This window comes from Astatotilapia calliptera, chromosome 4 (genome assembly GCF_964374335.1).
Source record: "Astatotilapia calliptera chromosome 4, fAstCal68.1, whole genome shotgun sequence".
NCBI classification, from domain to species: domain Eukaryota; kingdom Metazoa; phylum Chordata; class Actinopteri; order Cichliformes; family Cichlidae; genus Astatotilapia; species Astatotilapia calliptera.
Genome location: NC_137425.1, coordinates 11,521,323 through 11,643,218, shown reverse-complemented (window position 1 = coordinate 11,643,218; position 121,896 = coordinate 11,521,323). Strand labels below are relative to the sequence as shown.

At 41.9% G+C, this 121,896-nt stretch overlaps 2 protein-coding genes across 4 annotated transcripts; one reads left to right on the top strand and one right to left on the bottom strand.

Moving 5' to 3' along the window:
* Window positions 1-309: 309 nt before the first annotated feature.
* LOC113020603 (uncharacterized) lies at window positions 310-6,331 on the top strand. 3 transcript variants are annotated; one of them, XM_026164692.2, is made up of 15 exons: window positions 324-999; window positions 1,155-1,231; window positions 1,424-1,533; window positions 2,369-2,512; window positions 2,594-2,639; window positions 2,756-2,818; window positions 2,925-3,009; window positions 3,123-3,209; window positions 3,613-3,678; window positions 3,825-3,905; window positions 4,032-4,088; window positions 4,181-4,234; window positions 4,567-4,647; window positions 4,950-5,034; window positions 5,134-6,331. In XM_026164692.2, the coding sequence occupies exons 2-15, from the start codon at window positions 1,174-1,176 to the stop codon at window positions 5,188-5,190; spliced, it is 1,074 nt and encodes a 357-aa protein (XP_026020477.2). In that variant the 5' UTR covers window positions 324-999; window positions 1,155-1,173; the 3' UTR covers window positions 5,191-6,331. The 3 variants fall into 3 exon arrangements, with proteins under 3 accessions (XP_080156928.1, XP_080156929.1, XP_026020477.2); XM_080300802.1 differs by having other exon boundaries at window positions 310-999; window positions 4,950-6,331; XM_080300803.1 differs by having other exon boundaries at window positions 319-2,001; window positions 4,950-6,331.
* Window positions 6,332-8,410: 2,079 nt separating this feature from the next.
* On the bottom strand, window positions 8,411-106,614 carry adgrl1a (adhesion G protein-coupled receptor L1a). The gene is made up of 25 exons (XM_026164640.2): window positions 104,533-106,614; window positions 67,060-67,238; window positions 52,793-53,006; window positions 50,995-51,104; window positions 36,359-36,566; window positions 35,889-36,153; window positions 33,071-33,398; window positions 30,223-30,516; window positions 28,241-28,344; window positions 27,107-27,292; window positions 26,874-26,912; window positions 25,031-25,211; window positions 24,331-24,453; window positions 23,231-23,439; window positions 22,967-23,140; window positions 22,191-22,394; window positions 21,428-21,648; window positions 21,074-21,140; window positions 20,810-20,901; window positions 20,513-20,681; window positions 20,072-20,227; window positions 18,893-18,989; window positions 16,102-16,224; window positions 14,698-14,715; window positions 8,411-14,581 (listed from the first exon to the last, which is right to left on the bottom strand). The coding sequence occupies exons 2-25, from the start codon at window positions 67,127-67,129 to the stop codon at window positions 13,671-13,673; spliced, it is 4,563 nt and encodes a 1,520-aa protein (XP_026020425.1). The 5' UTR covers window positions 67,130-67,238; window positions 104,533-106,614; the 3' UTR covers window positions 8,411-13,670.
* Window positions 106,615-121,896: the final 15,282 nt, after the last annotated feature.

Below are 121,896 nucleotides of genomic sequence, written 5' to 3'. Positions count from 1 at the left end.
TAGATTTTTGTTTTTCAGCCCAGGGTCTCAGGTCACTTCTGGGCTGGAATAAGTTCCAATATGGTCCCAAAGAGATCAAATTTCAAGCTGGGATATTATGTCCTTCTATTTACTGAATGCTACCACTTTCACCAATGAATAATGACTCAGATACTACAGATACTTTAGGTTAGTAAGAGCTAAAAAGTTTCAAAAATAACCATACGTACATAAAAAAAACGCTTTAACACCTTTAGCTGAACTATAAGTTGTTTGACTTTACACTCAGACACAGAAGAAGACCCTTAGACCCCTCAATCACTGCATATATTTAGAAACACAAATCCCCCTCTGTTTTTTTTTTTTGGAAATCTCAATACCATGACCATGAGCACTTTCTTATTTTGGGGTCACTGTTGCTTTCATGTTCCACATCTTGTCTAGTTCTCTCTCAGCCCTTGGTATTTCCCTAGCTCCTTTTGTTCCTCCTTTTTGATGTTGCTATCTCTGGTCTGGCTACATATATCATTACGGCCTGTAGAGGTTGTTCCTATGCTGCCATGATTGGCGTGTCTGTGCTGTCTTTCAGTTCAGCTTTCTCGTGCCATTCGTGGGATTTCTCGAATGGTGATGCAATACAGGGGCCTGTCCACCCATGATGGTTCCACTTCCTGTTCCTTATTTTTCAGGTTTCTGCTGTTTGAGGTATTCACTAAACGCATGATCAGTTGTGGCCATGTTCCTGTAACACTCACAGATCTTTGTTGTTTCATCCTGGATTATGGTTCTGACACTCACTAGTCCTCGGCGACCTTACTTCCGCTTTGCATGCTGTCTCAGAGAAGGAGCTTCCTTGTCTTGAAGTCAGTGGGGACAGAGTCTTGGTAAATCTCGCACTTGATGGCAACTTGTGCTGTGGTTTAAAGTTGGCCTACAGTCTTGTTCGAAGTGTAAAAGTGGACGACCGGTCGATTAGAACTTCCTTTTTTTACACAAAGCGATCGAGAAGATTTTTTGAAGGTACGTGTCTAATATACAAAAAGCCCCGTCTGGCCTTTATAAATTTTTGTGTGTATTTTAAGGCACCGCCAGCGATTAACTCTAAAAATAGTTGTCCTTGGTTAAATTTTCGATTTTGAGCTTTCAAATTTCCTTGTACGAACTTCCTGCTTTAGGTTCGGTTGTCTTCGAAAAATGCTTACTAGAAGCTGCCTGATTTTCCCAATTCTATTCTTCACCGGGAAATCATTAGGTAAGTGATGCAGCATTGTAAATACGTATTTCTTTATAACCAATATCTTATTTTCACTCTTTTTTTCTTCTCGCAACATCTGCGTCATCGTTTCCTGGTTCTTTACTTAATGTTTCCGTTTGCTTTTCATTTTCTTCTTGCTTAACTTTAAAATACAATTAACTTTACGGTTCCCTAATTACTGTCTCGCAGCATGTCATCAGATAAATGCTTCTTGTGCCGACATTAAAACCCTCGGTGGATTCACGTTCAAACATGGATCACTTCCCGAGGGAAGTAAGATTTATGTCTACGACAACGGGGTAGGTTGGCCTCTTTCAGACTTTAAGTGAAAGCACTTTAGGCTTCTCCCTTTTACACCACAACAGATCTATTTGATTTGCCGAGCCCCCAAGCTTGCGAAGTGAATGTGTAAACCACTACTTTACGTACAAAGGCAGCGAAACTTTCATCAGAGGGGGCAAAAGTACAGATATTATTTGGTTTTGTAGAAATACACAGATCTGTGTTAAATATGTAATATAAGTGTCAAATGTACTCATAGTAAGAAAATAAACGCAGGTCTTTGAATAATAAATAAATAAATACATAAATAAATAAATATTAGTACATGTGAATGCAAACTTTTTTTCTTTTTATTTTGCCTCCATACATAAACAGAACAGTGACTATAGTCGGGGATTACAGTGGGATTCGGGAGATGGGGGAACCCTAAAATCGCTTGTAGTGGCGCAGTGAGGAGAAAAGAATCACAACATTTCTAATTTAAGGTCCAGTAGATTTATAAATGATGCAAAAATTGCATATATGTCTTCCCCAAATCCCTGTGTGATAGCTACACCAATATGATTGTCTTTTCCCCATCAGACTGGTTTAATGATTGTGGGTGTGCAGTGCTGGGGAACAAAAATTTCCCTCAAATGTGTTACGCGTAAAGTAACAAGCCTGTTTTGAAAATGTTTGGAGTGGACAGTACAGATGTTTGTGTTAAAATGTAATGAGTAAAAGTAAAAAGGGGTCAGAAAAATGAATACACAAAGTATACTTGAAAATTGTAACAGTATAATATAAGTAATAAGTATTTGTACTTTGTTACTTTCCACCTTTGACGTTTATTTCTTTTTCTTTTCCCAACAGACAAGTATTGGCCATGCTGAACTGCGGAATCCACCCTCCATTAGGTTGTCATCTGAAGTTGTACACATGGACAACAACTCAGTGACGACAGTGAAGTGCAGAGACATCACAATTCAAAGCATAGTTCTTGATGGATTGAGGAAGGTACTTGTATGAATTAAATCAGAGAAAGTCCTGTTTAGGGGTAAATCTAAAATGTTAACTCGTTCCTCTGTTTCTTTTTAGGGAAAGCCTTTTGTCAAAGAACACTGCACCTATTTCAAAATTATCGGTAAGGCAACCTATTTTTATACTAGAATACATTAATAAATGTTTTCAAATTTAAAAAAAAATATGCCTCATGTTTACATAATATACTGCACAAATCAATCATCTCCTTTTCTTAAGCTGATGTCACAGCTCCAATTAAGACCGATCCCAACGAGTCACAGGCGTTGCCCACCCTCATCTGTGAGTGGATCCCGTGTGCTCATTTTATTGCTTTATTGCATAGCTGTTGTTAGTACTATAAATGGATGTGAATGAATTATAACTCAAGTGTTTTGTGTTAATACAGATTACATTTTGCCAGCCATTCTAGGGATAATCATAATCATAATTGGGATTGGTCTTCTTCTCCACAACTGGAAAGCACATCTGGAGTGAGTTCTATGGCCTTGGCCTGAAAAAATCAAATTATTATTGCCATGTTACAGATTAACTTATATAATGTTTTGCAAAGATTAATAACTTTTTTATGCTTCTTTTTGTTCAGGCAGCAGCACAGTGAAGCCAGTGTTTCTGGGTTTATAATGTACCTACTGACTTGCCTCCAAAAGACAGGAGAGGGACAAGAAACTAGGTCTGTCTTACTTTTAACATACTGCATGTTTCAGCTTACCTGCTTACCAGAAAGTATGTGAATGTATTTGTGTTACAGGTAGTTAAATCCCCTTCAGTGCCTCCAACTTAACATATAAAAATGAATGAATATTAAAAGTTAAAAAGGGCCACATCATTGACAATAATCATTGTACTTTGTTTAACACTTAATGTTAAATAAACTCATTTAAACTGGATGCCCGTTGATGTCACCGGTGTTAATTTAGAAAATGCTTCTTTTAAGACCCGATGAAGGAAGTGACGTTTTACCACAGCTTGGTGACAATGAATTTCTATCAGGCTCTAATTATTGCTTCTGTTTTGTATTTTTATTGTTCTTTGATACTTTGTTATTTATTCTTTGCCATTCTTCTCTTCTGCAGAGCTCCCCCTGGACAGCGTATAGATAATGAGCAAGGCACTGCACTTGAATGTGTAGTTGTTCAAAGGTTAGCCTGACACTTTAGCATTACAACTTTATCCACTATAACCTTCTTTTTAATCTTTCAGTCCAGACACTGTCTGTGTCTGTGCTTTCTTATAACAATGTGAAGTCTAGACTCTAATGTGCTAAAAGCTACCTTTGTCTGCATAGCACTGAGGCTGATGTCAATACTCCTCAATCCCCCAGCGTGGACCGCAACTTGAGCACAGAGAGAATTCAGCTAACTAAAAAGTGAGAATGAGAATTGGGTTTTGTTTTTTTTTGTTATTGTGCCTAGAGCCTATTTTGTTCTTGAGGTTTATGTCAAGTAAATGCTGTTTTTTCTTGTGGCATCCTTATCTATTATTTGTTTTGCAGTGGAGACATCAGTACCCACAATGTTAGCAGAATCTCTCATCACCGCTCTATGAACAGGTACACTTTTGTCTCTGGTTGGGTGCAAGTTTCTATCATATTTTTATGTTTCCCTTCAGTGTGTACTATTACATAACCCCTATCTCCTTCAGGAACTTCAAGAAAGAACCAGGAGGGGTGAATAGCGACAAAGGACAAAACATTAGGTAAGTCTGTGATGATTTAAATCAAAGCAGAACACATTTTTGTTTCTTGTTTTAGATCTTAAGAGATTGTAATAGCTTCGGTTCAGGCTGTTTGCATGTTATGATGATCAAAGGTGTTAGTAACATACAAAAATAATAACCAGCATACATTTAAACTGCATGCCATCATGCGTTTATAAAACGATGTAACCAACGGCAATAAAGATGAAAAAACAGACAGTTTTGCAACATTTATGCGTACACATGCACCACTTTATAGAGAATTGAGTAGCTTACCCTGAGGGTTTATCACGCCCATTTGATAATGGCTGTGAATGCTTCTTCATCTTCAGCAAACTGGACACTGGAGGTGCTGCTGGTAATCGTGCAGAACATGATGAGACTGAAGGACAACCACTGCTAACCAGTAAACGGTGAGACTTGCTTGCTTGCGCTGCCACTGAGCTCTCACATAGTAACTATGACTGAGAAGAAATCTGTGTGATTTTCCAATTTCCAGTCTCCTTCATACCTTGTTTAATTTGGCCTATTGCTGCTATATGTTCCACTGTCGGGACTAACTTTACTAACAGGTCTCTGCCTACACATCCCAAATGTCAAAAGGCCAGACTGAACATCAGAGCTTGTCTGACACCCACTCAGAAAGTGAGCTGTGCTGTAACTGGGAAGAGGTTCACGTCTTTATTCCTTCTCTTTCTGTCTCCAACACTTCCAGTTTTGACATGACAGGTGAAGCCGGACCATTGGCGAACAAGGCTGGCTTTGACCGAGACGGAGTCAGCAGGTGCTCAGCTGTACCGGTGAGGAGGAAGATTCCTTTGTACTTTTTTTTTATTATATCCTCTCTTTGTTTTGTTGTTCTTAAGAGATGTTTTTTTTCTTTTCTTTTTTTGTTGCAGAACACTGACGTGGAGTCACAAGAAATACAAGAAGTAGGAACAGGAAGTAACCAATAGCAACAACAACAATATAATAATAATGATGATAAGAATAGTAATAATAATAATAATAATAATAATGCATATATTATTTTAATAATAATTATTATAAGACATTGTCACACTATATGTATGTTTGCTTGCATTACCTTTGGGATCAAGTCCAGCATTTTGTTTAAATGATTACTGTCAACCTACAATATTTTTTGCAAAGTACAAACTTGCAATATATTTTTAGCTGAATATTAGTTAAAAATAACTAATATAAATAAATTAAAAATTATATATATATATATATATATATATATATATATATATATATATATATATGATCTCACTGTGTTATGTGATTACATCACATCTAAAAGTATTTAATGTGCATATCTTTTTTCATTTGCATAAACAAATTTAGGCAATAATTCAACACAGCCGATCAGATAATATTCATTAGGGTCGTTCTTTTCTGACGAGCAATAATTATTTGCCAGATAATTGCAGTAACTGGCACAAACTGGTAAAAGTAAAGTAACAATTACATTATGGCTTGATGAATAAAATAGAAGGCAGTAGATTAATTTAAAATACTGCACAGTGGGAGATTTCTTACTTGTTATTTTAACAGCTTGACTTGACCAAAGGATGGGTGGACCAAGATGCTAGAAAACATACCACATATACAACAGTGGCACAACACTATGTTAACATTATCTATATAATAAATAAGTAATAACATGATATATAATGGTATAATACAAGTATACTGTTAAAGTGCATATAAATATGTATAACCCCACCAAAAATTAAATGATATTATATTATAAATGATTATAATTAGTGGCTTTATTATGATAATTATCATAATGCATAGCCTGCGCTGTGTCTTTCTCTCTATATATATTCTTTTTTTGAGTTTATATTAGTTAGCTTTCCTTTCCTCTACTATCATTGCATGCATCTATTCCCAAATTCTGAATAATAGCTTATTTTGCATTAGTTAATTCCCTGCACATTTTAATCAGAAATTATAAGTTTCTTCCCTTTTTTGGAAAAACTATTGTCATTTTTGCATAGGTTAGTTTAAGTGTGATAATTGCCTTAACATTCATGTAAAAAAAATTTTTTTCTTGTCCTTCAAGTTTGAAATAAATTCTAACTTGGATTTGACTGTTTCATTGAGTGTTTTTTCCTGGTTTCCTATTCAAAGCAACACTTTTCAGCATTAAACCACAAGGGGGCAGTAAATAGTCACAAGTCCTGTGCCACTGGGGTAACGGTAGCAATTTACAAGTTATATTACTTTTGTTGAGTAATGGCAACACAGTTAATGCTTGTGTATTTCAGATTGCTCTAACTTCCATCACCATCAAAATATATTTAGACGTATGACCTTTCTATGATCCGTAACTGTGGGTGGAGCTAAACATGCTCTTCAATAGATCAAGCCTCCGTCACAGTGCTGTGGCAGTGCAGTCATTGTGGGTTTTTTGGACTGAACACTGTTTTCTAACATAGTGCTCTGATTTGTAATGAACCACTACTGGGATATTAAACGCGCTGCACTTCACTTGATAATTTAAGTGTTATATACTGTATGTTACAGCACTTAAACAACTGGTTGCCCCTGTGGCTTGATGTATGGTAGTAATTACACTAACGCATGAACACAGAGCAGTTCAGACTGAACTTAATACATCTCTTTTCTCTATCTCCCGGGATCTGCTGACAGCTGCTGTGAGTCTTGTTTTGTCAATATCGGACTCTATTTTAAGCTTCTCTAAATGTGCAATGACCTTGAAAAAGCCTCTTTTTACCTTTCAGACAGACTGAGTGCCAGGAAGTGAATGTGGCTAGGGTTAGAGGCTTTGTTGCTCGTGTTTGATATGTTAGTGTGTGAAAGTGTTACTGTAGCAACAGTGAAAAGAGGGTGATTGAATGGTCAAGGCTTTAGAGCGTCCCCCTCTCAGGGAGTTTCACTGAAAGGACAGGAGCGAGGTAGGGGCTGGGCAGATGGGTGGACTGGTTGGGGGTGGGTCATCATACATGTACGACATACCTTTTTTTCTTACATCATACTGTAACGGCCAAGGTAAAGTTGCAGATATGTTATAATTATGGATGGATGCACATAATCATTCGATATTACTCACCAATGGGTCTTCACTGTGAAAAGGATTATGACCAGTCAGGAAACAAAGCTCAGTAGGAGCTGAACACTGATCACACATTGGGGATAAGTGGGCTTAAGAGAAGCTGCAGTAAATGGGCTGCAATAACCCAGACACTTAAGTGTGTCATACCTGACAGATGTAGCTGATCACAATGTGTAGTTGGCTCTGGAGTGTGCTAAAGGCTGTCTAATGTTGTGTGCTGCTGTGGCTTACTTGACTGCTGCCAGCAAACGGTGTTGCGTTCAAAAGTCAGTAATCTATACTCACACTGCAGTTATTAAATGATTACATCAGGGATCACACCACACTGTATGATTAATTAACCTTGACTGATGCTTTGTAAAGCCGGCTCTAGCAGAGCAAGTATGCCCACTGGTCTGCATGTACATACACATACGTATGAAATGGTTTAAAGCACCACTGGAGTCTGGTAATACTCACTCGGGGTTACTGTAGTGCAACAAAGCCTTGCTCTCTGCAGACAAATATAGGATCAGTCCTCAGGACCTTTATTAGCAGCTGTCCAAACACCAGGAGTCGGAGTTTTGCCTCTTAAACTGACAGCTTGCTTCTTTCTGCATGTCTTTGATCATTCACAAATATGCTTTGGACACAGCAGCATTTGACAAAATCATCATGCCAGCCACCAGGTCAAATGGTGTGCACATACTGTGTGGTTCAAAGGGGAGCTGACTCAGGAAGGGGCTGACTCAGGAAGGGGCTGGGTTGCCTGGCTTCAATCCCCTGCTTCCTCTGGTTCTCAAATGAACAGCACAATATTGTTGCAACCTGCAAGATAGCCCATGAATAAAACATAGCCACTGTATTAGTGCTTAAAGACATCTTTTCATTTTCAGTTTGAACCATATATTGAAGTTTATATGCATATAGAAAAGCGGAAGATTAATAACAATTTCTCTCTGCTGGTTACCTCTTTTAGCACGCTGGAACATACACAAGTACAGAAGCAATTATGCTGTGCATCAGTGCACAACCACATACACACAAGTGTGCACCACAGTACAGCTCCTTCAAGACATTCCCCAAGAAACCTTCAAGCATGAACAGTGTATATTTTAAATAGTTTTTTTATTAATATGTGCTGATACAAGGTCGCTTTGACCTGCAATGATGGAAACACTCACAGAAAATCATCCCCTTTGGCCCAAACAGCTATCAAAGCAATGAGTGTGAGAAAACAAAAATCAAATAAGACAAATGAACATGATTCCTAAAAGAAAACCAAAGTGTTATATTTACCTCAGTTTACAAATGTCTCAGCAGTACATATTAAATTATCCATTTCATAGAAAAATCACAGAAAGCTCTAGATATGGTGCTATATGTAGAACCCCACATGGCACAATGTCAGTGCTCACGCTGCCATATAGCTTGCTATGTAATAACCACTAGCACCCAATGATTTACCTCCTTAATGTTAAGCATTTCAGGTATGTGTAATACTGACCAAGTTCCATTGTACTGAGCTAATTAATACAGCTCTCAGATGATCATCAGGATATCCCATCCATAACCACTGAAGCCAGATATTATACATCTGGTGACAGACACCACATGGGGCTGAATTTTTTGGCCTGTCCCATGGATGATCATGGATTGAGATTACTACAGCCATGAACAGGTGCATGTAGGAACTGTTCAACTCCCCCCAAACCTCAAGCAAGAAAGAAAAAGACAGATTCAGCCTGCTCCAGCTGTGTCAATTGTTTTATTCTTGAACCTTATAATGTCAACATGTTTAATCGTTTGGAGAAACCCTTGTTGTCCAGGAGCCCCGGGTGTTGCTGGTACCACGCTGTGTATTAAAGATCAGAACTTTCCTGAAATGCTGGCACAGCTCCACAGACACATACTCAACACAAAAGTTAAAGAGCAAAAGTTCATTATTGTGTTCATCCAGTACCTCTAAAGAGTCTTAGTAACTACTTTAAAGGAGTCATGTGGAGAAGAAGAAATCAATAACAAAATAGTACTACCATATGATTTGTTTATATTTGCTCTTTAAAAATCTCTTTAGGAAAATCATGGTGCATTTGCAGGCACTGTAAAAATCGTGCTTTAATTGGCTGATGCGGCAGTGGTCTCATTTTCACATTTTTTTTTGTTAAAGGAAGCATCCGTTAGCTCAAACAATCCCATCATCTTTCTTTCCATCACAGGCAGATTTGTTTTATGAATGAACTTGAGATCTGACATGCCAGCTTGATCAATTTAAACCATAAAGTAATAACTTCTGGTCTGCAAACCACCGTCAGAAAGCAATCTGAAACAAAGTAGCACATCCATCTCCTTATCTCCAGATACGCTCCTGCACAGCCTCACTGCAAACCCCTCTCACCAGCCGTCCCTCCCTCTCTCACCGCCTATGGCTATATATTTGTGACATCTGTGACATCTCTGCTGATGCTGTCCCTCCTCAGTCCTCCTCACGGGCCAGTCTTTGCAGACATAATGACCCTCTGCTCCTCTGGCGCTGTTGAATTCACACACCGCTGTCCTGCCGCTTCTGTACCGCCCTCCTGGTGTGATATGGTCCACACAAAAATGTCTGCGTGTGAATGGGTCAACTGTGAGTGAACAGACTGAAGTCCTGCTGGGACCGCTGTCTAATGATAGACTGAACAATGGCACAAGCTGCAGGGGTGAAACAGCACTGTGTCAAAGGTTGGGCATCCAACCTTTTAAACAACTTCCCACATAACCACTAAAGCTCACACGTCAGGCCTGCCACTGGCTTGGAAGGTTTGCAAATCTAGACAGAAAACAAGAGAATGGAGGTGAGCGAGAGTGAGTTCACAACAATAAATTAGTACCCACTGTGTTATTATTGTAATCAGAGGTTTGAAGGGCTTTGAATGGTGAAGAAACTCCCATTGTGAGAGCCTCCATCCGACAGCGTGGGCCGCGAACCTTCTCCTGTATAATCACCATCATTTACAGCAGTGCAGCCCTCCACTGTTTATTGAGATATTAATCTGGGATAAACAAAGCTTTTGACAAAACAAATTAACACTCTCAAAGAAGTGCTGCACTAATGGAGTCCACTGAGATTGATATTAAAATGTGGATGAGTTTTGGGGGGAGGGCCCTGGGTAGTGCTGGAAAAAAAAAAGAAAAAAGAGAGAGAAGCAGGCCCAAGGTGACGCACATTCCTCTTCGCAAAGGGAGTGTCTGTCTAAACAGCGTTTCCCCCTGGGGCGAGTCCCAGCTGAACACTGGAGATCAGCATCAGCAAGTTATATCAAATACAATGAGAGCAGGATAATGATGATGGTGTTGAGAACAAAGAGGATACGGATAATGATGGCCATCTTGAGATTCCCATTAACACTTCCACCCTGGAGTGAATTGTTTTATCTTCAGTCTTGCTTGTTAAAATACATTCAAGTTGTCCTCAGTTGACCAGTGAGTGCTACTATGATACCGAGCCCCCACCGCTAATTCAGCCACAAGTCCCGCGCCGCAGCAGAGCCCAACACATGTCCATATTGTCTCTTCATTTGTACACCGACAGCTCTGAAGCTACAAATCCAAGTGACGCATGTATCATCAGACCAGTATTGCACATGTTTCCCCTATGGCTCAAGTGATGATACCGCAACCTTTTCCTTTGAGCCTCATCACGATCTGTGTCCCATACAATGTTACTTACACAAATGATCAGAATAGCAAGGAAAAACGGCGGCAAATCCGTGTAATCCCCTTCCCTTATCTGTCTTTAACCCCTCTCTCGCTCGCTTTCAGCCCCAGGAGCCTTAGCTAAAAAGCTGTCCTTTGGGTTCTCTTAGAAGTGGGACACTCAGGCCCTAGCCAAATGTCACACTGCAGTGGATGCATCTATTTTCTGCTCACGTCGTATCCACACATCACACTCTTTTGTAGCTGCAGGTTTGGGGGGGCAATAGTTAAAGAGTGCCATGAATAAATCAATGTAAATAAATATTCCATAGATATATAATCTGATAAATAAACCATAACAAATACTTTTAAATAAAGGGTAAAGGAAAGGAAACTCTTCCTTTTAAAAGGTCAAATAGATTTCAGCCAGATGAAAGGAGTCTCACAAGTGGCTCTCCCTAGACAGCTCATTTTGCTTGCATAAGGTGGCATATTGGAAACGTGTTCCTCGCGATCGGTCAACCCTGCTTGTCATTTTCATGCTATAGTGTTACCTCTTGTCTCTCGAGGCAGTCTGAATTTTCCTGTCCTCCTTGTACCTGAACGCAGCGGTAAGAGCAACTTCCATTTGAGGCAGAAAAGTAATGGCAGCTCTCTGAGATGAGTATCCCTCCTTCTCTGATGTGCATTCAAGTCAAGTCACAAAAATAGCCTTTCAAATGTGTACGCACACACACATACGCACGCGCTCACAAACCAGACACTTATCAGACACACCCAGGCTCCCGGATACATTCGCACTTACACACATGCACACAGGAAAATAAGGAGTTGTCACATTAGGTTATGGAGTAATGCTGAAACTATCTTTAAGAAACAGCAAAATGCAATATTCTCTGAATGCAAATCATTATCATACATGCTAAAACCCCATGTTGTTAAAAGTACGTAATCTGGTTATATCTTCCAAATAATACAAGAACAAACCAAATCACTTTATGGATGCTGTCGTTCACCCACAATGCTTTATCGTGCTTTGTGAGGCACAGAATGACATTTGACAACATCTATCTCGCTTGCCCCGCACCTCCCACTCCCGCTGCCTTTGCCAATTCCACCCAGGGAATGTCAAAGGTCAAGCATTAACAACATGTAATGGATTATATCACATAAAAATTGTGCCAGGATTTTTTTTGTTGTTCCATTTTTCATTTGTATAAATAAAACCTATTACACATCTTAATCTCTCTCTCTCTACCACTGCCTTTTGATCACTAGGGAATTTTAGTGAAACACTACTGGAACGGCGAGAGAGTGAGAGATCAAGCAATGGGGGAGAGAGATAGAGTGTATCATTCAGGTCACAAACTCCAAAACATTTTATTATTTTTTTCTTTTGTCAGTTTGTTGCAGTACAAGAAGTCATTTCTCATAGTATTTATTACTTTTTGTTGCTTTTGATCATCTGGTGTCTCTATTTACATAGTAGGAATAAAGTAGATTCATGTGTTGTTCCTATGTACACGGTCATACCAATTGGTCGGCCGGTGCGATTGTGACATTTACAGTCTTGCTTGTCACAGCACCGCACAGGGATCGAGTCCACTTCAACTGGCTAGGCTCTAACAGCAAAGTACAAGGGGAGGGGGGCAATACCAATCCGCACTCGCAGCCCCTCGAGGATGTAGACCAACAAATTGAATACTCTGTTCAAAACAACAGCAAGACAGTCATTTAACTTTTCAAAATGCCTAAAGCAAACGACCAAAGAGAACAGTGGAGAGGATTGGCCAGTCTTAAGGGTGCAGGGTCTCCTGTTCTGGAGGGGTGGTGCAGTGCCTCCTCAGTCTCTGTCTTTACCTCCACTCCGCCGCTGTACAGAGCTGTCTATTCACAGCACGCAAAAATGAAGGCAGTTACCCTAAATCAGCTCCCCCTGCCTGCTTGGAACAAAAGCTCTTGCTCCCTTTTACTTAGACGGGGTACTTTTTTTAACTTTTGATGTTCAGTAATGAGCACTTGTAGATGGGTGAAAGTATATATGTGTGCATGAGTTTGCCTTGTGAATGTTCTAGTTTCTGTTCTGGCTCAATAAAAGATATTTTTGGCAACAATGAAGAGCTTTCTGTGTGACATATTTTAGATTATAATAGTGTACTATATTCCCTGTCTCCACAGCTAACTACTCCTATCAAATGATGACTTGAAAAAGACCTATGGATGGTAAGAAAGGGAAATGAGATAAAATATAAAATGATATCGCCATCTCCGGAGGCAGGCTCGAAGAGAAATTACATTTAAAAAAAAAAGCTTTAACAAAGTCTCTAAAGTTTTGAAAAATCCAAAAGGTAAAGGGGGTGGGTTGGTACATTCAGAGTGCTGGACTTGGCCTTAGGGTACCAGAAGAACTGGGGACGACTGGGGTTAGACAGAGCCGATGAACACTCTGTGGAAAAACACCCATCCCTCATCTCCATAAGACTGGGGAGGGTTGAAGATAAAGCCTGCATCTGCAGAGTCAGCCATGTATCCCCCAGAAAGTCAATTTGTTTGCTCATATGTTAGTTAAATAAAAGTCAAGACAAAGAAAGGCAACCAAACAAGCAGAAAGTGGAGAGACCCGAGAGAGAGATGGGCTAGGAGGAGGCTCTGGCCATCACATTAGTCCCCAACTTCCTCTTTAACCTCCAGTCACAGGCTGGTGACCAGCTGCATCTGTCCATCACCCTCATTGTGGACAGGCTCTTGGGCCTGGTGTCCCTCCCCACTTGGTCTCCGGGGTGGGGCTTGGTAGAAGGTCTGCATTGGGGCCCCACGAGAGCCCAGGGCAGGCCTCCCGGAGCTGTAGTACAGCTCCTCCGGGGGCTGAGCTGAGCGGGGCACCACCTCCAGGGGCTCAGGACTGCTGTCAGGGTAGGGTGAGTCTCGCAGGTTGGTGATGCTGGTGTACAGGGAGTCATGGGCAGGAGAATCAGGCGCTCTGTTGCCTCCCTGCCCACCAGCACTTTGGCCACTGTGGCCCAGGCTCTCTGTGAGATCGGCCGTGTAGCTCTCCGACTCCTCTGGATCGCTCTGGTAAAGGACTGACTGGGCACGCTGTAACAGCAGGGGCTCCTCCAGAGCTTTATACAGCAGCTCTACATCCTGTGGCGTACGCTGCCGCCCCTCTCTCAGAAAGTCCTCTTCTTCGTCCATACTCGCAGATTGGTCCGGCCCAGCTGCTGTTCCCCGACCAACTCCACCGTGAAGATGTCCTCTGGCCAGGCTGCCATACACTCTGTCTCCTACTTCACCTCCACCTCCTCCACTTCCTCCTCCAACACCACCTCTCAAGTTGTTGTGCACAAGTTCGGAGATGATCATTTTCTCGAAGGCCGCAGCATCAGAGAGGTTTCTTCTGACGCCTCCGCCTCCCAGAGCTTCTGAGCTGCGGGGATTAAAGATGGGTGGGGGAGTTTCTCCACTCCCACCACTTAAGAAGTCACAGCTGCCCCCACCTCCACCTGCTGGGCCACCACGCAGGGAGTAACTGTTGTTGAAGTTACCGTTCAAGGGCAGGGTTTCCATTCCACACGGGTCACGGGGCTTAGATAATGTAGTCTCTGGATCCAAACAAAAGGACAAAGGGTTTTCGTATTATTATTATTATTACCATTGTTATTTTGTTTCATTGCGAATCAAATTCTAGTGAGGCAAGAAAACAGTTCATTATACTTACTTGGGTCACGAAAGGTTCCTGTGCATTGCAGAGAAAGTCATGCGGGGTGAATAAAATAAAAGGCAGTATTAAGCAACTGTTTTTCAAACATTTCTAAAAGGGAAACATAGGTGGCAGAAAAAAGCATCCTTGTTACTCCATCCCTTCCCCCTCTCTCTGTCTCTCCCGCTCTCAACACCAACCAACTCTTGCCAAACACCCAAACACATCCGCGGTCACATTACCTCTGATTTATGCAGACTTAGTCCCGTTTTTTTGACACCTTCCTCCAACATTTACCGTACATCTAAGTTCAAGAAAAATATTCTGGATATTTATTTAGTATTGTCAGTGATACCTGGATACATACATAATTCATACAAAAGCTTGTACAGTAGCAGTAATGTTTATTTTATGAACTTCTTTCCACACACCAAAGAAATGGTGCTTTTTTTTCTCTCCCGCCCCCTCATACCAAATCACTATCTCAGCAAAGCAAAAGTCACACAAAAAAGTGAGAAGCGTGTTCATTTTTAAAATTTAATGTGTAGTACGACTTTAATCAACGTTCTTCTTCGATGGTGGTGTGGGTAATTAGACATTCTAATGAAGTGCTCTCCCTCTCCTCTACCACTCTCTTCTAAAAATGACTTGGCTGCCAGGCCTGTGGCCATCAGCCTTGACGTATTGTGCAGAGAGGCTTTAAAATATTTAAAAGAAACGCCGCCTTAAATTTCAGTCCTCAGACACTTAGGCTGATACTCTGCGGGTGCGCAGGAAACAGCTACACACAGTAATACTTCTCAGTTACCAAGTGAATATTGGTACTATAGTGGAGCAATTAACAAGACATGTCTTATTCTGCAGCTACTGGCATTCAAAGAGCCGGGCTAGAACACCGCAATGCAATAACACAGCTATTAGGCTGAGTCCCACTCTGAAACAGAAGCAAGGACATAAATACACACATACCTGAACAACCTACATCCAGATGGACTGTTCATTTTCACAAAGCTGTCTGTTCGCCTTCAGCAGCCAGCATGCTTTAAGCCGACTTTTTCTGACTGGAAAGCGAAAACCATCCTAAAGATTTTGGCAGTCACAGCTGTAGCTAAACTTCTAATCAATTTGTGGCTGTTCTCATGAAGATTCAAGATCTGACCAGATGGCTGGTTAGGCTGTAGGCACTGTTTGGCTCTGTTCTGCTCAGCCTAGTGAATCTGTCTGACAGCTACATAGTCTGGATAAAAAAAAACAAAAAATACAGAGACACACGCACATGCACGCACACACTGGATGTATACACCATGCCAAACTGCTGACAGAGTAACAGACAGAAGGACAGCAAGCTGAGCACATACTCTACGTGCACACATACAGCAACAAAACTGCACACACAGAGTGAAGTGTTCACGAGGAGCTAACCAGTAGAGTTGAAGACACCAGGTGAGGGTGGGGTGAAGCTTTCAGCCAGCAGAGTGTTGTAAGGAGAGGTACCAGAGCGAGTCTGTAACACTGGGTTTGTCAGAAGGTGGTTCCCCATGGTTGCTGCAAGACACAAACATTTAAAGTACAAACATCATCATAAAAATAATCATAAATTTGCCCCAAAGGCATGCAAAGTAAGCACAGAAACATGGCACACAATAAGTGTGACATTCTGAAATGCACATTTCCAGACTCTAATAACATCTGGAATCACCAAAATATTTACTGTTTATTCAGATGGGGCTATTTTTGTTATGCCAGTGCTTTATGGAGTAATGCATTTCACAGTGTTCTCCACCGTGTTCATGCCTGCTGATTGTAACCTTTGAGTAAAAATACAATTGCAGGGGAAAGTTACTGTTTAGAGCGTTGCTATTCGCTTTTTCCATCTGACAATGCAGTCAGATGGGAGAGACTAGTAATGCATGCCATTATGTAGTCTAAGGGTGCAGCCATTGAAACAGTTAATTTCACACTGAAACGTGAATGCCACTACAAGACAAATATAATTCAAAGAAATGGCACACTGAGAATGTTGTATAAAGCCCATGTATGGCTCGGGCCTGAGGCAACTCGAACAGAAATGCCATGAAATTAAAAATAGGACAGCATGACGGAGAGTCGTCCAAGGCAAAGTGCAACCTTCAGGTCTCCTGCAACCCGTTCATCACACAGAAAGGGAACAGGGAATTCTAGAAAAGTAAAATATGCACTCACACACAGCTATTTATTTGTCATTTCCACTCCTCTTACACTTCCTCTGTCCATCTTTCTGGCGTGCCACACAAACCCCTCTCTCTTCATTCCCTGGCTTGCTTTGCTGCGTTCAACCACATTTTCTCAGCTCCTTGTGCCAGTTTTTTTTTTGTCCAAACACCACCAAATTAGTTGGGATTAGCTGTCTGTGTGCACCACACAGGAATATCCTGTAGAAAATTAAAGAAAGCCGCTTTAAGTGTGGAGGAAAAGTAGGGCAAGGCAAATCATCGGAGGCTCTATGTGTGTATGCGCATATACTGTAGGCCTTTTTTTTCCGGGACCGATTACTATTGTCAGGAAGAGATTGCGGTTCATAGAGAAGTGAAGTGGGGAAATCAAAGAGATCTGAGATGCCAGTGATAACAACACAGCATCTCTCCTCCAGATTCTGCCTTTTTAATTACTCCTCCATGATAGCGTCTTATTCTACATCTCTCTTTTCGTCTCCCGTGCTCCCTTTTGTCTTCCGCTTTCTGCCAAACTTTTCAGAGAAGTGAAGAAAATAAAGGCTTCACAGCAGAGTTGTTTGTCTCTGACAGAGTACCATAGAGTGATCCACATAGTGTGTGTCTCTTCCAGGCCTGGTGATTGCTCTGTCTTGAAGAAAAGACCCAGAAAGCGACCCACCAAACACACAAACACACACATCCACCTTTCATCCATCCAGCTCACTCGCAGCACACCTCACCTCTTCCTCACCCCCTGCCTTGCTCCTGTCACTCTCCTCAATTAGAATAATTACCCCCTGTTCGCTCACACGCTAATCAGTTCATTAAAAACAAAATGGATGAAATTAGCATAGAGAGTGACGGCTGATTTAGCGACTGCCTCTGTGTCATGATCAACACCCCACCCCCCTCCCCAAACCAATCTTGAACCTGAGCCAACCTTGATCGTCTCAGTGTCACTGATTGCTGCGGCAGTGACGCCACCAGTTGCTTAGGCTGAGACAATCAGTGACTCCATGCATGCTTCTGTTTTTTTGTTTTGTTTTTTTTTTACTTCTTCACGTCTTAAATATTTGATCTTGCCCTCTTTGTGTGCTGCTTGGAGTTTGGAGGGGACTGCATGCATCACTAATGTGTGTCTGGATGAAATCGATCTCATGGAATAGCTAAAAGAGTTGAAAACTGGGACAGAGATATCAAGATTTCTGTCTATTTCTTTTTTATTTTGTGGGAAATATATTTTTAAAAGGAGAATATAGCACAAATATACAAGATTTGGCAATGCAACACAAAAAGTGGGAACACGTGTGTCTGAAAAAAAACATCACACAGCTGGTGATTTGTGATTTTGTCTAATTTACAAAGTAAAATGAGGAAAAAGAAAATTAAAAAAATGTCTCTTGGTTGTTGAGCGGCAATAATTGCCTGGGAACGTCTTCACAACCTTTTCTCGTGGCAAAGGAAAGTCAAAAAATCATTCTGGACGATAACTGTTGTAGTCAAGTGTCTTCGCCGCCTCTTTTTTCCTTTTAATTGATTACACATAAATCTGCTTAATTAGCTCAACTGAGAAATTCATGCAGGATCGTGAACTCACTTAGACGAACTTAACACATATTCACAAAATATAGCAGCTGAGCTTAATATACTGTAGGTCTGCAGCTGCTAAGTGCTTTTACTGACAAGCAGCTGCCACTGCACTGCAAACCATCACCAACCAGCCTTTAAACATTTTGTTATTCAGTTTAAACTGTTGCTGCCGGTGACTGCTCTTTGCCAGCTTGCCGGAAAGCTAAAAGGCAAATAGCATTAAAAGTTGATCTTAGCACATTAAGGACATGAACATGTACATATCATTTTATGTTCATATTTAACACCCAAGAATAACGGCTCTGTCCATGCTACTCCCATTCTCTATTTTCTTTGTTAAATGCTGTAAATCTGTATGTGCGTTACATGTGTCTGAGAATTTCAGCGAGTATGATTTAATGGAGGGAGAAATATAGAGAGGGAGGTCTCACCACGGTTGAGTGTCGGGGTGCTGTTGATATCTCCCGCCATGAAAGAAGATTCCGTCTGCTTCCGAACCGTGTCGTTCCACATCCTGCGGATCCGACTCTGGAAGAGGAAGCATGGTGCAGTGAGTGGCAGTAAACACACAACAAGTTAAATATAGAAACACGGCGGGTAGACTTTGTAACTCAGTGGGGCAGCTGTAATCAAAACTGTGGGGCTCGCTCTAATCTGCAAAGAACAATAGGCAAACACGCCAGACAAAGAGACTGAGGCGTCGAGTAAAGAGAAACACAGCTTTGTCATGTTATCGTGACGGAGGCTAACAAGCTTGAGATTTGTAAGACATGACTGTAGTAGCCGATGTAATTGTTGTTTGGAAGTGTTATTACAGTTTGAAAAAGCTTGTTTGCCGATTGTGAGCAATAATTGCCATTGTTTGTGTATGTGTCTGTGCAGCTGCGCATATGCCAGCATCTACAGTATTTTCCAATGACGTGCATGATGCCTGTGTCTATATATACACCATGTGGACTACAAAGGATATCTTTATAACTGAGTCATCAAGCCTCCCAAGCAAACGGCTTTCAGTAATGGTTAGAAAAACTGCCAAACATTTAAAAAATAAATAAAATAAAGATTCAATTTTCACAGTAGAAATAAGAGTAAGCCAACTGATTAGTGGGCATCATTTGCACGTCATAAATCATGTAACGCACTTTAAATGTGCTCCGTGTGTGCACTGATAAAAAAAAAAATTATTTAAATGTTGCTTTTGCACCTTTTGGCTTAGGCTGTGGGCTGACAAGTAAGTTAAATAATTAAATTCAAGAGCATTTAGTAATCAGTGAGTCACTGGTATTGATGAGCAATCAAATCCCAGCAGATACTCATTTTGTACTTCATAATCTTACATAAGAGACCTTTTAAACAGGGAGAAAATGTAGCTGCAGAGTGAGAAACCATGCCTAATTTTGAAAAGATTTGCTTTGTTTTTACTTTTTTTTTTGTTTAAAAAAAAAAACAGATAACATTTTTCATTTTGTTCCACTAAAACAGTCGTGTTGCTGCACAGGCTGTTTTTACTCATTATTTGCTCTTAGAAAAACACCATTTTAAAACTCAGCAGTGTTTTCCACTGATGATATGTTTGCGAGTGTTTATGTGTGGGTCTGTGCTGCCTGCACCTGTCTGTGGGCTGCTGCATGGCGAGCTTGGCTGCCACTGTAGTAGCGGTTGTTGGCACGGAGGCCCGAGTTCTTCAACGAACCGTGGGAGCTGTTGGTAGAGGTGCGGCTGCAGCAATAGGAGTGACGCAGACATTTACTGTACTCCTTATGGACCTGTAAAGAAAATAACACCACCGGCACAGTGGACAGGTTTGAGAGTCACTCATAAACACAAACACTTTCGTTTCTATAGGCTAAACTGAATGTGGAGCAACAGAGCCTTTTATCGCACAGCAACAGCAAAATGAAACAAAATCCAATATTTCTGAGCACGTCTACTGAATTTCAATTAGACTGGCACATCCATCCATTTGTTCATCTACACAACATTTCAGCTGCTTAGTCGTAATTAATTGAATTTATATAAAGTGCCTTTAAGATGTAGTTTGGAATTGTTACCTTCTTCTGCAGGGCACAGTGGAAGATAAAGATGAACATGCCCTGGAAGGCATTGAAGGTGCTGAAAAGGTAGGCCATGATGACTGTATTCTCGTTTATGAAGAGGAGGCCAAAGGCCCATGTCAAGCCAAGTAGAAAGAGCAGAGTGATGGCCCCTAGTGCCCAGGACCTGATCGAAGCGGAGAACGAGGTATTAACTAACACTGAGTTGATGCACAGATACACTAAGACAATTTGAAATGTCTTTTTTCTTCAAAAATAAAAATGTGTGAGTCTCACTGAGTAATTTGAACTCACTTAATATTATCCAAGCGGCTGGAGTCAGGTTTAAGTGCCGAAGAGTTGCGTATCATCTTGTGCAAAGTGATCATGAGGAAAATGAGGTTGAGCTAAGGAAAGACGATAGGAAGAAATAAATAATGTGCAGTGAGCACTCTAGTCCAAAATTACTGACTTCATATTGTTAATAACATTGCAAAATTGCATGCTGGTGAAATACTTCTGACTGCGGGATATCGAAATATGGAAGCTAATAATACTGCTTGACAGTAAAGCTAATACCATAATAACAAATGAAACAGGTCCAATGAAGCTCCAGATGAAGTAGTTATCCACTCGCAGCCAGCATCTGGAGTGGCACAGAGGAAACAAGTGAGTTATGCACAACTAAACCAACAAACAACTGTACACTCACACTGAGCTCATGCACATGAATGCACACACTATTTCTCTGTCTCAGCGGATTATCTTATGAAGGCTAATCATCAAGCTTTGGCTAAGTGTGTTCAGAGAACACAGTCTGTGGGGAGGTGTAAGAGCCCTTCACATGGCACTGCATATTACATTTCCATCTGGGGGAATAGCATAATCCTACTTCTCAATCTGCAGGTGCAAAAGGCCTGTATTCACACGTACGCTTTCTTGGTCCCATAGCTCCTGTAGTCTATGGCTGCAGAGATGCCCACCACAAGTGCGGGGAAGCAGTAGCCGCACAGATAGTAGTACTTTTTGCGTGAGTACTCGCTCTCAAAGACCTCCACCAGCATGAGATAGAGCTGCACACCCTCCAGACACATCCAGGAGAAGGCAGCCAAGAAGAAGAAATGCAGAAGGCCAGCAAAGATGGGACAGGCAATCTGAGTGTGGCAGCCATGGAGAAAGCAGAGAGAGGGAAAGGGGAAGAAGGAGGAGGAGAGAGAAAATATGAAGTTAGAGGAGGAGATACAGTTAAGATTAAGGTATATAACTGAGTGAAACCACAAGAGGATAGAACGGAGTTACTATCTGGAAGTAGTGCTGGACACTGACAAGGGAAAAATGAAAAGCTGCCCCTGGGTCACAGGCTCCGTGCATATTATTGAGTGGTAATTCATTACTCAGTGCAGTAAATGTTTTATAGAGTAGGATAATGACACAGTGCCTCGATTTCAGCTTCAAAGTCATTCAATAAAAAAAAGTTAAAAAGTCGCCTGTGTTGTGCTTAATGCCATTTTCAAACCGGAATATGTAAAAAGTAACTAGATCTTGTGATTCAGTATCATTAAATGGGCACAAACACTAAGCTTTAAAGGGGGACATGTAACAGTAAACGCAAAGGTGGTAAAAAATATTTTATATCAAAGAAAACAAGTAAACCTCTATCCATAGAAAGTATCCGTTTGCTTTGCTACCGACTCACATGGTTTTCGGTCTTGTCGATGCCGATGAGGAAGAGCAGCTCTGCGATGAAGAGGTTAATGCAGAGATTCTTGTGGATGGTGTTGCGGTCAGTCTGGAGCCCCCGCAGGAAGCAGAAAGTGGAGATGCAGATGGCAAGACACACCAGGGAGATGACAATCCCCACCCAGGTGATCACAAAAAGGAACAGCTCGTGCATCTGTCCCTGGTGTTCAGGTTTGCACGGTGGCAAGAAACAAAGGTGTGTGGGGGGAGGGAGGGAGATCCAAGGGTTTAGGTTATAAAGCAGTATTGGGAAAAAGAGACAGCGGAGCAGAATTGGACAAATAAAGAGAGAGAAATTTAGAACAAAGAATAGTGGAATAGGAGATAAGCAGCAGAAACAATAGGGGGATGGATAAAACAGGGGGAGGGGAGAGAAAGAGCCAAATTGCCTTATTTAATATTTGCAAATATATGCAAGGAGCTAAAGTGTGAAGACAAGAGACAAGACGTCCTGAAAAAAATACATGACATTCAAATTCATGTGAATGTCAGTTAGAAGTAGAGGGACATGAATTTGTAAGCCTGTGCCTCCCTGAATGTCAGAGTGAAAGGAGGAAAAGAGAAAATTCAAAACAAAGAGCTTGTCAGCCTTGAGAGGGAACATTAATGTGCATGTGTGTGAGGGTGTGTGACTAAGAGTGAGCGAGCGCTAATGCTCACACGAGTGAACGTCTGCATAAATTACCAGGCTTGCAATTTAAGTGTGTGCCTGCCACGCCCTTGTTTACTTACGTCGGGCTCGTGGTGAGCCATGAGCACCGCGAAGTTGGTGAGGTGGCTGCAAGAGCAGGTGGTGTGTGTGTTGTTAGTGTCCAGTAGCCTGCAGCCCTGCGATGACCACTGGCCAGTCATTGAGCGCTCGGAGTAGTTCCAAAAAGAACAATTTGGAGTGTTGTAATTGTGCGACTGCAGAACAAAAAAGAGAGACGGATGAAGGAAAACATCAGTGGAGGTGCATCTTTCAGAATGACAAATGAGAAATTTGAATTTGCCTACCTTTAGATGTTTAAGCGTGAAAATCACTGGCTGAGTGAGAAACACTCTGCTGGACTCTTTGTTGATGGAGGCAGCAATCACGTGAGAGTTGACCACCAGGCGCTTCTTATCGTGGTTTGGTCCTTCCATTTCCATCTTCACAGTGGCGTTCTCAGTGGAAAGAAAGGATCCCAAATTTTTATACAGAATGAATACCACCTTGACTTGTCCTGCACATAAAAAAACAGACAAATTAATACCGGAAAATAAATAGAACAGTGAAAAGTAAAGTAAGTGTGGGGTGAAAGGTGTATGTTAAATGAAATGGGAAACACAAATGAAATTTTAAAAGGGGGGAGAGCAGAAAGCGAGGGAGGGGGAAACCAAATACAGAAAAAGGGCCATAATATGGAAAGGGCTGGAAGAATGGCAGCGACAGAGAGTGGGGAGTGACAGGGTGAGTGAAAGGGAGACAGAGAGAGTGAGTTAGTGAAGGTTAGAATGATGGTAAGGACCGTTTCATTTTGACTGGTGGAAGAGAGCGAGATTTAATGTGGAGGGCAATGGAACATTCATCCCTCAAGCATTCACAGATCTCTTATTATTCCATATGAATATTTCATGTGCGTTTGTTTCAATCATTCTAATCTCGTTCCCACTGCAGAGCCAAGCGGAGACAGAAAACAGAAAAGGGGGATGAGGGGGCCATGGAAGGAGGAGGGGAGCAATGGCGTTGGGGGTTGGGGCGGTAGGGGTGCTGGGTTAGAAACAAGAGAGAGATGGGAGCGTGGGATAAGATGGTGGAGAGAGACGGAGCGAGGGAATGGGATGGGGAAGAGAGGAGAGAGGGAGTGCTGAGATTGCTCTGTCAGACTGGGGCCGATTGTAATCTACACGCCTCCCCAGCTATTCTATTAAGACTGCTGTTAAGAAACCATCAAGAAAAGAAATTGTCTCAGCGCTTTTGTTAATCTGATTAGCCTATTATTATGAACCAATAACTTAGTCAACTGCATGCAGATTGTTTTAAGCCTGCATGAAAATGCAAATGGAAACATTAAGAGAGAGGCTGCACAGGACAGTGCAATTTTTCAGACAGGGCTGGGGTAAGGGTTGCTGACCGTTGCGGCTGTACTGTTTGATAGTAGAGGCTGAAAGCTGGATGGTGCTGTCACTGGCGTAGTTTTGCGGGAAGGACAAGTCCTGCATGTCCATCTCTGTGTTTACAACGTGCACCTGGAGATCTGATGGTAGAAACACAGAAATTGGTGCATATTTTTTAATTAAAAAAACAACAACCACAAAACAAATTTAGAGCCACAATCTGGAGTTAAAACTGCACATTGCATTTGAACAGCAGTCAGTACTGGCCTCAATTCATGTGTACAACAATCCTCTGCCAAGGTAGAAGCTGAGGTAGAGGTATATTTTCAGTGCTGTTTGTTTGCTGGCCTGTGTATCTGACTGATTTGTTTTAAATTTACTTCACCATTAAGCATAAACTACCAGAGCGAATTTCATTAAATTTGCAGCGGCTGGGCATGCTCAAAAGACAAACCCATAAAATGTTGGTACAGATCCAGACAGCCACTGTAAAAGGCAGTGATAGGCACTGTCCTTGGCAAATGACTCTTGAGTGTCCTTCTAGTTAACAAGATTTATATTACATATTTTTGATAAAATAAAATATAAGCAAAAAAGAGAAAAAATGCTACTTTTTGATTTATTTTTTTCTACCTTAAAAATTCGTGATTATGCTTTCATAACAGAAGTAACAATAAAAACAACATCTTGATCTTGACCTCACTGCTGTTTTCTTACCAATGCTGGGCGCTCGGTCTGTAAAGTTTTTCCCGTACATGTTGTTGGCCAGCAGGAAGGCTCCTTTTTCCAGGACGTCCAGTAGCATGGTGGCAGTGTGAGACTGCTCTGTGCTGTTCATGTCCTGCCATGACTCCAAAGCCTCAGGACGGAGCAAATTGTCCACTGTTTGCACCACCGCCTGGCCCGTGCAGAAGGCATAGCATTAATGCTAGCATCAATAGCATCAGTAATATGATCGATATTAGCAAGAACACTTTACAATATGGCACATACATAGTAAAAGTGACAAATGAGGAACTAATTTAACTTTTCAGGAAGTTTCTCGCTTTGATTCTTTTGTCTACTTAACACAAGTAGGAACACAAATGTAATGTTAGGCAATAGCAAGGTAATCATGAAGTTCAGATGCATCCCTAGCAGCTACTTAGCATTTTACTCAATAGCACACCAGGTAACACAAAATAACAATTTCATTATTGTGCAGTAACTGCTATTGCTTATTGAATTTGTGTCATTTAGAACCCAATCCGGAGTAAATCCAATTCTATCTAGTAACTAATTATTAGACACTGGTTCATTAACACTGTTTCCAGCATTGTGTTCTTTCAGAAAGAAGTCTTAGGTACTTATTAGCCATTAAACATGTTAGTTCCTGATTTGTTTGTCACTTTTTTGGTAAGTATTCATTTTGTGAGCTATATTGTAAAGTGTTACCGTATAACATTAGCACCTCAAAGTGCAAAGTCTATTGCACTATAACTTCCTAGAAACTCACCACTTCCTTGCACTACATTTATTACTCTGCTATGTAAGACATATTACCATTCTATTTCACACTTACAATTCATTTAATGGCAATTTTGATGGTTGTATCAGCTATCCAATTTATTGGAGTAGCCTGCTTGATGAATCATGTAATTCTCTTGCTCAGGCCTCTCAAAATGAAGGATTGACTGCTGCGTGGAATAAAGACCATTGCTGTTAAGAAAATGAATTCAGCATCAGAATGCACTCTATCAGCTACAGAAGAAGAAGACAGAGGGTGTTTTTCGTTTATCCTCGGATCAGTGAGCTACCTTTGCAGTAAGTGACAAAAAATAATGGTCGAGTAACATACTACACAGCAGCCTTTACATTCATCTTGCACCAACTGAGATTAGAAGATGTGGGGTCATATTACTATATGCTGCAGACAGGTCAAAGCACATAAAAGACTGCGCTGCAGAGTGCCGCATTTCATCATTACAGAGAAGCATACACAAGGCCTTTTCCTGATATTAGATTACGGCTCCCTCAGAACAACAGATATTGCACAAATATTGAAAAAGCACAGAAGGGTGTAGTAACACCAACTGCTGCCTTTCATGCTATAGTCAAATTACATTTTCTCAAAGCGACAGATATTGTCCCTTATTGTGAAACACAGTGAAGCCAAGGGCACTACTATGCATTTAAGACCACTCAAAGTGCAAAAAAGCCACAATTAAATCACAGACAGATGACTTCTTCATTAGTTGAAATGTAATTTTACATATATGCACACCATGAGCAATAGAAAAACTATAAGAGCAGCTTGCCCTGCTCTGGAAAATACTTTAATATTTAGTACGTGGTGTCTGGCAGAAGTTATTCTACATCTTACTCACACTGCCTTCCAGAACAAACCAGAATTTCTAAAAGTGATGATTCCAAAAGCAGCATCAATCACAATACAGAGCTGAAGAAACTTCATCCACAAGCCTAGTCTGCTCAAGGATTTATCTTCCCTCAGCTATTCTAAGTCACAGAGCAGTCCGACTCCACAGGCATGTAAAGCAGCTAGATAAAAGAGGAAAGCTACCTGGATGTATGCCTTACAGGTCCGCTCTCTCTTCTGAAGCTAGAAGGGAGAAAAACAAAGCCTGAAATTAAGAAAAAAAAAACTAAACAAAATCAGAAACCACTTTTTTGCTTATGAGCTGCTAAGTAAATCTGCATGACGCGAAGCATTCTTTTCATATTCTTGAGTTAAATATATCTTATCATCAAGTGTGTGTCTTTATTCACGCACATACTGTTGACACTCTCTTCTACCTTGTTGTAGTTTCTTCCAGCTGGTTCCTTGTTTCCAGGCCTCAGGGTCTGAAGCTGGGCATCCAGTATATCCAGCAGCTGCTCAATCAGTCGGACAGAAGAGCTAACATCTCCAGCCTGGATCCGACCCCGAGTGTGGTTCACCAGCTCGCTAGCTATGTTGGCAGCATTTTCCCCACTCTTTATCTGCACATTAACACACAAACCCCAAACTGTTCAAATGTTCTCACGCGTACCACAACCACAACAATACACATGCTCTGTACACAAAACCCTCAGCTTGATGTTTTTTCAGTAATCAGATTTCCGTCTTCATTACCAGCTCTTCCTGCATCATTGTAAACAAAGATGGACCTTGTACAACACATCATGAAGTTTTTATTCTCCCTAACCCTGTTTCACTTGCAAATTACACCCTTAGCAACCGCCTTGCAATTGCGATTGATTTTCGCCAAAAGGAGAAGGTATAATGGATTCTTCAATGATGTTACTTTTCAGAGCGCTGCTACTTACCCTTCCAGGCACATGCACACACTTAAAAAACCTTTAGGAAAGCTGCTCAGCGGCATGCATGGCTAAACAATCAAGAATTTCTCCAGCAGAAATGTAGCTGTGTTAACGAGAGTACTCCGAATTCCACTTTGAATAGACTGTGAAATCTGATTACTGTCAAAATTGGGGAATGATCAGATTTCCGCAAAGTATTTAGTAACACAGTTTGGAAATTTAAATAGCAGTCAGCTAAGTTAATCACTGGGCATCATCTAGAGACCATGACGTTTAGCTACTGCACAGGTATAATGGATTATATGAGACTACGATCGAAGCAAGACAAAATGAAATTGAATTGGCTGACTTCTATGCAAGCTGTGAGACGCTACGGCTGATTTTTTTTTAAATAAGTTACCCTAGCTGTAATTAAGGTATGTTACCTAAAAAAAAAAGTGAGTTAATTAAGTATTAAGAGCAGATGCCTTGTAATAAAGAGCCACTTGAAATGAGTCTGTATTTTAATCAGGACAGCCCTAGAGATATGTTAATGTGTGTGTGGAGGTGGACAGGGAAGATAGTCGGGGCAGTGGGGCACAGGAAAGGGACAGACCCATGGCCAGGGAGTTTGACTCCAGGTCTCACCTTCTGGGCTACCTGGTTGACCCAGGGGGAGGTGCAGTTACTAAGGTCAGGACCCCGTGGGTTCCACATGACCTGATCCGCCAAGCACTGGAATGAAGCAATGCCTAGAGAAAAGCAGAAGAATGGGAGGGGGGGAGGGGGGGCAAATATATTAAGCATTAGGCGTCTCAAAAGTGGGAGATTTTTTTTTCTTTAAACAAGAAAAATGGAAGGAAATGAATTTTAAAATTACTCAAAGTGTTTGAAGATGAGAGAGAATCAGGAAGGAGGAGGTAGAGCAGAATTTCAGAGAAAATGGGTCAAAAGTGAAAAAGGTTAAATAATGAAGTACAGGTAATGAGAAAGTGAGGGAGAAAATGACTGGGTAAGAAAAGGTTTCGATGATGTAAAAAGAATGACTTTAAAGGAATACATCCTCACGTAGCACATAATGCTTACTCCGTTCACACAGTCGTACAGCAAAGACATCAGGTAAGATCTCTCACTGTCAAACACCTGAAGGAAAGCACCTTCCACCAAACCTCATTTCCAGCTAAGTTTTTCTGTTCAGTTACGGGGGTTCAGAGAAAGGACAGCATGGGGGGATTAAACCAGAGGAGGGTCTGTCTGCTGCTAACACAAATAACCAACGTTAAGTTGCGAAGAGAAGGCAGAGAGGGGAAGAGAGACGAGGGACAGGGGACAATGCAGCAAATAGGGCTGTTCCATATAACGATATATATCGGATGATGATATAAAAACATCTATCGTTTCATTTTACGCTATCGTTTGTTTCGTGGTGTCGCAAAATAAACTGTTTACGGCAATATTTTTTCATCGTTTTGATGGTCACTGTAGTGGCTCTACTAATTTCTTAAAGTTCTCTCTTTCTCTTACATTTAATATATAAGCGTTTGTTTTTATGCGTTGTCGTTAGGAACAACGACGGTAAAACCACCGCGTGTCCGCTTGTTCCACATAAACCTTTCACAATAAAGCTCAAGATCCTGTTGAGACTTATCAAAATAAACTGAATCACGTGAAAGAGCAGATTATTTATGGATGAGAAGCAAAAAAGAGCCGTCAGGTGCTAAAAAATAAACCTTAGACTCAAACGTTAGAACAAGCTTTTCCCCGTAGCACACTGTGTAATAAATACTCCCAAAGAAAACTTATGTATAAAATTGGAAACACTTCACGCAAGTCGAGCTGCCCGAGATTCACAGAATTTACAGAAAATGTTACATTTTTGTGATTTATATCGTTATCGAACGATAGATGTCTTAATATCGGGATATGAGCTTTTGGTCATATCGCACAGCCCTAGCAGCAAACGTTTCATAGTTGTCGAAAGGATCAGAGCAGATGTGGCATTGCATTTCATATTCCCTTCTTCCTCTCTCTCCCACTGATTTTTCTCTCCTCGCTGTTACTGTTCTCTATACTCTCCTCCATCGACCACAGGTTAGGTTTGAGAGCGCTGCCAAGACGAGGCAATTAAGCCTGCTGCTGATTTAACGCAGAGAGAACATAAAGAAACAGCAAAAGACACTGGAAGAAAGATGGAGGAAATTTCTTTTTTTCTGCAACTACAGAGTTTTTTGTTTTGTTTTAGGTTTTTTGACGGCTGGATGTTTAAGAGTAAAGTAGCAAGCATGAAGGGAGGTGAAGCCTGTGTTGCCTTGTCTTTCATTTTATTATTCGCCACTTTCAATCAGCTCTGTTTCTCTGGGAGATGAGCCTTTCATTTGTGGAGGACGAGCTTTCATCTGCAAGTCCTCGGGGACCGTGCCTACTGGTGGGACCAACGCAAGGATGGAAGACAACAACAGCGGAAAAAAACAAGTGTGAGTGCCCAAACGTGCTTATCACTTGGGCACATGCGCTGATATATATGGCAAACACCCACATGGTACTTTATGTACGAGTATGCTTGAAGCTCATATGATGAGTAAAAAAAAAGAACAAATGTTTGAAAATAAATGCACGCGGGTTTTTCTCACCTAAAGATCCTTTAGGACATGGACGGTCCACTGTTTCTCCTCGCTGTGTTGTTGGCCACTGGACACCGCGGACGAGCTTCGTCTCGCAAAATTGTGGCTCTGAGCCTTGAGGAGGGTGAGGTGGCCGGCGGGTGACAGGCACAGTAGCAGTGATTGGTCGAAGATCGGGATTCTTGTTGATGGAACCGATTGGGCGCGAGGTGGGGGCCAGCGGGCGGGCAGTAGAGGGGCTCGCACTGGAGGTGAACGGCCTTGCTGGAAGAGTGGTGGTCACTTGAGTGGTGGTCAGAGGGCCTGAGGTAACCCAAGAGTAAATCACAGAGAGACATGGAAAAAGAGAGAGACTTAAAAGGGCTTGTAAGGGAATTATTAGAGAACAGCAAAACCTGACAGCAAAAGCCAAAAGCTAAGATCAAGATAATGAAGGACACTTGCATCTGAATGTAAGATGTCTCTCAGAAGCTGAGTTCAAAAGTTAGTCTGACAATAATTGGGGTGACAAATACTTTTTTGAGTCTCTCAAAGCCAGTTCTCCGCAGAGAGGAGGAGAAGCAGAGGGAGGAGATGGCGAGAAAGCAGCATCACAAGTCAGGGAGAAGTAAATAATTTATCAAATGTATCAGAGAAGTCACCATCACTAACAACCAAACCTAATGCGAAGATAAAAGCAAGCCATCACAACTACAAAATCCTAACTGATCAAACGCAGAGTCAGCACGCAACTCAGACTGCTGCCGCCCGTCTGTCTCTGCCTCATCTCTCTCTGGGCCTAATCCGAGCTTCATACAGGCCTTTATGCAGCTCAGATGTACAGTACATCCAAACCGCCTTCTCATACTGATGGACTGCCAAAATGCAGTGTGGCGTTCCCATTTCATCCTCTGCCTTATTTCTGAATGGCTTTTTCATTACCCATGACACAGTGATGCTTACATGAAGCGCTACAGAAGTCATACCTGAGCAGCTCTTCTTTACTTTAACTATAGCTGGGGAGAGAACTATAATCGTTTGATTCCAGTTTTTGGAATTTGTACTTTAAATGCTTTTCTTCATCTTCCTGCTTTTTCTGGAAGAAAAATGTTTTCTGTTGAAAACATTCATAGTAGTGTTTGTGTCAAGAGCATATGGGTTTATTTGGAGTGACAAGCATAAATACTCAACGTGTCCAACTTAGTCACATGTTTAACATCTTGCCCAACATAATTACCAAATGAATGTTAACTGTCATGCAAGTTTTAGGGGGAAAGAAATAACCTTATCATCAGCTTGTCGGTAGAAAACATGTATGTCAGTATGCACAGATTATGCACAATTGTTGTGACTTTGCATCTTTACATCACCAAAGTGGAAGTTAAACAAAAGATAAAATCAAGATGTAGTTTTCGTTTTATAGTAGTGGAGTTTTATAAAAGTACTGCAATAACTGCCCAGGAATTATAGCCATTTTCACACCTTTACTGGAGCTGCTTGTTTGTGAGTCTTTCTGCATTTGGTTTTGTATTTAATAACTGAAAAGCATGCTCTGTTGTGTAGAAATCATGTGACTTGGTAATTCAAGAACATCCTATTTTTTTGCCTTGAAAACATCTTTGTCTGCTTTCGCTGCGTACTTTGGGTCATTATCCATTTGCGCTGCACTGTGCCATGTACATCCTGCATCCTCCTAATTCTACCAACAGTCACATCACCAATAAACACTAGTGATCCAGTTCCACAGGCAGCCATACATGCCCACGCTATAACAATGCGTCCACCATATTTGAACGATAACGTGATATGCTTCAGATTATGAGCCGTTTCTCTCTTTCTCCATACTTTTCTCTTAGAACCATTATGGAACCATTATGCTTCAAAGTAATCTTGGTTTCATCTGTCCAAAGAATTATTTTCCATAACTGTTCAGCCTCTCTGGCAAAGTCTAATCTGGCCTTCTTTTTCTCGAGTGTAATCAGTGTTTTGCACCTAGTTGTAAGCCCTCTGTATTTCCATTCGATTGTATTTCCATTCATGAAGGCGTCGTTGATTGCAGGCTGTGATAATGATGCACCTACTTCCCTGAGAGTGTTCTTGACTTGGTTAGATGTTGTGGAGCTGTTTTTCTTAACCATGGACATAATTCTATTATCATCGACTTTAGCTGTCTTCTGCGGTCTTTCATGCCTTTTGGTGTTGCTGAGCTGGCCAGTACATTCATTGTTTTTTTAAGAACTGTTTTCTTAAAAAGATGTTTTGAAGATTGTTGATTTAGCCTCTCTCAAAGTGCTATCTCTGATAGGTTTATTTTGTTTTTTCAGTCTACTGATGGCCTCCTTCACTTACATCGACAAATGAAGGAGGCCATTCACTGGAACTGTCAATATAATTGACCATTACATTGAGAGCTCCAGTGAAAAGCTAACAAATGTAACTTAAACATTTGGAAACAACTCCAGATCTTTTATCTCTTTAACTTGTCATGGAATAACAAAGGGGTTAGGTGTCATCTGGTCACAGAACTGCTTGTTAGTCAAGTGTCTAATTACATTTGAGCCTCTAAAAACAAAAAAATGTCCGCAATAATTAATCTAATACCTTAGCTGAAACCTTTGAATTAAAGCTAATAGTCTTGACTGTTTGATTTAAAGTCCACTGTGGTAGTGTACAGAGGCAAATTTACAACTTATGGACCTCGCTGTATACTTGTTGTTGCAATCTCATATTTTACCACTCATGACTCAAAATATCTCATAATCAAAAAGCTAAACATCTATAGGAAAAAAATGCACATACCACACACCAGTATTTGCAACTGTACTGTACACATGATTCGTCTGTGTAAGCTATGGGATGGGGTGAGATCTCTTCTTACCAGTGGTAGGATCTGGTGGTCCAAACTCCAGCGGGTAGCGCAGCACATTATAGTTGTTCCAGACATAAAGCTGGTTGTCTCGAGGATTATAGTCCACAGAGGAAATATACTGATAAGGATTGGGAAAAGCAATGGTGACACGTTCTTCTCGAGCATGATTGGTATTATAGGCAAACGCCACCAGGTCACCCGTTGCTTCACTGTCATCGTCCTGGTAGACTGATCGCACTGCATAAAGCACTCCGCAAGCCATGAAGGCGTTGGACGCCAACCTCTTGTCAAAGCTGGTCTCCCAGGTGCCTTCAAAGCGCAACGTGTAAGGGTTCACCTGTGGGCAAAGAGGAAGTATTCAAATGGCTAGTTTTAGCAGGCTTGAATCAGCAACGTTTTAGAGGGATTTTTACTTTTTATGGTTGTTAAAAAGGTTCAGGAAATTGCGCCATTTAAGATTAGTTCAATGGTTCGTTTTAAATATCTTAACATCACTCAGTTAGTGGAAGTTTTAAGATCAAGACAGAAAGATAGATGTTGGAAACACAGTCTATATAAAAGATGGATGTAGCCTCTGGGTCTGAGGAGTCAGTATTCAAGTACCTTAATCCTACATTCCTTCTAATGCCAGCAGGGGGTGACTCATCTTGTTGCAAAATAAAGACCAATTGCATTGAGGTTTATGAGAAAATTACCCCGCTTCTTACTTGATGTAACCTAAATGTAAATAGCTGCCTAATGACTTTGTGATCCCCTTCTTTATTTTCAGGTCTGATTTAACACAGCATAATGTTTATTTTGTTGTTATTAAAGTTGAATAGACAGTCTTGGATAAAGCAAGTTAGGCTTGAGGGCTTGGACTGAAAATTCACTACTGAATTAGGCATGCAGCTAGGTGTGTTTCTCAGTGGATCTGCCGAAAGCCAAAACACAGAACTTGAGATTGAAAACAAGTGAAGAAACCGACGTGTAACATCACAGTAATGATGACGTCATCGTCAATCTCCGACAGCTTGGCAATGACAGAAAAATCTGAAGCCTGTCCATCACCAGTCACTTAATTTTGATACATCAGATGACTGATGGTGAATCTGAAGACTAAGCCTGTGATAGCCTTAATTAAGGATGCGCCAGTCTGCTATTTAGATCGACTATCAGTCTGATACTGATCCCAGAAGCTGGTTCGGATATTGGTGACAATGAGCTGATCCAGTGACATACCTAAGATAGAGCAAAAGAAGCTTTTAATAAAGGGTCAGCAGCTTGGAAGTTTTTATTAATAATTTCTATTTGTATGTTTGGAAAAGTCTTCACTTAACTGCCAACTATGGTCAAATTGAGTTCACATGACTGAAAAGATCTGCTTGCTCATTCACCTTCACTCTCACTATGTCTGCTCAGAGGCATTATACAAACTAGAAGGACATTGGCTCATTGTAACACTCACAGGAAGCTTTTATTATGCTTACACTAACATTACACCTGTCATCAACTCAATTTATATTATTTCACTTCAGCTGAATCTTTTCAGCTCTAGTGTGTGAGGAGGAAAACGCAGAAAGGAGCTCAGCTGTGAATGACAGCAATACGTAGTAGCTTAATTACTCTTATGTTCAAATAAAAGGAAATTTATTGTGGTTTTTTTTTTTTGGCATTTCTGATTTCACTAATAAATACAAACAATTCAGTAAATCAGTTAGATTTTATTATTTTAGGCAAGCTGTTTTAAGTTGACCTTGATGTTTCCGTACACATATAAGAATAATTCCCAGTCTCTTCCTTATAGTGAGGAATACAGATTACTAATATAGCACTGGGATTAGCTTGGTACAAGGCATCAGATTAGAAATGGAAGAAGTTGGATCAGTGCATCCAAAGCCCAGCTTGATTTTGAAAAAAAGCTCCCCATGCCCTCTTAAACTAATATTTTTTTCCCCTTGTATTAGGTACTGTGTTTGAGTTGTTTTTTTTTAAAAAACCCTCTTAAATACGACTCAGTACTCAAAATAACAGGTAAAATTATATATATATACTCCTCGTCTGGCTTTTTTTTTTCAAAACGTTGTAATAAATAGCAAAACTCCCCACAAAATAAAGCATTTATTTCTGTTGAAAGTTATCGCTTTCTTGTTTGCTACTTTGTCACTCCATTACTCTGCACTGTAATAGCTCATGCAGGGTTTGATATTTCAGATTGATAGTTTAACATATACGCTTTGAAAAACAATTTCCTGGTAAGGTCAAAGATAGTGATAATAAATGAGACACGACTATCTGAGCTACACATTAATTTTATACCCCGTTTATATAGGAACTTTCTGCCTGATTGCGGTTTTGTTGGCTGAGAAACAAAGAAGCAACTGGCATTAAAATACGAATGCTTCACGTTTACGGTCACATTTTGAGGCTGCAGAGTGAGCAGGGCAAAGTAATGTGACTTTGTATTACAGAGGATGAAGAGTATTATATGTTTAAAGTGCAGAAAACAATTCTAAATCATTCCCACAGTTTTTTGATTGTAAGTTATTAAATCCAACACTGCGGGGCAACTACAAAATAAATGAAATATTTACCATGCTGGAGGGGATTATTCTTTCTCACAATTGGATTTGAAATTCAGCCTAACCTTTTGCAGATGATGTTTTTGTGATTCATTTTTGGGGGCCAACAACATCTCTTTAATCTTATTTGTCAGTGCACTTGTGTAATCTCAATTCAAGTGTGACATATGACCTTTTGCCTGACTAGTCAGATGAGATTTTAACATAATCCACTCCCGCATTTATAATCCACACCTCATCCCCTTCTGTGCAAACTGCTCTCCCACCTGGCTGACCACCAGTCGTCCGTTGTTCGATTCAGTGGCGTAAATAACCCACAGGCCATTCTCATCCACAGCCAGGTCAATGTCTGACTTCCCTCCCCAGCGGTAAGGTGAAGTGTCATGATAGTTGGCGTTTGTGACAATCGCCTCTCCACTCTTGATGCGCGTACGTAGGTCATACTTGACTATGTTTCGTGTGCGTTCTTTGTTGTAAAACACCGCCCCATCGTACACAACAAACCCCGTGCCGTCAACTCTGTTGGGTAACCTGTTGAGACAGAATCCAGATGAAGAAATCACTTCTCCAATTCTCCATTCTGCATGGCGATGCCCCCAAGATGGCTAATGGCAGGCACACAGACACCACAATAAGAGCATTCTGCTATCGCCATCCATATCCACATCAAAAGCCAATAAATCGATACCGCAGCAGATGCCATTTGATCATCCAAGACAGTGGGAGGCGCACTCACTTGTAGGTGGTGGTGGCTCGGCTCTGTTTGAAGTCTTCCCAGGAGGCATACTCATACAGCATGTCGGTGCGATAGGGGGTCCAGGGCATGACGTACAGACGGTCCCCTGACTGTAGCGGGTCCTTACACCATGCCCCCGCCTGATGCTCTGCCTCCTGCTGAGAGCTGGGCACCTGCACCCGCAGCAGTGTCCCCGGACACACAAATACTGGAGCAGTAGAGAAGCATTGGTGCAGAGAGGAGGAGAAGAGGGAATAAAAGGAAGAGACAGAAAATGAAAACAGAGCATTGAAAGAAATAAAAGATATCAAGGCAGTGGGAGGGGTGGGAGAGAGGAAATGGGAAAAGGCCAAAGACCATTGAAAATAGAACAGGAGAAAAAGACATGGAGGGGTCGAGAGAAAGATATGAGGAGATAAAAATAAGTTGAGAATTAAAAAGGAGACAAAGAGTAGGGGGAGAATGGAGAGATGGGAAAAGGGGAGTAAGGTGAGGTACATTATCAGATTTAAAATGAAGGAAAACATAAAAGCTCGTTTGTAGAACTTCAGCATTGTGGTTGGAAACCATTTGGATATGATAAATGGGAGATTTCTGGCTGCCGCCGCAGTTTAAATGTAGTCTCTAATCTAATTTATCTTGGCCTACTTTTTATTTGATTGTGCATTTTCTATTCCAAAGGCCTCTGTTTCTTTGCTCTGCCACTGGGTGGTAAAACAGTAATTGTGGAGTTTGTTTTCTTAGGACTCAAATTTGGCTCTCAGTCAAGAGTAATACCTCAAAGAACAAAAAAAGTATCCTGGGGTAAAGATGTGAGGTTGGCTAGGCCTCCCCTTCCTCTGCAACTGCAACTCAACATCACCCACTCACAAATATTCCACACAAACAAATACATACACAAAGTCTATTCCACACGGGCAAGTACACGCAAACAAAAACAAGTGGAACCCCTGCACACCATCCATACACAAACAAGTGCACACAAACACACACACACTGAGGAAGTCTACTTCAGGCAGGTGGAGGTCACCCACAGGGGACTGCTATAAATTAGCTGGTTGATGCTGTGTTATCCTGCTGGATGGCGAGAGCACCCTGGGACCAATGGGAGTGTCTGGTTATCTATGAGGAAAGCTGCTGGCATCCTCGGCACAGTGACATCACAGCAATAGAAAACAAAAAAGCATGAGGGCAAGAGAGTGAGAATGTTGGTGGAACTACAGAATAAAACATCTGACGAGCCTGCCACATTTCCCCACTGGTTTATTTATGAAGTCTCTTTGGCTTGGGGTTACAACAGAACCGGACACTGGTTGGTCACCTAAAGACTTAACACATCTTAGGCCTAACTGGACTCGGAACAGATGACATAAAGAGCCCATGGATACCAGACAGACACTGGAATTCACACAAGGATGGTGCACAACATGCACGCACACACCCACAAGCCATACAGGCACTGTCACACAGTGACTGTTAGAGTGATGGATCAGACGAGGCTCAAACTGTCTTGAATATTGCATGGAGTCTGGTGCAGGAGGGGAATCACAACAGTAAGATGGAGGAGTTACTTCAGGCTTCTGGAAATCCAGCCGTCTCTTTCTGCTTTCTGTCATACTGCTGTTGATAGTGGATGGTGCTCTGTGGTGCTGGACCACTTAGGAATTAGCCTGTTCTGTCTGAGAGGTCCAACAGGGATTGAGACTGGCAGCCAAACACGAATCTAATCAAACTCAGGCATAAACAAACACTGAATACAGACTCTTCACAAGAGGGAAGCTTGTCATGCTCCACTGTCAAACCAAAATGTTTGCTAGAAAGTACTGATGCCTGAGGTGTTTGCTTTGCAAATATGAATGTGGGTGACTGAAATATGCAAAATATTTTTGAGAGCAATGGTTAATCTGGCACTGTGCTCCAAAATATTTTCAAACAAAGGCTGCGAAGGGTAAAATATCATCGGAGTAGATAAAAATGAGTGTGGAGGGAAAAACAGCTATGCACAAGTAGGACATCCCCTTAAAAGTGCAATGGTACTGTAAATAGAGAAATAAACTCTATTAAGGAAGGCTCTGCATGTAGGTGACCCATAAACAAAGCCAGGAACAACTCTGCCTCAAGGTAAAATAAAGGACAAAGAAAAACAAACATGTAAGCCTAGTCTCTGTTACAGAAAGGATGACCTAATAGAGAAGTAAGTATTAAAAGACATGCAAGCATCCATCCCTGTTGCCATATTACAGTGAAATTGAAGGCGCAGTCGAGCAGAGGACAATGTAAATGTGTAATGACTCATAGTCCCTTATCCAATAAATATATTGGAGATATATATATATGTTGTAAACCTGCTCAACATTTGGCAATAAACCCCTTTCTGATATATATATATGTATATATGTATATATATATATATATTCTGCATATATATATATATATATATATATATATATATATATATATATATATATATATATATATATATATATATATATATATATATATGACAGAATGAGGCCAAATTATAATTTTTGGATTCCACAGGGTAACAGCTTTATAGTCACACAGAAGCAGCACATGTGTTGGGCTGTCACTTGACTGAGTGACACAAGTTAATGGGGGTGGATGGAATTTAAATAACGTCACAAGATAACACTGATTCTGGGTGGATGGGTGGGTGGATGGATGGATGGATGGACAGAGCAAGAGCTAAGACTAAATATATCTTAGTTACTGGATTTATGCTGTTGAGTCAGTGTATATTGGTACACAAACCACCTTTGCTGCTATCATCAAATTGCGCTGGCTTTAACAGCGAATTAACATCATAAATGTTAAATGTCAACCAACTGTTTTCTGTTGCACATTACATATTAGCATTTTTGGTATACAACCTGTGAATACCAGCTTTGACCTCTCTTGTATTTGAATTTAATCCGTTGTTATACAAGCATTCATATTAAAATCCCAGATAGACAGTAATGAAAGGTTTGAGATTGGAGCTTTGGTTGAAGATGACTTATGTGGAGATGAGTCACGGCTGGCTTTATTACTTGCAGGTAACAGACAGAGAAGAACAAGAATCATTTATGTCTCCAATATAGCTACTGTCTGCAATACAATTTACTCTCAATAAATTGTGCCCACCAAAGTGTTCTCCCAAAAATACTATGTGATTCTGCTCATTATTGCACCTAACCTTCCAGCCATGGGGTAAATTGGCAGTAGTCTATTTTCTTTTGGACTCATCACCCCAATAACACTGCAGCTCAGCAGAGAGTGTCTCTCTCTGACTGTCATTCTTTGCTTTCCTCCTCCACGTTCCACTCTTTTGCTGCTTTGTTGTACAATCAGTGTGCGTCAGTTTATTCTAATGAACTGACTGTTGGGTGGGCTCAGTGTCAAAGGGGCTCTTCAAGGGCCTTTAGGCTGTATACACAGGCCATGAGGTACACATATACACGCACCCATTCACACACTCACAGGGCAAACAAAAACAGTGGCCACGCTTCACACCCTGCAAACCCTGCCTAGGGGGCTTCATTAACTCTGGCCTGCGCTTCTCAGCCTTTCCGACTGCTCTCCTGTTTACCAGCTTTTTCTGCCTCTTTTGCTCTGCCTCCCTTTCTCTCGCTCCTTTTAACTGTGAAGGGGAATTGTAGCAGCTGGGAGCCAGAGCAGCAAAAATCTAGCTGTAGAGTATAGTACAATAGGCTATTATGTCCACAGTTTGAATGAGGTATTAGGCATTAGGCAATAAGCATTAGGCATAAGTCTTGAGATTAGGTATTATCCTAGTCTGGCTAGATCAGGTTAGCTGTAGTAGAGCCATCTGGGATTATGTGAGATAAATAGATTAATTCTTGTTTGGGTGAGGATGGAAATCTTGGAGTCATGATTATCCCAATGAAGTCACTAGGCAGCGAAGACAAAACCACTTCTTTACCCTATAAACTAGCCAGATGGCTAATGAAACTTACCTTATCAGGATTAAAACCCAGGCTGTAGCTATCATACTCTAGCGTGCCAATTACCACCGCACATACTAGGAAATGCTGCTGTAATAACTGACTATTTATCTCCATAATCCCTTTCCCGTGGAGGCACAGGTCAGCTGTTACATGTCAATATGAGGCTAGAGTGTAAAGTGATGAAAGCTCCGCAACTTTCCTGAAAATGACAGTGAATTTCTCCCATTAGTGTCTCTCACCCATTTGTGATCGACTGTTAACACAATTAAAAGTGAACGCTGACAGCTTTAGGCTAAATTTAGACTTTTCATTTTCGTTGTCTTAAGCATGCTGTTTCAACGCTCGATGTGACAGCGTCATGGTGATGGTTAATGTCTGACTTTGATGATCTAAACACCCCCTGCCAATAGTTGGCAGCTGTTTCTTAAGTGGTGTCCTTGTGGGTGCTTTTATTCCCACTATATATATCTATATTTATTTTACCTAGAGGGATCTGAGGGCTGTGCTGGCTCTGCTAGCCCAAGCCTTTGCCCAGTCCAGTCCACAGTCATGGCGTGCTCACAGGACTGACTGCTGAGAGCGTGCTGCTCTAATTGAATCCCCCACCTGTTACTGGCAGGTGCAGTAAATAGGCAGCAGGGGGCAGGATGGAGCATGGCATGGTAACCCGCATCCATGCTGGACAAGTTAATGGGCTTTAAGAGTTAGTGTGTGCGCATGAGTGTGCAGTGCAGTGAGTCTCCTGATGGTATGTTGGTGCATTCATTAGCCCATAAGTGTTTGTAGATGTGTCTCAGTGTGTATGTGGATGTCCGTGTGCTTGTGTGGGTGGGCATGCATGTTGAGAGAGAAAGAAAGAAGCACAAAGAGAGAAGAAGTGTGAAGAAGGATGCGAGCGTGTTCTGTGTGTGCAAACAAGAAGAGAGTGGAGTAAGAGAGAGTAAATAGGTTATTTCCTGTGAAATGAGAATTAGGAGTGAGTTAATTAGCTGAGGAGTGACAAATAGTGACAGAGAGAAGAGAAAAATAAGGAAAGAGAAGGGAGGGGCTCGCCTTGTGTTTCCGCTTCCTTTTAGACTATAAGGGGCGTAAGGTTTTGGGAGTAAAAACACAGTACAGCAACAACAAGCATACACAGACATGAAGCTTGAGGACACACACGCTCTCAGAAAAATGCATGCAGGTACACACTATCCAGACAGTTGAAGAGGCAGGTATCAAACTGAACCTTTATCAACCCAAACATTCACCCCAGAGAATACCCTTCACTGAGACCAAAAGAGGGCTACAGCAAGAGATAGCACCCACTGAAAGCAAAGTCTTTTCTATGGCGTGAAGCTGACACTGAGTGACAGGAAAGTTGATCAGGACGAGGTTGCAAAGGATACAGACAGCAGATACTGTAGAAAACAGAGGGGCATACCCAGAACAAGCTGACTGAGGCTTGAGAGGTAAGGAAACAACAAGCCTGCACAGCTGAAACATTAACCGAGCCTGCTACCTACCCTCACCCTCCCTCTGCTCTGAATCAGGTCTCCTAGACACACTGTCTCTCCCTAACAGCCCTGAAACCAGCCGCTGTGTTTTGTATTCATGACCAGCTGCTTCACTCACTCACGTCTCTGTTCTTTGGCTCTAACAATGCAATGGCTTCTACATGTACAGTCAATCCTCGCAATCTTCTCCCTGTGCCACTGAAAAGAGTGTCTGCGCTGCCACGGTCACATGACCGTGCTTGTGTGTGGTGGGTCATTCCTAATGAGGGGATGCTGCCTGACTCATCGTCTCTATAGCAACCACTTTTCCTCCCTTTTGCCATTCACAGCCATTCTTTGTATTTTTCCTGTCACACAATGCAGTGGTTTCTCACTCATTCCCTCTCACTTCTCTAAGTCACATGTAGGGTTGTTTGTGTAAGTAATGGTTCTGTCCTCAGATGGTCTCCAACTCCACCCTCCACGGTGATACTGGGATACTGCTCAGCAGTCTAACACTGCTTCCTTTAACTGCTTCTTTTCCTTTATCAGCAAACAAACTGGGGGTAAGAAAAGACAGTAGTTTGGTCCTGTCATAAAGGAAATACTACAATGACGTGGGTTGTTGGGCTGCTCGACTGTCAGCAAAAAGGATGAGAAAAGAGACAGAGGGAATGATAGGAGGGGAGAGGCGGCTAATGCCGACACAGTCATAAAATTGCCTCATAATAGGTAGGTTGACAGTGTGGTGGACATTCATTGAACAGTGGCATCAACACCAAGAGATACAAGTCATCAACCCAAGAACCCAATCTGTCAATCAGCGGATGAATCAGTAAAGATTATTTGTGACAGACATGGGCAAAACACAACTTTGGAATATTACTTCAGCCACGCACAGAGAAAGGAAGAGATGGATAAAGTGGACATGGGTAGGAGGGCAGACAGGGGAAAGGGTTATGTATTTAAGTGTTAGTGGGAAGGAGAGCAGTAAATAAATAGAACCAGTTGGTTGAGGTGGAAGCAGGAGGAGGGGGGTTTTGATGCTTTCTATTCCACTGCAAGCAGCAGACTGAGCTAAAATGGCTGCTTGCGGTGAGAGAAAAATGTGACAATGATCTATGCTAATGAAAACCACAGACACAACAGACAAAGGAGTCCATAAACCAGGTAATGGTAACCTCTAAAGGAGTTAATTCCTCCAACATATGGATCCAGATACGGTGCCAGGCAGGGAAACGGCTGAGACAGATGTAAGTAGGGTTTCAGAGAGTGCTGAGAAGGGTGGGGACCTGAGAGCGGGGGGAGGGTACAGCCTCATAGAAACTGCTCTCTACCTGATGTGTGCCCTGCCAGGTCTATCTTTGCTTTTTAGTAGCTTCTGATTGTGGCTCCTGGCCATGCTGATTGGGGCTTTTTAAGAGAGCTTGCGGCAAGGCCCGGCTGCATCAGAGAAGCCATTACGAGAAGCCGAAGCCCTCCCTACGGGGGATACACCTCCCTCCACCATCTCCTCCCCTCTCCTTGAACACATAAGGAAGTGGATGGAAGGGATGGACTGATGTGGACATGTACTGGTGGAGGAGGGGAGGAGGGGAGGGCAAGACAAGTTTATTGTGCATGTGCAATAAAGAAAACAGAGAGGTGGCAGGGATAAAGTCTGCAAAGAGGTAGAGAGGGCAGAGAGAAGAGGAGGAAGAGCAGTGTAAGACAAGATAAAAGAGCCTGCAGCTGCCTGTGATGGTCAGATGTGATCTGAGAGATAAACCAAGCAGTGGGAAGAGAACAAGAGAAAGGAAGGGTGAGAAACACAATGGAGAAAATGTGTTATAAGTAAGGGGTAGTGAGAGAAGAGGAGTTAATGGAAACGTGATTAAATAAAAATGAGCAGAGAAAAATGGGAGAAGGACACTGAAGTACCTGGAAATGGGACACTGAGGCAATGATCTGACAGCAACTTTGCCAAGTTACTTTGTTATCTTAACAGATTTGTTTTGTTTGTTTGTTTGTTTTGCTTTAAGATTTCAACAACAGCAAACTTTGAATCTGTCCTGAGAAACTAAAAAAAAGAAGGCAAGAGATAAAGCATGGGAAAAAAAGAGCAGCTGAATAATGTGAAGAGAAAGAGGAGAACGTGTTTTTTTTCTCTCAGATCTGTAGGGACAGATACACTGAAATATCGAAATGAGTGAACAGCTACTTGCGAAATGCGAATATATGAGATTTGAATAATGAGACAGTTCTATTGTCAGGCGTGTGAGGCAACAGAGTGAATATGAAATATGGTTTCTAAAAAGGATGGGAAAAGAGGAAAATATGCCATCCATGAAATGACACAGATGCATGTTGTCTGTACATTTAGGCTGAGATGTGCTTCTTCATAAAGGAAAGGAATGATGTTAAATTCTCGTTTATCTCTCTTAGATACGGGACTGACCTTCTGTGATGCTTCTTTTCGTTTGTGTGTGTGTGTGTGTTTGTCTGTGCATGTGTTTGTGTGTGCATGAGTGCAGGTCAGGCTGGTGTCATCAGAACCAAGGAGGAAATCTAGAAGGACTTTAGAGTTTTGGTTACAAGTCAAAGAGAGATAGAAAGAGAGGAGCAAAGGAGACGATTAGAGATCGAGAAAGAAAAGGGAGGGATATCAACATCAAACATGACCACTACACAAGGTGCTGGGTTAGGAGGGAATATGGGGGAGGAAGGGAGACAAGGGAGGAGGAGGAGGAGGGAGAAAGGGGCGAGCTGTGGTTGTTATGTTCATTGTGGTCTTTACCTTTTTGATCCACTTCTATTCAAGCATCGGAAAAAAGGAGAAAGAAGGAGACAGAAGGAGATAGAAAGATACAAGAGAAAGACAGTAAGAAGGAGAGAGAGAGAGAGAGAGAGAGGGGGGGAAAGTAAAGGGAATGAAAGAAAAAACAGGTGCAGGAAAAAAGAGAAAATTGAGATTAAATAAAGCGCTGTCCTTTCTCTCTCTCTCTTTTGTTTTTTTTTTGTTTGTTTTTTTTAAAGCAAGTTATCTGTCTGTGTTATGGTTGGCTACTCAGAGAAAGGATGGCTCAAATGGAAAATGAGAAGGGGAAAATGGCCTGACCTGGGTTGAAATCCATTTCCATTTCATTTCAGATTTATCAATAATCCCCCAACAACACAATCCACCCCCAACCACAAACTCTCGACCCCACCTCCACCCATCTTATTGCTACACCGCTCCCTCTCTGCAGCCCTGCTTTCCCTCGTGCCCTCGTGCAGCTTCAGAAACCTGGCGGAGAGAGAAAGTGAGACGGGCGTCTTTGTGCAACAGTCGTCTTCTGCTGTGGAAATAAGCAAGGAGCAGAGAAGGCAGAGAAATAGATAGAGAAATGGGAGATGGTGAGGTGGTGATGAATATGCCTCTATCTGTGACCGGTTATCTTTGGAGAGATCGTTGAATCTCTGTCTCTCTTCCACTCTCTCCAAGCGCAGTTTGTGTTGACATTAGAGCGGTCCCTTGATCTACAGAAAGCGGTGCTTTTGGCTTTGCTCAATTTACAGAGTCAGGATGCCTGCTATAGAAGCCAGCAAAAACACTCAACCCATCGACCATCTAATCAATGGGGAGCTGCTGGCTTGCCTGGCCGAGACTGGCTCATCAAAGAAAAAAAGAACAAACAACAGGGGAAAGGGAGGGCTTGACAGAGTGTAACGCCTGAGAAACACAGAGAGGAACCGAGAGGCACAGTCGGGGGGGAGGGGAGGGAAAATAAAAAAGGGCAGACACAAAAGAGAGATGAGAGAAATATCTACAGCGGGCTCATCACACACAAATCAATAGATTGGTGTGTTGAGTCACACTGAGGCCTTAGCTGACACGGGCAGGTAAGGCGTGGTTCCCTCAATATCCATGACGCTGGTAGGAGTCTGCTTGTGTTGGGGTGTTGAGGGAGGTTCACGAGCAGCTGGAGACTATTGGAGAAGCAAGCAAAAATTTCAGCTCCGCCTTTCACATTACAGCACTCAGCTTCTCTCCATGTTTGCTGAGGCACCAGTGCCGTGAGAGTTGTTCTTCTAATGTCTCGAGAAAGACGCGTGTCAAAAGCCACATGGCTGGTGGATCCCCGCTGTGAGCGTGATTGTCATGTATGTGTCGTGGAAAGTCCCCGGGGAGCGCTGTGAAATTGTCACGACACCTCACCGGGTTGTCCGTAAAGATAGGGGAAAAAAGCGATAGCAAGAGAGAGGGTAAAAGAGAGAGAAAGAGAGTTTTACAAAGACAAACAGAATAGAAAAGAAAAAAGAGTGATAGCAGCGGTTGCCTTAGCTGTGTGGGGGATGCACCTCGGCAGAGGCGGCATCAGCATCAGCAGCCACATGATCATTTATCATCATATGCCAAGATCAAACTGGACAAACAACCTCCACGAAGACCTGGGGAGTGGAAGCCACTTTCAGCCTAGAGGGGTAAACAAGGCAAAGAAACTAGTGCAAGTTTTGTGATGCTGGGGCAGGGACCAAAAAAAAGAAAAAAAAAAAGGCACGTTACATGCCTGCCACCAACTGTGAGTGCAATCATTAGCTCCAAGGTTAGGGGAGGCTGACACTGGCCACAGAGCATCCAGAGCTTTCATCCTCTCTGTGAAACCGCTGCAGGGGGTAGATGAGGACACCAGAATTCAAATATACAGAGTTTTTCCACGTTCCAGGTTTCTACTGACTGCAGAAGCTCTGCTCTTCATGCAAGTGTGAGACTGCAGTCCTTAAAAAGTTGTTGTGCTAAACACAATATTATAAATGCACCACTGTGTATGTTTTTCAGAACAGGAGGGAAATGATGCAGTGACATGTAGAGAGAAAACGAGAGAGAGAGTGAGTGAGAGTGAGAGAGGGGAATGAAACTTCTTCAATGCTGCAAAAAAAAAAAAAGACTAAAAACAAAGAAGATGGAAGACTTCTGTTGACACTGTTCTTCCATTCTTGGTTGTCCTGAAAAATAGACACAAAGAAACGACACACACAAGATCTTTACAGATTTCTAAGAACACACACACACACACACGCACGCGCCTACACACACGCACGCACGCACATAAACACAGAGAAAGGAGAAGGAAACTCATCAAACTGTCCTCACAGTGAGTTGGAGGTTAGTTTAAGGCCACCTTGGTTGTTTGTCTGATTCATTCAACGTTTCTCTTTCAGGGATCTTCTGAGAAATAAGCCACTGTCCTCTCCCCTTAATCACTCCGCTCAGCGCTCTCTACAACCCTATCAATTACTCCCACACTAATGAGTACAGCTAAAACACACGCTCTCAAATACGCACACATATTGCTGAAGCACTGCAGGAACACTTGGCCTCCTTCTAGCGTGTCCTCCTCTGCTTCTTCTTCCTCGGCCCCTTCCTATTGTCTCCTTCTCAAACTTCGCATTTTTCACAGTAAAGAGCCATCTCTTTCCATGGCCCGAGCAAAGCTTCCTGCTTCTCATTCACCAGACATGTATGAGCCACTCATCTAATGGTGTCCCTATACATATTAATAGAATTTCATTTTCAGCTACATCAAAGTGTTTCCCCTCCTCCCCTCAAAACTTGTCATATTACAATGCCATTATTCCTGCGACTGACAAACTCCTTCCGACAAGTCAACTATCATTTCCAGTGGCTTTGTGTCCAAAAAGTGATGTCTTGTAATGAATAGGCAGTGCTGAATACATTTGTGAGGAAGAATCAATTTTATAAAGTGAAACAGCGGCAGAGTACCAAAATATAAATGGAAAAACTGGAGGATATAAAATTAAGCTAAGAAACTCTCGACTGTAAAGCCTGTACAGCCACCTGCACTGTGCATATTAACCAGATATATAAAAGCTGAAGAAACAAAAGAGCCACAGGAGAAGGTCTGCTAGCTCTGGCATGGCTAGCATAGATAATCCCAATAGGGAGCATTAGGAATCAATAATGATGTAGCACAGTGTTCTGAAGAAAGAGCGGGAACAGGTAAGGGCTCCCTCGTGGGATAGATTTATTTTAACTCTGCGTACATCTATGTTAAAACTGCAGTGTAGGGGTTTAACTGCAGTAAACACATCCTGCAGTTGTATCCATGGATCTGTGATGTCTTAATGGGATCTAGCAGGCTACGGCAGGCTGTGCCAGTGTGAAATGAGAGTTCATTTGAGCCATTTTGTCGTCTTGTGTTCCGGATGGCAAAAACAATGCTACGTGGCAACGGCTGGGCGGCCTTGCAGGGCTTTTTGGCTCGATGAGATATGACTTGACTAGTTGGCGGTTTGTTGTATTTTGTCAAGGCAGTCCCACGCACAGCAACACACACACATACTTGTGCAAGACCCTTGTCTGAGCTCTGCCAGCTGAGGTGTGTGCGTATGTCAGCTCAGCACTGGCTGTCACCGTGCCGTTTCAGGTGACTGGAAACACAGCTCTCACACAGAGGACCCTGTCAAAAGCAAACATCGCTCGTAGCCATCAACATGGCTGCACACCATCTCAGCTGCCATGCCACACAGCCCTTACATATCATCTCTCAATTGTTCACCTTTTTGTCAAGACAACCAATGAAAACCATGTGTCAGGTTTGGATGATACCAGAGTGCCCAGCAATCCCAACCAGACATAAATGATGGGGCATTACCAGAGCGATTAGCTGCAGCAAATTCAATTAATCTTGACAAATCTCTGCTGAGGCAGAACTGAAGAGAGCGACGCGCCCCCTCTCCTGGTAATTAAAAGTGGCCGAGTTGAGTGGCGTGTGGTGCGACGGTGACTAGGTTTTGGGATGAACAGTTCCAGCTCTGAGTCTGAATGTGTCAGGTCGTATTTAGTTTGTCAGATGAGCACAAATACATAGAGCAGCCTGCAGAGTTTGAGTAGCGTGCATCGCCTGTGTACGCACGCGTGTTTCTATTTTTGTGAGGGTGCGCAAGTTAAGTGTTTTTGCTTCTCCAGTGGAGGAGAGTGGCAGAGGACAGGGGTAATTGGCTCTTCTTTGTCACCTCAGACAAGCGAGACTTTATATCATAGGAGGATCAGCTTCCAATTTTCTAAGTCGTGCCATACTTCAGGCACAATCAAGAAAGTTTTTTTCCCCCCAAACACAAGGAGGAAAAATGCAAGTCAGCAGCTATTTAATCATCCCTTTGATTGCCTTGCAGTGAGAGAACAAGCTCCCTTGTGCAGTCAGGGGGAAAAAGACAAGGTTAGAATGCATGAGGAGAGGAAAGCAGGCACAACTAAGTAATGCTACCTTGACCCTCTATGGACAATGCAGGAAACCGAGCAACAGCACAGGACTATTAAAGGACTAACAAGCAAAGTCATATCAGTGTGGAGGGAAAAAATATAGCCAACACAAATATCAACTGGAAGAGAGGGAAACCTAATGTAGAGGACACTTGAGAAGAACTCTTATTACCACTAGGAAGGCTATGAATAAAATCCACACCAGAAAATATCACCCAATGTAAGAAACCAACCTTCTCATATATGACTCTAGCCGCAACCTGAGTCAACACAGTCTCTCATAAGCTAAACTAAGTGCACATAGCACTGAGCAGAGGAAGGGTGAGGACTGAAAAGTGGCACCTGGAAAACCCTGGATGCTTTGCATATTTGTACCTGTAAAAATACAAATAAATAAATAACAGGGACAGCAAAAGAAAAATGATAGAGTGGAATGATAAGCTAGTGTGGCAAACTGGTGGTCAGAGAGTAAAAATAAAGGAAGAATAAGCGTAGCAGGACAAAGAATAAAGATTTAAGACCGTGGAGTGAAGATTGAAAGTCAAAGACAGAGAAGAAGGGCTAAAAAAAGAGGTGATGCTGACTGTGAGAAATAATAAAGCGAGTGTGAGTTGGAGTCCTCAGAGAGAAGTGATAAAGAGGAGGGTGAGGAAGAGGAAAAGAAAAGGAAGTTAGCAGCTTGGTGTAGTCTTGATCCTGTGGTTCACTTCAACTGCACCTGAGGAAAAAGTAGAGACAGTTATCCCACACCCTATCATGAGAAATAAATAGCTCCCCCACCCCAGTAATGTCCTCTTGTCCTCCACCCCTCTGACACAACACTCTCATACTTCCCCACCACCCTTTCCTGAACCCCAAATTCTGCGTCTGCCCAGTGGAGGGGAGCGCCACTGCTCCTCCCCTCCAGCCACGTGCACCTGCACAGTGAGGGGATCAATGCTGAGAGTAATAATACATGAGAGGGAGGAGGGGAGACTGAGCGGAGATTTTCACATGAGTGAGGATCAACACATCACCGTATAATCCTTGCTGTGTCTGCTCCTTTGGCGGTGTGAGTGTGCTCTTGTTTGTGTGTACATGCTTGCTCAGAATGGAAGATTCAAGAGAAGAGAGAAAAAAGCAACGGTGCCCCCTCCCCCCCTCCCTTTTTGCAAGTGTAAGGTAGACTTGTGTGTATGTGTGTGTGGGCATGTGTAGAGTCACACCTGCCACATAGTTTTGAGCAAAGCAGTGAGGAAGCCAGCCGTTACCATGGGGACGTTAAATTGTGTGGCGCTCCAGGTCATGTTGTCTAAAATAAGCCCTTTGCTGTTTGTGTTAACATTCCTATTGTGAGGTGTGGTATACACACAACACCCCCTGCCTTAAAGTCTCACTGTGCCCAATTTTAATTTTTATTGGAAATCAGAGGGACAGCAAAGGTGTTTGGCACCAGATAAAGGCAGTCGCCTGCCCCTGGGTTAATCAGTGCATGAGTGTGGGGCGGTGTGCGTTACACTGCTGTGATTGCCAATAAGGGCTGACCCCGTGTTTGCTGTGGGTGTGCGTAAAGTGCTTATCGGACCCTGTGTTTGTGGAGCACCTTCCCCCATGTGAAAATCCCTCTCAGCTACTGGTGCGTCAATCTGTCGATGAAGAAAAAAGGTTTAGTGCTCTGTGAGTGTGGGTGTGTATGTGCCTGTGCAGTGTATGAGAAAGAAGAGAGAGACAGAGAGAGCAGGTGAGGATGGCTGTCTGTCTTGTTTTGCTTTGACTGTGTTGAGAAAATCCAGAGAGAGCGAGTGAGCACGAGTGAGTATAAGAATGTCATCTTTTTTTAGGGTTCGGGGTGGGGGGGTTGAAGAGGACTAGAGAGGCTCAGGTGAGGGTACAGGGAAGGATGGGAGGGGCGGTGAATGGGGTGAGGGAGGGCGGGGAGGTGGAAAGGTGTGACAGGGTCTCAGTACTCACTGTAGGGGACACACTCATACTGGATCTCCAAGTACTTGTAGGTCCCTGGGCAGGGGTCTGGGAACACGTCTGACCCCGCAACCACCACACACTGAGTACGATTATTACACCTGTGAGATGAGACAGCAGGGTAGGAAGCGAGAAAAGAGAGAGAAGGGAGGAAGCAAGTAATAAAAATAATGATGAGTGCCATTGTAAGAAAGACAGGGAGGAGGGGTTGTATTCCAAAAAAAAATAAAAAATATCTTCAGGCTCTGAAAGACAGAGGGAACGGTAGGGATGGGAGTAATTTCACACTAGACTAGATCATGTGACAGCTGCACCCGAAGGGAGGTGGAAACAGAGGGGGAGGGAGAATGTGGGGGGGGGGGGGGGGGAGAGAAGTGGGATGAAGGATACAGAGAAGCATGGAGGGAGGGAAGAGGCAGAGAGAGGGCGAGTGACGTAAGACCTCCTCTCCTGGGGGATTGTGAGTGGGAGCAATTAGAGGTGAGAGAACAGGGAAGGACGAGGGGGGCTAAGGCAGATACTCTACACCACACGCACAGGGAAAACATTCATATGCACATAATACCTACATCTAAACCGCATCGCTGCATGCCTTCTCACGGTTGCACACACCGAGAAACACATCCACACAGGAGAAACGATACACATCCACACGCACGTGCACTTAGTTATTCTCACCACATAATCCTTCTCTATCCAGCTTTGAGCATTTCCCCACTGCACACTCTTTCTCTCCATTCATATCTCAAATCTCTGCTGCACTCTCTCTATCATCCTATCATTTCTACAAGTCTTTCTTCTTCCTTTACCCCCTCAATTTTCTCCTCCACCCCCTACTACTTCCCTCCCTCCCTTGCTCAAGCTAGCACCCTGTGCCTCCATTACAAGCGTGATGGATAGCTGGAAGAGAGCTTCCATTGATCTGAGCTAAAAGGAAGCAGATGCTGAGCACAAACACAGAGAGCAGCTGTAGGAAGCGCTACAAATACTCCAGCAATAAACATATAGATTCTCATGCATACATGAAACTAAGCGCACTCACACACTCACGCGCGCACACACACACACACACACACACACACACACACACACACACACACACACACACACACACACACACACACACACACACACACACACACACACACACACAATTCCTTACAAATAAAAGTTTTGCCAAGACACAGCAGCGTTAGTCAAGTATGCTGACTTCAGTGTTTCCCAAAAGAAACGTTTGAATGCACAAGTTCAAGTGGCCCCCGGCAAATTGCCTGTTAGTTATTTTTAAGTGAAGAGAAGTAAATAAAATCCTGGAGCAAACACACATTAAACAACTAAACTTCCTTCAAATATTAATGCTTTTCCCCCCTTCTTTCATGTACTTAAAGTTGGAAGTTACTTTACTAACAATTCCACCAGTATAGTCTCAAACTTCATTATAATGTTAGCAAGAGCTGTCACTAAGAATAGTTAGTTGATAACAATTTCCTCCCAAATTGTGCCACCTGCTACAATTATTGTCATTTTGTATTCTTAATTAAATAAAAATGAAACATTAAATTACATTTAAGGAAAGCCTCAGTTTGACATTGGTTTTACTTAATGTTATTACAAAAAAGATCTACAATTTGCCACAAGGTGCCCAAATTGTGCATCTGAAGAGGAAAAGCAAGTAAATCTAGAGGAACTGTGTTGTGAAATAAAATCTTGTTTCCTCTGCCAATACCGGGCTCTTACTCTGCACAAACACACACACACACACACAAGATCTAAACAGATCAATAGTCACCTCTGTGACATTATCTTGAAGGCGTCGGGCAGGTAGCACTGCACATTCTCCATCTGAAAGGGGTCTGCGTCACAGATTTTGTCATCGGTGCGGCCATAGTTAGCCGTCTCAATCATGATGACATCACTTCCAGGGCAACGCAGCTCGATCGGGTAGCCTTCACAAGCCAGCTCCCGGCGCATCAAACCGAAGGGCATCATTGACCGGCTCAGAGCTGGAGAGGAAAGAGAGAGAGGCAAAGTTATTGATAACTCATTGAACCTTAATATACACTTTTAGGAGGCACCTCGTTGTTCCGTGTAATTGTAAATCATATATGCATGTTTGACAGGAGCAGGTGGTATGAAAGTGGTTCCTGCTGTCCTCATGTAAAACACAAACGAGCCATTATTGACTTGCCTTCATTGAATGGTAATTTTGCAGTGCTACTGATGCACAGCCTGGCCGACCACTTTCCACATATTGGCATGAAGGATTTGGAGACATACCAGCTTTTGCAATGAGATACTGCACCACTTGTGAAACAAACTGTGAGAGTTTCAAATGTTAACAAACTCCTACACACTGCCAGACAGCAGCTTATCATACTCATCCCAATGTACTTTCTCGCATCTTTTAGTGTATTCTACCTATCAGAAATGTTGGATTAGGTCTGAGCAAGAGAGGAAATAGAGGTGAAAGAAGTAAAAAAAAAAAAAAAAAGAGAGACAGAGAGCATCTGTATGCATTTTCAACTCTGGTGTGTACACCATTTCCACACCCACTGCTGGTAATCAGCTGTCTGAGAGGCATGTCAATGTACTGCTGCGGCTCTGTGTGGAGAAGGGTCAGCAGGGAAAGCGGGGTACTCAGGGTTAATCACTGAGCCAGGCTGAGAGGCATGAAAGAGGCCTGCAAAGAGGTGCTGAGAGAGACACTCATTGCCTCTCCAGCTCTCTCCATAACTGCATACCTTTCCAACTGCTTCTCCATTCAGCCTAAAAAAAAAAAAAAGGCTGCCAGCTTCCTTTACAGTGCAGGTGGAGGCAGGGGCACAGAGACTGAACAGAAGTAGACAGGAGTAGAGTGAGTGATCTGGAAGTGAAACTGAAGGACAGCCAACGCTCCTTTTGTGAGCCTCATGCCAGGCCCTGTGAGAGCTGCTATCCGTGGTACTGAACTGACTTTAAAACTTCTTTTGGGAAAATGGCATCCTTAGATTTGGAGCTGCTTCAGAGATAGCTAGGTGTGGAGCTGTCCGCTGTCCTGAAGGACCAGAAGGCTTTGACCGAGATCTCCTTTGCAGTGTCAGTAAGGAGGACATGATACATATTACCCAGATGGTGGGAATCCTGTGAAATCTACACAGAGTGGCGGTAGGTGTACTTTAACAGGGTGCAACTTCTTTATAAACCAAGGCTTTCACTATATAGCGCTTCCCCTTGCCAGACAGGCTCAGCAGCAGACAAGGGCACTGAGTCAGCCCCTCTCCCCCACTACTCTTATTGCTGAAACCCACAGAGCAGGGCTGTTTTCCTTTTCTGACACTGAGCTAGCAGTGCTTAAGTTTCAGCCACTGTCCATTCAGAAGGAGTGCCCATCTGGGTCAATGTCAATGTCAGTCATCCCAGACATGCTCTGCAGCACTGTGCTACATGATTCACTGCCATCAGACTTGCTCATATTTCTAAATGCCACCCATTTATGCAGCAGGGACTTCAGTTCAGTTGTGTAACTAACGCCATTAAGGCTGAATGACTAGCACAGACAGACTTCAAATCTTTTATGCCTCGCCAGAATACAGTGCCAGTGCCAAATCACAAAGGCCTAAATGCAAAAGCGCATACTAATTAAAGCACATGGAGATGCAAACAGCAGGCGAGGCCAGACAAACAAGTCCACACTCAAACGCACAAGACCCACAGAAGCAAATTAGCACATACGCAGACGCACTGTGCAGACGAGTATGCAAGATCACATTCAAGCACACATACACTTGCACACATCCATGCATACACACAGAGTTCTTGTGTCACAGTGGGGATACAATGCGTAGTGTCAGTGTGTGGCCTTGTCGTCTTAACTACCCTGTGGTGTGAATACGCAGCAGTGTACAGCTGGCCAGTGATTATAACCTTACAATGAGCCAAGAGGGAAGTAAAAGTGAAGCGGGCCACCAGGAGTGATCACACTTAGTCAGCTTACACTGTAGGTTGGCGCAAAGAATATTAGTCCCTACCAGAGGCAGCAGCTCACTCATTAACCACACTTTATATACCAAGCAAATTTAAATGGTAAATACAGCATTTCTGGCTTTTCAGTTCCATATACTGCCACTGAGCTGCGAAGATCTCCTTTAAGCTATTTCTTCAGCAGAGTTTCAAAAGAAGTGCATATATTTACAGTACTGTGTAAACATCTTGAGCCACTTGTCATTTCTTTATATTTTGCCTCTAAGAAGCCAGACTTTTTTCTAATTTTGTTAAAAGTGGTCTTGAGCACCAGGCTTTCTGATGGTATTTCAAACTTTTAATTTGGACACTGACTCTATTTTCTCAATTTCAGTCTAGTCCTTCACCCTTTTCAAAGAATTTAGTTTTGTTTGTTTGTAAAGGCACTTAATATTGCACTATGAATAATTTATAGGCATATAAAAGACAACTAACTAAAGAATGAACGTGTTGAGTCCACACAACTTGGCTTATCTCCTGATTTAAAAAGATTTGACCACATTGGAAAAAAATGAATTGGCAGAACTAACTAACTGGGCTCTATCCACAGTTCACTAAGCCTTTATCAGGAAAGGTCTCAATAGACACCTGTCAAAAAGTAGTTGGTAAGGGAAAAAAAAAACAGGGAAAAGAGGCGAGGTACGCCACATAACACAAGAACTAGACTGAAAATCAGTGGAATGATCAGTATGTACAGGGAAGGTCAGGAGAGAGGTGCAACAGTGAGTGTCCACAACCTTCTGTAAAACACAATGAAGGCTAATGGAGGCTTTTGAGCTCTATTTCAGGCAGTAGTGTAGACACCACTGCCCGAAATGGAGTTGGGGTTTGGGGATCTTGTCAAAAATGACGAAATTATGAAAAGTACCATTAGATTTTGAATCACCATGCAACACCATCTGGAAAGCAACTGATTGGCAATGGCAACACATCTGGATAGAAAAACACACACATACAAACACACAACAGAACACTATCAATTATGGACTGACCTCCCCAGAGCCCAGACTGCCACATTATTGAAGCAGGATGGCATCATCATGACAGAAAACAGAACAAAAGGCAGCAAACATCCCCAAAAAAGACCTTAGAATTTCTTTTAAGTAGCCTCGAAAACTATTCCTGAACACTGCTTAAAGAAGATACAAGAAAGCTTGCCTAAGACAGTTCAGGCTGTATTGTAGCAAAAAGGTGAATAATAATGGCTCAAGACATTGGCACAGAACTTTTTGCACAAAGCTCAACAATGTACCTTTCATAAGCTTTATATAATTGTGAAACATTATGTGGGATATCTCACTTAGATCTTACAGTTACACTTTATATAGTCAATGACTAGGCAAAAGTCTGCTGAATCACAATGATATGTACTTGATTATGAAACATTACCAAATTTATGCAGAGACTGTTGTATGGACCTAAATCCGTTGTCTTTTTTCCCAGGTATAACTTTCTCCGGCCCAGCTGTTACAGCATATATTTAGCCTTAATTGAGCACAGCCATTATGAGCCAGTAAATTTCAGTGTGGCAGCTAGATAACTATCCTATTTCTAGCACCCCTGCAAATCTCTGCTTGTGTCATTAATATATCATATTTCACACCGACATAATTCAGAGCAACGCAACCACTTTTTGACAAGTTGCAGTTCTAAGGTGGGTTTTAAAGTTTAGATATACAGAAGGATTCATCTTGCATCCATACAGAAATTTCTGAATGGTGTATTCACAACAAGCATGGATCTTATTAACTTGAGGGATGGATTCAGTGTCTATGTGTGTGTGAGAGGGTGTGTGTATGTGGTAGCGTGCCAGCCAGATGGCCTGAGGCCTAGCTGGAGCTGTGACTGGCTCTGAGCTGAGCTGAGATGAGATGAGCAGAGGATAAGCTTGGCCTGGCCATGGGCTATGATTGTCCTTCACTCTGCAGGAATCCATTAAGGTTTCAGGGTCTCTTTAGCCAGCACACACAGACACACACAATAACACACATGGGCATTTAGTCTTGTCTGTCAGACTCATAATAGCTGAATGGAGTGACTTTCTCTGCAGCAGCCATATGTATACTTGGATGTAATCCCTCGCAGTAAGACTATGACTTATCTCCTGTGGTGTATAAAACTGCATTAACAGCCACCGTGCTCAAGAAATGCTACCAATTGTTACACATACCAATAAAGGGCCAATTCAGTAATTATACGAGCTGATTTTCATGGATGTGGCAGAGTGGAAGTGACAGAGGTCACACACACACAGCCACACAGCCAGAGCCCTGGTGTCACTCCAGGGCAGCTGGTGTGAAGGGCTGAAGCGGTTGGCTTCAAATAGAAGCTCCATACAAATTAAGAGCAACAGAGAGAACTGATTGGATTTGACTCATTATCCTCACACAGTAATTAAAGCCTGAGGGTGGATAGATGCTTGAACCATCAGACAAGAACATAATTTTGCACAAGTCAATCTAGACTTTGCATGCTCATATGCTCTCTACTCCTGTTAGTCTTTAAATCTATTCTTAATCTTACGTCTGTAGCTGCAGTGCACATAACAACTTTGCGCGCAAATCCGATATAACTGATGAGGAGTGATAAGAAAATCTTACCTGCAACCAGAGCCATGCCCAACACTTGAGAAAAGTTAAGAGAAAATGTTTGGTCTGTTATGTCAGTACTGACTAAAACAGGTGGCATTCAAAATGATTTTACATTTTCTGTACGAACAGACAAAGATTTGTCTTCATCAGCAGCGATGTGCTTTCAAACATAAAAGCATCTTCATTTCACCACCTCAGACAGTTTGACCTTGGGATGTATTATCACCGAGGCTCTCACAGAAACTATAGTGTCTTTCTCTGTGAAAGTTTGGCCTTGGAGGTATCCAGCAAGTATGCGACTGAGTCACAACAGGAGATTATACTTGTGGAGCTCTGTGGCTCGTGGTGTGTGCTTTTGGAAGAGTGTTTTTTTGTGATGATATGATCAGCCCTTTTAGCCTCTCTGTCTCCCAGTACTACTCATTAGCCTAGCACTGAAGCATAGAACTGGAAACATTTTGTCCAGTAGTGGGGAGGTTTCTTGTTATATAGGTCATTTTCCTATTTTTGCCCACATATACCAGTGGTATTATTAAAACACCCCTTACATCTACATATACCCTTAGCATTAGAGCTAACGCAAAGAGCTAACTCCCTCATAAGTTTTAGGTTAGTTCTTTAGTAAAGCTGGCGAGGAAGAACAAGTAATTTTACAGTCATTGGACAGAACTGAGAGGTCTCAGTGATGGGGATCCCTCTCCAGCTGATCCCAACCAATTTCTAGAGCTCCTTATCAGCTTAGTGCTGCATCTTAGCGACTCACTTAGCACTGCGAGTTAGCGTAATGACTCACTGGAGCATGGCCTGTCACCACAGACAGGCTGAGGCGATGTGGCCAGAACTGTCACATCCAGGCAGCCTTCAAGCTGAGGAGTTGTGACAAAGTGACATGCTGAGACAAACCTAAAGGCCTAACATGAGGGTGTGAGGGGTGGGGGCAGCCTGAGCTTGTGGGACAGTGCGTGTGCGTGTGTGTGTGACTTTGGATGGGAGGGAGAAATGCTGGCCTCAAAGCTAGGATGCTATCTCATCTCTGACTCCTCCGCCTGTCTGCTGCAGGCAAAGGAGACAGAAGAGATGAGATGAGGAGTGACTGTATAGGGAGTCACCAGTCTTGCTATAAGGTCAGAACACAAAGCAGTGCCAAAATGACACACATCCACTGTGATGGAGCTGAGTCGCACAAGCACACAGGAGGAAGAAATGGAATGGCACAGCAAATGAGACAGGGTAACAATGGAAAAAGATAGAAACCTTCAAACAAAGTGCTGGCAGCAGATGAGCATAACGACTATTCTTTGTGGAGGCACAAGGTCAGTGACATAAAAGAAATGAGGCAGACAGATTCGTGGGAGAGGAGGCCTCCTATTGTTGGGATCTGCTCAATAAGACAGCTTCTCTCCTCAGCAGCCCCGTCCTCTAACAGAACTGAATTACAACATAGCCCATAACATTACATCATTCATAAGAGAATTAAATGTGCCCCTGTTGGAAACGGGATACTTACACTCTCACACAACACACACTCAGGCATTTGCAATTACGGACAAGCACATACACACAAACTCTCGCAGGCAAATGCACACAAGCTCTACCCATCATCCATCCTCAACCTCAAGAACTCTCTCTCGCTCTGTGCGTTGACAAACTTTGCTTTGGGGGGAACTAGCAGGCATTGCATAGATATTAAGACGGGTGGTTAAAAAAACCGCTGAGACACTGAACAACATACACACAAACTTGAGGAGGGAGGCGAGACGGGACGTGCTCATACTGTCAAACCACTTCATTGCTAGCCCTGGCGCCTAATTATGCAATAAAAGTGCCTCAACAGGGGGAATCGGCATAGCCCAAAATAAAAATCAGCCTGCCTAAAAAGTAGGAGATTCACCGGGTGTAAAATATCCTCCATCTCCCCGGGGAAGGGAGCAGTGCTACAGGCCCACCACAACTCTATTCTGTTCTATGTTTCCAGCACATATCAGAGGAGGCAGGCCAGCAGACAGTGAGTCAGACCTAGATTCATATAAACACTGTGCTGGAGTAAAACTGCTGGTGCTGCAGGGAAACAGCCACAGGGATGAGGGAGGAATGGAGTAGAGACAGAGAAGCAGAGAGAGGAAAGCGGGGAAGTTGGCGAGGAAATGAAGAGCAGAAGCAAGTGATGAGAAAAAAGAAAGTCAAAGTGTGGAGGAGAGAGGGGAAGACGGAGTGAGTAGCTTGTGCGGAGTGCTGTCAGAAAAAAAGGTGTGTGCAAGTATGAGTCTGTGTGTGTGTGTGGATTTGAAAAAGTCGTAAGTCGCAACCGGAGACCTGTTAGGAAAGATGAGTGTCAAAGCCCGGCCCCGCTGCTGCATTAGACACTTAATTAACCTCCTTATACACTAAGCCAAAGGTCCGGACGCTTGGACAGTGTGTGCGCCTGAGTGTATTTTCACTCTGCATGTTTATGAGGTGATCGATCTGTTTGCGAGTATACTTATGTGGTTAACTACAGCACGGAGGATTTTGTGTGCTCCTCTACTTTCATGTTTTCATAGCTACAGCATGAATTAAAATATTCCTCCTACACTTACAGGCCATTGTATTCACTTGCACTGTAATGAGTAACACTGTGAGTTTCCTCCTCTCTCTGTGTTTTTCTTTTTCACCTCGCACCATCCCTCAATCCCTCATCTAATTTCATCCACCTGGAAACGATCTCATTTACCTTTACTTGTCCCCGACACACTCCCCTCATTCTCCCCACCTCTTAGCTTCACCTTCCTTCCCAGCCCTTTACCTCTAGTTTCTCATTTCAATTCCATTCTCCTCCTTTACTCCCTTTCACTGTATTGCCACCCTCTCTGCTGTGATCTAGCTCTCTCTTTCTTCACTTCTCTACTCTCTCTGCTCTTGGTTTCCAGCCGTAAGCTGCTGCTATTAACTATCACTCTGCATTCCACAGAACACGAGATAAGCAAATGCCCACATTCTTAATCACATAACATGCTTGATACATACACACCTTTGTACATGTTCACAAACCAGCCGTCTCACATACACACACATGCAGTCCTGTACGGCTACAAAGCCTCAAAGTTACACACCACGGCCCGGAGAGAACAGAGGCAGCTATCACGCGACTGCACAAACAGGAACACAGTACTCAATCCTTGATGTAGAAGCTTGTTTGCAGTACACAAATCAATGTACACAAACTAACATGCCCTTGCATACACACGACTACAAGCAAACACAAACACACAAACACACAAACAAAATGGGCGCAAACACACATACACTAACATGAATGAATAAACAAAAAGGCACAACCCCGTATACAGTCACAAGCACATGAGAGCGGCGTGCGTCATCTTCAAAGTGAGGTTTGAAAGAACACGCCGCCACACCGCCCCGTCGGTCCCTCCTTCTCCCCCCCCCCCCCCCCCCCCCCCAACGCCCAATATATGTTCAAAGGCCATCCATTAACCTTTCACTCACACAGGCCTCTCTGTGATCTACTGCTCTCAGCCAAGGGCTTTGAAGAGCACAGTAACTCTCAGCACCAGGGAGCGAGCAAGGGAGGTAGCGAACGAGATATGACAGAAGGCAGAAAGAGGCGAAGAGAAACGAATAACAACGACAAGAGATGTGCGCTGCTAACGGACGGGAGGTAGAGGGTAAGGAAAGGAGGAAAATGTGGCTTGCAGGAGGCAGCGGGGTTAATCTCAATGATGGAAGCTCGATAGAAAGTGGGGTCGAGTGATGGGGAGAGCTGAGAGTTTAAAAAGGAGGAGAGCAGAAACGATGATGGGCGAACAGAATGGGAGGCCAGGAAAGAGATAGGAGGGAGTGTGTGGGGAAGTATATCACAGCGCAAAAAGGGGGTATAATAGCTAAGGTTTTGGGGGGGGGGGGGGGGGGGGCTGAGAGACTGGATGAAAATGAGAGGAGAGAAGTGAGAAGAACTGACTGTTGCAAATAAGATGAGAAAGCAACAAAAGCTTGAAAACACACACACAAGGGGCACTGAGAGAGAATAGGGAGAAAAAAGGCTTTAGAGCAGCTCTTTATTGCAAAATCCAGATGATATGCAATATTCACAAGCCACTAGATTAGCAATTAGTGTCAGTAAAGGCTGTGGATTTCAGCTTTATGAAAGAGAAAAGCCACGCTAAAGCATACTCAAAGGTCATTTTCAGACAAAATGGGAGCATTTACTTGTCTCAGTGAACACACAACATGCAGTTTGGATGGCCTTGGTCTATAAAAATCCAAGCTATTAGAAATGAACTTGTCTCTATAGTTTATTATTTATGTCATTTAAGTCCAGCAATAGTCAACTGCCTCTGTGATCCTGCAACTAATATTTGTGTCAAAGGAGAATTGGTCAAAGTTAGTAACTGTACTCTTCTACTGAGCATCCTTCCCATGTGAACTCGGGGATGTGAAATACACAAGACTGATCGAGATTCAAAGTTACCGTGTAGAATTAATTACAAATAATAAATCACTGCAAAGTACCAGGTGTTGCAAGCAGGAGCAATGTGAACCTGACAGGATACAACATGCCTGTCTCTAAGAAATTCTGTTTTTCCAATTACAGTGTGGTTGCTCATGTAATCAGTCACTGTCTGAATTATGTTCAGAGGCACCTTAAAAAAAATAACTACATTAAACTATGCTGAAGTTGCCAGGATAGTGGCTGAGGTAACACCGGAGAGTAATTTTGAATTAAGTTCAAACAACAAATGTACTTGGCTGAATAAGTATATATATATATATATATATATATATATATATATATATATATATATATATATATATATATATATATATATATATATATATACATATATATAAACAGTATTTGTAATTACCAAATCCATTTTTGCTTCTGTAATAGGTATTCCACTATTACACACCAGGTCTTTAATCAAAGTGATATTTTTAATGCTAAAATGTAATTATTGCTGTTATCCATGAATTTTCAAATTTACTGTTTTACAAAAAAGCAGAAAAAATGTGAAGCACATTATGATTTTTTGATTAAGATGCCATTTTTTATTTGCATTCCTGAGATGAAAATTTGTCTTAGTGACTGAATGTTACACTTACACAGATGTCCAATGTGTTATTTGCCAAATAAATAAATAAATAAATAGAAAGGTAAATATATAGGTTTTTGACAGATTTCTAAAACATGTTTTTTGTTTTTTGACAGGCTATTTAACAAGTGTGTTAAACACACACGCACACACGCACACACACACACACACACACACACACACACAGATATATATTCTTCATTTCATGTCTCAGATCTCTATCCACAAAGATGTGCAGTGAGTGCTTAAATATGACCATAAAAATAGCGAGTGGGTACTGTACTACATATGAGCAAGAACATACAAACCACTATGATAATTGTAGTGACACTTGAAGTAAAGCAAAAGGAAGAGCTAATACATTTTTGTCACAGCAGTCGATCACTTTCTTCAAATCTTTGAGGTAGAGCGCTGACTTTGGTGAGTGATGCACTTTCTCAGCGCCTTTGTAGTTCTAAAAGTATTTATGAATGCAAATTAATTGCATTCAGAATTAATTTCAACAAGGAAAGGATCTTTACTATGTTCCCGTCATGGACTCATTTAAATGCAACTGAATCTAATCAACTAATTCAGTGATTTAGTTCAACTAATTCAGCTTCAGTGCTCTGCTTGACATATACTCAAGCGAAAAGTGTAGAGCTGTGAGTTAACAAAATGAAGGGAATAAGGAAATACAAAATGCTGCTTGTGAAGCCTCAAAGTTACATGCTGTTTAGGAAAGTACACGGCGACAAAAAGCTATGTGTTAGTAGCACTCTTTTATTGCCTCCTCTAAAGATATTATTGGCATAAGCCTGTCAGAGTCAGCTCTTATGAATTTATGAGTAGGTCACTGTTTTAAAATTACAATTTTAATATTTCTGCAGGACTGAAAGACGTGTCTTTAACTGTGCAAATTCAATATTGGATTTTAAGACCCTCACTCACTCATTTTTTTTTAAAATCTTTGCTCCCACTTTTAATTTTAGGATATGGCAACATTTGGACCTGGAAAAAACTGTCAGCTCAGACATTTTAAAAAAAGCATCTGTCTTGCAACAGCATAGTGAATTCTTTATGTAGCCCTCCATTACGGCTGTGCGATATGACCAAAAGCTCATATCCATATCATATAAGACATGTATCCTCCTGATAATGATATAAATCACAAAAATTTAACATTTTCTGTAAATTCTGTGAATCTCGGCTCGACTTGCGTGAAGTGTTTCCAGCTGGGCGTCGTGTACCTGGAGTCGAGTGTTTTAACGATGTATGAAACTATACATTTTTAGACATAAGTTGTAACGTATATAAGTATTAATTACAACGCGTGCTGCGGGGAAAAGCCTGTTCTAACATTTGAGTCTAAGGTTTATTTTTTAGCACCTGACGGCTCTTTTTTTGCTTCTCATCCGTAAATACTCTGCATACTCTTTCACGTGATTCAGTTTATTTTAAAAAGTCTCAACAGGATCTTGAGCTTTATTGTGAAAGGTTTATGTGGAAAATAAACAAGCGGACACGCGATGGCTTTACCGTCTTGTTGCTAAGCACAACGCATAAAAACAGGCGCTTGTGTGTGGTTATATTAAATATAAGAGAAAGAGAGAACTTTAAGAAATTAATATAGCCACTACAGTGACCATCAAAACGATGAAAAAATATTGCCGTAAACAGTTTATTTTGCGACACCACGAAACAAACAATAGATGTTTTTATATCGTCGTCCGATATATATCGTTATATCGAACAGCCCTACTCTCCATGGAACAAAAAAAACAAAACAAAACACCGAGCCCTGCATTACAGAAAGCAAAAGCATACACTGAGAACAGTCCCCATTCAAACATTGTGTCACCCTTGGAGAACAGTCGAGAGACTAAGCACTTTGTTGAGAAGATGTGTAAAAACAGCTAGTCCCCTATCCTTAAATAATAGCTACTGTTCAGGGGAAAAGGCAGGGAAGAAAAAAAGCCAGGCAGAGGAGGGGAAGACAGATAAAAATGTCTGCGTGTGCACTAAAGGACCAGGGGCCTTTCCACACGACTGATCTGAGAGCAAAGGCTTAAATACAGGGGAGATGAGAACAGATTCAACCAGTCAGCTGGCACTGCCATCCTGGTATGAGTGGCACACACAAACACGCACGCACACATACACACAAAAAGGCTCATACGCACATCTATCTGGATATGTCAGCACTCTCACATAAACACAAAGATCCATACAGACTCTCGCATGCACACATCACCATGCACTCATGGACATACAGGCACATTATGCACTATACTGTATGCTTGCAAATTCATACCCATCACATTGCAGACTGAAAGGACCTACAAATAGCCTTGTAATGGTCTTCCTGCCACCACTGGTGCACATAAATACGAATACACATGCACACAGCAACGCTTTACACTGTGCTAAATGAAAGTTCTGTGTCAGGGCTTCATCACGTACAGCGCAGCTGCCTGCAATGCCTGCCACATTAAGCAAGCCTAATGGGCTTTCAGATCAGCAGCACTATGTATGAAGGGTGGTACATTCTCAAGCATTCTGTGGAATCAGCGGGACATTCTGTTTGTCAAGGTACGCATGTCAGGCTGTCAGGGAGACTGCCGGGACAAAGGGGTGGAGGGATTTTCTATATGCCAGTATGATTATGACTTTATTTGCTTGTGTTAGTATGAGTTTGTATTCACAGATGAAAATATTGTCTTTTGTCTCACGCAGCCATTGGATTTCAAAGACAAATGAAAAACTGCACAGTGATTTAAGGGGATAAATATTCACTATGTGAGGCGTACGTGTACAAAGCTCATGCTGGTTAAGAACATTTGCACTAAAGAGCTACTTCCAGAGTAGAATAAATGGGTGTGTGTTAAGGGTAAATATTAGAATGTGCAGCCAGGAGCAGAGTGAGGTTAAAGCATCGCAGATTAGTCGGGACACGGAGGAGGAGCAGGGAGTACACATTAGACTGTGAAGCCATGTGTGATGATCATGCAGGTTTCCAAATGAGCTTTGATTAGTCTAAGAGGGATTTCAGCAGATCTCATCACATCAAAACCCTGCGCTCTTCCTTTAAATTCCACTTCCCTTGTTCTCCTTTCTTTTTCTCTCCTGCTCCTCTGGTCACACTATAAAAGAGAGAATGAATTTCAGCCAAAATTTGACTGCCAAAATTATGTGCACCAAAACAGTGTGGGTGAACATGAGCCAATGTAAATGTGCAATGTGCCTGATTCCAATAGAAAAAAAATCTTCTTAATTTCATCCAACCAAATGTTCTGTCTGTGCGCTGATAGTGATTGTGACTGATTATTGCTGTATTATTACTATTCCCGAAGTGCCAGGTCATGCAGATAGGTGGAGGCTTATTTTCATACAAATATATACACCCACAAGTAAAACACAAAGCAACATGATGCCAGTGGCCTAATGGAACACAACATGGGCCACACAGATCTGATGCAACCAAAGGAGAAAAAAGAATAGCTTCTCAAATTAGAGCCACACCTGTCCAATCATAGCTTTCACTGGGGAACTGTTAAATCCAATATTGATATCAGCACTAATATGAAAACACACCTTACTGTTCCCCACTTTCTTCATCGCTAGCTCCTCCCTGCGGTAACCATGTGTCCTTAAGCTCCTCCTCTTCATTCTGGCTGTCCATCACCCAGCGGCTCATTGGCACAGAGTTGACGGAGAACATACAGCAGATGGTGTGCTGCTGTCTGTGTGGCAGGCCACTAGCAGGACACCCAGCAGCCCCTCCTTTCCCTCCTCGGCCCGCTGCCTACCCCTGCAATTCCCGTTCCTTCCCTCATACATATCTTCCAACAAATACACAACACCCTCCAGCATCACTTCATCCCATCCAGGTCACCTGCTGCCAAGCTTACAACAGCTAGCGCACATGCGACACAAAACGAAACATCTTATGGTACATGGCACATTCAAGGAGGTCACACATATGGCACCATTACATGCACGGATTCCCCCTTATTCTCTTGCCACGCTCCAACTAACATCAAGATGACAAGAAATTTTATTGACATTCTCACATCCACCTTGCTCAGACACTCTCTCTCTCTGTCTCCTGTAGAGAGAGTTCAGTTAATGAAGTGCAGCTTTTCTAGCCTGGTCAGCAAGTCAATACACTTACAACCTTCATCACATGTATAAATATTGCATCCTCATTTGCAGTAACCTCAGGCCAGGCCGGCTACAAGTAACGGTGAAACCAACAGAAGCTTACGGTGTGTAAAACAGTCTAAGCTGGCTCGTTGAGTTAAAACAGAATCTTAACGCATAAATTCTGAATCCAGATGCACACATGTGCACTCGTCATGATATAGACAACACTAGAGAATTTTAATATTACATACCCTGTGAGGATGGAGCAATGTTGCTGGAAGCCACAGCACAAGTGAAGACGATCCAGACTGCAAGAGCCATGCTTGAGGCCGAGAAGTGTACGGAACTGGTCTAGGTGGTCAGAGGTGGTCAGCAGGCACAGGTGAGTTGGGGGGCACTTCCTCAGCTTACACCCACTTTGAGGGTGAACCTGCAGGCAAAGGGGAAAGAAAAAACACGGAATTAGGAGCCTCTTTAAATTCTGTATGTGCATACGTCAAGAAAAAGGAAATTATTTTTTCTTCTCTGTACAGCATTTAAATGAGAGAAGAGGAGAGGAGAGGAGAGGAGAGGAGAGGAGAGAGGCTCCCCCTGTGGTGGTCAGGTAGAATGATCAGTTGGGAAATCGGAGGCCATTTTGTGCAAGATGGCTTGGCAACAGCTGTTGCCACTACCAGCTCATCACTCTCAAGTGTTTGGACGCTTGATTGAATCAGACTTGCTACATATGTTTTGGGGCTGTTAACAGAGTTATTTTCACGTGAAAAATGCATGTCTTCTCTATGTGTGCGTGTGTTTGTGTTTGCAGGCATGCATACAAATCGAGACAGTGAAAAGCGGTGACTCAGTCAGCGGTGCTGCGGGGCTCACACATCTCATTTGCCTAATGAAATAAATCACAATCTGGAACTTGAGCTCTGATTTTTTGACAGTGGAGCCTGCTCTGCCCCTTCAGGGGCTAGAAGGCAGAGAACAGTAAAGATGGTATCGTTATAGCTAACACTGCTCCTGCTGAGTTTGCTGATGGAGCAGACAGATTGGTCTACATCTCTTTGTGTTGTATGAGTGTTTGTTTGTTTTAGTGGGGAGCCGGTTGCTTTGTCTTATTTCATTTACTGCATGATACACACACATGCTCTCTCACACACACGCTGGGATACTGTATGGAGCTTTTATTGACTCCATTCATTTTCTGTGCTCTATACCAGTTTCAACTAACCTACAGTCAGCACTTCACTCTTGCTACCAATCAGCCACATAACATAACGCATGCTGAATATTATTTAAGTCCACTCAAGAACACCACCAGAATACACACTTGTGACTTATCAGGGTCTGGATACAAGATATGTCTGCAGTATGTGGCATTGGGGCTCTAGTAGATTTGGGGACATCATGGATGGCTTTGCTCCATGGTATGGTCTGTTGAGTTTGGATTTGGGATCAGTGCTTTGGCTTTTCTGGTTGTATTTCTTGGGTTTCCTCAGGCACTTTTTTGCAGTATGAGTGCATTTTCCAGCTTGGTGGTGCCAACACCATGAGCAGGATGCTTTGCTCAATTTTTTTTAGCTTTCTGGGATGTGTCAATGTAACATTCAGATGTAGAGCATCAACTTTTCCGTTCACTTTGGCTTTCAACAGTTTTAATGTTGTGGTCGATGGTCTATTGTGACAGTTTTAGCTCCACATATTTTTGTGAGATAAAAAAAAAAACGAATCCTAATCTAGAGCCAAACTTTCCAAATGCAAGAAAATAAATCTCGCTTAATCACACACAAAAGATCAAACATAAAATTGCATGATTGTGATAAATCTTTAAGATGACAGATTTAGTGCATATTGCAGACTATGTGACATCCTCAAATAGTTCAGAGAAATTTTTATCATACTATGTGTATATCTGTACAAAAATAAATGTAATCCTAATCTTGATTATAAACCTGAACTTAGAATACAAAACAGACAGTTGGGATTATAAAAGTCCCTGCATTTTTCATTTATCAAAGCTTTTCATCCTGCTAAATATGTCAACACACACAACATCACGCAGGCATGGCAGTGCTTTTCATCTGGTAGCAAAGACGGCAGGGCGTGAGCGGCTTCGCCCCTCTCTTTATCATCGCTGATTTGGTTTTTCCTTCGACCTCTCCAGCCCCGCCTCTTTGTGACCTTCTCTGATATTTAACCTCTTCCCCAGTGGCAATGCAGGCCCACAACCTGCCCGGGTGTCGCTGCATGGATTAGTATGTTGGATATCGCAGAGTACAAGCAAGGCAGAGAGAGAGAGATGCAGAGAGCAAATAGCAAAGAGGGAGAGAGAATAAAAGCAGAACTGAGTGGCAAGCACATTCACAGCAGCTGTTCTTTGCACCAGCGTTTATTTCTATCATACACTGTATGCACAACACACAGACACACACACACAACCTCTGAACTAATGCAGCTTGTGCCTTAATTTGAGTGTTGTGTGACCACCCTCTATGATCAGCAGTTGAGAGAAAAGGACATGCTCAGAGGGAGGGCAGGAGGGACAAAGAAAAAGTAGAAGAGCAGTAAACAAACAGCAATAGACATGCAATGTACTACTCAGCTCCACAGCTCTCACGGCATTTACTCTCAAGCTATCCCGCAGCCCCCACCTCATCCCCAATCTCGCTTTATCATTGATGGTCAAAAAGTGATTCCATTCAGTGCAATGACACGCATTTGTTTTTCCTACCAACATTTGTGCTTCAGTGTAAGAAAAATCTGTCTTTTCTCCTGTTTCTTTTGATTGTGCTTCTTTCTGTGCTTTTCAACAATAGCTCTCCTGTGGTCTCTGAAGAGGGCCGGGTAAAGAGAGCAAGGAGGGAGGCAAGGCTGGTGATTGAGGGAGAGAAGGAGAGAGAGAGGGAGCTGGGTGGATAAATTGGTTTTATTTTGTGACAAAAAAGAAAGCTGGCATTATGAAATGTTCATTTTCAGTGTGATGGGGAGGGAGAATGGAAGGAATAAAGGAAGAATGCAAGGCCAAAGTGAATGAAATGAGACAAAAAGAGATGACAAAACAAAGGAATGAGGTGATCAAGAAATGAAAAGAGAGGAAGCATCACACAGACCGAGTAACTAACAAATAAAGAACAAAAAGAGAAAGGGAAGTGAAGGATGACTTTCTGTACAGGGAGAATAAATTCTAGAGAATGGGAGGGGAAACAGCTGAAAATAGCCAAGTGAGAACAGCAAAAGGAATAGTAAAAATGAACGAGTAAAGGCAAAAGGGAAAGTATTTCTTCTGCTTGTGTCTATGAGTCAGCGTGCCTCTGGGTGGAAGAAGGTTAGGACTCTTTGGAGGGTGTGAGATGGGTGTCTTCTCTCTTTGTGCTCTCCCTACTTGGAGGATGTTACATGCCTGAGGCCAAAGCCTGCCCTTTTGCACTGATCACATCCACCATTATTATCATCACTGTTTCTCTTCTAATAGAGCAGAACATCATATCCCTGTGAGACTGGAACCCACAAAAAGCGAGAGTGGACGGCAATTTCAGAGCACTGGTGTAAAGGTGAGGAGGATGACGAATAAAGCAAAGCCGGGCAAATGGCGATCGCTTGTGTTAACACAAAGACAAACGCGGCAGATTTACATTTAAGTGCACAGATCTGCTATCTTGTTTCACATGCTACACTCTGTTTCTTTAGCTATTAATTTACAGGCCGCCTTGATCCAAAGCAAATAACCTCATTATCCACTTCTATTGGATCATTACGATAATCACCATGATCATTAGAATCTGTTTGCTATGGCAGACATGCTCATCAAGAACAGGGTGACACAAGTCCTTTCAGTGCAGAGTGGGGGAAATGTTAAAAGCTGTGTGTGTCTGTCACATGAACCATTCACGTTAACCCCATCACTCAAATCATTTCTGTGCAGAAGAAAGAGGCATTTAGTAACATTACCTGACCAGAATCAAGAGACAGAAGAACAAAGAGTTTACGTAGACAGTTTTTGCTGCATAATTAGAAAAGCTGGTGCAACTCTCAGAGCTGCTACAGCTTCAGGCTTTCTCTCTCCTGTTTTCTCCCACAAAAGGGAAGTTGATATCAAGGTGGAGGAGACAAGTATGATAAGTGTGAGTGAAATCACTTTCTGTGTGTGTGTGTGTGTGTGTGTGACTGGCCAACGCCTCGGCAGAAAGTTTTCCAACTCGATTGAACAAACGCTGCAGCTTTTAAAGCAAATTTTCTGAGGTTTCCAAAAATAGCTTGTACCCATAAAGTGTTCTGGGACCTCCTAACATCTTAATTAGCATTTCAGTGCATTCGAAAATGAGGTATGCTGAGAGAACAAGCCAAAATCATGCATGGCAATGGGGGGCGACGCGGGGATCACGATAACACAAACACAAATTTATTCAGCTGGGAAAACACTCGTGATTGATTTAAAGATTTGACAGTCATAAATTATGACGGTCAGTTTCTTCATGCAAAGAGAAGTCTTTCCATCTGATGATGAAGCACAAGCGCTTCCCGTGCTATTAGGATTGATGTTTATGCCTCAGATGCTTCAACAACAAATAGTTGGTTCAGTAGCAAAGCTCCCGCTATGAAGGAAATGATTGCCTCCTAGCAACCGACACAGCCGAGCGTGCGAAACTGAATGGCAATCACTCACTTACAAATCAGAAAGTGATGCAAACTGCTGCATTAAATATTTGTAATCAAGTAAAAATTCAGTTCAAAAAGACATGCGATTAAATTGGAATAAATTGAAAACAAATACATGTTGTATTTACTCTGCGCTGCTTGGGTTTGGCATCAGTCATGTCCAAGGCAGGCACTTCATTTCAGAGGAAAGTATTATTTGCGGAGGTTATCTATGCCGTATTGTGTATAGTATGATGAGATGGCAAAGAATGACAAAAACCTGTGCTTTGCCTGGGGGCCTCTAAGTAATTCTCCCTCTGACTCATTGGTGCCGAAGCTTTGTCACACTCGATACTCCTTTGTACTCTCTTGAGTTAGGCAAGAGGGAGCCATACAAGGAAGTGTAACAATAAATTAGGATGAGATGGAATTCATTAATTACTTCTTCACCTCCATAAAACTAATCACTCGCCAAAGTGAATATAATTATCCTACTTTTCCTTTCGAAATGTACCAGACATACCATGAAATATCATTACCGCCACCATCTGCAATCAAGCTTTGCTGAGTGGGAGTCTGTACTTCTACTGACAAATCTGTCTTCCAAGATGCTGAGGTATGACAGTCAAATTTAATGATTAAATGATCATCCAAATTAGCCCAATTGGTAAGTTGGACTTAACAGTTACATCTGCATGTCAAAATTAATAGAGAACATGCAATCATATCAATCTGGTACTGACAAAGAGTTTCTCTTAATTTTAGTGCTATTTAAATTGAATGGATTGAATTTTGCTTTATTGAGAAAAAGTGATTCGAAAGAAAAGGAAATCATGAAATTTTCATTTCATTTCATAAGAATTGTGGCATTTTCCACAAAGTACAATATGAGCTCGGTACACTTAACATCTGATAGCACCTTGAATAAACCGCTGCCCTCCCAACCTCTTCATTGTTATCCTCCAGTTGGGCCTATCGTTAATCTCCCTAATCCTTTTTGGTAAAGCTAGCATGCTAGCAACGACAACATAATAGCATTAGATATTATTCCTACACAACAACCTGATTTTATTGCATTTGCATTGATGCTGAGCAGCCCACTTGCTTGACCATAGTGAGAAATGATAGCCTCCTGTTATGTTAACACGAGAGCAGTAATTTAGGATGGATAATATTGTTAAGCTAGCAGCAGCTACACAAGCACATTCAGGTCAGATCATCCCAACACCTCCATTTACTGGGGTAGGTCAGTTAAGGGCGAAGCTCTGGTGTGGTAGTATCTTGCTGGCTGCAGCAGCAGGGCTGTTTATATAATGACACCATTGTGCCGTCTGTGTGCAGATGGAACATCAGAGCTCTTGTAATGGCCTGTGTATTAGGGCCAATGTGTTTGATTACTGACTCAGGGAGAGCAGGGATAGGCTGTGTAGTCAACAGGGAATAAGACTCTCTCCAAAAGAGCAACCCAGTGAAGAAAGACCTATTTGAAGAAACAGAAGGAAAGAGGGAAGAGACAAAAAACAGGGGGAGACTTTAATGGAAGTGTGCTTTAAGGGAATGCAAATGAGACAAGGGAATCTGCAGAGCTGCAGAACACAGTGGAGAGATATCAAACATGGCTAGTGTGGCTGCCAAAGAGGTAAAGGCAAAGGGAATGGGGAGTGAGAAAAAAAAGAGCCATTCTCACTTTATTCAACAGACACTCCTCTACATTATTTCCTGCTTCAGTATCAGCCCTTGGATGTAACTCTCCACAAACCCCAACCCACACACCTCCTCATCTCTAGAGTATATGCTTTGACTATTAATATTATTTCTCCAACAGTAGTAGTTGTTTAAAAAGTCACAGTACCTATAAAGCAGTCAGTAAGAGTCCAATATTCCTGAGGGACAGCTGTACATGCTAACCAGAGTACATGAATACCTGAAGGGGGTCGACTGTGTGCGATAACAGTGCAGCATCTGTGAATGAGCGATAGAGATAGGCTGCTGCTAGCCACCGAGTCAGTCTGTTCGTCAACACTGACACCGCGCTGAAGAGAAGCATGCTCCCAGCCTGGTCTTCAGTGTCTCCAGTGTGGCCTGTGATTTATTGTGGCTGTGGAGAGCTTGTCACTGTTCATTATTACTGATGCAACAGGAGGCAATGCCACTACCCATCAATGCTTGCCCTGTGATGCCTGCCATGGCTGCCAGAGGAAGTGACCTTAGCACCCACCTGTCTTCTCACACAAATACTGGTTGCAGCCAAAGTCTAATGAGCTCTAATATCTTACGGGGATTAAACCCTTGACCCAGTTTGGCATCCATCCCTTAACCAATGTTAACCATTTCAAAAATATTTATTCAGCTTTATTCAGTCAATTTCGCACCAAACAAATGGCAAAGCCTTATTTTATACAACACATAACTTTATCTTGTTTCTAATGGGGGGTTTTTTCCTTCCCCATTCTTCCTAACCTCACAGTCAGATTAGATATACTCACTATCTGTCAACCTGCGCTGTCAACTTTGTCAGCGTGAGTTGCACTGCAAATCAATGAAATGAAATGAATAATTCACTATGACCATTAAGTCTAAACAAAAAGAGTGATAACTGCCGGCTCCGACATTAATCTTATGAGCCACCAACAATGGATTATGATATAACATGATAATGTTATGAAATTGTACTCTCTAGTGACGCTCCATCCCACCCTTTTCACCGAGCTGTTCCCAGATGTCACTTGGCTGTGACTGGCAGGTTGCCACCCCAAGTGCCTGTGCACCGCCAGGCCCAGCTAGATCCATCTTCATTAAGGACAAAAGCGCTGTGAGTTGTGTGTGTTATTATCAGTGCCTATTAATCTGAAAGCTCCAACAAGGCAATCCCCGTCTCACTGTTGCACTACAGTTCACAACAGCAAAGCACATGGAATGAAGAAGCACACTATGGATGCAAACCAGACACACTGAGAGTGTGAGTGTCATCGCTAGCCAGAGCTCGCTCTCTCTAAAAGTAACAATGATAACAGACTTAAACAATTTGTAGATATTGTGTAAACAACACAAAGTGAGGTGGGAAAAAATGAATTCATAGCTGTTTAGCTACCTTTGGGATTCACCCGAGGCAAACTGTAGACACCACGTCCCAAGTGCTGGTTTATGCTAAGATGCACATAGTCAGGGCTCGGAGCACTTGCACACATGTTCGCACACATGCACACAATCACACATGTACACACACTGAAGAGCCCACCGGGGCACCACATGTGATGTTGACCCAGTTTAGATCTGTGGCACAAAGTAGAGCAGGGATTCAGAACAAAAAGAGACAGTGACATTTAAAAATAGGTTGACATTCTTTTCATCTCATTGCTGAGGCCCATACAATGGAAGTATCCATCTTCTGTGTCAGTGGCACTATCCACTAATTATTCCGTTACATCTTCAACCTGCCACTTTAGAGACCGACATTCTTTACACGGGCATCAGTTTGGGTTGAATGAAGCTAGTTAGTCAGAAAGGCCTACTAAAATCTACGAATGTACGCATTTTATTGGGAAAAGGTAATTATTTGTTACAGATGAACTATTTGAATCATTTCCAATGAAGTCTGTGGAGGACTGTGATCACAGGGTGAGTAATGAAAAGTACCAACATTTTGTTTTTATAGATTTTTGTTTTGTACATTGTTGTACCGTGATTAGTTAACAAAAATTTGTGTTCAATTTTCCAGTCATCTTATGAGACGTTGTACTTCTATTTCTAAATATCTTTGAAAAAGCCACCTTTTAATTCATTTTCCAGGCTGATGGTTTGAGTTTCTAACACAATAGCTCAAGAGTGCTGTTTTTAGCAGCCCTAATGTCTAATTCGCAGTCTCATACACACACACACACACACACACACACACACACACACACACACACACACACACACACACACACACACACACACACACACAAAGACACGCAGCACTTCAGTGTGTTTTTTAGCTTTTCAAATGAGAGGACATTAATTAAACCTCAGATGATTACATCTGGACATTTATCACCACACTGCTTTCTCTCCTCATGATAGCCGAAAAGTAGATTAACTAGTTTATGCCAATTTAAATAAAACCAAAATTTAACTTGAACTGTACTCCCTTGCCCATCCATAGCTGTCTGGAGTTATCCAGAGAGATTATTCTGTTGTGGGTCACAGGACTAGAGTGCGGGTGTGTGTTATCCCAATGCAAACATATCTACCTTTTCCAAATGCATATGTCAGAGTGATTTGTATTGTGGAATGGGGTGAGTGTATGTTTATGTGTGTGTATGAGTGATGTATCTGATTTGATAGTACTGACCCCAATCTGCCTGCCAAGGTTATCCAGCTTAGGGATGTGCCGAGTGGGCATCAGGAGATTCTGACACAGCAGGCCTGACTGCCCCAATTTTAAAACATGGCTGTCAGTCAATTTCTTTCTTTTTCCCCCATCTCTTTGTACCTCTCTGTCTACACACACACACACACACATATTTGAAGACATGGACACAGCACACCAGCGGTCTTCATAGCCACTTAGGAATAACTGAGTAGCATTCACGGGCATGTGCACAAACAAAAACACATGCATCCTATTCAACTAAATGTCAAGTTAATATGTACCTGTAAACTGAAAGAACTAAACTGGTGATCATTTTTTAAGAAACACTGCTAAATACAAGTGCTGCAAACAGACAAGGGGCACATTCATGTTTCTGACACATTCCCTTTCAATCAGACAAGTGCATGCATTCATGCTATGAGGTCCTTGAGGAGGAAAACGTGGTGGTGGTCTGATTATTAGACAGGACCTCTGGGAGAAACAGCCCAAAGCTTGGGGGTTCAGTCAATCCGGGCATAACAGGTGCTACTTTACACTGTCTGCTTCTGTTAATTATCAACAAAGCAGTGCTGGAAACATTTACCGGAATTCACACCAGGTGAACACCCATTAGTGCATGGAGAATACCCAGAGGGTCTGTACAGACCACCTCTCCAACTACAAATCATGGAGTGAAACTAAGCAACTATGCACACATGAACCCAGAAATTAGATGCTAGCGAAAGTACTGTTCAGTATCCACACTGTGTAATACCATTACTCTTATTGTCCAAATATCCTCAACCCACTGCATTCAGTCATCATTACTGTGCAATATTTAACACGTTTCCGTAACCCTTCCTAATCTTTGTTTATTCTTGAATATGTACATAGCGCTGCAAAACTGTGCACCTTACCCCCCCCCCCCCCCCCCCATCCACCCCTAATTTCTTTTACATGTCTGTGCTGGATAGGAATTGCTTTTAATCTCATTGTACATGCGAATAATGACAATAAAAATGCATTCTTCTCTAGTCAATTCAAACAACAGAACTGCAAACGCTGCTATGCACTCATAGCACATGCAGTGGTAGATTTCTGAGTTACGGACACTGGGCTAATGGTTACACCTAAACACAAAAACATTCACACACAAGAAGTCAGCTCTGTCTCTCTCCTCAGTTTTTTTTTTTTCTTTTCAAATACTCATTTTTCCCTTCATCCCTTCCTGTCCCCGGAGGCCCGAGTACATCAGTTCATCGACACATTTCAGTCTGGTCGGTGGGCTCTATGGAGCCTCCTGTTTGATGCGACCTTTCTGCCCTTTCGTTCTGGGAGTCTCAGGCATCTGGTCACTCTGAATCATTCCCTCCGTCTGCTTTTGTTTGGGAAAAAAGGTTCGGCAGAGAAAGGGAACCAAGCGCATAAAGGGAGATGAATCAACAGACATCTCATGGCGCCTGCTATCCAAGTGAAGTATAGTACTGTTTGAACTCATCCACCTTATCACCCCTCCCCTTCCACCCATCTCCCTTCAACCTTACATTTCTCCCCCTCCACACACCGTAATCCCCCTGTTTTGTGCCTGCATGCTCCCGAATCCCTCACTGGTTCTCATCCTATTTTCACATCTCATCATCATATCCCAGTTTGCTTCATTCCCATAAATAATGAAAGAGATTCTGACTGGGTGAAAATAAATAACTCTGAGCCAATCAAGTGGGGACTTGCAGACATTCCACCAGATGCTTTCACCAAAGCGAGACAGAGCTTTGGTGGCTCATATAAGAGATGTGTGTAGGCTATGAGGCCACTGAAAGAAAAAGTAAATTATTCAGGTGGCATTCTATTTTGCAGCAAAGTCGCCTAAACCAGTCTACTTTTGCTCTGCTTAGAAGACTAGAGCATAAAAAACAACAAGAAACCAAAAATAAAAAATAAAAAAATTTTTTTTCACAAAGTGAAAAATTTAAAATGCAAATAGGCATTCACTGACAACAGCACTCAGTCATAAACTGAAACACCCTTAAAGATAACTAAACACATGCAAATGAGCTGATTAGCTAAATATGCAAATTAATTCATTATTTGTAGAAGGCATTTATATGTTAATTGACACATGGCTCACTGAGGATTAATTATTTATATACAGTATACATTAAGCATAGAATAATTTACTAAAATGCATGTAGATAAAAAGATAACAATTATGTGTCTTTATTCTCTTCTTTCTGATCTGACATATTGCACTGACCAAAAGTACAAATTGAGAAAAATCTCACTCTCATGTTCATGAAGCTGAACAGAGCTTCTACGAATACTCCAAAGCAGAACGCTTGCTTTGCATTCAGAGAGGATGGGCGTGGAGGGAGTGATGCTAGCTGTGAAGCTCTGTAGGTTTCTCTATTCTCCTTCTCTCTCCCCTTCTTTTCTTCTCTTTTTTTATTGTGTCTAATCCCCACTTTCTCTTGGCCCCTTTGACCTGTGCAGGTCTCACGTTTCTGGCTCTCGCAGCAAGCATCCAATCGATAGATGGATCTGACTTTACCCTGACTCAATAACCTTTCATGCACATCCTCTTCCTCTAAGGAGTGGATGCGCATGTGTGTGTTTGAGTGCGTGTGCCATTAGAGGAAGGCTCTGGGTCTGCATGTGCAAGTTTGTGCTTGCAAGGCATGGTTTTGGGCTTTTTTGGCAGAGTTGTTGATGTGTGTGTGCGTCTGTGTCTGCCAGCTTCAGTCTCTCACCCTAGGGCCTAGAAGTCACGGCAGTGTGAAAACAGATTGATTTCTCCCCTCCCACACACAAACAATTAACTACACAGCGCTCAATTAGACACACGCTGGAGACGCCTCCAGACAAGCCTTTGCCTTGACCTGGGATCTGTTTCCTGCACACCAACCTATAGTACTTCATTATGCCAACAAAGCATGAGAGGTGTGGAAGGTGATGGGAGCAACTGAGATGATAGTAGGAAGGCATTTATGTGCCTTGCTCGGACAAAATTAGCTCCTCCTGTTGTGCATGGCATCTTCCTAGGATTATGTGTCCCAGCACAAAATGAGCCAAGATTATCTTTAATGATGTCAACGGTGTGCAGTTTCATTTTCACTGGTGTTCACACACTGCTCCACAGCTTGCGCTGCTAGCTGAGTAAGCGGAGTTAGGATGCTAATTTAAAGACAGGGGAATTCCAGTGGAGCGTGGAACTATCTGTATCAGCCGCCCCATGTCCACCTTTGGGACCAATATCCACGTAACACATGTTGATCATCCAGTAAAGGACAAACAAGGTTGTCATCCCTCCGTCAGCTTTCTGTCACTTTTCATTTTTCCAAGTGAAACACTCCAGTGAGCATGTCTTTCTCTGTATCCCTCTCCCTTTCTGTGAGCCAAGACATTTGTCAGAATTTCAACAGTGTCCACTGCTTGAGTAAATCGAGCTTTGTTTGTTGGCTGCCTAGAAAAACATGTCTATTGTCTACGTCTACTCAAGCAAACACAAAATATCTGCTATTTACCATCCTTAAATCTTATATTAAAGGGTGATTAATTCAACTCCGAATGCAATTAATGCCACATCACTGTTGGTTTTAAAAAAGATTATTACATCATCTATCATCATTTTAACACATGATCAAAATACCATCAAAATTCATTCAAAATTCAAATTAACCAAATTCATTATTACCCAATGAAGAAAAAGACATAAAAGAAAATTAAAATGCATTTCCCTTCATAAACATAAACAAAGAGTGGGACTCAGGGCATTATTTCCACAGATATCTTTCCACTGCCACATGGCCAAGTCATGCCATGCTTTGCATGTGTCATTCATAACACATGCTTGGACTAAGGGAGATAATATAATTCTGAGAGAATGCGTGTGTGTGTGTGTGTGTGTTTATGAAAGCCACAGCAAATGAAAGAGAGAGAGAGAACGAAACTGAGAATTCATAGGAGTACAAGCTCCAGTGAGTGTTAACATTTCTAATTATCTCACTGTCACGTCTGGAGGCTAAGAAGATAACACCTGAAGTCACCAGGGTGGAGAGCAGGCACACACACACACGCACATAGTACACAAATACTCACACACAGCCAGTCCCACAAGCTGATACACCTCCCACCTCCTGCACTTCCATGCAAGGCCTTCAGATTTGTCTCTCTCTGCATGATTGCCTCTACCTCGCACTCCTCTTTTTCTACTGTTCCCTAATTTTTTCTCCCTCTTTTTTTGCAGTCACACCCTCTGCGTGAAGTATAAAGTGAGGTCCAGCTTGCAGGCTCTCCCCTGTTTACCTACGTATACACTGATGTCAAGACGCTGCCTTTGCCTCACCCCTGCTGCCCATTTGCAGGCAAGGCCATCACTATACTGCACATTTGCACTGATGTTTATCCTTGTCATGCCCATTGAACATGGTTTAAATCCTGTGTTTGATATTAAATCCCATGCTATGGGGCTTGATGGTTACTCTACTGATCAAATAAGTACCAGTGGGAAGGCGGATGGATTTAACTGGTTTTAGTATGCACAACAGTCCATTCCGCCTCTGATCCTAGTGTACATCACAGCTGAGGGATTTGCATTCAACCCACAGAATAGTTTGTCCACTACCATTTCAATTTAAACCTGTTTTTTTTTTTTTTAAATATACAGAGACATAAGATTTGACTTCACAGTATAGCACTTCATTACTAGGTGTGCCATCATAGCCAACTTGCTACATTCTACAGCTTGCTTAAAGGTTGATAAAATATTCACAGACCAGTGTGTTACAGCAATATCTGGAGCTGTGAAGGTTTTTAAGGTCAGCTTTCACAGAGACCAGCTCTTGCCAGGCTGTCCTGTTTTGCCTACAGATCCTGTAGAAGGCCTTTTGGTAGTGACAGCCATTCTCCTGTGACTTCATTCTGTCACCCAGCCATCCGCCATCCCTTCCCTGCTAAATGCATGTAGTGTGAAAGCTGGCAACATTTCTACTGTATGCCTGGGTCAGGGTGACTCACTGAGTGCCAGAGATGTGGCTTTTGCTCTTTTAGACTGTTTAACATTATAAGGGCAAACGGAGAAGAGTCTTGAAATATTAATCACTTCAGAATTAACAGATCTGTCAATCACAACAGCTACAGTAAATTGCCCTTGTGGCCGTGCATGGGCTTCAGTGTCACTCTCAGCATTTGCAATGTGAAACAGAGACGGAAATGCCATATTTTCTCCACAAGACAAAGACATGTGTACTATGCTGTTCAACCACCAAAAAAAATAGCTTGTACACAGGCCAACAATGCGTGTTTGTCAGTGCAGAAGCACAAATACATCACTTCCCAAAACAGCTTCCTCCTCAGCAGCAGAGTCCGCCAAACTCATGTCTCATAATCCAGTCTGCTGACGTTCACATAGCTATGTCCTGATGGTCTGAGCTGCAGCCCAACTAGCCAGTTCCACCAGCACAGAGGTCCAGTGTGATTCATGGCATTTCCCGCTCCCATGGAACCCAGATCTCTTTTGTTGTGACATCACAACCAGGGCCCTGATTGGTCACCAGATGTCTGCCCTGATTGGATTCTGGCCCAAACTGTGCCGACTGAATCACTGGCTCAGTGCTACTCTGGATGCTGATCCAGCCCACCTGCACTGCCCAACAAACACACACACACACACACACACACACACACACACACACACACACACACACACACACACAACCAGAACACTTGCACATGAGCAAAGATACAAGCGCACAACAAGTATGGGTGACATTCAATTAAAGATGTCCATTCATAAAAATAAGTCACTTAACTGCCAACAACTATATCTTGCTCCTTTCAATCTGTCTTTACCTTTTATATGTCTTGTCAATTGATTTTAAAGCACTCCTTTTTGAAGATTATGGCCCTTTAAAATCTAAGTGCCCTTGTTTAACTTAGCTTAAACGACTCTCCCTCTTTGCTTCGTGGGTTAGGCCTCATTTCAAGATTTCTGAGCACTGTCCTGGGAGACATAAAGCGTATGAGAAAGCAAGGGCATTGGGAGAGAGAGAGAGAGAAAGAGAGAGAGTGGTTTGCTGTGCTATGTGTCCATCTCTAAGTGTATCAAGGCTTTTACGCATGTATCTACTTTCGTTCACTGTCTCTGTTCGGCTACATGAAGCAATCAGCAACCCTTAAGTGCAGGCATTCTCTTTTAAATACAGTACAAATGGACGTTAGCTTCTACTTGAGCCTTGAGAGGCACTCCTGAAGCCTCTCTGATTGAGACATGAAACCAGAGCTCTCTTCTATTCCCTCCTCTTCCTGCATACCCAAAGGGATGCCTGCAGCGCAGGTCTCTAAAGATACCCCTGGCACACACATCCTCACCAAACACAGCTCCCGGAGGACAGCTGCAGGCATTCTGCAGTGTCCATCCATACAACCCGACCACCGTTTCACATCTTCAGTCCCAGGGCTGCACACTTTTCAAACAGTGGCATTACTCTTGTTATTTATTCTGGTCCTTCAAAATCCTCATCAAAATTTCCCTTCTCTGTTGTTTCAATATCCTCTGTTTTCTTTATGCACTTTCCTGTTGTATCGCCCGGCTGATCAAACACTTGCATCTGCAGCTTTTTCAATCCCTCCAGAAGTGAGAGAGAGTGAAGCAACACCCTCTCAAAAGCCAAAAGGAAACAGAAGCACCAAATTTGGCAGAGGAACAGACCCCCTGCTGCACCTGTGCCCGTTCAGGCAGATCAGTATTTAGCTGAGCCCGCCTGCTGCCCCGGGGACAATGAGAAGGGATGGGAGGATGGACTGAGGATTTGAGAGGAAGACTTGGACACCATTCCCCACCCTCTGTGCCAGCGTTACAGGTCGAGTGGTCCAAATGTGTACTCGCTGGCGCTAACAGACAGCTGTTTGGTGAGCTGCCTTTGGGCCAGCCCCTCACAGACATGAATGTGAAGAGTAACACATTGAACATCTTGTCCAACATTGCCATTTCCTCTTTTTCTCTAGACATGAATAGAAAAAAAGTAGTGTAAAAGGGATCGCGCGTACAGGAAGGAATATAAATAAAATTATGGCCACAGTTAATCAGATGGTGGTAAATAACAGATGGTGTTTGACTTGAAATTGCTTCATGCAGAACGTAACAGAAACTGTTAGAGAGACCATTACTACCTTAACTTGTGCTAGAATGTAATATGTGCTTTGCAGATGTACTTAGATTGACATCACCTGTTTCTGCATTTTAGCACATGCAGGCACAGCATCGTACCTATCTCAAGTTTGTTCCCCAAGGTTGTCATTCCAACAAAACAAGCTTTAAAATTCAGAGAGAGACTGTCCGCCCTGGTGCCAAACACTCCCTTACCCCCTCCCCTGTTATATTTAAGAAAGCTGTTGATCACACCTGTTCCCGCTTCATCCTCAGATGTGGGAATCACGATGAAGGGAATATCACTGAATGTGTTATCTGCTTAGGAGCTGTGACGCTGTGTTTCTATGGTAACACTCCACCCGGTATTACAGTCATTTTGTTATCTTTTCTTTTACTGCCAGCTATTCTCCAAAAACAGCCTAGGCCCTGCAAAAAGGGCCAACAGGAGTGCTTTGTGAAAAGCTAGCCAAGAAGAGAAAGCCAGTTCCATGTAGGCAACTGATTTTGTTTTCTGTCTGTAGATTTTCCCAAACTTACCTTTCTCACATTCTCATGTTCCCTACGTAGTTATCATGGGAACATGAAAAAGTTGTGGGCTTTTCCTGAGCTGTTCAATACCCATGTTTAGAGCACATTATTCACAGAGGAAGACTTAATTCATGAATCCATTCCGCTATTGGCTAAGAGCTATCTTTACCTAATTATGCACAAAACAGACATTCATCAGACTGGCATTTGTTTGTGCCTGTGTTTCCTCTTGAATAAATGAACATAACAGCCTGTGGTGAGGAAGTAACACCCTCCCCCCAAGAGCCTGGTGTCCTACAGGGACGTCGATCTGCATGGTGACAAACTGTTGGTCTGATCGGTACAGCCCATTATTGATTGCTCACTGATGATCAATTTCTCCTACTTTTCAGTATCATTATTGCAACAAATACCATTAATGAGGAATGGTGTGCCTATTATCCTGTCCCATAGATATATATTCTTACTCACACACCTTTAAATTTTCCACTCAAATACATTGTATGTTCTGAGGCAAAAGAGAAAGAAAAAGGCAAGAATCTTGTGGAGTCTGTGGAAGAATGATAAACTTGACCTCATACCACACAAGGGGAGTGTGTAGAGAACAATGGAGAGCAACACAAGGAGAGGAAAGATGAGAAGGGATGTTAGAGAACATACACTCACCATATCACTCTTTCCCTCTTTCCTGGGGCTCTTGGGCTTTGGAAAAGAGGGGAGAAGGAGAAAGAGCTGACCAATCTCCAAGGAAACAAAGGACTTAAGGGTAGTGGGGGCAAAGTTAAAAGGCAAACCTGAGCATAGACAACGAAAGCAACTTTCCTTTCTGTATGACTCCGCCAAGGATTATAAACATATATAAGGAGGCATACTAGGGAAGTAAAACTGAGTAATGGAGACATGGGGAGAAAAACAAGAGAGACAGCAGCACAGAGGGAAGCCTGATGGGAAAAGACAAAGAGGAGGAGAGGGAGGGAGGGATGAGGATAGAGATTGAGCACATAAGAGAGTTGTAATTTGCCTAACGAAAGAAGAGAGTGACAGATAGTGGAAAATGAGTATGTTGAGAGGAGGAGAAAATGATGGGCTAGTGAACATGTTGGTGAGTCGCAATAGGTTGAAGGAGAAACAGCACACAGATGAAAGGGAAGAAGGTCAGAGATGCAAATGTAGGGGGAAACGGAGAGAAAGAAAGTGAGAAAACTCGTCTCTGGGCGTCAAACTCAAAGGGTGGGGGGGGATGAAAGCTGATGAAGATGGAGGCATCTTGGGTGCGGAGACTGGTCTTTAATCAAAATGTTTTTTAATTAATTTTACAATTAAGGCACTGCTCGTTAGCTTTGGCGCACGTAAGGAATGACACCGCAGTGTTACGCGTGTCATTAATATAATGATGACAGATCGGCGCTCCAGTGGGACCGCCTCTGCTCTGTGACAGCTGGGTCCTCCAAACACTGTCACCTGACTGGCGTGACATCACCTAACCTCATTCAGCGTGGCTGCCAGCGGCACAAGTGACATGGCCACTGCACGACAGCTACTGCACACCTACTTGGCTCTGCTAGTAAGGCCAGCGACACAAACAGAAGACCTTCTCCTTTCTTTCTCGTCGCCTCTCTCCCTCGTTTCATCATTCAAACAAATATATAGAAGCAAATAAACAGTTAGGGAAAATACACTCCCACCCACCTTCTAACAAAAAAAACGACTAAGGTGCACTTGTGTTATGGTATCACAGTGTATACTGTTTCACAGATAATCAGTCACTAAAGGAGCAGGGCAGACGCACACACATCCACATACCGCACACACTGCTGGTGCCTCACTCTCTTATACACTGTTGTCATGGCAACCCCATTAAGGGAGGACAGTCAGGCAACAACTCTGGTGAAATCATCCTGTCTCCTTTCTACCTCTCTCTCTCTCTCTCTCGTTCTTTCACACACATGCATCCACCTTCCCTTTCTTTCACTGCCAGCCATTTCTATTTTGTCTCCCTCCATTACTTTTTCCTTCCTCACCCATTGTCCTTCTCCTCCTCTCCTTGCATCACCCTTGGCACACCTCTCTGCCCGTCTCTCTCCATTACTATGCTACCTTTTCATCTTTTCACCTCCAGGCTCCTACATCCCAGGTGAATGTAAATATGTCATCTCACTTCTCAAAGGCTCACTGCATTTATAGCTGACTTATGTTTGGGCACAATCCCTACATTCACACGTACGGCTATCTGACTGTCTCACGCTCTGCCTGTCTCCCTTCCCGCACTCATTCTTCTAGACACAGATTTGTGATTGAGCCACCTCCTTTTTTTGTACTCTCTCCAATTAAAGGTGAGATTTACAGGGGGAATCAGACAGAGGGCAGCCTCCGAGGACAGCTTTAATAAGGGGTCTGTGCTGCACTGCTCTCTTTTTCATGCTCTCTCGCCTTCTCTCTTAGGAAGATGGCTTGCCATTTAGCAGTTGCAAGGACAGGAGACAGGAGAAACAGGTTACATGATAACCCCTCCCTGACAGGAACATTAAACACTGGCCCAGCCATTAAAAGCTAGCCAACCAACAATGATCAATGCCAATTTGCGGGTGACCCAATGCAGTTGAAATAATCACATAAAGGTGATCTCTAGAACTTAACAGCTAATATTATTCAAGCTCATGCTCTGAGACTTAACTGCCACATTAGTTCCAGTAGCCATCTCATCTATCTTTAGTTCACCAGCTGCTGTTTGACTCACTCTGTTGCTTAACAACTTCATCATAACAGTGGCACATGCTTACAAATAATGCCTTAATGTTCAGAAATCATCTTTCCACGCCTTTCTATGACTGATAGTGCTCATCCCTATGAGGCACCTTTTTGCCACAACCCAGAGCATCATGTCTTAACCCTCGCCCATCTTGATCCACTCTAGCCCACTTGATGAGGTAGATAAAACAGTATGGTGGAGAGCACATACAGGATGCTCCCACGAGAAATAATCTGCAGATACAATGAGCGAATACAGGAGGATAAGCAGCATGGCCCTGCACTAGCAGGAAGCCTGCACGATGAGAAGACAGGCGAAATAAAATAAATAGGGACAGAGACAGAGGAGACAACAATAGAGAAAGTGAGTAAAGAAATGGAGGGCATGAGGAAAAGGCAGGATGGGGGAGGCTTCATTAAAGGAAGCAGAAAGGAGAGAGTGAGGAATGAGTAGGTGGTAGCATGTGAGGTGATGAAAGAGGAGAAGAAGGGGGAGCAAGCATTAGAGGAAGACGGAGGCATCTGCTGCTGCTCCACATGGATGTTTATCCAGCCTGTGGCTTCCTAACAGATTCATAGTAGAACTTCTTTCACCGGAAGGTGCCTCTCACTTCACTCTATGGTCCTGTGTGTTCATGTGTGCCAAAAAACAAAACAAAAAACTGAAATACATTTCTGTTCCTAATAGTCTTTGCATGAATTACACACTGGCCCAGCAATCTGCCTTTGCCTAAGTATGGAATGGATCTTTCTTTGCATGCATAATAGCTTTGCTTTCACTGGCTGTAGCTATGCTTCAGTGTAGTTTAAGTAGCACGACCCCTTTAGCGACTGATGGTTGTGCCCATCCCTGAGAGAGGGGGAGGGTTAATATAGTGAATAGTGTGAAAGAGAAAAGAGGAATGTTTATATTTAGCTACACACTAGACTGAATTTTGAAAGCACTGGTTATTACTTAGCGTATATACTGTACTGTTCATATAGACTGACCGCAGAGTAGAGTAGCTGACTCGCAGCGCTGTGTTCAGGGCCAGGAGAAGCTACGTCATGAGAATTGCCTCTCAAAATGGAGGGGAGCGGATAGCTCTATGTTGCAGCGTGGCTTTTATGAATATTTGAAGCAACCATATCGCTAGACTCCTGGTTGTGGCTTGAGGGGAAACATGGGTGCGGGCATAGAGTGCTTGGCAGTACAGAGAGGCCGGGGTAGAGAGAGGATGACGGGAGGGGTAGTGGGCAGTGGCGGAGGCAGCAGCCCATCCTGAGGCTGGCAGCAGGCAGTTCAGTGAATGAAAGCAGGGCAGGTCATGTGTGGGTGGGGAGGCGGGACTCTCCTGCTGCTGAGACAGATGCCACGGTTGTTAGGCTTAATTTCTTCTGCCAAGCACCACCCAGAACTGGCCAAAAACAAACTCAAATGCTTGTGGCCAGTGTGTGTGTTTGTGTGTGCGTGGCTGTGCTCGAGTGTGCGTGTGTCAATAGAAAGAAAGAGCACTGTTTGATTCGGTATCAGGCTCTAACAGGAGCACACACAAGCAGAGCAGTAATCGTTTATTGTTCAATCCCGTCCACCTTCCTCCTCTGTTCTCCGAGTCACCCTCCTATCTCCATTTCTCACCATCAATCTTCCAGACTCTTTCTAGTATGTCTTTTCTCTCTCCCCCCATCTTTACCCCATCTTTCCCTCTGCAGCAAAGCTGGCTCCCACTGCAGTGAAAAGAAAAAAGACGGAGAGAGAGGATGGAGGCACAGAGACCGAGAGAGAGAAAGAAGTGTGAGATAAAGGAAAAGCAGTGTGGCATTATTGGCTCTAGTTGATCTGATCTGAGCAGATTACAGGAATACACCACTCACAAACTCACCGTTTTGCCTCTTGAGCCTCACATCCCATCACTTGTCTGCAAACACAACACACAAATGCTAATGCTTACACACAGACACTCTCACACACACACACACACACACTCTGCCTTGAGCCGACACCCACACCTGTGGCCTGTCTCGTCATTCTGTAGTCAGTGCCCGTCATACCTAACACTACATTCACCTGAACACTTGAATGCACACATCATTCACTACAGTGCTTCCTTCCTTGTCAAGAGGCATCATCCATGCAGCAAGTCATAATTATCTCTTGACTAATAATTAGTAAAATAAATACAGCAGCAAAAAAAAAGAAGAAGAAAAAGACTGCAGAACACATTCTTCCAATGTACTTCCATAATGTGTTCATTATGAACACTTACATTTTTCTTTCTTTCTCCTCACTTCCTTCTTGACTTTGCTCAGCCCAGCTGAGTTGAAGGTTGCTGGGGTGGGGGCAGAGCAACAGCTTGCGCCAAGCCCAGTGTGACATGTTTTGACTCTTTACTTACACATTAATTCAAGTATTGATTATGTTTGTGTTAAGCGCAAGGATAAAGAGCGCTGGGAAGTCAGAAAAACACGAAACTGAATTCATCAGAAGCCACCATTACCATTCAGGAAACAAGAAAAAACACTGCTCACACACACACACACACACACACACACACACACACACACACACACACACACACACACACACACACACACACACCCCTCAAGTACCAAGGACAAATGCATCATACATGCACAGTACACACTGAACGCACACTGATGCAACTGAAAAGCATCACTGCAGCTTTCATACCCAGATGCTGCCTTACTTAGAAACATATGCTGACACACACACAACTGCTACCACATTCATTTCATCTGTAGCACAGCAGGTCTTTGGATGCCGATCCATAAACATTGATTCACACTTCGATTCGCTCTTATTCATTTTATCTATTTACTCATTCATTCACTTATACATTTCATGTCAAAGACCTGCCAGCTGCCGTGGCTAAGGTCTGGTAATTGAATCATGTAGGATTTTGATATTATTATTTCTTTTTTTTTTTCACTAATTAGACATAAAAATCTTATTTTGTTTGTTGTGGAAGCGGTGTGTCTTTTTCCATCAATCAAGCGGGAAAAAACAAAGCATTTTCTGCCTTATTATGGACTGAGACATTTTTCGGTCTCTAAGCTGATAGACATAACACTGACAACTGCGAGTTGTTAAAGTAAGACTTTCTTTAACAAACCTGATCAAAACTGCACAACAATAGGAATAGCATTTCAGCACCTTGGAGAAATGTAGCAGCTGCGCATGTGCATCACATTACAAATTCTACAGTGTCCATTGGGCAGTAAAACAGTAATCTTTCACCCACACACACACACACACACACACACACACACACACACACACACACACACACACACACACACACACACACACAATGGAGAAAGCACTACCAGAGTGAATCATGGTGTCTGAGTGGTAGACAGGTCCCACAGACAACAACGGTGTAAATTAAATTCCATTTAGGGCTAATCCCATTTCCAAACCTCTGCCGGGTCTCACTGCTGTTGTGACAGTCAAGGAAATCTGTCTCAATTGTTCACTGCTACACTGCACGAATTGATGGTGATACACGATACAGCATAAATAATGGAGCTTGATCACCAAGAGACAGACCCTGAAGGAGACTACGACAGGGTCAGAAAAGAGTGCTGCAGCCAAGGATGCTGGGGAGTTCACGAGATGAAGAAGGTGAGAGAGACAAGCAAGCCAAACAAGTGAAAGCCTGATGAAGGAGCAGCAAGAGCAGACAATGTATGTGCATTTATACCACGCAAATTCTCCTGACATTTTATACTCAGTACTGTCTTGCTGGCGGGTTACTGATGAAGAAGAGGTAAGAGGGGGAAGGATTTGAGGGCAGCACAGGCTGGACAGACAATAGCCTAATCACAAATGTCCCAACATCATCCCAGTGACAGTGTTGCACATAAAATACGTCCACACACTTCTTGGCGTCGAAAGCAAATCGGCCATTGGCATCCCAAGGGAAAGAAAGCAAGAATAAATTATCTTGCTGCTCTCTAGTAACAGCTCCTCTCTAATCGAGCACTGGCATCACTTAGTGTTCCTCTCCCTAGGAGAGTAAATAAACTTGTCTATTACATGAAACAAAATGGTTCCCAGTTATAGCATGCCAAGAAGCTTGAGATTATTTTTTAATGGCGTTTAAGCTGAACTAAAAATACAAGCCTCAATTTTGGTACTCTCTGGGTGACAAGAGGCAAGGATAGAAGAGGTTCCCTGAAAAATTACACAGCCCAAACCCACTTTCTATAATTACACAGAAGATGAAATGAGGTGTTCAAATGTAGCTGAGCTTTTGTGCCAAGGAGGCTAGAAAGATGCTCATCTCCTGGGCTCATCTAAAATGATGTAGAAACGACAGTAGCCTGACACATAGATATAAATGTGCAAACACCATCCACCTACTTTTCCTATTTACATTCATTCCACATCCAACTCGAAATTCACATCCAATTTTACAGTCAGTTCACGTCCAAGCTGGCACTCAAATTCAGCCACTTGTGCATGCAGCCTGTATTCGCAGGTCAGTGTGGTTAAAGCTGACACTTTCTGTCAACACACCCATCACTAACCCCCATTACTCACTCACTTAGTCTCTTCCATCATGCCTCACTCATTCATTTGCCTGCAAGCGCACATGTGCAACAACGCCCCCACAATTTGCATGAACACACAGAAACACACACTCACTCCTCACTTGTTTGCTTAGCAATTTGTTCATTTGCTCAGGCCTTCACTTGTTCACAATATCCTCGCCCCTTCATTTGACTTTCCTTTATTGTCCTAGCCACTCATGCTCTCATCTGGTCCCCTCAATCTTTGCCACCACTCCTCCATCACATGCTCATTCTCTCATCCACTTGTTCCTTCTACTTCTCACCCATCGGTCTCTGTCGCACACACTCTTTTTCTCATCCCCATTCGCTTGTCTCTGTCACACACTCCTCATCTAGTCCATCCCACCCTGTCCCTTCATTAACCTCATGAATGACACACTCACTCACCTCTCTGTTCATCCTCCACTCTAACTCTCTCTGACCAAGTGTGTTGTCTCCCTCTATGTATAGATTGCTTCCACTTATTCCAATATTAGATTTAAGAGCTCCTTTAAGTGCTAATCAGGTTGTCATCCGTGCAGCCAAAATCAGAGGCTTGATAAATAAAGGCTTGTCTTTGTTGGCTAGCGGCTCACTGTGTTTAAATAGGTGACACTGGAGTGCATTCTAAGCACACTAGATCGATGCCAGAACCCCTGGGGTCCCCTGAAATGGTGAACAGAGACAAAGCTTAGCGCTCGATAATAACACAAGGATAGGTAGCTTGCTCCCTATTTTCAGAGGTACTCTCCCTGGGATTTTCCTCCACTCTCCTCACTTTTTTTCCTCATCCTTTTATCACGACAGACCTTTTCAACTCACCACTTAAACACAGAGACCTAAAATCTGACACCTAAAACCTTTATTTTTGTACATTACACCGAAGATTAAGCTGTTGCACTGATGGAAGAGCATTAAAAAATACCTACAGACACAACAAGCACAGTTATCTTCTATTCCCAAGCAGCACTCTCTCCTGGCCAATCATCCCATCATATCCCACTATGGCCAATTTGCTGCTATGCCTAATCCTGAAGTCAAACTGTTCGCCATCACTTGAAAAAGTGTACCAACAACCCTCACTGTCACCTGCAACGCCATATCAACACACATCTCTCGCTCTCTAAATATATATATTAGAGGCGATCGTGGCTCAAGAGTTGGGAGTTCGCCTTGTAATCGGAAGATTGCCAGTTCGAGCCCCGGCTTGGACAGTCTCGGTTGTTGTGTCCTTGGGCACCCATTGCCCATTCACCCGTTGCCTACTGGTGGTGGTCAGAGGGCCCGGTGGTGCCAGTATTCGGCAGCCTGGCCTCTGTCAGTGTGCCTGAGGGTGGCTGTGGCTACAATGTAGCTTACCATTAGGGGTGGGTTTTGATAATCGATTTATCGATTAAAATCAATTATCGTGATATCGATTCATTAAAATCCTGAATCGATTTTTTAATATAAATTTATTTTGCCCAAACACCAGAATCTCAGGTTAAACCTCACAAAATTTCAACAACCACCAAACAGCTAAAACAGTAAATGAGAGCAGGAACACGGATTCTGCACAAAGACGTAAGCACTGACTAAAAAGCGCGGACCCGCCGACAGATCTGAATCAGTGAGATGTCGCCTTTCTCACCCGACGGCACGGGCACGGTCGGGGCTGAAAGCCGACAGCTCGCTGATTCTGATGTTTCGGCGGCCCACGCTTTGTGTTTACACCCTTTTGCGCTGATTCTAAAGCTGCAGGTTTTATATCTCTCCAAACAATATTGACCGAACCAACAGCAAAAGAAGATCCAAACTACGCTTCACATAAACATTGTCATGAATTCCCTCTGACTTTTGCTGTTTTGCTTCCACCATGATAAAATCACACTTCATGCACAGCTCTCTCTCTCTCTCTCTCTCTCGCTCTCTCTGTATACTTCAAGAACAGTTTCCCATCTAAAAATCTGTTTTCTGCATTATTCGCTTGCTTGTTACGCACAATTCTACCGTTGTTTACAGCGCTGTCGGCCGCTGTTTGTTTTTTTTTTACTTACTTCCGAAAAGAAAACCTAATTTCTGCCGTTCAATAGGCTTCTGAACTAATTTGAACTTTTTAAAATTATGCAAAATGCAAAACGCTTAGCCGTGTCTCTAATAAAACCTCTGTAACTTCAGAGGTAATGTTCATATGTTGATTAATGGTTTTCTTTCGTTTTTGATGTACTGCAGAATATTTTTTATAAAATCCCAGGCCAGGAAAATCAATTTCATGTTTTTCTGTGTTTTATCTTCAGCTACTTTGACACAAAGGCATCTGCTGTGATGCTTACACCTTTGATAAAGTCTGTCGAGTGTCAGCTTCCTTTTTATAGATACAAATAAATGTAAATGTACTGATCTGAATTATAATATTTCTGACTGTCTGAGGAAAAGTTTCCCAGATTCAAATTGAATTGAATCAAATTGAATCAAATCGTGGATCGAATCGATTTGGGACCTTGTGAATCGGAATCGAATCGATTCTAGAAATCAGTGACGATACCCAGCCCTACTTCCATCACCAGTGTGTGAATGTGTGTGTGAATGGGTGGATGACTGAATGTGTAAAGCGCTTTGGGGTCCTTAGGGACTAGTAAAGCGCTATACAAATACAGGCCATTTTACCATTTACCATATATATATATATATATATATATATATATATATATATATATATATATATATCTACACTGCTTACACACACTACTGTAACACAGTGCCCTTCCTTTACTCTCCTCCTCGCTCTACCTGATCTCACCCTGCATCAACTTACATTCCCTCACATGAAAGCTTTACACCATGCAACGCCACTACAAAGGTCCACCTCTCCCTATGTGGCTCTTTTCCTTCACTTTGATTTTCTGTCCATCAAGGGGGCGTGGATTAGTGCTCTCTTGTTTATCTCCTCGTCAGTTTTATCTATCTATCACTAAGCCATCCACTGTGTGGCAGCGGCCCCAGCACTGCATTAATCCCCTATCAGCCAGCCAGCCATCCATCACCCTGCTGTCTATCACGTCAGATCCATCATCCGCCCATCTGTCTCACACTGCCCATGCTCGGAGATGATCTCCTCGGAGAGCCCCACCAGCAAGTCACAGAGGGCGGAGGGGACAGTGGGGCAGAAGGAAATTAGAGGGAAATGCAAAAAGAGAGTCAAGATTATAAACTGCTGTTCTTTCTCTCTCCCTCCCTCAGCCCATATCCTGCTGAAAGCTTTCACAACATGCTTATTAGATGTTGTGTTTTCTTCCTTTTAATTTGCCTCTTTTCCTCGCCTGCTAATTCTACCCAATGGGAGAGATGGCAGTGGTGGGAGAGACGTCTGCTAGGACGAGGGTCGTAAATCCCATAAAACCAAGCTAAAGTGAGAAACACTAGCCCCTCCTTTTCTAGCATGTTGGAGCAAGGAAGGGATATTGTCTAAAGCCTCTGGCTTTAAAACAGCTCAATATCTGGGTTCATCAGGGGTCATTTGTATTTCCATCCATATCTGCTTGAATCAAAAGGTGAGTTAGGGGGGCACATGAGCAGGAGAGAAGGTGAGTGTAGGGCAAACGTTAGTACACTCGCAAAAGGAAGCAGAATTCACAAAGGTGCATGAAGCGCAGGATGAAGGGGCAAGAGAGTGCAAACAGGCACATATTAGGAGAACCAGTGAGCACACAGACATTTAGGTCTGTAAACTGCAAATGGTAGGTGAGCAAACAGGTATGTATGTGGGCTGAAGCGGCATAATAATTTAGACTAGTCGACAAACAGTCTGTGTCTGTGAGGGCAGAGCAAATTATGTAGAGGGTAACAAAAAGAGCAGAGAAAAATAGGCTAATGTAGATGCTTTCAGACTTATTACAGAGAGAAAAAAGTGAAAGTCTAAAATGTAGTCTAAGAGCTCAAAAGAGACCCTAAGTACTAGATCTGTGGGAAGCAGTTTGTTTAAATACAAACCATAACCTGTTTACTATGTGCAACCACCTCGAGGTGATTGCACGATTATGGTTTGCAGTAACTCGATTTGCTCGGTAGACGATGTTCGCATGATGCGTTTGATGCAAAGCAGCCAAGCAAAACATGTTTTTTGCACCACAAGGAAAATGTTCAAGTCTGTTTTGCTGTGATGATCAGTTTACAGAGCCCTGTAACACAGGCTTTGTTACTTTACTTTGAAACACAAAAAGACACTTCTCTGTCACCCAGAAACGTGTTGTGCTTTTTCAGCTGACTGTCTACCTCCAGCCGTACCTTGGTGTTGTACATAAACCCACTGCTTTGCATGGAAACAAGGAATAGTGAAGTAAAGCAAAAGATTGATTTTGAGGTCAGTCACCTAAGTCAGCCATTCTTCAACTGTGGCTCCAATTTAGCTAAGATAATCCAGTTAGCATGACTACATGACTGCTGCAATAATTTGGTTATGATCACGTTATTAGCATTCATGTAACCTCTTCAGGTTAGGTGTAGAGGTATTTTACATTGATTCTGGTGTTTGCTTTTATTTTTTTAATTTCAGCCATCAGAAATCTCTACAGTATAATTATTACATGACTCTTTGTGAGAAACACCAACAATAGAAAACATAATGGAATCTTCTTATAAAATGAATAAAAATGCCCTCCCATCACGCCCACCTTATTTGTCCCTAAGCCTCTTTAATACAGTGTATTTTAGTCATACACCTTATTAAATATACAGTGTAATATGCACAGCAGAAATGTCAGTGGAATACAGAATGCTGCATTCGTCTGAACTTGAATGGTAATTATGACCTAAGCAGTGGTCCATGTCATATGAGTGAATAAATACATCGAGTAAGAGTTTACAGTGCATGGTTCACTGTATCCCCCGTTAATAAATTAGCACTTTCTCCTACAATCGACAATAGCTATAGATCTCCGATCGCATGTAGCGTCTTATACCTTCATGTATTTTAGTGCTACTGTAGACTGATGCCCAGCCCCAGAAATGCATCATTGATCATTTCTCAGTACAGTTAAATGGTTTTTTATCCTTGCAGGATCCATTCTAGGATCACATCTGGGACTGCAAAATGTCTTGTGAGCACACAAGATGCTCCATAAACACAGGGAACCAATTGACAGCTGAGATATCTGTGTAACAGCAAAGCTGATGATTACAGCAGACATAGAATGGGAGAAAATAGATGTGCAAAGCTTCTACTTTTATCTATAATGAGCCTAAACAAACATCTCCAAACAACTGCTTCTTCCATGGGGCAGCAGAATCAGATGAGACAGCTGTCAGAAAGCATCCATATCCATCCTGAGTTAGCTCTAATTAGAACTGTTCTCCTTCTTCTGGCCCTCTTTGACAGATACTGCTCAATCACCACACCGGTGCTGAGCACTGCTCCAGCTAGGCCAGTGCAATTAAATTGAATTTTATTTTCATTTACGATTTTGGCTTCTGTCCATAGTGAGGCATGATAATTCAATTCAATTCAATTCAATTCAATTTTATTTATATAGCGCCACATCACAACAAGTCGCCTCAAGGCGATAATTGAGATAACAAGACGCTTTTGTTTGGCGTCATAAAAATCTAGTGCACCCCTTTCATTTACAGTGGTGCAATTCCATTCACACCGGACTGTGGCAGGTTAAAATTACCACCAGCTCAGTTAAAGGAAAGAGAAGTCTCGGTTTACAGGATAGGTAAAATGCATTACGTTATGCATTTTACGTCATGTTATGTAATCTCGACCACAACAGTGTCTGAAATATTAATGATCATGATTTTACTTCAGCCCTACGATATATTATCTGCAATGACAGAGCACAGTACTAATACAGGGACACCTCACATGTGGCACAGTCCCCATATATGCATATACTGTACTGTGCAGTGTGTGTATGCATTAATACTAATCGCACAAGAGCCGAGTCTTGATGTGATGAGTCATTAGACACAATTCAGTGGCAGCATGCTTTTGCAGAAAAGTTATACCTTCCGAACATTGCTACAGAGAGAAAGACACACACAGATACATGTATAAACAGCTGCACAGCCAACACACACCTAAATTATTTCGTAAACACTGAATTAATCAGCTCTTAGACAAATGGCTGAATAAATACTGTAGATAACCAAATCAATATTATACACTCAATTCATTTGAGTTCACAGAGATGTCAAATTCCGCATAGTTCCATAGCACACTGATTAAACAGGCACCACATTAATTCAGTAAATCAATAAAACCAATCCGTCAAATAAATCAAGTCGCATGGCCGACTGCAGCCAATTGGAGGGCAAGGGCACATTAGAATTCCCTTGCTCTAACTGCATATCTGTGTCAAGCAGGCAGAACACTGATTTACTGTGTGGATTCCACAATTTGTTGAATGAAAATGATTAATCCATGAAACAATAACCAGGGTGCCAAGAAGGCACATGGTAATTCTATAATGATCAAAGACTCAATTAAATCCATTCCCATTCTGTTTCCTAAATGCCTCTGCAGCTGCAGAAAGCATGTGTGCGTTTGTGTCTTTGGTGATCAGTTTATGTTGTGTTATGTGTGTCTTTTCTGTATCAACTTGGGGATGTGAGCTGACCAGGGGGCAAGCTGTGCTTTAGCAAAGTCCTATTGTGGTCAGGTGACGTACGGCTCGTGATCATACACTAAAAGCACTACAGGAGGACAAGCGGTGTGAACGTAATTGTTACTAGATTAAAAGTACAATCATATTCAGACAGACAGACTAGCTACTCTATTCAATTACAGACATGTCCTTCACCATCCACAGTGTAACCTCTTGCGGTCCCCATCTTCAGATTTTCATTTTTCATAAAAACGTTTGACTTTCTTTTGTCCCCGTTTCAGACAAAGGTAACAAAGCACTCGATAACTAAAAATTGCTGCACAGCAGTGTAGTTTTTAGAAACAACGACAAAAAAAGAAAAAAAAGAAAGAACCCTCCATATAACCACAGAGGGTTTGCTGAGCATGCATGGTCATTTTTAGCAGCATCTTACCTCACATTGATTCTGTTAATACCACACCTGGGTGCTAGTTGTTGACTGTTTCAGTGGAAAAAACAAAGCTTTATCCACTCAGAGGCATGAGCATTGCAGCCTCAATACTATCTTTGTAATGCAAAGAGGAAACTGTACTTGTGCCTCTATAGCTGATCAGCATGGAAATAGCTTGGATTTTGCAGTTCATTCCCATCACTCTCATCAACCCCATGTACATGCATCTCATGTGTTTCTGAAAGCATGCTGATAGACCCGGCTTATGTTACCTGCCTTCTACCACAACAGACAGAAAAGTACCTTGCTCGCTAATGAACATGATGAAGCAATTAGCTGCTAGAAAGAGAGTAAATTTCACGAGGTGGCCAGAAATATATCAAATAATTATTCCCGTTATGCATCTACCAGCTGTGTAAATAAGCAGCTGTTTGTTAACTTGTTCACCGTAACAACTGATACTCAATCACTGTTTACAGATGCTAATTTAAGCAAAGCATGTGAAAACTGAGACTTGTGTAGTTGCTCTTTAGTGCCATCAGCTAATTGTTGGGAATTTAAACAATTGCCTGGACACAAACTCACTTTTACCTCAAGACGATTCCTACAGGACTGTGCCGCGTTCTGTCCAGATAAGTTTGGCATGTTCGCTGCACAAGTACAAAAGGGAACATTATAACAACAATATTGTACTAGGCCGATTAAAAACACACACACACACACCCAGAGCGGCAAAAAGGTTAATAAGCTGTTGCACTCATTCACTTTTGCATACAGTGTCAGGGAGGTGAATCTATGATACCACAAGTGTGGGTAGTACTTTGGTTTGTGTCCATATGTGCAGAGGAGCAGAGGGCATGAGGATTGGAGAGGCGCAGCACAGGCTAGTCTCAGGTGAGGCATGCATAGTCCCAACATAATTATAATCCTTAATTAATCCACCTCGGATGCTCTCTCTCTCCATCGCTCTCTCTCTCTCTCTCACTCACTCATCTACCTCTCTCTTGAAGTCCATTGCTCTAGGTGTTTATGGACTTTTTCCATCACGGTGCACTTCCCCCCTCTCCGTCTTATCTGGCATCATGTAAAATGCTCTGGGTGTTTTTGCAGCTGTTTATGTATATACGTGCCCTTTCATACCTTTCTCAAGGAGCTCCATCTCTTCTCCCATTCCCCTCCTCCCCTACCTCATTTCTTTTTTTCTCAATCTGCTTTCCTCCAGCTCCCATCTTGGCAGACAGGAAAACAAGCAGCTTCTCTCAGTCCCATGTTGTTTCTTGGTGTTCTCAGTACTCACAGCACGGAACACAGAGACATACAGACACAAACATGCTCACACCAGTCCAACACCATATACTCCAATGGGAGTGCTGCTGACACAAATACAAACCCACTAGGGCCGTCCCTCTGTGGAATGACTCAGGTGTGTCTCGCATGAACACAGCTTGCAAGGATCCTGTTTATAAACATGTCTCTCCTAATTCTAGTGCCCAACAGAATGCCGGTATAGCAAAGACAACACCGAGTAACTCCTGCAGTCATTGACTGCGAGAGGTCGGTGGCAGAAAGCGAGAAAGGAAGAGGATTGTGCAAACGGAGAAATAATAAAGGAACAATGAAGTTCCATTGAAGATGAAGGGTCTGGACATGGCACTAAGCAGAAGGTAATGAGGATAAAGGTGTCAGTATTGACGCAGGTAGAATGAGAGCACCAGGTGTGAGGAGGAGTGACGACTACTTCTGCCATTACCACTCAGTCTCTCGCTCTGTCCATTTTGGCCAAGCCAATTAGAGGGGCTCATCCACCACTCCGCTCTGCACCCTCCATCAAGCTATCAGAAAACATAAGGATTGATTGGACAAGCTATTAGGTCAATTGATCCCTGTTTCCTTTCATCTGTGTGCTCCTCCTTTTTCAGATGGATAGCTTAGATGTGGAAACCTACTCCAATTACCTAAAGTTTCACCTTTTGTCTAGTCAAAGTTTCTCCCATATGCTCCTTTTGGGTATTTAGTTTTAGGTGAAAATTTGCATTTAGAATTTTATAAATATTTGGGTTTACTTGCACATATTTGCATTTATAGAGCTTTCTGTGACCGCGTCCACGGTTCGCAGAAGGACTGAAGTTGATCTCAATGGCACCATTGCCATTATACACCTTTGGCTGCCACAACTTACTTTCCAAAATGCCAGACAACCCACAGGGCAAAATTATACTGATTTGTGATCATTATTTTCAAGTACCTTTAAAATTATATCCTGCCACAGGGCTTTGAAAACCTGTAAAACGCATGTTCAGAAATGAAAACTGGAAAACAAATTGATTTGATAGCTGGGATTTAAAGTTTTCCATTAATTTTTTTTTTAGAAGCAAAGGTGACTGGACAGCTCAAGTAGTTTGGGTATATGTTTGCCTACCTATCTAAACTCTGAATATCCAATAAAGGCAGAAAATTACATAAAATAAAAAGAGCAACTGTAATATGGTCACTGAAACTCCAGCGACACATTTGTTTTAAACAGAGATCCCATTTTCTCTGACAAATCAGTGTAAAACTGAATGAATTGCTGGTGAGGCTGATTGGTCACATTGAATGAGCATCACTGAGTCTTTCCCCTGCTGTACACCCAGTCGTCTCTCAGTCGATAGACACAACCCAAATACACCAGACACTCAATCCAATGTGTTGCTACATGGACCAATCCAGCTAATTTAACACCCACTCCATTTATGAAAAAGAGTCCTCATCGATTTTTTCTGTTCATGTGCTCTTATTGCTCCTGTTCATTTTCGCCACGCCGGCGCCTACACGTGCTCAAGGCTGGCAGCAAGTGAATTGAATTAGTGTGTGGTGGGGTTCCTGTAAGATTGGCTCCTCAAAACCCACACCTCCAGACTTTCTCCAGATGTAGCAGAGACGCCAGAGCCGATAACCAACAGGCTGCAGCACAGCTGCGTGACTACATCACCGATAACTCCACAGCACAAAGCCCGGTAGCCTCACAAAGGACATTCAATGCCCATCACTTCTGCACCTCATTGCCACAGCAAAGAAAGGCACTGTTTCTTGGCCGTTATATATATCCCTGGCCAGTGCAACCTCCACTCTTCACCCCTTCTATTTTCCTTTCCCGTCTCCCTCTTTTTGCTGCTTTATATCCAATCCATTATTGCATGTTTATCCTCCAAAAATGTAATCTAGCATTTAAGGGGAAAACAGCCAAATGGGCTTAGAAAACATAATATGGTATTTTTGATTGCAATAATTAGTCCAACAAAAGCTGTTAAAAACCATTTCCAGTGTATTTTGTCAGCAGTGGTAAAACACTGAAACACAATAACTGTCATAATCATAATGGTTTTCCTGTCATGACAAGTCTTATCAGGCTAGTGACAACCCCAGAACTGCCACTGCCAGGTAAACACTGCTAACTACAAAGGCAAGGAGCGAGGAAAAGCTACCTGGCACTACACAATAAAGAGCTTCTGGGTCAGTCCAGAGAAAAACTGCCCAACAGACACGCAGAATTTGGACATAACAAAAAGGGTAATAAAAGAATACTCCTGCCCATTCACAAGGGGCGCACAGGTACCCAGGCAGCATCCCGTGAGACAATAATAACGGGCATGGATCCCATCACTGCCACAACACTCACTGGTTACCTCCACCCTAATAAGATTGAACAGGCTGAAGAGCGCTTCTTAATCTCATACTGTAACGATGCTATATCACTCATATGAATGCTTTTTGTGTGCTATGCAGAAATCAGATTAAGAAAAAAATGTTTGTTAGCCATGTATTACAATGGAAAATAATCTTCAGATTTATGATAAATCTATATATATTGACCACGCACATATCCGAAAATAAATTTTTTCAATGGCCTGCTGTACGTGCAAGGATTTTACTAATCCAATATCATATCTGGGAACCTTCCATCATCAAAAGACAATTCTGAGATTAAGTTTATCATTTGAATATACTGCAACGCCATAGTAGAGTTCCTCTGTTCTGTACTGGAATAAATATTTGCCTTTAATTCCCTCCTGGAGATTGAAATAGCTTATAGTGGCATTATGTGTGCACAGTAAAGTGTGTGTTGTTAAGTGGGCATGTTAGAACACCATCACCACATATGCAACAATTTGAATTAATTAAAATTATTCACTTTGTAATGAAAAGAGAAATGGCTACATGCGTTATCGTGTGCACTTGTAGCTAAATAATTTTTGTGTTTGCCGCACAATGTTATGAAATTCTGTGTCTTGACTTGACTGACGGATGGCTTTAATTAACAGATTTTCATAGCAAACGGCTCCCTTCTATTCTTTAGTGATTATTCATTTATTTTTTATTTTAATAACATGTGTAATTGCCCACTGAGAACCCAACATTTAAAACAATTTGATCGCAAAACAGAAAATTGAATTGAATTGCGTATTTATCTGTATTATACGTGCATTTTGAATTATGTTATTTGCTACCCCAGAGGGCATTAAAACTGTAGAATAATGTACTGCTATACTGTTACTACAAGCCACATTCAGTTTCATTTCATACCATCTTATGTGTGAAAAAGATGTCACTGGCTTTCACAGGTTAAGGATAAATCTCCATGCAGTGTCAAAATCAACAATCCAGCTTTTTGGCATGTAACATTCAATATGTATTGCTTCTAGTAATTAACAATCGTGACAAGAGCTTCTTTTTTTTTTAAATCAAGTATTACAGTGACAGAACAGGTGTCAGCATTTTTTTGTAAATCCAGTCAATGTTATTTTTCTAATGTGTCTAATGTGTGAAACAGAATTATGCTGAACTGTCCTGAAATAACACAGGTTATTTTGTAAAAATCATCAATTCTTTTTCCTTTCCGCTAATTTTCTATCAACAAAGTTATTTAGTCAGTCTTGTCAAAGAGCTGTAGGGATCTAAACAGCAGAAAGCAAAATGAAAAGAATTTAAAAAATCTGAAGGTGTAGTCGCTTTGGGAACTTAGCACTGTTAATCCCATTTATAAAAAAGATCAAGTGTACGTGTCTGTGCACGTGTGCGAGCGCCTGCACACATGCACAGACATACATGCTATAAACGAAAACATGAGTATGTGCATTTCTCATGTTCATATAGACTCAATGACTACACTTTAAACCTAAATGGATAGAAGAATTTAAAAAAATCAACCAGGTTCTGTATACAGTGTCTTCTTCACAGCCGATGTTTTAAATAAAATAAAACGATGATCAAATCCTGACCACAACATTTCAAAGTCTCGAAAAACTCAAGTAAATCTAATTCTGATAAGTGACTTATTAAATGTGTGACAATCATTAATGCCATGCTAATATATGACTATTATTCAACCATTGAAAGCCGGGAATAATTTTTCTGATGGTGATGTGACACACAGACAAGGGGGAAATAAATCCTTCTGTCTTCCCGAGGAGTGTGTTTGGCAGTAAACCAATTCCAAGTCTGGCTTCTTGAATGCCCAGATAACGCAATCAGACAGTTGCAATATTGCTGTTTTACCACCTGAAGAATTTAAATTTCATTCAGCCCCTTCAGAATAGTAGACATGCCAATTTTTTCCCTAAGAATTGGCAGGGCAAACACAATGCACCCCAGTGAAATGAGGGAAAGAATGAGGGAAAGGATTACAAACTGAAAATAACTGTTTTCAGGGGCTTTCTTGTTTGCCTCCTCAGGTTCAATTTTATCATAATAACACACAAAGACAAAAGGTTTGATTTCATCTATCAGAGCTGCAATACAGTCGGCTGATGCCTTTTTATTAGAGATTTTATTATTAAATTGGGAATTAGCTCAGCGTAGTAACATTATAATGGGGTTATCATGATTTGAACCCCTAAATATTAAGGGGGTCACATTTGATTAAATTTGGATGTATGACAGTATGCTTCCTGGCTTGGTTTGTAGTGAGGTGATATTAAGACAATAACATAATAACATATTCTGTTGCCATTTTGTGCACAAGCTATTATTAGAATGTCAGATGGGCTAAATTTAACAGAACTTCTCACATAGTTTGGGAGACCCAGAAACACTCAAGGACTCCCCAACAGCTAGCCTATAGTTAATGATTTGACAAGGTAGGATTAATGATGTAGTCTTGGACAGGGGGTTGGACAGAGTAGTTCACACTGAGGCTGTACACTTGCTCTGATGCATTCCTCTAATAATCAATTGGTTACTTCATTTCTTTCTCTAATTGAAGGAACTTGCGGAGCAAACCCTGAACAGAGTGATTACAAAAATCACTTCTGTCACAAATATCCCAGAACATCTTGTTTTTTTCTTGTCTAAAAAGAGTCGTGATTTGCCTCGATTTCCCAATGTCAACTGAAAACACTTCACAGCTTCTTCGCTTTTATAGGACATGCACACTGTCACTTTCAGGCTCGCAGACCCTAAGTATTAATTAAAATTGCCAAAATCTGTTACTGTCCAGGCCACGGTGAAACGCACAGGCCCACAGACGAGAGTTATACTCGCAGATGCGACTAATTTAGAACATCCAGCACGCATTTTAAATATGAGGCGACTGCTGTTGACGCACCGTAAACATGAACTTCGCTACCTGTCAAAACATAAAATATTACATAAATAAATCGTATTACCACGTCTGAACACCTCACGCAGGCTCACAGAAGAAGCCAGGTTGCTGCGCATTACATGCTATTACTGTCGCACTCGTATCACATGTATTTAGAGCACGTGTAAAATAAAAAAGCTGGACATCGATCCTACCTTGTTTCCTCCAATCTCCTTCTCCTTGTTTTCTCAGTGTGTCTCATTCATTCTCGTTTCTCTCCTCACTTGCCTCCTTCTCCTTTTCTTCCCCTCTGGTTATCACTCGTTTTTTCTCCTCTCTGGTGCCGTCTTCGTGCGGATGCATAAGAATTAAAAATTAATAGCCTGCTATCTTAAAGACGGGAGACAGGGGGGGGGGGAATCCACCCGACTAAAAAATATGATAAAGCCAATGGAGGGAAAATCCTCACGGACAAAACAGATTCTCACGAAAATGCGCCCGTGTGGGCATCAAAATAAATAACGGCGACGACACCATCCTGGTAGAAAAATAATATTAGAGCATGCGGAACACTTTAACGATGAAGGTGACGGAAATGTTAAACTATAGTTGATTAGTAAGAAAAATTAAGTTGTAATTCTGTTGTCCGTCCGCCGCTGGCTTGGTGGTGAGCATTTGAGCAAATGTGTCACCGTCGCAAAACGTCTGCGTAATACAGACCAGACTCTTGCATGCCTGATGTGTTTCTGTTACACGCTTCCCCCCCCCCGAACTGTCGACTCCTTGACTTCGTGCAGCTCTACAGTGTAAAAATCATCCGTTGGAATTAGGACAGTCTACACAAGTCACATGCGGTTATCTCGTGCGTCTTGACGCACAGAACGGATCACTCTAGTTTCCCTCTTTGTCGACAGGCAGCGCGCACTCTCATCAGGACCGTCCACACGGCATTTTCAACCTCTGCAGTTCTGCATCAGGCCAATTACAACCTAGCGCATTCGTCACTGGCTTTCACATACAGTTTGGTACCTTGAAGACAGTTTCATGACAGTTTTATAAACAAGCCTTAGTCGACCTAAGTTAGGGAAATTTAGTCTATACCACGTCTGCCCGCCCACTAATGAAACGGCTTTTTTTGTATAACATTAGCACCTTTTCTTTTCTTTTTTTTTTCCAGATGCCTAACCCACGTGGTTTCCCAAGGTGGATTGTAGGAACCGCCAGAGGTCCTCTAAATGGTCATCTGTAATTGCCCTGCAAATTAGGTGTAGCTTAATTGCACACAGTGTAAGCAAATCGTCTTGAAGTACCTGCAAGAAAAAAAGGACACTGACTATTTGATTCCTACATTAACTTTGCTCAGAACCACCTTCCACCTTTCTCTGATATATATTTCACTATACAAACGGTTCCAAAAATGCTGTGACTGTTTTGTCTTATGCCAGCATGTTTAAAAGACGCTGGGGCAAGGTCATCAAAGACCTGGTTGTATAATGACTGAAAAATTCTAAAAAAAAAAAGCCTAGTGGAACATTAAGTGATTAATTAGTTTAATTAGCAATAGGTCACAAACATAAGTGGGTATAAAAGGAATATATAAGAGAGGCTGAGTCTTTCACAGGCAAAGGTTATAGCGGTGCACCGCTCTGTGAAAAAGCTAAAGAGATAATAGATCAGTAATTTGAAAATAAGAAAAAAACTGAAACTTAAAAAACTGAAAATGACATGATCAACAGTAACATAAATCTCTGTACCGGAGGGCATTCACAGTGGGTCTGCATTCACAACAGAGCTTATTCTAAAGCAGAGCTCACTCTATGGGCTCAGTAACACTTTCCTCAAACCTCTGGCAGTGAACAGAGTGTAACTACATCCACAAATACAAGCAAGATCCAGAATCGCTGCTGCCTTCTCGGTGCCAGAGCTCATTAAAGACTGAGGAAAAGCAGAAAACTGCTGTGGAATGACTGATCAAAATTGGAAACTGGCTTTGGACATTATGAATGCTGCATTTGCCTGGTTAAAGAGGAGAGAAGCCATCCATCTTGTTATCAGAGTACAGTTTAGCAGTCAGTGTTGTGATGGCATGGGTGTGCATTAGTGCACATGGCACGGGGAACTTGTAAATCTGTAAAGGCCCCGTGACTGTTGATTGATATATACTGATTTTGGTAGAACATGCAACTACTCAGGTGACTTCCTTATTTCATTCAAGTCAATGCCAAGCCAGATCCTGCACGTATGCCGGTAGCTTTCCACCCAATGACCCTTTCATCCAATTATAACACCTGGCATATTATGACACAAAAAATATGACAAAGAAGACTGTTGAACTGTTGCAGCAGCTGACATTTTGCTTGTAAAACTACAAGTAACACAACTACTGCAATTTGCTTCCTCAGTACAAACACTTACAGAGTTCTCTTAAACGAAGACGATGATCATCACAATGGTAAATACATCTCTTTCCCAACTTTTGGAGAAAAGAACTAGGATGGATGTTGCTGCATCAGACATAAAATTGGTCTATTTTTTTACCCAAACCAAAAAAAATTCTCAGTTTTCACATTTAATTTGATATGTTGCCTTTGTCTTCTATACGGAAATAATATGCAAATCACTGTAAACTGATTTGTGCATCATTTTAAACTGCATGCATCTGTATTTTAAAATTAAACAGCCAGTGCTCTAATCCAGCTACTTAGCCTGCCACTGAAATGCTTTCACTGCATTAATTTTAAAGAGGTGTTTCACTTAGAAATCGTCCAAGTTTTTTAAATAGAAAAGACGTCATGAAAGACAAAGTTCTATCCATGTGTCAGCATGAAGTCGAGGTGACTGAACCTTGCTGCTAGAGAGGTGAAATGTCTAATGTCAAGATGGAGCTGAAGCTTCAGTGCAGGACATTATGTTGACTGTGTGTTAAAGATTTATTTTAAAAGTCCAACAATTTTATACTGTATGGACAGTTAATCAATAAAACCGCCATGATAACAGCCATTTGTGTGGGAGTCATTTAAATCAACCATACAGCAAGTTCTCTGTGCTCATATAAGACTTGTAGATTCTTCACTTATGTGCACCATGTATTAAAATGTATCTAGGCTTTTTATTTTTTCCATTAGTTTCAAAGCACTTAAAGAAAAGTTTCTAAATAATGTCAAAGCACCAACATTTAAAAAAAACCTACATCTTTAAGATTGCAGTCTGCTGCCCAGGAATAGATGGATTTTTCAAAAGATTGCTTTTCTGGTTCTTCTGGTGTCAGACAGTTTGTTGAAAAAAGAAAGCGTGTTATACGGCTCTGAGTGAGTACATTGGCAGGTGTTCTCCAGGACGTTCACAGGTGGGTACAGGTTTAAGGGGGTGAAAGTGTATGGAAGTAAGGAAGAAAAAAATCAGCAACTAAGTGGAGGCATTGAAGCTTCTTGGTAGTTCTACTAAAAGCTACTCTTAGTTGCAGCTGCTCACTTTTTCCGGTAAGTGTATTCTTTTAAGCCTGTTTCTCTTGGGCCAAAATTAGCATCCCATTTAAGGTCACCGAGAATTACAGCTGCACCTTGATAAGCAAACTAGCAAGCTAGGGCTAGGACTGGGTAGTGAGAGCTATCCTCCAAATAAATATGGTACTCACCAGTTAAAAAAATAACACTGGCTTCAAACCAGTAGCAGTCGATGACATTTATATGGCAACATTCCTACACTGCCTAATGATGCCTTAAAACATAAATTACATTACAGCATTACTTTAGTGTTACCCATGGAGACAGCCACAGACATTATAATAAGAATCTGAGGCAGACATGCGATATATTTACAGTTCCTCATCCGTCGTCCAACTATACAGGCATTCAGTGAAGTATAGCTTTAACATTTATGTCCTTAAATAAACTGAACGATTTAATCTGCTATTATCATTCAAATGCACCTGTTTTAAAAAAGTTACGTATCCTCACTAAAAGCACTTTTATTACGTGGATATTGGCGCGTGTGTCTGTGTGTTCAGTGGAAATTGTTTTGCTATGTCTGCTTGAAAGCCATTAAATAGATTTAAATTTGAACCAACTACTAAAAATGCAGTTTTGTTTGACTTTTATTTTAGACTGAACTTGCCATGAGTAATAACTCTGGATTAATCCCAAGAACTCTTTGTCTCCAGGTGAACATGGGCTAAGTTCTCCAGTGCCAGATGAAATTATTTAACTTCCATATCACATGCAATAATTGCACCAGTTCGGGGTACATGTTGCAATTTTTCTTTTTACTCTGAAAATCCTTTTGGCAGTTTCTATTGTGGTAGCTAATGTTGGACTCTATTGAATAGGCGCTACACGCCGTTGCCACTTAGCTTTCTGTTACACAGTACCGACTCTGTTATACCACTCTCAAATCTAGGCAATTGACCTTCACAGGCTGTCTGACTCATTGTGTCAATAAACACAGGGCATAATGTAGTTTGTGCTCTATGGCGGTCTCACACTTTATCAGTATTTTTTCAGAAACAGATGTTATTCATGCAAAGTCACAGTACACTGTATAATTAGGCTGCAGGCAAACCGTGCCACCTGGTCCACTCTGGACCGCTAAAAAAAACAAATGTCGACAAAGTTGAAGCATCAAGTCTTTCCTTTGTGCTTTGCAAAATCTGAACAGTTGTTCACTGCACACTGGTCTCTTAGCAACAACAATAGTAACTCTGATTAAGTGCTGATTGGCCTCGTAAGCGCTGCTCATAAATAATATGATCTCTGAAAGTCAAATGATATAAAAGATAAATAAACATAAAGAATGACAAAGATTTACACAAGCTCTTGATTGAGAAACTGAATGGTGTGCATTAGATAGTTATGATGGGATGTTGTTTGGTGTTGAAATACATAACAAATACAATGAATAGTTTATAACAAAACTAATATATGTGCATTCAAAACAGAACACACAGTTACATTATACTGTAGTGCATTATAGTGCAAAGTTCATGGTGCTCAAATATATGATCTGCCTTTTGTCTCTCCACGCATGGTTGTGTTGTTTTAAGAGGCTCTCAAACAAATAGATGCAACTCAGAAACACACAGGAAGCTGAGTGCAAATCAAAAGCCCAGCTTTATTCAGAAATGCACTTTATAGACAGCACATGGTAATTACTCTCCTGCTTTCACCTAAATAAATTGATCCAGATAAGTGTTGATAAAGGCAGTGGTTAAAACACAGAGCTCATGAAAAAAAATGAAAGAAAATCCAAGATAAGCGTGAGCGCCTGTGTAGCACTGTAGCGGTTTTTGTGCTGATGTGTGAGGATGTTCTAGCACTGAATAATTTCATTGAGGCTCAACCATGACTGAAAATCTCAGTCACTGTTAATAATCATTCTTTTTCTTCATTTGTGTTCCATGTTGCATTTAGTTTCTCAATACAGCGATGACTTGCTCGATAAGACAGACTTTATCAACAAAGCATCAGTGGTCCTGTTTGCCTGAATGTTTTCATGTGTTCTCCCGAAAAGGCAGAGAAAATGGACTCATACAGCTGGCATACTTTAATTTGTTCTAGCTCATGTTTGATTAATGCCAATTCTTCCTAGTCGGAGCTCGTGTTTGTGCGGCACCATATTTACATAACACCTTACCCTATTTGCAAATAGCTCCTATTTTCACAGTTATACGGCTTTGTGTTTTCCACTGATTGACAAATTATCTCCTGTACCACAAACCACAAAACCAAAATTTATTTTTGCAATACTTGTTATCAAAGCACATCACATTTCACAATGTGCTCTATAAAATAATAAGCCGAATAATGGTTGTGTGTGTTTTTGTACAGATAAGGTTGCTACTTAGCAATATATTAAAACATGATATGCATTACTTCAGGATTAATCCGTTTCATACAAATCACTGCTATTCACTTTGTGTATGAATGAAAATTAATCAAGATATTACCTGCATTTCTTTTCAGCATGTTGCCATATTGTCGGCAAGTAAAAACATAGTACTACAGAAAGCCACCATTATTGGAGGAAGTCTTTACTGCCTTTCATGCGTGCCCTGTGTAGTGTAGTCGAGTAGAAGACCTGTGGGTGTACAAATGAACACAATAGCAGGAAAGAAATTGTATGGTATTTCCAGTACTGAAAGGGGAGGAAACCAATGAAAAGGGTTTAAGAGTCTAACAAAGCAGACATCGGTATTTGGAGCCAGCAAAGCGTTGGTGTACCACCTCTGCTTTTATATAGCAACCTGTGACCACCAGAGCGCTCTTCCTATCACTCTCTTTCCATTGGGATGATCATTGTAAAAGCAGTATTTCAACATTTCCAGAGACTGCATCCATAAAGATACCTCCACCTCTCCCTCTCTCTCGTTTCCCTTTTCTCACTCACACTCTCAATCTTGCTCTTTTGCTAATTTTCACTCACTGTGGCTCTGTGTCTCGGTTTCCCTTTTGCAATATGACATCGTCCATTATCTGCTCTTAGTACTAATTGGTGTATTAACGCCATGCTGTGGGTGACACAGTGAGAGAGAGGAAGAGAGAGCGAGCTTGAGAGACCGAAAGAGGAAGAGGAAGAGAGAGAGAGAGAGATGCAGGATGAATATGGATGAGGCAGACGCAGGGAGGGAACGAGGCTCTGGGGGAGGCGAGTACAGAATGAGAGAGAATGGAAGGCCAAGGTAAATCTTTTCAGCTGCACAAGTGGTTAAGAGCAGCATGGCAAAATGACGAGTGAAGGGGGAAAAAAAAGAAACCATCCTGTAATGGCTTGTTTTTTTTTTCAGTTGGCCTTCTCTGTATCCCTTTCTATCCTGCTTTCACCGTCACCACTTTCAACCCAATTATCCACTCTCCCTGGCGCCACTGGCAGCATATGGAAATGTAAATTACAGGCAAGATGGAGTTGTTGTTGTTTTTTTTTTGAAAGATGTGGAAGGTAAGCAGCTCTTGAGGATGGGGAGAGTAGGAGGAAGAAAAGAAAGCGATGACAAACAACTGAAACTGAGGGGCTGCCTTTAGTCCCAATAGCTTGTCAGTATTGCTACTTTATCAGATATACAAATCCACCCACGGAAGAAAATATAGTAGACTGAAGTTGATTTATGTTGCTACATACATACACACTGTGAAGCTCAAATAAAAGTTTGCATAGAAGAGAGTATACATTTACAGCTTTAATATTATATACACCCAAATATAACTTCATGTTGGATGAAGTCCCTTGAATAAAACTGACATATCAAGTATACATATCTCCATATATCTATAGTAAGTACGGAAAGGGAACCTCAACACACTGAAAACATCACCAAACACCAGACTGTAAACCTCATGTAGGCATGAAGGAATACATAAAATGTCAAATGTTCTGGAAGGCCGTATGTTCATGTGTTAGTGCAGCTATAGGTCAGCATCTTTTAGCAAATCCACAACCATGTCTGCTTGGGAAGGCTCCTGCCTCTCTTAAAGAGAAAATGCTGTGTTCCAGTCTCTCATAATGCTAGCAAGAAAAGCCGTAATGGTGAAGTGGGTTGGAAATGATCCCCTGTGCGGAAATCGTTAATCTCAGAGGCTGTGAATATGGAAAAAGTTGGACGCCACATCAGTAAAAGGAGGACTCTTTTTCTTCAGCAGAAATGGGGACAACTGAAACTTCTGGGGTTGATTATAATCTGAATTTAAACTGATGAATTGGACAATTGCCACATCTTTAGACTAAAAAATCATGAATTGGATTTTGCTACATAAAACAAACTACTGTGCAACTGCAAAATATTGTCTCATTGCGTTATTGATGTCACAGCATTTCTCGCCTGATGTACCTGTTTAGTAGCATCTCTGTAGGATTGTTTATATATATATATATATATTGTTTGTTCATTTGTCTTTAAAAACTTGATAAACAGAATTATGACAAAAAGCATGATATACGCACGTGCACCATAAATAAACACACTGATGCCAAACACACACTTAACTACATGAAGGTCCACCAACACGGTTGCATCACATGTTTGAGGGACTTCTCACATGGGCCAGCCATGGGGCTGCTGAAACTCAGGATACAGAGATCAAAGATGCTCATCCTTTCCAGTGCATGTGACATTGAGACACATAGAGGCTGATTATTCAGATAAGCAGATCTATCCTTGGGGGTGAAGGCAAAATGGAGATGAGTGTTTTGTTCATTATCATTAAGATCTAGCTTTTCCTCTGTTCACCTCTCTTCTCTCCACATGCTCATATTTCGCCCCCGCAGAGCTGATGAAGCCAACTTCTCAAATCTGCAATTTGCTCAATTATTTTCAATTATCCCGCCATCGCTGCTTCTATCATTCCCCTTAGTTCAATTGTGAACAGAAATCACTTGTTGATTGACAGCAAAGGCCAATTAGAGACAGGAGGAAAACTCTAACCCTTAAGGTAATTACGGTTGATTGGTGTCACACAGACATTTTACAGACCATACACACTGATATTGGTAAATGTCCCTTTTACAGTGCAGCCTCTTGTATCGTATCACAAACATACTGTAGAATTAAAATGGATTCTTGCTGAGGTCATTTAAAGTTTTGCCGAATTTTAATATGCTTTACTGTTTCTTTACATGTTGAGTGAATATAGTGCACTGGGAAAGCTTTCAAAGCAACGCCTGAGACAGTATGAATTTCTGTCTAGCAAGAATCCCGTGTCTGTGTGCCTTTAGCACATTAACTTCAAGGTAGTTCTGTCTCAAGGCTTTAGAGAAACTCTTCAGCAGTGTGCACAGAAATCAATGATGAACTGCTTTTGAGCACGACAAAGACCCACAAATTCAATATACCTTCAGCAGTTTTGCTGTCTGAGTTTGTTCACCATATTTTAGTAGCTTAATATAGGGTAGTTCAGGCAAAACAGAAAATCAGTTACTTCATATATTTTCATTTTGTTGTGCATCTGTGGTTATCTTATGTGTTATTAGTTTCTGTGCGCCATAATCCATTTTTTTGTTTATTTTGTAGACGGTAATGAAAATTTAAAATTTGACCTCGCTACTGCTTTTGTTTGAAGTTGTATTACCGGAGGTTATGGTCTACCACATTATTGATTGCTTGTTCTCCAAGTAAATATATGCAGACAATTACACATAACACGGTCGCATATGCAGAAGACACAGGTGACTATTTAATAAATTTTTCTAAATTAATTTGCTGTATAATAACTCGTTTTTATTTTAAATCTGTCATTCACAACAATGTGCTACATTTGATAGCACAGCACATGACACGCAGTGTATTGAGTCACAGTATCTTAAGTTGGCAGATATATTTTGATAGTTATTTGGTGATTGTAAAGGACACATCTTTCATAAAGTAACGGGAACACACATTTGTAAACTTAATAAGTGTCTAAAACAATCCCGACAGAGTCCCGGTTGTACAATAAAACGGCATTTTAAAGCAATGTTCACGAGCATCCCACAATTTACTTCATATGTCATGAATGTTATGTAATGAACACATGCTAACAGCCATGTTTCTTTTTCCTTCATCAAACATTGTAGTCATATATAGAAAGCCTTCCTGAGTGCAGCTCAACATTTCCACATCTCAGACTAAGGCTGATTTTTTGTGTTTCTCCTGTTAAATTTCAAATGACTCTATGGGGAAAAAAACAAACAAAACTTGAACCTTTCCACTCAAGCCTCTTTATTCTGTGCCGTCTTGAAATGGACATTTTATGCGGTACAAAGCTATTGACTTGCACTGTTGTTTGTGACAAGTAGGCTGCCAAAGCAAGTGGTGGTTACTCAGGACTCCCCTAATGACATTATGGGCCTAATGAGTTTTAATTGGGAGAAGATCTTAACTTGCAGACCTAATTGCATCTGATTAAAGACAATATTAGTTTTACTCCTGGCAAATTGGTTAGGGAGGCTTGGTAAGAGGGTTTTGGATGGCTCAGTTGTCTCCTTATGGAAATATTGCACATATCCCCAAAATGGTCTTGAAGCAATGGAACATAAAGCAAAGGCAGAACCAGGTGAACAAACACTCAGCTTGCAGTGATGATATAACAGAGGCATGCTACAGAGGGAATGAAGGAAGAGGGATAAGACGAGCAGGACTGAAGATTAAGAATTCAACCAGAACAACCCTGTTTCTGACCTCTACAGCTTCTACAGACACTGGGTGATCGTGTGATACGTACACCTTTAGATTAAGGGCACAGAAAATAAGTCTCTTGTACACAAATCTCACCTCCCGGTTATTATTTTTATCTGCTTCCTAGCAATTCTACTTTCAATTCTTAATAGCTGAACTGTTGCTAAGCCTCAGTACCAGTATGTGTATTTTTGGATTTTACTTGGCTTACAGTTTTCTCAGGAGTGGGAGCAGTGGAAATCTTCCCTAGAACCCACTTTGCAGTTAAATTTTCCAATCTTCAAAAAAGAAGTATAAAAAAAGTGGGGAGGAGAGGAGACTGCTAATTCTCAAACCTGAGAGCCAATGATCTCATCTATGCCCATCTATTTTCAGGGGCTGATAACATTTAGCTGAGATTTAAATTAACTTTATTTCATCTAACATGCATGGATGTTAAAAAAAAAGAAAGAAAAAAAGTTGTCAGATCTTCAGAAAATTGCATCAGCTGGTATATCGCTCTTAATAAAGTTGTCCTGTCCCTGCAGGACTTGGAAAAGAAATTCTCCTTCACACAATCTAATTTGTTCAAAATCACAATGTGGTAAAAATGATCATGAAGGGTCATCATAGTTTCACTGGGAGAGCGAACTTGCCGTTTACGGACATTGAAGTGTCATTAATTAAAAAAAATGTAATTGTAATTTATTTAATTGATTAAAAGCGGCAGGATAAACAACAACAACTTAAGTTATTACACATAATTATATTATGCTCATGTCTGCATGTTAGTATACACACAAACAAAAACAAGTACACAAAAACACAGTCCTTATTCCCTCCTCGTGGCATCATAAATATATGCCCTGGATCAGCGGTGATTTAAGGCCAGACACAGGAGAGTATAGTAAATTATGCGTGTATGAGGCTTCATTTCCTGCTCTTCTTAAGCACTTGCTTAATTGCCATTCTCACCTGAGCAATTGTATAATTTCCTTTATTTTTCTCCTCCTCTGCCCAGAATATGAGTCTATAATGAGCTGTGGGTGTCCCCCAAAGCTAAGCCTGGCGCCTTGAAATAGGTTTCACTAATTTACCAATTAGTCATAAGATACAATTAGTGTGCAAGTTCCCTAAGTCCATGAGTGCCCCCACCAACGGCCTCCCTACTTTGATTGTTCAATCTCTGCAGTGATCATCACTCCATTACTTGGCTCATGCTCTGGCCCTGCTCTGTTCAGCATCGCTACAAAAGCGAAGTCCCACCTGCACTTTGGATATTACTCTAACCCTATGTGCCTCTGAGGGAATCGGTGTGGGAGTGGGAGTGTGTGAATGTGTCTACGTCCGCAGCTCTGGGTTTCTGTTTAAGTGCAGCTGGGACCGGTTTCACTGACCAAGAGGATGAGAGCTGAGGAGGGGAGGGGTGGGCGTCTGGAGACTACAAAACTTATGAGAACTGAGATAAGTTACCAAGCAGCAAAGTGAAAGTTTGCTGGAGGTGCAAATCTAATTTATGGTTGGAGAATACCGTGTTGTGTTTCTCGCCTTAGTTCGCTCAGCCATTAAAACTAAACCCGAGGACAAATAAGAAATAAAAAAACAAACAAACCAAAAAAACAACACAACAAATATCAACGCTGCTACGCTCGCTGCTGGTTGTTATTATGCTGTGCGTGAGGCTCTGGGTGTGCAGTGATCAATATGTGAGAGGTCATTTGTCAGTGCCTTTTCCAGGGTGAAGGTAGTTCATTTTTCTTGATGGGAATACAGCCATCTTATATTGGATTTCTAATAATTTCTAATAATTGCAGCATATTACCTTCTGTTTTCATCAGGGTCTTATGCATCTTATCTACGAGTAGGTGGGGTCAAGATAAAATAAAATTACAAACTTATTGCTCGGGGAAAATACAACCAAATTACACAAACAGTAATGCAACAACTAATAAATGCTGATTTTTTTAAATTATGTTATTATTCTATTAATGCAAATGGTCTCAAGGATAAAAATAATTAGCACATTAAGATTTGTACCCAAGAGACAAGTTATCAAAGTTAATATGTTTTGCCTCTTGATGTGTATGTTGCATCTTAATTTAATATAGTCTTTAGGTTCATGTGTAAGAAACAACAAATGTTAACAAAAACGTTTTATTATTAGTCCATATTTCAAAAGCAAAAATGTGCAGAAATGTGCTAAAGAACAATCAATTGCATAAAACAGTGAGCCAGGTTTTAGCTTCAGCACCTTCTCAGTTAGCAGAGACTGAGGCAGGAGTTTCTGTGTTGATTGCTATTGGCATAAAGGGACACTTACAGTGCGATCACACCAAACATGTTTGGAGCGCTTTATTGGAACTGTGGAACAGTTACTGTGAGCAAAAACAATGCCATTTGATCAGCAGATAACTGCGCTGAGACTGAGGGAGGGCTAACTATGAGATAGAAAGAGACAATTTTTTATGATCTCTGTGCAATAAACCCTCGCAGTTTACTCACAGTGACTCTTCATGTCAGCAGACATGTGTAAGCTGCGGCACAGACTCCAGTATAGGTGACGAGCCCTGCATTTATTGCTGCGGCTGACTTCAGTCCTGTTTGATTTGGAGAAACTTCTCTGAGAACAGAAGAGCTGTTTTATTTGTTTCCAGCACAGCCCAACAAAACTAACCTTGGTTTAATAAAGAAATCATTCAATAATAACTGGAACCTTGGCGTGATTTTACACCGCGCATTGCTTGAGTCGCTTTTTTCACACAACAGAAGTGCAAAATAAACACTTGGTTAACTTTTCTGAGGAGTTTAAAGAGCAGTTTGTCACCTGCAGCTTTTAATCAGCAACTATTTTCTGTTCCTTTACTTACAAAAACAAAAATAATCCAGAGATTGATTAAATGTTGAAAATGGTATAAAGTATGTTGTCCTAGGAGCCATCTTTAAAAATCAACATGAAAAGCTTATTTCCTATAATTGCTCAAACACATAAACCATTGCATGTTTTGCCTGTTTAATGCTTCTTTGCACTCGTATTAGAAAAAGTTTGGCTAACATTATCTGTAACTGCATGCAGCTCGGAAACAGAAAGCAAACAGTAAACTGTGAAGCTGAATTCAATTAGATAAAAATAAAGGAACCCTGGATTGTTAACCTTGTGAATGTTTTTTTATCCCAGTGCAATGGTGGACTCCGAACATAATTATTATACTGTACAGGCCATTAATGAATGTAAGCACAGTGAAAGACTCGTTAAAAAGTAGTAACATAAAGTTATTAGAAGTTGTTCATTTAAATCAAAATTGTAAATGTGCTTATGAAGCCCGTGAAGACGATGCAGCCCAGGCAACATACGGGGTAAATTAAAAAATCATGTAAATTTGTTCATTTATATGAAAAATATAGGTTGGTTTAGAGTTATCCTCGCACTACACTCAAAAGTAATAATATGCATATATTTCACAAAAAAATAAAATAAAAAATATTTTTGTGGTACTCTAAGTTACGTTAAGGCAAATGGCATCGCTTTTTTCCCACTAACACCCTCCAACACCTGTTCTGAAAGCATGCAACTTTGAGAAAAGTAGAAAAGTAGGTGGATGTTTTTTAGTGCTGGAGATGCACACAATGCATTTATTCAAATTATCAGTACCATTGTCTACCAGGATTGTTCTTAACGTCTCTATGGGACTTGGGGAAAGAACTTGAATTTTTTTTAACGTTATCGTGAGTGACCTAGAGTGGATTTTTATTGCGTCTGACCTCCTGAAGTCTGAAAATGTTCCTGTATCAGTAGAAACCTTAAATCCCTGAGTAATAGGTTATAATTAAAGCATATAATTTAGTCAATTAAGCTGCAAAGCAGTTTAAATTAAAAAAGTTACATCCCATCGGTGCATATCAAATATGTATATCCATTTATTGACTTGTCATTTTCCTCTGTGTCTTTCACAAACCTTTATATCAGCTACTCCCTCTCTCTCTCCCTCTCTTTCATTGTACCTTCCTCTCTCACTCACTTCCTCTCAGAGGTTCATTCCCCTCATGCTAATGGACAAACTCCCTCCCCCCCATGTCTATCTAATCAAAAATCAATTAAAAACACCTCGCCGCCGAGTCTCCAGAGCTGAGGCTAGGTTGAGGGTGGAATAGAAACGCTTCCCGCACCTCTTTCTCTCCCTTTCACAATCGCTCGTCTCTCCCCCTCTCTCTTACTCACTGCCTCTCACTCACTCTTCCACCTATGGTCTCGCTCACTCTACCCTAAGCTCCGCCCTCCTGTCTACTGGAAGTTGGCAACATGATTTACGAGAACGGAGAACTTAATTTATATATTTTTTTCCTCTTGCATCCTCTCATTTATTTATTAGATTTTTCTCCCAGCCGCCTCTTCCTGTCTCTGGTGTGGAGGGGAGGAGGAGGATAGAGGGAGAGAGAGGATAGGATTAGATGGAGAGTGGTCTCGGGGCAGACCAGTAGACTGGCAGGCCTGCAGACATGGAACAGATCTGTCCCACACTTAATGGCATTAGTGCCGTCCCTGAAAGGGGGAGGGGAAGCCAGCAGGGAGACAGGCTAACATATTAAAACTGCTTCTATACCAGACGCTTGTCTACTCCACTCAAACTCTAACTTCAACTCCAACTCTCTTTCTTTCTGGGTGTGTTTGTGTTGTGCAATTGAGTAAGTGTCGGCTCTTAGCTGAGATGTGATATTCTGTGTTTAAACAAATTTAAACAGCAGACCGCATCAGAGTTATTTCTTTCTAAATATGCTCACACTGCACTCGCTGCAGGGGTAGCACTGAGCCAGTGCCCATCCTGCACACATGTGGATTCAGGCAGAAAACTTGCTTTCCCATTGTGTCAGGTGCAAATAGGCTTCAGCTCAATAGCTAACATAGCCCACGGTGAAAGTGACATCTCTGTCGACTCTGTCTGTGTGGATAAAACTACAATCACTCCTTCCTCTGCACTCTCTCCTTAACTCATTTACACTTACCCTCTTCCCACCAGGATTTTACACATCTTACCAATCTGTGTGACTTTGGTGTGATCAGTGTTGGATTGCTGACTGTCAGCACACCTTCCAAAACTAAATCCAAGCCTCGCGGCACCCTCGGAGCCTCAAATTACCCTCTCTAACCTTCCTGGGCAGCACACTCATATGACACACCACTAGAGTTCCAGGAGCATTCAGAAAATGCAAGAAAAGGGGAGTGAAAAGGAGGAAGAAGCCAGTATAAGGTGGAAGACTGGAGTCAGCAACAAAAGACCAGAGACAGAAAAGAGTCAGTGCAGACATAGAGAGGAGCGCTCTCCTTAAAAATGCACATATCAAGTGAATGAGACCATGAAGTGGCTGGGGTAGAGGAAGTTGCCAAGGAATGTGAGAGGACAATGACAGACAGGTGGAGCCAACATGGTGTGTCTTTTGATGGATGGAGCAGAGAGTTAGTAAATATACATGGACCCCGCCCTCCAGCTCTTTCAGCTGTCTCAGCACAGCCTGGCGTGGATGGATGGTAGGATTTTTTTTTTCCCCCTTTAAGAAAAGGTTAAGTCACAACAATATTGTTGTGGATCATAGAAATATTAGCAATACTTCCCTCTCTGTCAAGCGAGTTTGATTTATCCATCTTCCTCTGAGCATGCTGCGGAAGAAAAGGAGGAGGGAAAGCAGGGACAGGGGGAGATCGGTAGACACTAACAGCCTGGGGAGTGTTTTCTCTTTATCTGTGTGTCACAAAGGCCACCCCTAGGTACTGCAAATGTGTCTGGGAACAGCTTTAGAGAGAGGTATTGATCCTACTGAGTACTCCTACTGTATATAGCCAAGCTCTGCCCACATCCTTGCACCCTGAGGAAAACTATACAGGAACGAGCCGTGCTAAAGGTCACCCTCTGATGGAGATAGGAGCTGCAAGTGTCTATGCATGCCAATGTCTTAACTAGCTTCAAGCACTATTATTAAGTTGAAATACATGCACGCGTGCATAGTTATGTGTAGTGATTAATTCTGTTGCCCCAGAAAATTGGGCAGGGAAAACAAAAAATAAACCATCAATATTTTAATAATATATTAATAATTGTTTACAGAATATTTATGATCATGTGGATAAAGCAGTCACCCAGAGTCCAGAAATGATCAAGATAAGTTATTGCTTATTTTTAAGCAACAAATTATACATTACAAAGCTTTTCTGTCACCCATCCATTACTGCAGCTCCTCATGCTTTTAATTTTTTCTGCTAGTTGCTCGGTTCAAGGTAACACATCAATTCCGGTAACTACATTTGAATTTTCTGTCCCTCACTGTCTCTAAATTATCCTGCAGAAAAAGCAAATTATTAGCAAATCACATTTTGACATTGTGAACAAAGTTACAACAAGGTTGAGTTCATATTGCTACACAATAAACACAATTGCAGTGTACTGCGCCACGCACTGTTAGGCACATGTTTACAATACTGCATCAAAATTTTGAGTAAACATGTTTAAATGCTTAGTAAATACATTTCACTTCACTCACATGAGAGTCGAGAATATGTTCCGTTAAAATACTCACTTAAGACTTTATTGTGAACATTGTAAGTAATCTTATTTATCTGTCCATTGCTTAGCAATTTCTTTAAACACTGGATGCTGAAATGGTTTATTGGATGCAGTGTTATGAGCAGCTGTATGTGTTTAGCCTGCAGTTAATTCTGGATGGGAGTGAATGTCCATTAAATGTAATCTTGTTTTTCAGTCCAGCGCTCAAACCACAACTTCAGAGAATTGGCCACCGATGAAGACATCATCCATCATCCTACTGACACTCTGCCAGAACACTTGGAGATAAATATGGAGGCTTTTCAAGTTGTACCTGTCTTTTAGAAACCACATAAACCAACATAGAGCATGCTAGAATCATAATTCAAATGTATTTCTGCAAATCTAAAGTGTAAAATATGCCTATTCATCAGGCACTTCTCACTTTGTCAGCAGCACCTTTTATCCAGCGTCATTATTTCACATTTTGATGCCCGGTGTTTATGTTTGTGTGTGCCTCTGTGTGTGCATATGCGCAAGCTTTTCAACCTCATCTAACCTCCTGAAAATGTATGAAGAAAACCAAAAATGATCCACTCACAAATTCGAGTTCTTGCTTTAATGAAATAGTGCTTTTGCAGCTAATCTGAGGAGTCCAGTAGAACACTTATCTCAGCATCAACAGTGCTGCAGAAAAAAAGCTGCCATAATCGGATTGCTGGAGCTCTAAAAGGTTTTCTGTACATGGGTTCCTCGCTACGCCACTGGGCTCCAGGGCCAGACTGGGCACTGAAGCCTGACTGCCAAGCGGACTGTCGCTGTACAGGCTGATAAAGTCCAGAGAATCATCAGTTTCTTTGTTTGCCACCACAAGTCTACAAGTAAGATGATACTAATTACAGGCTTTCAATATGTGATTGGATCAGCAAGCA

Coding starts and splice junctions, on each gene's coding strand:
- adgrl1a (XM_026164640.2), bottom strand. CDS start 67,129: ATGGCTCTTGCAGTCTGGATCGTCTTCACTTGTGCTGTGGCTTCCAGC. Junction 30,517..33,070: donor ACCACCAGATCCTACCACTG/GTAAGAAGAGAT, acceptor GGGTTACCTCAG/GCCCTCTGACCACCACTCAA. Junction 18,990..20,071: donor ATGCAGCAGCCCACAGACAG/GTGCAGGCAGCA, acceptor TTCCTCTTCCAG/AGTCGGATCCGCAGGATGTG.
- LOC113020603 (XM_080300802.1), top strand. CDS start 1,174: ATGCTTACTAGAAGCTGCCTGATTTTCCCAATTCTATTCTTCACCGGG. Junction 2,819..2,924: donor GGCGTTGCCCACCCTCATCT/GTGAGTGGATCC, acceptor GTGTTAATACAG/ATTACATTTTGCCAGCCATT. Junction 4,648..4,949: donor CCACTGCTAACCAGTAAACG/GTGAGACTTGCT, acceptor CAACACTTCCAG/TTTTGACATGACAGGTGAAG.